This window comes from Notolepis coatsorum (assembly GCF_963971535.1).
Source record: "Notolepis coatsorum genome assembly, chromosome: 14".
Lineage (NCBI taxonomy): Eukaryota > Metazoa > Chordata > Actinopteri > Aulopiformes > Paralepididae > Notolepis > Notolepis coatsorum.
Genome location: NC_140178.1, coordinates 112,874,553 through 113,018,731, shown reverse-complemented (window position 1 = coordinate 113,018,731; position 144,179 = coordinate 112,874,553). Strand labels below are relative to the sequence as shown.

At 44.2% G+C, this 144,179-nt stretch overlaps 1 protein-coding gene across 1 annotated transcript; it reads right to left on the bottom strand.

Annotated features, from left to right (window-relative positions):
* Nucleotides 1–67,165: 67,165 nt before the first annotated feature.
* LOC311240720 (uncharacterized protein) lies at nt 67,166–124,940 on the bottom strand. Its single transcript, XM_084329294.1, has 17 exons — nt 124,819–124,940; nt 119,643–120,359; nt 95,737–95,926; nt 93,846–93,969; nt 84,991–85,095; nt 77,984–78,070; nt 75,060–75,135; nt 74,758–74,973; nt 74,504–74,637; nt 74,136–74,402; nt 73,828–74,017; nt 73,207–73,682; nt 72,674–73,001; nt 72,355–72,574; nt 72,193–72,246; nt 67,656–67,721; nt 67,166–67,570 (listed from the first exon to the last, which is right to left on the bottom strand). Exons 2-17 carry the CDS (start codon nt 120,318–120,320, stop codon nt 67,371–67,373), a joined length of 3,411 nt encoding a protein of 1,136 aa, XP_084185420.1. The 5' UTR covers nt 120,321–120,359; nt 124,819–124,940; the 3' UTR covers nt 67,166–67,370.
* Between the last annotated feature and the right edge of the window lie 19,239 nt (nt 124,941–144,179).

The window sequence follows — 144,179 nt, the reverse complement described above, 5'->3', positions numbered from 1 at the left end:
CTCTGTGCGAACCCCTCGTGCAACTGTGAGCACCTTTGTAATGTCTCTGTGATACTTGTATAACGAACGGTTCGGCCAGAACCAGTCCTTCATGGTAAATCTAGGTTGGTTTCCCATTGAGGAGCAAGTGACTGTGGATTCACTCGGTGCAGCACAGTCACGAAAGGGGACCCTGATGTAAACAAGACAAACGTCTTTCTCTGGTCTGCATCCCCTTAACAATTGTGTGTATTGAGCCGTACTGTATTGTACCCATTCTGCAATCTGTTAAATAAAGTTTTCATTCATTCAGCCGCCGCGCTCACTGGGGCTATTGATAGCGTCAATTAGTTGTTGTTGTTGGTGCTGCGGATGTGAACGGGGCTGGAGGGGCTTTGGGAGGATGGGAAAGTTATTATTATTATTATTATAATAGTAATTGGCTATCATACGTGCCTAGCTAGCGTTAGCTAAAAGAGCCCTCGCAGTGAAGTTATTATTATTATAGCTATCATACTGCAATATAAACTGAGTTTTATAGTGAAAAGAGCAGCTTTATTTTGGTCAAGATTGAAGGCTCTATATTGCAGGAAATTGCACATACAGGTGTTCATTAAATGTAAAAAAATCTGCCGTGGAGGGGGTCGTGCCGGACCCCCTCCAAACCACCCCTTGCAAAAAAAAAAAAAAAAAGAAAAAAAAATTTAAATAAAAAAATTTAAAAAAAAAACTTGCACCCCCACTTTCAACTATAACTAGGCGGCCATGTGTATAGTGCCCAGCTCCAGTATACTTCTGGAGGAAGCTCATACAATAGTTTCCTGTCAAATACTATTGGATGACGTGATTAATCACGACAGGAAACCAAAGTGTGAGCTTCTGCCAGGAAGTATACTGGAGCTAGACTACAAAAATGCACGTAGGCTATTGTACATACACAGTAAATTGTTGGCAATTATTTTGCATTACTTTTCACAGTACATATTGTAATGTATATGCATTACAACAATTTACTGTGAATTTACATAATTTTACAACTTCAAATTGTAAGAAATTACTGTGATATTACATCATTTTGTTGTATATATATATTACAACTATTTACTGTGAATTTACATAATTTTACAACTTCAAATTGTAAGAAATGACTGTGATATTACATCATTTTGTTGTATATATATTACAACAATTTACTGTGAATTTACAACAAAATGATGTAATATCGCAGTAATTTCTTACAATTTGAAGTTGTGAAATTACAACAATTACAATACATTGCTGTGAAGCCATTCACAGTAAATTGTTTTGAACCTTATTGTAAAAGTCATGCAAAATATTGCCAGTAATTTATTGTGACTTTACGGTGAAACTGTTTACAGTGATATTGTTAGGGATGTGTTGGCAGAGGGCCCAAGCGCAAACAGATACGAGGGAGAGGTAGATATGAATTGTCAAAAGTGAGCACTGCTCCTTTAATCTTGAACACTTCGAGCCAGGGGTGAAGTGTAACCAAAAATAATCCAACTTCAAAAGAGGGCAGCAACAAAGATATTTACAAAAATACGTCCAAAGGCAGCAGCAAAATACAAAAACAAAGAATAGCACCGCTGAAGACTGGCAGAGGGCTAAATACAAAAACAAATAATCTCATAAAGAGAGCAAGTCCCAAAGGTACAAACAAAACACTGCAAGGTTGGCTAGGAAAAACATGAACAACTGACTACAAATAAAAACCCTAACAAACAAAATTAACTTTACACGAAAAACAAAGAAGGGAGGAACAAACAAATGAACACTTACTACAAAAATACTGGAAGGAGTAACAGGATCACAGGAACAGAGGAACTTAACCAGGTGAAATTAATTGATATATTATCAACCACCATGGGGCCTGGCGCTAACGAACAAGTAAGTTATAACACAATCACTGGTGTAGGTCCATACAGAAAACATTATAATAAAATACAGAATACTTTATAATGCAGAAAACTTGAAACTTGAAACTTTGATGAAGTGAAAAAAATATTTTTACTTCAGAAGATGCACAATAAACTGGGTGACTGTCATCAGAACCAACCATTGTTTCTGTGCATTAGAAAAGTATGATGGTAACATTCACAGTACAGTATACACTGATACTTTATAAAAGTACCAACAGTATACACATAAGACTTTATAAAAGTATAAACTGGGTGACTGCCATCAACCATTGTTTCTGTGCATTAGAAAAGTATGATGGTAACATTCACAGTACAGGATACACTGATGGTACTTACCAACAGTATACACATAAGACTTTATAAAAGTATAAACTGGGTGACTGCCATCAACCATTGTTTCTGTGCATTAGAAAAGTATGATGGTAACATTCACAGTACAGTATACACTGAGAACACTTTATAAAAGTGCCATTCAGTAGCGGCCAGATGATTTCAAACCGGTTCCTTGCCATTGTGGTGGAGAAAAACGGTGTGTAAACCATTTCGTCCATGGACCAAAACATAATTATGCAAAGCTGGCTTCTTTAGTACGCCGGTTAGAAAGAAGAGGCCAAATAACTGCAATAAACTATATACACAAAATGATCACCACAGGACAAATGATGAATGGCGTTGACAATCCAACACAAGCTAGATCACTAATATCACATCTCATCTGAAAGTGGTCCAAAAATGCCTATGCAATATTTACAACAGTGGTCCAAATATATCTGTGCAACGCATTTGTCTGGTACAGAAAACAGTACAACTACCCACTATGCTATACTATACTATACTATACTCAGCTAGCATAACTGTGCATTATAACCTTGATGGTAAGATATTTACTACACAATACTACTAATACTATCTACTATCTATTGGAGTGGTACACATGGTACCGCATGTTTCTCTCTATATCACACAATGATGGATTATTTAGAATAATTCTTCTTTGTGTGGTACAGAGTGAAGCATTCCCCACGATGCAGGGGGACATTGCATGATGTGCAATAATATCTTGTCTCACTCCTGTGGCCACGCCTAGTGCATACCCGACATACCCGCAAAGGTAGCTTTTTCTTCGGGGTGGCTGCGTACACCACCATACCATGTGCCCCAATGCCGCCATCTAATCTGCTCTGCGGGTCCCCATTTGGGGCCCTAGGGTCGTGCTGCCTACCACGCCCCACCTCCTCAGCCCCTGCCTCCTCACCCCCACCTGCCACCTTGCATGTACACGGATAGTATGAAATATTTTGATCTAGCTTATCAACACCATTCATGCACTGATTGTACTCGATCACAGATGATGGTTTCAGCAACTCCGTCCTCACTGCCTGACCTTTCTGCCACACCTGTGCCACTTCCAATGTGTCCTCATAGAAGCTGGTGATCATTTTCACAATCCTCTTGTCCCGCCACGCCACGATCATGACCCTCTGGTTGTTCACGGCAATGGTCTGACCCATCTCCATGTCAGCAATGGTCAGGCTTTTGATGAGATCTGGCTCCCCCCGGTTCTGCCTGAGGGTACCACAGACGTGAGTCCTCAACTGTAGGAGCCTGTTGGACAGGGCCACAGAGTTATAAAGATTATCCATAAAAAGTCTGTAATCCTGCCCGGACAGCCGTCCAAGCAGACCCACGACTGTGTCCCCCAGTGCCCCCTCCCCACAATACGGCTGCATCGAGAAGCAATATCCTGTGCGTGATTCACACAGGAAGTATGACTTGATGCCATATCTGGTTGGCTTGTTTGGGTTGTAGACCCTGAATGCCAGGCGTCCTCGCCATGCCAGCATCCCCTCATCGATGGAGATGTCGCGGCTGGGCTGGTAAAGATCTCTACACCGCGGCATCACATGATCCACTACAGGGCGTACCTTATACAGTTTGTCTCTCGCATCGATGTCTGCATTGTATGAGAAGTGGAGGAAGCGCCGGATGATTTCAAACCGGTTCCTTGGCATGGTGGCGGAGAAAAACGGTGTTGAAACCATTTCGTCCGTGGACCAAAACATATGTAAAGCAGGCTTCCAAAGTACACCGGTTATAAAGAAGAGGCCAAAGAACTGCCTGAGCTCCTTCAGACAGATGGGCTTCCAAGCCAGTTCCCTGCTGCTAGTTAGGTTAGGATCCAGCAGGGCACTGGACTGCTCAGCATAGAGGTTAGTTTGAGCAACGATCATCGAGAGGAACTCATCTGTGAGGAACAGACCTAGAAAGTCTGCAGGCCGGTCAGACACCAGTGCTGCAGCATCCTGGAGCGGTCCTGGTTGCGTGAATATTAAAGGCAACCTACTTATGTTCAGCTTTTCTCTGATTGGCCACGACTCCCCGCCCCCTTTTGCCGCGAACGCGGCAGCAGAAGTCCCTGCAAGGTCCCAAATTAAATGAATGAAGCGCGCAGCGAACGCGGCAGCAGAGTGTATAATGTTATTTCGCGGAGCATAATGTATAATGTTATTTCGCCCGTTTGTAACGTTATAACATCAGTGGAGGCTGCTGACTGATTAACTCGAAACTGTACAATTGTAACGTTATATGTTATTCGCCCGTTGGAGGCTGCTGACTGATTAATAATAAGCTCTCTTTATTTCGCTTCCATTCATTTTGGGGACGCTGTTCAAATATCATACTTCTGAAGTATAAACAAACTATACTGCTGTGACGTTATTTCGCCCGTTGGAGGCTGCTGACTGATTAATAATAAGCTCTCTTTATTTCGCTTCCATTCATTTTGGGGACGATGTTCAAATATCATACTTCATACTCTGCCGCGTCTCTCTGCCGCGTCCTCTCTGCCGCGTAAGGGCGTGTGCTAGGGCGGTCACGTGGCCGTGTGGCCAATCAGGGAAACGCTGAACGAAAAGCTGAACACAAGTAGGTTGCCTTTAATATTCACACGTCCTGGTTGGGTTGTGAAGGCTATCTTCTGTGGCACCCAGCCCTTCCGAGACCAGTTATCCTGGCTCTTACCATGCGCTGCCAACCTGCTCCTCGTCCCTGTTGCACCCCTCGACCTGTCAATTATACAAATAAAGGTAAAATAATACAATTATCATAACACGTACACCCTACTGTAGACAAACATTCATATAACACGTAATTATAAACTGTGTGTGAGTGAATGAGTGAGTGTGTGTGGGGTTCAAAGGTCAGAGCTGGATGTGGTGTGGGGGTCAGAGGTCAGAGCTAAACGTGGTGTGGGGGTCAGAGGTCACATCTGGACGTGGTGTGGGGGTCAGAGGTCAGAGCTGGACGTGGTGTGGGGGTCAGATGTCACATCTGGATGTGGTGTGGGGGTCAGAGGTCAGAGCTGGATGTGGGGTTCAGAGGTCAGAGCTGGACGCGGGGTGCAGAGTGAGGCCAACTTACCCCTCTGGCTCGGGTGTGTCGTCCCCCCCTCTGGTTTTGGAACATCTGTCCCCTCTGGTTCTGGAATCACAGGAAGGTAACAAATATATACATTATATTAGATGTATTGTCCTTTTATTTACATGATATTGTCGTGGAATATATTATCATACCATTGTGGATCTGTATTGAGAGGGCGCTCTATCATGTATCAGCGTAATGTGTGTGTCTCTCTTTAAGAGATGCACACAATAGCCAGTCAAAACAATATTGTTATGAACCATGGTTGCCTTCTCAGTATCCTTGTAAAATGTATTAATCCTAATGCTATAAGGCCATAAGTCACACTGTTATGGGAACCGCTTCGTTTCCTTGTAAGGCAGCCATAATAGTCATTTTAACCAGCCCTCCTGGTAATTTTCCAGCCTCTCCTACGTCATATGTTTATATCAATTGTGTATCAAATGTGGTTTCAACCGGGACGTCTGTCTCACTTTGTGGTCAGCCATTGTTTACACTGGTCTGATTTCTAACTGAGCATTCCTTATCAAGATCAAGTAAGGAATAAAATCTATCTTCTATTTCTTATTCAACTTTGGACTCAGAAGTTATTTGCTCATATTATATTATAAATCTCCCATTACAGATGGCGACGAGGTGTTACAGAGTAGGGTGTCTAGATTGACCAGACAGCAGGTGAGCCAGAGTGGTGCATTGCCGACGAGCAATCCGGGGGAGTACTATTATCCCTCACCTCAATCCTCCGGGAAAAAGTCAAGGAGAAGGGGGACGCCTGGTGTTGTGAAGGATCAGATTAAACCGAATATATATATTTATTTATGGATATATATTGAATAGTATTTGTATATCGTTTGATATCCCCTGTATATTCCTTGTACATATACACAGAATATTCCTTTATTCTACTACAGCCCATAATAGTTCATTCTCTTATTGGACAAAAGGACCAGGCGCCAGGGACCAGCCCCTGGCGTTCAAGTTCAAAGGTACCGACGAGACATGCCCTTACTAGCCCCGGCTCCGCGCAGGAATACGGCTACCGAAAGCAGAGTGGCACTATTTGTCCACCGTGCATATAAATATGGCGCAAGAAATGTAGAATTCCTCTTAGTCCTTTACCCTCCAACCTAGTAACAAGACGTTAAGCCTCACCCCACGATACCGCGTGCGGTGTAGTATGGCCTGTTTGGCCTTAGAATAGCAGTGAGACCTCGTGCGAATTAATAGCTGAATTGCCAGAGTTTGGCACCGTATTTCTATTAAGTAATAATAGTCTATTATGTATGGTGCATCGTGCGGTTAGAGTTCTAAAGTGAGCAGCACCCCCATCGCTTCCTCGTGTTATCTAGAGTCTTAACCAGGTTGGGCAGACCACACGTGGTGCTTTCATCCGAGGAGTTCTAGGCGAGGACCGAGTGGACCTGTACATTGGATTACCTACCCGACGACTGCTGAGCCCTATGCGGCATGGAATATATATTTGCTTTGGTACTTTGATTTGTGGAGCGGATAATCGCCAACACCGGTGAGTGTTGGATCTACCCCGAAAGGAGTCAAGGTGAGACGGCGCTCAGACCAGACTGAGGTCGCCTCGCTTCTTCTTCACTGTGGAGCTACAGCTACAGCTACAGCCTACAAGAGAGCCAAGGTGTATTCATCTGTGGATCAAGATTCTACTGCACTGTCTTCTGTACGTGAAGTCTCCCTAGAAATCGTTGACCAGACGGGATACAGCCGACGGCTCTCCTACCCCCCCTACTGGCTTACAACCGGCAGGACCCCTACAGTATATCCAGCTATAATCATTAAGTGACCATAGATATAATTCCCTAAGAGCCAGGTTGTATACTTGCTTCCTGCGTAACCAGAGATTGGACATTCAGCGTTGATTTGCCTACGAGTACTCATTTGCCTTACAAGAGCATTCAAATCATAAATGTAATGGTGAATATTATATGTACCTTTTGCTATATATTAAATATTGGATTATTACCTTTGTGTGGACCTGGTTTCATGGTGGGAAAGTGTTCATCATATTTAGATATTGTGTACTGTATGGCCAGTAGTTAAAGTACATAAAGCGGTAGTGGTTTAATGATACCATACTTATCAATACAGTCAGGGAATTGTACCCCTCAGTTACAATTGGTCCTTCGAGCCGGAGGGTAATCAGTGTAATATTAATATAGTGGTATTAATATTGAAATGGCCTATGATGAACACTCCACGAAACGGTCCTCCTAAAGTAGAACGCCCGCAGCGTAGAAGACAGCCACCTCAGTACTTAGAGGATTACGCTGCCAGTATACTACCTAGCCTTCTACAAGCGGTAAACGCGGTAAAAGTAGAAAGTAAAATTATGTCCGACCCTATCAACCAGGATACCCCGACCACAAAGGCCCTAGTGGGTTCTAATGTAACTGACCAAGCTCACGGTGGGGACCAGGAGGGAACTGACACGACTTTACCCCCCGCCAAGACCGAAGAAGTAGTCCCCCCAGAGCTCCGGGAGGGAGACAACCCTCCAGAGATGGAACTCTGCACGGAACAAGATGAGGAGAGCGCCGAGGAGATAGAGCTCCAGGACTCCCTGCAGGGGAACGCATCCCCAACGGGTACAGCCAGGAGCGGCTCACCTCTACAAGCGTCTTCCCCCAGCGAGGCGGAGAGGATGCTGTCACAGGCGTTCTTCGCAAGCCTGACAGCCTCTACCGAACGCGATCGACTTCAGGGTGAACGCGATCGACTTCAGGGTGAACGCGATCGACTCCAAGCACAGACGCTTAGCGAGCGCGAACAACTCCAAGCGCAGCAACGGAGCGAAGAAGAGCACATACGTCTGGAGCTGAGACGCCTTCAGACGGAAGAGAATATGGCAAGAGACTGGGCCGACACCCAGCGTGCCGCTGCCGGTGCCCAAAGAGAAGCAGATCTCACCAAGCGCGACGCCGAGCGCGACAGACTACAAGCCGAGCGTGACAGACTACAAGCGCAGCTAATGGAGCAGCTGATCACCAGGGCAACACCCCCTCCCTCCACAAGGGGTTCCAGGGCCTCGTCGAGACACACGTCAAGGGCACCCTCCCCTAACCGATTAAGCGACCCTGAGCCCGACCGCCAGAGAGAGTCTACACCCCCCTCCGAACTCTTTCCCCGACCGGTCCAAGTGAGACCCAGCTACAAGGAAGGAACAGCGGACACCGCGGAGAGGCTAAATAGACGACTACAGGATCTAGGAGACCTGGCAGAAGAAGAAGAGGGAGAAGAGGAGAGTCAAGCCCGACAACAGCACATTACTCCCCAGGACCAGGAGGTCCAGTACAGCCCAGGCTATACCCCCGCGGCTCTGCGCTACAGACCCCCGACTCGATTCACGGGTGAGCATGACGCACGACCAGTCCCGAGGAATAGCACCTGGACCAGCGGGCCATGGTACCCTGCCAGTACCAGCCCACCGAGAGGCGTAAGAAGAGACTCGCCCAGGAGGCCTCTCTTCCAACGCTCACCGATGTGCCAGCCATCCACGGCGTCATACATCGGCACACCGACGTTTCCAGACTTCACCCATGAGAACCGAGCACAGTACACGGAGCTACGGATGTGCTTAGAGACAATGATGGTGGATGTAGCTGATGAACGCCACAAGTATGCGATCCTATTGAAGCACCTGAAAGTACCCAGAGCGCACAACATAGCGCTGGCCTATGCCACCTCTACTACCCCATACACCGCGGCTCTAGCAGCACTAGACCAAAGATATGGACGTATATGGGATTACGTAATACAAGAGATAAGGCATATTGACCGCCTACCCCCAGCAACAGACAATCGCTCACTAGACGACCTGTCTATCAAAGTACAATCCCTGGTAGGGATGCTGGGGGCGCAACGAGAAAAGGGTATGCACGAACTATACGCAAACTCGAACGTCGAGAGGATTTTAGAGAAGCTGCCGCCCGCCCGACAGGAGCGCTTCAGGCGGCAAAGAGACCACCGTGATCCTAACGGTCCCGAGCCATCCCTCCTAGACCTAGCCGACTTCCTGGCAAGAGAAGTCAGCAGCCTACGGCTGGATACGTTCGTGCGGAGCACACCAAGCTCCAGAGAGGGACCTAGGAGAGTAAACGATGGCCGAAGATCGGTGACTGTCATGCACCAATCAGAATCAGTACCGAGCAGCAAGAACCACAGTACCCCCTCGATGAAAGAGAAGTGGAAGATGGTGTGCCCGTACTGCGAGAAGGAACACTGGTTGCCACAATGTGACCAGTTCAAGAAAATGACCGCTGAAGAAGTGAGTCACTGGATAAAGTCCAACAGGCGCTGTTACCGATGTGCGCGCAGTCACATGGCAGCCGAGTGCCGCCTAAAGAAGAGGTGTAGTCGGTGTGACGGAGCCCATCTAGATGTCCTACACGACAGTAACAAAAGAAAGCCTGCACCATCCAGCAGCACAAAGGCAAGTGTTATGTACATTGACCCCGCTAGCAGCAGCGGCGCCCAGGTGCTCTTAAAGGTGGTCCGTGTAACACTGAGTTACCAAGATAAGGTCATGGACACTTACGCCGTCCTTGATGACGGGTCAGAGAAGACCCTTCTCCTCGCGTCCGCTGCGGCCCAGCTGGGGCTGCGGGGGAGCGAGAACCACATGACGATTCGGACAATAAGAAGAGATCTAAAGACGATAAAGGGCGAGAATGTCTCCTTCACTATCGCAGCAAGCGGGCAGCCAGAGAGACGGTACAGGATTACTAATGCTTTCACCAGCCAAGAAATAGGACTATTGCAGTACACCTACCCCATCGCCAAGCTGATGGATAAATATGTGCACCTGCGTCAACTCCCTATCCCGCTCATAGACGGTGCCACCCCGACCCTGCTGATAGGCTCCGACCATGCAGACCTCATAGTCCCGATAGACCGGGTCCATACAGGACCCAGAGGTTGTCCTGCAGCAGTCGAGACCCGCCTAGGATGGACATTACAAGGCCCCCTCGCCAAGTCTCTTAACCGAACAGCAGCCACTAGCTGTCTCCACTCCAGAGCGACAGACGGAGACACCACACTCCTGCAGCATGTCGAGAGGCTATGGACACTAGAGACAATGCCCTTTAAGAACGAAAAGAAAGACATTCGTTCTAAGGAAGATATCTACGCTATAGCCCTCCTCGAGCACGGGACAAAGAGAGTCAACGTCAACGGAGTGATGAGATACGCAACTCCACTCCTGAGGCGAGAGGGAATGCCCACCTTTCACGCCACAAAAGAGGCGACGGAGCGGTATCTATTGAACACAGAGCGGCGCCTAGCCAAAGACCCCGCTCAAGAAGCTGTGTACCGCGCTGAGATTAACAAATTAATCACAGCGGGACACATAAAGAAAATTGACATTAAAGAGGCCGATCAGACGACCGAATCATGGTACGTGCCGCACCACAAGGTCCACCACAACGGCAAGGATCGCATTGTGTTTAACTGCAGCTACCAGATCGGATCACAAAATCTGAATAAAGAACTCTTGGCCGGCCCAACACTCGGCCCCTCCCTACTAGGCGTGCTACTACGCTTCCGCCAGGACAAGGTGGCTATCAGCTGCGACATCAAAGGGATGTTCCTGCAGGTGAGACTAGTGGAGGAGGACAAGCCCCTGCTGCTGTTCCTATGGAGAGAGAGGATCGGAGATGAGCACCCAGCCATCTATCAATGGGAAGTCCTCCCTTTCGGAACCACATGCAGCCCATGCTGTGCTACGTTTGCACTGCAAAAGCACGTCGCAGAGGACCCAGCAGCAGATGAAGAGGTCCAACAAAGTGTGACAAATAGTTTCTACGTGGACAACTGTTTACAAAGCGTCTCGACGCCAGAAGAAGCCGAGGCTCTCCTACTCCAGCTCCGCACCTCCCTGATCAAAGGCGGCTTTGATCTCAGGCAGTGGGCCAGCAGCGACCCGCAAGTACTGCGCAGCCTCTCCCCCGATGATAAGGCAGCGAGCATCGACACCTGGATGGCGACCATCCCAGGAGAAGCCGAAGAAATGACACTAGGACTAGTCTGGCGCTTCAAAACAGACTCGCTCCATTATAGACACAAACCCCTGACCAAGGAGCAGGGAAGGTCGACGGCAATACCGACCACCAGACGGAGTGTATACAGAACACTCGCCAGACAATATGACCCGTTGGGATGTATTCTACCTTACACCACCAGGGCAAAGATGATTGTAAGAGCGCTATGGGACAAAGACCAGGGCTGGGACGATCCCATACCCGAACACCTTGCATCCACATGGAGAGAGTGGGAGATGGAACTCCGCTCACTCCCAGGTGTTAATATACGCCGCAGCTACTTCCCACCCACAGTGAGGCCAGAGACATGCAAGATCGACCTGCACGTATTCAGCGACGCCTCCGAAGTAGCCTACGGTTCGGTGGCTTACTTGCGTGCCCGAGAGGAGGGAGGAGAAATACATACTGCTTTCATCCTGGCTCGCTCAAGAATAGCCCCACGCAAGCAACAATCTATCCCGCGTCTAGAGCTCTGCGCAGCCCTAGCAGGAGCGCAGCTCGCCACGTTAATCCAACGTGAACTCACCATCCCGGTGCAAAGAACAATCTTGTGGTCAGACTCCACGACCGTACTCACATGGATCCGGTCTGATTCGTGCAGATACAAGGTCTTCGTGGGAGTCAGAGTCACCGAGATTCAAGAGTTAACAGAAGTAACCAGCTGGAGGTATGTGGACACCAAACACAACCCAGCTGACGTCATCACCCGGGGAATGTCCCTGGATGACCTCACCCGTCACAACCTCTACAGTGACGGGCCAGAGTTCCTCAAGCTCCCCGAAGAAGAGTGGCCTACACCCACCCCACGGGAGGCGAGTAAAGAGGAGGCAGAGAACAAGAAACCTATGTTCTGTGGGTTGACACACACACTCGTCCCCACAGACCCGGTTCTAGACGATTGCCTCACCCTAGAGAGTGCGCAGCTAAAGACATTTCTGTGGCACCACCCAGAGGTTCAGCCCACAACTGACATTTCAGCAGCTGACTACGAAGAAGCAGAACTCCTTCTACTACAACGAGCCCAGAGAGACTCGTTCCCCGATGAGCTAGCCTGTCTACAGGGAGCAAAGCCCGTCCCATCAGACAGCAGACTGCTCCACCTAGCCCCCGAGAGCGACGCCCATAATCTCATCAGAGTGGGTGGTCGTCTGCGGAGAGCCCCAGACCTACCGGATGACGTTAAGTACCCGATAGTCTTGAACAGCCGACATAAGGTCACAGAGCTGATCATAAAGAAATACGACGAGGATGTGCACCACGCAGGGGCAGAGAGAGTCTTCGCGGAGATCAGACGTCGTTATTGGATACTGCAAGGGAGAGAAGCAGTGCGGCGCTTCCAGCGAACCTGTCTAGACTGCCGTAAGTGGCGCGCGCAGCCCAGTATACCCCGGATGGCTGACCTACCTCCCTGTCGCCTCCGACTCGGCGACAAGCCTTTTCACTCCACCGGTATGGACTGTTTTGGCCCGCTGTATGTAAAGAGAGGAAGAGGAACCGAGAAGCGGTGGGGTATTGTATTCAAATGCATGACCACCAGAGCATATCGAACTCCTCCCAACCATGAGCACAGACTCATTCCTTATGGCCTTCCGAAGATTCACATCACGGAAAGGAAAACCGTCTACATTGTTGTCTGATCACGGGACAAACTTCAAAGGCGGAGAAAGAGAGCTGAGAGAGAGCTTCCAAGCTATGGGCCCAGAACTTAAGACCCACCTCGCTCCATCCCAGATTGACTTCCAGTTTAATCCCCCGAACGCACCTCACTTCGGTGGAACCTGGGAACGAGAAGTTCGTTCCATAAAGACAGCCCTGTACGCCGTGCTTGGGGCCCAGACCGTGGCGGAAGAAGTCCTAATGACAGTCCTCACGGAGATCGAGGGAGTATTGAACTCAAAGCCCCTCGGTTACGTCTCAAGTGATGTAGCAGATGTCGACCCAGTCACCCCCAACACCCTCTTGATGGGGCGGCTGGACCCCGCGCTACCACAGACAATGTACAGGCCTGAAGAAGCGAACGGCCGAAGAATGTGGAGGTACAGTCAAGTACTGGCTGACAAGTTTTGGAACAGCTTCCTACTCCACTACCTACCGTCTCTACAGACCCGCCAGAAGTGGGTAAAAGAGAGAGACAATTTGACAGAAGGAACAGTCGTCATGATTATCGACCAGTCACTACCCCGAGCTATGTGGCCGGCTGGCCGCGTAAGCAAAGTGATCACCGGTGCCGATGGAAAGGTCCGAGCAGCTGAAGTGCTCATCCAAGGACGGACTTACACCCGACCCGTGGCGAGGCTAATAGAACTGCCAAGGCTCCCCGATACTATCGATGACGACCATGACCCTATGACTTTGTGAGTTGACTGACCCTTACAGCGGACATTGAGTAGTGGACAGTGCGGTTAATCTGTCTCTGCTTAGCTAATTAGGTGGGACTAATTAGGGGGCGGCTGTTGTGAAGGATCAGATTAAACCGAATATATATATTTATTTATGGATATATATTGAATAGTATTTGTATATCGTTTGATATCCCCTGTATATTCCTTGTACATATACACGGAATATTCCTTTATTCTACTACAGCCCATAATAGTTCATTCTCTTATTGGACAAAAGGACCAGGCGCCAGGGACCAGCCCCTGGCGTTCAAGTTCAAAGGTACCGACGAGACATGCCCTTACTAGCCCCGGCTCCGCGCAGGAATACGGCTACCGAAAGCAGAGTGGCACTATTTGTCCACCGTGCATATAAATATGGCGCAAGAAATGTAGAATTCCTCTTAGTCCTTTACCCTCCAACCTAGTAACAAGACGTTAAGCCTCACCCCACGATACCGCGTGCGGTGTAGTATGGCCTGTTTGGCCTTAGAATAGCAGTGAGACCTCGTGCGAATTAATAGCTGAATTGCCAGAGTTTGGCACCGTATTTCTATTAAGTAATAATAGTCTATTATGTATGGTGCATCGTGCGGTTAGAGTTCTAAAGTGAGCAGCACCCCCATCGCTTCCTCGTGTTATCTAGAGTCTTAACCAGGTTGGGCAGACCACACGTGGTGCTTTCATCCGAGGAGTTCTAGGCGAGGACCGAGTGGACCTGTACATTGGATTACCTACCCGACGACTGCTGAGCCCTATGCGGCATGGAATATATATTTGCTTTGGTACTTTGATTTGTGGAGCGGATAATCGCCAACACCGGTGAGTGTTGGATCTACCCCGAAAGGAGTCAAGGTGAGACGGCGCTCAGACCAGACTGAGGTCGCCTCGCTTCTTCTTCACTGTGGAGCTACAGCTACAGCTACAGCCTACAAGAGAGCCAAGGTGTATTCATCTGTGGATCAAGATTCTACTGCACTGTCTTCTGTACGCGAAGTCTCCCTAGAAATCGTTGACCAGACGGGATACAGCCGACGGCTCTCCTACCCCCCCTACTGGCTTACAACCGGCAGGACCCCTACAGTATATCCAGCTATAATCATTAAGTGACCATAGATATAATTCCCTAAGAGCCAGGTTGTATACTTGCTTCCTGCGTAACCAGAGATTGGACATTCAGCGTTGATTTGCCTACGAGTACTCATTTGCCTTACAAGAGCATTCAAATCATAAATGTAATGGTGAATATTATATGTACCTTTTGCTATATATTAAATATTGGATTATTACCTTTGTGTGGACCTGGTTTCATGGTGGGAAAGTGTTCATCATATTTAGATATTGTGTACTGTATGGCCAGTAGTTAAAGTACATAAAGCGGTAGTGGTTTAATGATACCATACTTATCAATACAGTCAGGGAATTGTACCCCTCAGTTACACCTGGGAACCGACTGTTTTGTCATCTCTGGCAGGTAAACCCATGTGGATGCGTGCGGGAGCTTGAAGTTATTTTGAGTCTCTGAGTCCAGATGTTGTCTAGGACTGGAACATAGTATTGTTTTTTGTGGGTACCCTCTTGTTTCCCTCTGAACACTTGGAATTAAAGGTACGTTCCGATATTAGGTGAGAATTACATTTGTATCCGAAATTAAGGTGGGGTTGCAAAGGGTACTGTGGGTATGGTGGAAATTACTTAAGTCATGCAATAGTCCCGAAATTATGGCGTGGGCTAGGGTTTAATATCGTTTAGGCACTGATTCTGTTTTTATTGATTTTTTTTCACAAAGAGGCGGGAAGTTGACCGTGCGTGAGGAATACCAAGAGAGAGGAGACAGTTGCTTTCTTGTATGATTCGTTTCTACCACCTTATCTGGTCAAACTGCAGTTTTTCTGAATAGAAATAAGATAAGGGCGTTGTCAGTATGCTGTTCATAGAGCTTTTTTTCTCCAAAGTGTTTAGAGGAAACTATTTGTCTGCCACATATTTTATTGTGGTTTTTATTTTTATTTTGTTTTATTTTGGGTTTGTTTATTTGGTTTGTTTTGTTATATTTTTATTTTATTTTATTTGCGCTATGGGTAGAGGCAGGAGCAGGTTGGCGGGCCACAGGAGGAGGAGAGTGGAAAAGTGAAGTATATGAGAAACACTTATGGCTCAGATTCTGTGGCCTACGTAGACTTGTGGGTAAAGGAGAACAATTTTCCGATGGGGGGTTCTTTCTCGTTGGGAAAATTGAAAGAGCTAGATGAAGCGTTGAAGGAAGCGAGAAGTCGGTTGAGGAAAAAGAAGCGTGTTAAGATAGAAGTTATAGAGGATTTAGAGAAGCAGGAAGCTTGTTTAGTGCTATGGAAGAGAAAGGCAGAGAGGAGAGAGGGAAAGAGGGCGATGCCTGCAGACGATGCAGAGGATAACATTTTGCTTTCTGTCTCTCCCCCCACGGCGGTGGTGTCGCTGCTGTGTTTGGACCCTGACCTCGATGCCGTGTGTGGCGCCTACCCTACGTCAACCACCTGGACCACCGGCAACTGGGCTGAGGCCTCCCCTGCGTCAACCACCTGGACCACCGGCGACTGAGCTGGGGACTCCCCTGCGGCGACCACCTGGACCACCGGCGGCTAAGCTGAGACCTCCCCTGCTGCGGGTTGCTCCGCCACACCTTGATCCCTCCTGCCCTGGAAATCCCTCAGGGGCTAGGGATTGGCTACCTCCCCCTCCACCCACGCCGTTCACACCAAAGGCTGGATTGACAACAACGGATGACATTTCCAAGCAGCTAAGAGAGCTCCAGCTGAGCGTGGAACGACATACACAGGCTACGTCAAGAGTCATAATGGGGGCGAGGTCCACTTCAGAGGACCCCTCCTTCATGGAATTGTCTCCGGAGGAATATCCACAAAAGAGGAGGAGGGGGGAGGATATGAGGGGACAGGAGAGAATTGACTATTCGTTATACCTTTATTTTACCAGGTAGTCACTTGAGATCAAAGATCTCTTTTTCGAGCAAGACCTGGCCAAAATGGCAGCAAAAACAAAAAACAAACATACAAAAATACACAAAACACAGACAAAGACATAAAAGGCAAAGTGGGGCAAGGGGATACATTTGAGCTGCAGCAAATCAGATTGAATGGGATTGGGGGAGATTGGAGGGTAGGGTAAAAAGGTAGAAAGAGGATGGAAGGTGAGGCCCTGCAGGAGGTTATATAGTAGCCAGTTGATGAAACATGCCATTGACCCGCTGATGGATCCGCTGCCTGTCAGTATCCAATTTCCTATGGTTCAGGTAGCGGGCCCTGAAGGGGTGATTCTCGTTCACCGCCCATGGAATTATGAGGACGGAGAAAAAGCTATGGGTCATCTGCCGGACATAACGGCATCAGGCCAACGGTTTGCGGACCAACTGTTGATTTTCTGCCAAGAATCCATGCCCACTAACACAGAACTACGACGGCTGCTAATGAGGAGGCTGGGACCAACTCATTACGCAAAGATTAAGACAGCTTTGGGTGACGGGGATTTGAGAATGGGCCACAGAGATTGGACGAATGCGATCAATACACCTTATATTGCTAACATAGCGGCAGTAAGGGAAAGAATCATTGAGGCTTTCCCACTCAAAGTGGACATGAAAAAAATCACGGCTTGCAAACAGATTGTGACTGAAAGCACAGAGGATTATTACACTAGATTGTATGGTGTTTTCACTGTCAACAGCGGATTACAGGAAGCGCGTGACCTGCCAGATGAGCCAGATGTGTGGGAGAGCCACATGAGCAGAACATTTTTGGATGGACTGCTTCCGCCTATCGCAGAAAAAGTAAAGAACTCTTGTGTTTGTGTCGCGGATGCCAGGCTGGCAGATGTGAGAAAACATGCAAAACACGCTGAGCAAAGATTCAGAGAGGAGATTGAGGAAAAAGGGAAGAAAGCCAGCAAGTTATGTGAGCAATCGCAGTTGACTTTGGTGAGAGCTGTCACGCAGCTTGCGAAGGATGAAACAGCTGGCCAGAGCATTCCGAGAGGATATCAAAGGGGAAACGCCTATAAAAAACACGGCCAGTGTCAAAGCCCTGGTGCTTGCTTTATCTGCGGAGATGATCACTGGTTCAAAGATTGCGACCAGAGGGACCAGTTTGAGCGGAAGAAAGAGCAATGGAGAGCAGAAGTTCAGCAGCGCCGCAGAGGTGGGGGAGGAGGAGGAACGGACAGAGAGAGAGGGGGACCTGGAGGAGAGCCGTCGCATTGACTAGGCGGGGTGTCGCAGCGGATGGGTGTCGAGGAGAGGAGGGCCACGCAGAGCGACAAACGCAGGCAGAGTATAAACACAACACAAACACACACTCTCAACCGACTTCGCACACATGCAATGTGCAATGAAAAACAAAGTGAAGGGAAAAAAAACACACAGATGCACACACTGATAACGGAAGCCATTTTGGATATTGAAAGTCGAATTCCTAACTTAGCTGTAGAAACATATTTAAAGTTTGAGAATACAGCTTACTTAAAGATGCCAGTTATGACTTTGTACATTTCAAGTGAACCGGTGACATTCATTGTTGACTCAGGGGCAACACATAGCGTGCTTACTGAAAAAAGTTGTCCGGGGGCAAGGATAAGTGGGCGCTATGCTTTTTCCAGGGGGGCGTCTGGGACTGTTATCAGAGAAAACTATACGCTGCCGATATCTTGCGTGATACAGGATAGAGAGGGAAAGGCAGACGTGAGTTTTAAACATGCATTCTTGTATTCATCTGCCTGCCCGTTTAATCTCTTGGGGAGAGATTTAATGATTATGTTGGGAATTCAATTAATATCAACGCCAGAGGGAGTGGAAGTGACAAAACCAGAACACACACTTTTGAAATCGTATTTCCCTTTTACATTTTTGTATCAGTGGTGGGCAGATGGCGTCTCATTTAATTGAGATGGCTCGCTCAGTTGTTCCGCCAGACGCGGATTTTATGGGGGCACACCAGGTACACATGACTGGGCATATGTCACAAGACCCTGACCCTGGTTTTAGTGATCGTTTCTTTTCCAAGATAAATGATGAAATCCTTTGTTCTGCTCTGTATTGGGATAATCAGAGGTGCATAATAGAGGTGGAGCTTACTCCGGAGCAGAGGGAGATTTACAGCATGTCAGACTCCTGCCCTCACATATGCCTGTCAAAACATGTGACAGACAGATGGGAGGACTTGAGCTCTTTTGCCGCAAGGTGTAACAACGTGTCTGATTGGGGGGCGACTCAGCAACCCGGGGTGATGTATTCTGCTTTTTTGGGCATTTACAAAATGCAGATTGCACCGCTTATTTGCAAAACGATAAGAAGTGTGTACATTCTCCCTGACTCAGAGGACACTCAATACAGGCAACAGCACACTGATGCGTTCTTGGTAGAAACAGGGGTGCCTAATGAGCTTGTGGGAGTGAACCCTGCTCTATGGGCATGGGGCAAGTATGACGTGGGTCTCATTAGGAATGCACAGCCTGTTGTCATAGTGCCTAAAAGCGACTATAGGCCTGTAAGAAATCAGTATGCGCTGAGGAAGGAGGCTGTGGATGGAGTCCGGCCTGTTTTTGAGTCTTTACTTGAAAAAGGAATAATAGTACCGTGCTCAGATTCCTCTGTTAGAACGCCTATATTTCCAGTTAAGAAAGTGAGAGGAGAAGGCCAACCTACAGAATGGAGATTTGTTCAGGATCTTCAGGCCGTCAATCAGGCTGTCCACAGTCGAGCACCGAATGTACCAAATCCTCATACTATTCTGAGTCAGATTCCAGCCAATGCTAATTGGTTTTCGGTGGTGGATTTATCAAATGCATTTTTTAGTATTCCTGTGCATAAAGACAGTCAGTTTTGGTTTGCTTTCCTGTTCAACGGTAAATCATATACATTTACCAGGTTATGTCAGGGGTACTGTGAAAGTCCTACAATTTATCACCAGGCCCTGAAGCTGAGTTTAGACCCTTTGATTCTTACGGAGGGTACTGCTCTTTTGCAATATTGTGATGATTTATTGATAGCATCTCCTACTAGCAATCAGTGTAGGGAGGACACTATTGCTCTATTGAATCACTTGGCAGAGGAGGGCCACAAAGCTAGTCTATCAAAGCTACAGTTTGTCAAACAGCGTGTCACTTTTCTGGGTCATATTCTCACTCCAGAGGGAAAAGAGCTATCACCTAACAGGATAGAGGCCATTGTCAAGCTCCCTAAACCCAATACAAAAAAACAAGTCATGTCTTTTCTAGGGATGTGTGGGTTTTGCCGAATGTTCATTCCTAATTATTCAGAGCTGGAAAGCCCTCTAAACAGTATGATCCATGGAAAGGGTCTTGTGTCGACAGGCAAGGTCACATGGACATCAGAGGCGGAGGCAGCGTTTGTAACATTAAAACAAGCATTACAGACCACTCCTTCTCTGGGAATTCCAGATCCCACACAACCCTTCACGCAGACAGTGGATGAAAAAAACTGTCATATGACGTCTGTTCTCTTGCAGGCACATGGAGACAGGCTCCGCCCTGTAGCATATTACTCAGCCAAGCCGTGGCAGCAGCTGAGAAGGCTGTCACAGCCTCACGTGACATAGTGGGCTACACTGACCTCACACTTTTAGTACCTCATTCTGTCGCTCACATCTTGTTAGGGTATAAAACTACTCACTTGTCGGCGGCTCGGTATCTCAGATATCATACGACGTTGCTTGATTTGCCCAATATTACTGTGAAACGATGCACAGTACTTAATCCAGCAACTTTAAATGAGATTTGCACACCCAGGCCTGACCTGTCGTCCGTCCCTCAAATTAACCCTGATTTTGTTTTCTATACAGATGGTTCGGCCTCTAGGGATCCGGAGACAGGCAGGACCAGGGCGGGCTATGCTGTAGTATCTGACTATGAAACGGTGATATCTGGTCCTCTCCCCTCACACTACTCTGTGCAGGCTGCTGAACTTGTCGCATTGACTCAGGCTTGCATAATGGGGAAGGATAAGGTGATAACGATCTTCACAGACTCAAGGTACGGTTTCGGCGTAATTCACGACTACGGGGCATTGTGGAAGCACAGGAAGTTTCTCACATCCTCTGGAAAGTTGATTATGCAGCATGAAAAAATTCTGGCTCTCTTAGACAGCATTTTGTTACCCACATCAGTTTCAGTGTGCAAATGTACGGCGCATAGGAACATACGGGACACTGTGGCGTTAGGAAATAGCAGAGCAGACGCTGCAGCAAAACTAGCAGCAACTCTACCTTTTTTATCTGAGGGGGACCCCCATATTCTAGTATCAGTTCCATCTCCCTCCCCATTGGTTGAGGTACAGGACATCTCCAATTCAGAGGAGAGAGCGGCGTGGCATAAAGCGGGGGCAGTATTTGAGGGCGGATTTGGGTGGGGCCAAATGGTAATCCATGTCTTCCGTCTGCACTGTTTCCAGCGTATGCAAAACTGATGCACGGCCTAGACCATGTGTCAAAGGGTGGTATGCAAGCATTGATTGACACAGAGTGGTACACGAGGGGTTTCTCAGCGTATGCCCAGAAATATTGTCAGGCATGTGTTATTTGTGTCACCCACAATGTAGGGAGGGGCACAAACGTTCCACCCCCACTAGAGCATTTGAACATGTGATGATGGATTTCATTGAATTGACTCCATCAGAGGGGAAGAAATGTTGTTTGATGATGGTAGACATGTGGTCGAAGTGGATTGAGGTTTTCCCCGCTTCTAAAGCAACAGCGGCGACGTTAGCAAAGGCACTGCTCACAGAAATCGTACCTCGTTGGGGGCTTCCCAGGATCCTAAGTGCAGATAACGGCAGACATTTTGTGAATCAGGCTATACGACAGGTTAGCGTGTTTCTTTGGATTGATTTACGGTTTCACTGTAGTTATCACCCGCACAGTGGCGGTGCGATAGAGAGGGAGAACGGCACCCTCAAGAACAAATTAGCTAAAATATGTGCACAAACAAAATTGCCATGGACGAAAGCATTGCCTATCGCGCTGATGTACATGAGGATGCGACAGAGATCAAGAACTGGGCTTTCTCTTTATGAGATACTGTTTGCCACACAGGCTCATGTATTAACCTAGCTATAACAGTAAGGTCTGTTGAGAAAATAGATGAGGGTTATTGGGAGTTAGGCATAGAGCAAGCTGGTAAGGATATCATGGTTGCTTTCAGAGTCCTGGTGGCAGTGGGCTCAAACACCCTAGACCAACATCCACAGACCACCCCCCCCCCCTCAACCAGGCCACCCCCCCACCCCCCATGTTAGTGATATGCAGGGACCGGAGTTCCACGCGAACGACAATTATTGGCTCAGTTGGGCAAGGTATACGGCTCAATATCACTTACAGGATGACTGTTTTGTTTGTGCGGCAGCCAGACCAGCTCTGGCTACGGCTCCCTTTCCCCTAAATGGGACCAACTCCTGTGATGCATCTGAGTGCATGTTAATGTCCGCCGCTGTCACTGTAACAAATAGGTTCTGTCCCGAGCTCAACCTTCTTTTTCCCATCCCAAAGGCCATTTCATCACCACTACCCTCTACATTTGCACAGGGGGATTATGAGTGTTTCACAGCAATAAGGTCTGGGAAAAGTAGCCCTAGAGGTAGATTCCCTTATTGCACTTCCACTTGGGTGATGGAGGAGAATGACATTTCCTCATATTTCACTGCGGAGGGGGCTCCCTCTCGTTTGTCACAGCATGTTCCTACACTGTCTAACTTTGCGCCCGTGCTAGGTCTGATGTATGGTGGGCTTGTGGCGCGAGGAAGGGTTTGGTACAGACCCTCCCCGCTGATTGGTCAGACACGTGTAGTCCAGTGATGTTAACGATGCCCGTGTTCATAGGTAAACTTGCTTCCATCGAACCCCTCACAGCTAATCATGTGAAGAGGCGTGGCCTCTCACCGCCAGGGCCCCCTGTTTCTCCCATTTGGTTTGATTCCATTATGGTACCTAGAGGGGTCCCTGATGAGTTTAAAGCCAGGAATGAGGTAGCAGCGGGATTTGAATCCATTTTTATTTGGCCTACTATTAATAAGAACGTAGCCTGGATTCATCTAATATTTTTCAATCAACAGCGGTACTTAAATTTGACTCACTCTGCAATTGAGGGGGTGGCCGAGCAACTCGGTGCGGTTTCTCTTATGACATGGCAAAAAAAAGTATGGCGTTGGACATGCTGCTGGCTGAAAGGGGCGGGGTCTGCGTAATGATAGGGGTCACCTGCTGTACTTTCATCCCGGCCAACACGTCTCCTAATGGTTCTGTGCACAGGGCTTTGGAGGGGCTTCGCTCACTCAAACAGGAACTGGCTGAGAGTTCTGGTGTTAATGATCCTTTTTCAGGATGGTTGGAGAATCTATTCGGTAAATGGAAGACGCTGGCTGCCACAATAATCACTGCGCTTTTGCTCGTTATGATTTTGTTTGTGTTTGTTGGCTGTTGTCTGGTACCTTGTGTCAGAGGCCTTATCAAGAGAGTGATAGACAGGTCATTGGCAGATACCATGGTTAGAGCTCAAATTTCTCCTTCTTCCACTCGTTATGACACAGGGGAGGGGGAGGTTTCGGATTCGTCTGATGATGTAGATAGTGTGTGATGTGTATTTTCAGCAGGAGAAGCACTCTGCAAAATTTGAAATAGAGTCTCACACATAGACCGACACAAAGCAGAAACATTCTGGTACATTATTACTTAACATTTAGCATGATGGATTGTTTGATGCTGAAGATAGTGTGTGATGTATTTTCTCTTTTGTTTTCCGAGGGAGAGATGGGGCGTGTCCGGCTGTTCCATACCCACCGAAGGTTGGCTTACACCGGGAGCAGACCAGGCCGGCTGTGGACAGCTTTCCCAGCCCATGACTGCCAGGCCACGAACAATAGGATGGTGGGTGGGGGGTTGATTAAATCTTTTTTACAAACCGTGGGTAGAGACAGACGTTAGGTCCTCTCGGGAGCACGATTTTTTGGCTCGGCGGGACACCTGTATAACAGGGATCTTTTGCTGCCCATTGAAGTTACAGTGCATCATTACCCCCCACAGTAGCAAGAAGATGAGGGGTAGCTAGTTTAGTGTTGTTCGTGGTTGTCAAGCTTTGGTTTGTTTGCCTGTGAGGTATCGCCATCGGTCAGGGTTTTTTTTTTGGAATGGCGTGGACGGTGCCCTGTTTTGCCTCGGGATTCTACGGATGTCAAAAGGCAAGTTGTGGTTAATACTACACACATTAGAGATTGTACTGTGTCATCTTTAGGGTTCCAGAATGTTTTTGTCTCTGTCTGTTTTTGTTTAAAATTAATTTTTTCTCTTATTCTCTTTTTTGTCTCTATATTATCTGTTCTTCGCTATTGTAGGAGTTTTCTTTTTTTGTAGGATGGTTGTTTGATAAAGCTTGTGGGAGATTATTTTTCTGCAAAATACTCTTTTGGGTTATTGTGATTCTTTTCAGCCTGGTGGTTGGGGAGATGTGGTTTCCGTCTGGATGCTATGTTATGACCGGCGGACCTGTGTCAAGCACCGGGATGCTGTGTTAACCACTTGGACATTCTATTCTGGCCTGATGGAGACCACTGCAGTCTGTTGCTCAGCCTGGCCACTCAGCCTGGCCACCATTATATGTGGGCTACTGTCTCCCTCCAGGGGTTGGTTGTTGTAGTTTTGTTTAGCGTTAGTAGTATGGTGTGGAATGATAATATTTTTAGTTGTCTTTATATGGTGATAATGATTGATAAAATTATCAGAGGAGGGTGTTGTTGTGGAATATATTATCATACCATTGTGGATCTGTATTGAGAGGGCGCTCTATCATGTATCAGCGTAATGTGTGTGTCTCTCTTTAAGAGACGCACACAATAGCCAGTCAAAACAATATTGTTATGAACCATGGTTGCCTTCTCAGTATCCTTGTAAAGTGTATTAAACCTAATGCTATAAGGCCATAAGTCACACTGTTATGGGAACCGCTTCATTTCCTTGTAAGGCAGCCATAATAGTCATTTTAACCAGCCCTCCTGGTAATTGTACAGCCTCTCCTATGTCATATGTTTATATCAATTGTGTATCAAATGTGGTTTCAACCGGGACGTCTGTCTCACTTTGTGGTCAGCCATTGTTTACAGTAGTCTGATTTCTAACTGAGCATTCCTTATCATGATCAAGTAAGGAATAAAATCTATCTTCTATTTCTTATTCAACTTTGGACTCAGAAGTTATTTGCTCATATTATATTATAAATCTCCCATTACAATATATATAGCATTATGTATTATCATGTAGAAAGTGTCCTCACCTGTAGGAGTAGCTTACAAGCTCCTGCTGCCCGGTTGCGTGGCACCAGTGTCAGACTCTGCTCCGGAGTCTGGGATCCAATTCAGTCAGTTTTATTGTCACATCCGCACAATTTACACAAATATCTACACATACAGTAAACACACACATGAATGCAGTATGGTTATATATTATTAGTCCTCACCTGAAAAGGTAGGAGTACCTCCCTCTCCGCCAGACAATGAATCAGTATCTGAACCTAGAATCCAAAAATCATGGTCAGCTGTATTTCTTCTAAATACACAGATAATTGCATTTCACACTTCCCACGGTGTATATAAAAAAAAAATATATATACAGAGAAACAGAGAGAGACAGAGAGGGAGAGAGAGAGGGAGATAGAGACACAGACAGAGAGGGAGAGAGACACACAGATAGAGACAGACAGACAGAGAGGGAGAGAGAGACAGAGAGGGAGAGAGAGTGTCTGGTCAGATAAAAACATATTTAAATTAACTCATGCAATCCAATCCAATACATTAGAATGTTTAGCTGTATTGATGAAGTACTTTGTGCAAAATGAACCACAGCAGGCCTCAAATAAGAAAGAATAACCACTAGGCCCCTGAGCCTAGTAATGTAATGTAAATGAGCCACTCAGCCATCATGTAATCATGAAACAGGTGTGTGGCAGAGGGGGGAGGGTATTTTAGCCCGTTAGTAACCCACCAACATCAAGGTGATGGGGGGAGGGTATTTTAGCCCTGGCTTACATCAAGGTGATGTTATCACTTTGATGTTACCCCCCCCCCCCCCCCCCCTCCCCCCTCTGCCACACACCTGGTTCATGCTTACACATGGCAATGGTTACACTGGGCCTACACTGGCCTAGCACACCATAGCAATGATACAAGAGTGGATCAGAGGCCTAGTGGTTATTTTTTCTTATGAGGCCTAACAGTATAGTGAATTGCACGTACAGGTGCAGCTCAATAAATTAGAACATCATGGAAAAGTATATATATTTAGCTGTATTGATGCAGTAATTTGTGCAAAATGAGCCCAAACAAAGTACTACTGAGTGAAGATACTTTTCAGAAGGCCGACATTTCTATATACAAAAGGAAAATACACAGTGGTACAGAAGTTTGGGCTTTTAATGAGCTGTAAGACAATCATCAAAGTGGCTTCAACCTGATAAAAGACAAGACACAAATAAAGGCTTGAAATATTTCACTTTGTGTGTAATGAATCTATAATCTACAAGAGTTTCGCTTTTTGAATTGAATTACTGAAATAAAAAAACTTTTCCACAATATTCTAATTAACGAGCTGCACCTGTACATACACACAATATGGAAATAAATATGAAGACAGTTCAAGAGATAAATGCGTCAAAATGAGACAGCTGAAACGCACCGTGGCGATAGCGTCTGCCCAGCCCCAAGTCATCATCCGATGAAGAAGAATCTAATAGATGAATAATATCGTTAGTTGCAGTGTTAATTTTGGCAGCTATTTTCATTTTAGTTTTAGTCTTAGTCATGTGTCAAGTGCTCCTTTTTTGTTTTCATCATATTTAGTCAACTTCATTTATTTTTCGTTTAGTCAGTTTTAGTCAACTAAATGTCTGAGCATTTTAGTCTTAGTCAGTGTTTGTCTCAATTTTGTCTTTTTTGTTTTAGTCTAGATTTAGTCGACGAAAACGGATGACATTTTTGTCTATTTTTAGTTAACACATCCACCGCCGTCCACGTTGTACAGTGTTATTGCCCGCCATGCGTTGTCTGCCAAACCACGCTGTACAGCGATATTGAGATCATATTTCATTTTCTCGCCATGGCATTCATAATTCAGCCACCCAGCCTCTGGTGATACAGTGGGACCCTGCACAATAGTGCAACGCCTCAATACCGCCGCCTGGTGGATGATCGGGCGAGTTACAACCGGAAGTGGCAATCGGTGCACCTGGGAAATCCGTTCGGCAGTCACATATCATTGCGGGACTCCAGACATACACTGGCATGCATATGGATCGCTGCCATAACTCAATAATCTATATGATTTGGGCGTTTATTGCGCCATACAAACCGGAAATGGATCTAGGAGATCGACGTCAAATAAGTGGGATCTTTTTCCTCCAGTCTCGTCGGCGAACGGTAAGAGGCAACTAACGTTATTTTCAAGCCGATTGTACATTTCTTTATTTACAAACCATCTGATCAATAAATCAACCCATACTACATAAAGCAGTTAGTGACGATCAAGGAATTATAAGCGACCCCCCCCCCCTTTCCTTTGCGCATGATGAAGCATAACTAGACCGATCATATACATTTGAATTTCTTAATATAGCGTGTATAGGGAAGACACGCCAATCGATAATCTATATATGCGTTTAGCCAGGCCTATAACTCACGTTCTAGGAATTACTGCAGAAAACGATAAAAACATACTTATATTCTAGACGGTATTTTTGTATCAATATATGAATGAAAAAGTATAACGTTCCTACATCCTGAACGATAGATAATCGATGTTGAATGGGCCATAGTAATGTCAATTTAGCAATACAATTTAAAAAGTTATAGCCCTGCAAAGAAGGTGAACATCTCCATAGGCTTACAGTGGTGGCAGACTGGCTATATTGATGGATATAACCAATGGCAGGGAATGTGTTAATGGAAAAACTTGTCAGAAGTCAGTAATAGTCAACATGGAACATTTTCTGATTTAAATTGCGTATTTATTTTTTAACCTAGTAAGGGGAATCTGAGTCGGCGGCACAAGTGATACACAGGAAGTATATATGTTGGTGTAGACATGGTCCAATGTATTGTTGCTCACTACAGTATATGTTGGTGTAGACATGGTCCAATGTATTGTTGCTCCTACAGTATATGTTGGTGTAGACATGGTCCAATGTATTGTTGCTCCTACAGTATATGTTGGTGTAGACATGGTCCAATGTATTGTTGCTCCTACAGTATATGTTGGTGTAGACATGGTCCAATGTATGCATCAAAGAGAGCATTACGGATGTGGTGACGTTGTTTCTGACCAGAGAGACGACGCTGAACTCTGTCTGTCTTCTGTTTGCTGTGTCTTTCCTTTCTCTCTGCCATGTCTGTCCTCTCTCTGCTGTGTCTGTCCTCTCTGTCATGTCTGTCCTCTCTCTCTCTGCTGTGTCTGGCAGCGGTTTATTCTATAACAGGATACTGTAAACTAAGTAAACAGAACACACAGCAGTACTAGTAGTAGTACACACTGATTGCAATCTGCTTGCATAAAAACATTATATAAAATCACATTCTGAGGTCAGTGTTAAAGTGCCACATGGAAGAGGTCTGGTTAGTGTAACTTAGGGGTAGTTAAGCATTCATTATAATTTATTATTATTATTTAGATAGATGGATGTAAAGGGCTAGACCAACTCTTAACCCCTATCCGGATCTAGACCACCTCTAAGTCACAACCCTAACTTAGGGGTTAAAGTTAGAGGTGGTCTAGGTCTGGTTAGGGCCGGGGTTAGAGTTAGAGGTGGTCTAAGTCTGGTTATACTGATCCGATACCAGTGCATACATAAAAAAAAATTATATTATATGAATTATAAAACCTTTTTTTCTTTTCTTTTTTACAGCTACTGTTTTATATATACTGTTTTTTAGTAATAACTAGAAAGTAATGGTATTTATTCAACAACAGGTGATTGTATAGATTAGTATTAGTATCATTAATTGACAACTAAGCTCAATGAGTTCACCCACGGAATGGTTGTTGGTACATTGGTTCCGCACGGACGTTACACGTTGTTGCGCACTTCCTATCCAGGCTGCTCCGTTTAGGTTAGCTACTGTAGTAGCAGAGGCTCTGTTGTGATTTTTAATGCAAAATAAATATTCAACATTCTCTTTTGAGACTCCGCCTCAGACTCTTATCATTTGGCATTAAAAGCTAAACATTTGTCACCGGTATGGCTGTCTGCATTATGTCATTAATTGTGTGGGAGAGGTCGATCAGTTAGCCACATTAGCGTGAGCTAGCTTAGCCACTAGTTAACGCGAGCTAGATGGAAATACAAACAATGTAACGTTACTGGTGAATTTTAAAAAAATTTTATAACTCTTTATTTTGGTTCATTTTTCACAAGTCACCTTTTTTTCTTACATTTTTGCATGGACATTTTCCTTTTCTTTTCCAAAGTAACTTTTTCACATATACAATTTTTCTTTACAGTATGAATTCCACTTTTTCATAGACAATTTACTATTTTGTTTCAGTGGTTAAAAAAATTTGCATAAACATTTTCCTTTTCTTTTCCAAAATCACCTCTTCACATTTTACAACAACCTTTTCTTTTCTTTACAGTATGATGTTCCGTTTTTGCATAGCCAATCTACAATTTTTTCTAGAATAAGACAACCACCACCACAAGACAAACAAGACTCACAGGACAGGGCATTGGTATATGAGGGATAGCCGTTTTTGTTCTTGCTTGGTCTGGTCCGTTTATGGTCCTGACATTCATTTCCCAGTTATTGCATGCTAGCTGCCTCCCATACCCTACATTCTTCCCAACATTTAACATATTACATTTAACACGTTATTGAATTCGACCTCCAAGCGAGGGGGGAAACACCCGCTCCTCTTGGCATAAACCCCGTTGGTGTGCGAGGGAGAGCCCCTCGTTAGGGGGGGGCCCTGCGCTAAGGGTGTGTGACGAGGCGTCTATCCGAAACCCCTCCATCCCTTGGTCCAACGTTGGCTGCTGAAGAAAACCTACCCTAATAAAATGACCTTACCCCTCCCGGGCACTTAGTAAACATTGCCATGACCACAGAAATAAGAGGAGTCCTATGGCTTCTTTCTCATTCTTGAAGGATGTGTGTACACGCTGAGCCTCTCTCTCGCTCTCAGTGCAGCGGCCCCTCTGTCTGCCTTGTGCTGGTGCCGTCGGCTCGCCCCGTCTCTCGCGTTCTGAGGCGCCTGAGCCCCCGATTCCCTCCTCGCCTTCTTCCAGTACTTCTTTGAATCTTCATGTTGGAGTGTGGAGTCTGGAAGGGGGTTCATTTTATCTTCAGTGCTTTTTTAATGCATGCTTCTCTCTGCACCAGCTCCTTGGTTGTATATTTGTGTTCCGTGCTCTTCTCGTGACTTGTCGGCACGTTGTCATCTTGCCACATTTTATTTAAGCTAGCGACCACGTTAGCTTCGATGCCGAACTCCTCTGTGGTCTCGTTTTCGATTTTTTTAAAGTTTTTTCCCTTCTTTTTCGGTCCTTCCCTTTCCTTCTTCCACTCATCTACCTTTTGATTTAGATATTTTTGTTCATTGAATTCTTGAAGTGGAAGAATTACACTTTGCCCGGGAGAGCGGTCTTCTATGCGTCTGTGCCCTCTAACGTCACACCGGAAGTCGGTGAAAAATGTATTTACCTTGGAATACTCCTTTGCCAACTTGCTGTATTTTGCTTGCAGGTCTGCAGCTGGATTATGAATAGTCCCAATTTTAGCCAAGGTAACGTTAAGGTAAAACTAGTTTTTCAAATAGCTCTTCAGCTAATGCTAATAACGGAGCTCCCGTCACACTGCTCTACTCGGGACGATGGCATTAAGAAAAGTTATAATAATTTTGTCTCGTCTTGTTTTAGTCAACAATATCAACATACATGAAGAGAAATTTCGTCCTGGTTTTTGTAAATTACATTTTTGTGTCCTCAGTTGTGGTCAACGATATTTGATAAACTATTTAGTCTCGTTAGCGTGACATGATCTTCAATAACGTGACGTCACGTCTCGCTGTCGTCATAAAAAAAATCTTTGTTGACGAACATCTTTCATCATCAATTTAGTCAACAAAATTAACACTGGTTAGTTGGCGAACGAATGTATACATAGTCACATGGACAGTATACAAGAAATACATTAGCGTTAGGTAAAGAATGATCTCAATACACAGATGTTCCGCGCACACATGATAGCTGCATAGGGGACACACGCTAATTTATGATAGCCAAAATCTCTTACCTGGTGGCTTCCAGTCAGTTCCACTGGCGTCTTTGTCACTGGAATCCATGTCGCTACTATCCGAGGAAACACGTGACGTATCTATCATGACGTATAACGTATCTCTGATCATATAGTGGAATTTCCCTTCTCTCTGTGTTGTTGCATTTCAATTGGTTTTGTTTGAAATAAGTCTGAGACGAGACGGGCGCTTCTTCAAGTTTAAACAGAACTCACTCTGTGTTTTAATGGTAAACACAGCTTAATCATCAAGTTTTTAACAGCAGGAATTACTTCTATATCTAAGTCATCGTCTTCAGGTGGGCTGTTGGTTTGCGTCTCGTTTTCTATAGTCTCTATAGTCAGCGTTTCTCCGGTTTGTTGTTTCAGGTCGCCCCGGCAACACGAGGCTGGTCCTTTGTTGTGCTGGTTGCCCCGGCAACTCTGGTCTTCAGCGATTATAGTAAAAGGGGTGGATGGTTCTACCTCTAAAAACCAGATCTATAATAATTCCCCTGCGTTGTGTCTTGTCCGTCTGTTAAACCCCTTTTACTTATCAGACCACCACGGTCTTGTTATAACGGCGGCGAGAGTAGGAAGCATCAATGAGGAGGCAGAGAATTAAGCTACTGTAAAAATCCGCTTTTATTGGCAGAGTCAAGAAGTGAAATAACAAGGATTTTGTTCAATGGAAAAATGGATTGTGCAATGATTTTCAATGGTCGCAAACCCTATGCCGTTTGTCATTGAAAATCAGGCCCTGTCCACACGAGAGTTTGGATTTAATATGACCGAAGTTTGAAAAAATAAAACTCCGTCCACACGGTGAACACAGGTGGACAACCGTGTATAACTGCGTACTCACGGCAGAGCTGGAACCCAGCAACCGATACATTTAGTACAATGTAATACAATGCCAAAGCAGTAGGCGGCGATGTTGTTCAGACATGAAGGCCATTTCAACCAATCAGAAAAGACTGAACGCTCACTAAACTTCCTGTTGGGTCGCGATCTGCCATTAATTTACTGAAGAAGAAGAAGTAAACTTCCTGTTTAGAAGCACAGCGGGACCCTATTGATCATTTTGCCAACGGAACATATATTTTCAGCAAAGAAAGAAACTGCAATAAACAAACGGATACATTCACTGTGTTCTGCCTCTCATTTTGTTGATGAAACAAAACCATCAGCAACACAATTTACCACCAAGAGCGGATAGTTTAGTCTCACAAAAAAGATCTCCGGTGTTGTTAGCTAAATGCTAACGTAATAATGTAACGTTAACGCTAGTATAATGAATGGATGCAAACGTTATTTAACACATTGCAGAATGGGTACAATACAATACGGCTCAATACAAACAATTGTTAAGGGGATGCAGTCTGGACTGGGTTCCTTATATTAACAATAACTTGACAACACATGAGTTTAGTTTAGCTGCAGCTACATGTTTACTCTGAGCGTCAACAGACATCAGTCGATCACAACACTCTTCAACACAGACGATACGTTTTGAACAAAAGTTTGTTACAATCATTTTCATATAACGCTACTTGGGACAGCTCTGTTGTAAACACTGGTGTAGTTGGCTCTGCTCTAATCTCTCTACCCCGCGGTCTGCCGTGAACATGGGGAATAATTGCGACAGCTCTGCTGTAAACACTGGGAATAACCTCGGTTGCTATGCCCACACGCAACTGCAAAACCGCACAACTCCACCCTGGCCACCGGTTTCAAAAGACCGCGGTTGCAGTGTAGCAAATCCCCGGTTGTGTGTGGCCGAACAGTGCAACTGCGCACATACAATCACGGTTACATTAAACCCAGCGTTCGTGTGGACGGGGCCTCAGACTAATCAAAGGTAATTAAAGAATGGTCTTCTGGTGCTGAGTTGTTGATTCCCTTTGTTCTCGTTCACTGCTTCCAACGGTCTCCTCTGGCCGTCTCTCCTGTGGGGGTGGTCAAAAAACGTGTGTTCCTCTCTCTACCTAACATGCTAGTTTTAAAGCCTTTTACTCCTCCCCTTTGGGATGTGCTAAAGTATTACGTTAGAGGGGAATACCTCTTCATTCTGATTCGCTAAGGCGCATAGCGGCCGTCTTGAGTGGTCATACAGCACCAAATAAGGAGTTTTCATTTGAATCTAGAGGTAGACCTATCTATTTTAAGCACAAACGTACTGTTCTGTTTTATCGTGTTTTAAAGTATACAATATTTCATTTTACTGACTAAAATCCAAGGATTACTCTTAACTTTAATTACTTAAACAGTTTAGTTCTTTTGCCGTATTTCAATACCTATGTTAACCTATTATTTGAGTATAAGATCTTCTCTTTGGTTTTAAGACACTCCTATTGCATTTTAATCATTATCCCTTATAGGCAGCTAGTTTTCAGTATTATGGGTATTTCTCCAAATTGGTTCAGAAAGAGTTTTATGGCAACTTTGGTGCTTTCTTTGGTCATAAACAATGCATGTTTCATATCATTACGTCCAACATCATTAGCACAACATAACAGTAATATTTGCAGTTTAATTTGGAGCTTCTTTAACGATATAAACATACGTTAATTACTGGAGTAGTGAACCTTAACGCCTCCTGAGACCTTTGGTCTCCACAGCGTGTCCACAGGATGTCTGCAGCCTAAGGCGCTTTGTTCCAGCTGCTTGTGACACTTTGTATGTAAAGTCGCTCAGGAAGATAAGCACTAGGCACTGTTTGTGGAACCAAATGTCTTCAGTTGTTACTCTATTTTATTGTGCTTCCATCGGCTGTGTCAATAGCACCGGCCTTTGAACTGGTAAGTTGGCACTCCCAACCTATTGTTTGCACCTGCTTCCCCCAGGGGGAACAGAGGCTTATCTAAAACAGGGAATGCTACCAGGGCCTCACTTTTAACAGACAGACCTCTCCTAGTATTTGAATGTTGTGACTAAATCCAGTGTGATGTACCAATCATACCCATTTCAATCTCCCAGTAGCTTGTTGACCTGTCTTGGGAAATGCAGACTTCAATCATATTTTCCCACCCTTATTTTATAACAAGTTTGAGCAGAGAATTCTACCACACGATCCTCTGGCGCTGCGCGGATGGGCTCGTTTTCTTCTCTGCTTCCTTCTCCGTCAGCCCTGTAGTTAAAGACAACTCTCCGCCCCCTTTTTCGCGTCGTCTTAGTGACGATAGCTAGGGGCGTCACTTCTTTCTATTGGCTTAACTTGATATCGGCCATTTTGGATCTTAAAGGGACATGGTACTATTTACATCTAGGGACTTTTTACCCTCTTCTTCTCCTTATATGGGAAGCTTCCAGTTTTAGCGGGCCTCTCTTCTTGAACAGAAATAGAGCATACGTTGCTTCCTGATTTAACAGATAAAAGTACTTTATCATGCTTTTCTTATCCTTATCATTAAGAGGTTATTCTTTATTTTGACTAGACAGTTCCTAACAGTCTTTTCTTTAGTTTCTTCCCCATTTGACTATCTAATTAACCTATTTTTGCTCTTTAATCATACTGGTTGTATTTCTATATTCTAAAGTCATCTTTAACTTTGTTTTAGCTTTATAGAACACTAAGCAGCTTGATCTGACTTCTAATCTTTGGTTCATACTGTTTTTATAGTATAACTAAACTTTTAAAGGATCAATCTGTATCTTTATAGTTTGAAACTTACTTGTACCATCTTATTTATCTATTTACTATATTTGCCTGTATTTCATTTATAACTATTAGATTGGATTTAACCCAGTTCTCACTTCCTTACACAGCTCTGTCTCTCCCAAGTATTTTGTCCCCATATAAGTAACCTGACACTTGAAGCTTGCTCTGCCAAACGGTGTCCTCTTCAGGGCTAACTCCCCAACTTTATCTTTATGGCATGCAGCTGGCTTTATTACTCCTAGTAGGCTTCCTGTGATAACACAGCCTAGGGGGGTTTCTGCTAACACAGACCTCAAAACCCCCGGTCTCTTCTGTTTTAAAGATAATAAGTGACTCTTGTGACCTTCTCCTTTAGAATGTGTGCTTGGCGGGGGGAAGGGTTTTACAACGCTGCCAGAGTTACAGATAAATTCCCTACTACCACTTACCACTTACAACAGCATGGTCCCCTGTAGAATTGTACATTCCTTGGGAGAAGACATTTCATATGCAGAAATATACCACACACAGTCATCCGTAACTCGGAACTTCCTATTCCTCGTGCCGCGGCAGGGGGATACGCTCCGGCGAGACGGGCGAGAGACGCCGCTGGGCCCAGCGACGGCCTCATCATGGCCCGGCCCGGCGGTCGGAGCTGCCACAGGTTCGAACGGCAACGTGGTCTGAGTGAATCGGACATCCTTCCTCACCACCTTCTTCCCTACACTACGCTTCCTCATCATAGGTAACTAATATAACTAATTACTAATACAACTACTCTACCACACTACTACTACTAGACAACCTACTGCTACCACTACTACAGACAAAGTACTACTAACTAGCATGACTATGTACTTTCTAAAGCACAGGATATATAACTTACAATTACTACTAATACTACTACTAATACTAACTGATCTACGACTACTACTACAAATACTAGGAATGATATACTCTGCTCTCATGAATCTCAATATAAATCTCAATGTAAATCTCTCTCTCTATCTCTCTCTCAAACAACACTCTCATCGATTATGTGATGGGCGTGGGTTTATGTATACCTGCACGCAGGTGCACTGACCAATCATAGCTGAGATCTATTCTGGTTGTCCAAGGTCTGAAATAAGCCTTGTGCTTGTGGTACAGTGTTACAATATAGGGGGATACTGCCACCTAGTGAAATTTGATAGGAAATGCAGTCTGAGGTCCAAAGGTATTACAGACAGGTCGGCGCGCCTGTTTAGGCGGGGAAAATCAGGAAAAAAAGGTAAACAGACTCAAACACGTGTTCGCCGTTGTTGGCGTTCAGCGCATGGCGGGCAATAACGATTAACACCAATGTGTTAATGGCATTAGGAGTTTTAAAAAAAAAATCGGTTTGCCCTAGGTAGTCTGTGACGACTACCAGAGGGCAACAGCTCGAACTCCCCATACAGTGGATGAGAGGGGTCACCCACTATCTTCCTAGCTTTCTTCCTAAGCACTTCGTTGTACATGTAGCTTAGCTGTTTTGTGGTGTTAGAGGCCAAATTGACTATCCTCTGCAACTTATTCCTTCCTTTTATGTTGAGATCTCCGTCCCCCAGTGAAACTCCTCGCTGTCAGGTGAAAGTAAGTGGCTGGCGACAGAGGAGGCATGTGGTAGTTCTACACCCTCCCCAGGCCGACAGTGGGGCAATGCGCGCAACGACCAGGAAGGGAATTGGCATAACGACTAAATTAGGATGGGTAATAAAAAAAAATAATTAAAAAATTAAATACAGAAAGCCCAAAAATAAATTGAATAAATAAGAAAAATAGATTCCATCCACTAGGTTCTTATAAACAGTTTCCATAATTGGCTCATTCACACAAAAGTTGTTGAGCTTACGTAAAAGGTGGAGGCGTTGATTGCATGATTTAATTGATGAGTAAATAGGGGTGGGATTAAATAAGTGTATGCTTCTTCGCACTCCTTTTCAAATATGTAAATGACAAAAAAGAATTTTTTATTTTTTTGTTTGTTCTTTGTTCTTTAAATTATTTATTTTTTATATACATTTATTATTTGAACTGCTTAAGGCTATATATATACTTGATGTTTGTTTGTTATGTTGCATATTTGAAATAAACTTCAATCAAATCAAATCAAAATTTAAATATGTGGCTGGTATCGGTATAAAAGTCAACATTTTGGTATCGTGACAACACTTTAACCCTTTCACTGCCACACAACAGAAGGTTAGCCCTTTACTATCACATAACCGACGGCGATGCTGCAAACCATTAACTAACAGGGGTGGAAAAAGTACCCAGAAATTATACTTAAGTGAAAGTACGGGTACTGTGAAATGTACTTAAAAGTAGTAAAAAGTAAAAGTAAAAACCTTTTTTTATTCCGGGCCAATGAAGTGTTCCGTTTCGTCCTCTTCATCACTCGTACCATCGTTTGTGGCCATCTTCTGTAGCTTGTCACCCTGACTGTCTATTCTTCTGATAGCAGGTGTTTAACCAAAGATCCCCTCTTTCTAGTGTTGCACAAGGACCAATCAGCATGGGTATGGGCGGGTTCATTTTCCATTGATGGGGATTTGATTGGCTGTTTTTAAATAAAGCGCGGCCGCAGGATTAATAACGTTAACGTTAGTTCGGCCAGAGAAACAAATATACTAATTAAAATGGTTGGACCTGTGAGATTTGTACTTTGTAGGTCTGCATTTTAAATCTAAGGAGTAAAAAGTATGGTTTTCTTCTCTGAAATGTAATTGAGTAAAAGTACAAGTATACAAACCTAATAATACTAGAGTAAAGTACTTACTTACTTACGCCGTTTTACCCCGTTTGGGGCATAGGCCGTCAACAAGGGTTCTCCAAGCATCCTGATCCTGAGCCAACCTCTCCAACCTCCTGAGCCAAAAGATAGAGTAAAGTACAAATCCCCAAAAACATTAAGTATTGTAACGAAGTACAATTACTCAAGTACTTTACACCCCTGCTAACTAACCACCGCGACAAGCGACGTGCCAGTGGTGGTTTTGCACGGAAACGCTGCTGCTGCAGAGATGCTTCCGATACAAGCCCCCTGCATCCACAGTACGGTGACCGTGTAAAAACCACAGGCTCACTAGTGGTCATCGCTGCTATAGTTCTGCTAAATGACAATGATGTGAAACCTCCCGGCGCCCTGTGCCACTTCTACCCACGTTGGTTAACCACGCGGTCGTGACCACGCGGCACACTGAGTCTGCCAGGTGGTAGACACCACGGTCCAGCGAGGCCAATCAACAGTGACTTTACCGTTCAGAAAGATGGGGGTTAAGTTTCCGTTCTCATCACATGAAAGGTCACGTGAGGCCTGCGTGTGGAGAGAAGTAATGACATACTGAACTAAATCAACAGTTAAGTCACGTCAAGCAGAGATACCTGGATCCTACTAGGCCTGTCCCCGACTAAGGATTTGTAGAGTCGACTTTGATTGGCCAAAATTTGCCGATTGTCGACTGGTAGTCGACTACCAACGAATGCAATTTTCTTAATTTTTTTTTATCATTCCATTCTGGCGGGCTGTGGGCGGTGCTTAATGTCTGAAGGAGTCGACTGATGGCTTCTTGTCCTCTGCGAAAGCATGCAATTGGTCCACTGATGGATACATCTTGATATTTGTCTAGTCTAGTGTGTTCATTAGAGGAGTGAAATCCTCTTTCAGTGCCTCTGTGCCCATTTTCTTAGGCAGTTAGCCTCGCTGGTATGTGCACCATTAGCGTTAGCCACGCTTCTAGGGCACTTTGCTTTTGGAAAGAATGATACAAAAGAAAAAAGAAAAATATATATATATATATTTTTTTTGCATTCGACTAAGAGGTTGGCAGTCGACTACTAGTCGAGGTCAGCCCTAGATCCTACTCATATTTTTATATTGTCCTGTAGGCTGCAACGGATATGTTTTATTACCAACAGGAGACCCCTATTTGGGCTCCTGGGAGGGGGGGGGGGATCATTTACTAAAAACAATATCAACAATTATAATAACCTTAGTAGTCTTTTACTATTATATACTTTACCACGATGTACTGTTACTTTATACTACTACCTATCATGTTAATATGTCTATACTACTATCCTTATACTAATACCTATCTTGCTAATACTACTATCCTTATACTGCTACCTATCTTGCTAATATGTCTATACTACTATCCTTATACTACTACCTATCTTGCTAATATGTCTATACTACTATCCTTATACTACTACCTATCTTGCTAATATGTCTATACTACTATCCTTATACTGCTACCTATCTTGCTAATATGTCTATACAACTATCCTTATACTACTACCTATCTTGCTAATATGTCTATACTACTATCCTTATACTACTACCTATCTTGCTAATATGTCTATACTACTATCCTTATACTACTACCTATCTTGCTAATATGTCTATACTACTATCCTTATACTACTACCTATCTTGCTAATATGTCTATACTACTATCCCCTCAGAGTGTAGCACTCAAGTTCAACACTTGGAATGTAAACGTAAATGACTATATTTATATTCTTCCTATTCCTGCCTATACCTGTACGCCTGTGCAGCAGACACCCGGGCTTCCCCAAGGGCAACAATAAAGGAATATATGATCTTATCTTATGTATTTGGATATGCATGTATGCTCAACGTCATAAAGAAACAAAGGCTTGCCCTCAATTAACTCATGTATTTATGACCTTGGTACATGGTACGGGTTGGTAGGTGTCGCAGTCATTTGGTATCTTTTGAAAACCATTACGAAAGCTTGGCTGCAATTCTTTGCTTATTTTAATTAACTTCTGGCGTCTAATTCCCGCCTATCCAGAAAAGTGAGGGGAGGAGATGTTCCAGGGTTCATCATTCTGCTCTGAGATGTTACTGCTGGTGATGATAATACGCTGCTCACCACACCACAGCATCCTGGATGATGAAGTGGGTTGGTCTTCTCTGGCAGAGAGGAAACATCCATTTACCTTTAAGGACATTGCGTGGAAAAGACCACCTTATATCACAATGGGTCTCATTCTCGAACGAATTTACGACAAAAAATTTCGTCTTAGCCAGATTTCGGCCCATTTAAGACATATTAGGGCTGGGAGCGGGAGTCCCCAAATTTTCCTGAGATCAGATTAGATCGTGGCTGAGAGCAGATTTAAGAGTGCTGAGGAGCAGTCTTATGATTGATTGACTAATTTAAAATTGTATTAACTTGACAGACTGTGTTCTCATAGTGATTCCTTCATGTCAACGCTACAGGCCTCCTTGGAATTAATTACTTAATCATAATTAAAATAAATATGACAATATTTGTACGATAAGAAATTACGCATTTGATGTCGGAAAAATAAATAATATGGATTCATCTGATCACAGGGCAGCTGTGATCTGAACCAGCTATTTTGGACAAATGTATAATTACTTTAATTACTCAGATATTCAAACACAATTATTGTGAAATGATTGAAAATAATAATTATTTAATGCCTTCTGTGGAATTTGTATTATTTATTTGTTACACATCTGTTTTAATGATTAATTATATACATTTGAAAGAATGCAGGTCAACATGCAATGTATCCCATTGATTGGTATACAATGGGACAGACCTTTGTTTGATTGATTGAAAACTTTATTAACAGATTGCAGAATGGGTACAGTACAGTACAATTACATACAATTGTTAAGGGGATGCAGACCAGAGAAAGACTTTCGTCTTGTTTACATCAGGGTCCCCCATTTTCAATTCATCATAACATATATGACACACACGACACAGATACAGTACTGCTACATCTATACATTTATGACATACCAGATTTGCAAATACAGTACTGTTTGTGATACAAAAAGAGTCCAGAAAAGAGTATACATTTGATGTAGAAACTGTTGGAGGAGGTTGGGTAGGGGATAGACTTACACTGTACAAGCAAAACTGTACATTGGAATATTGACAACCATACTTGGTCATTTACTGTACATTGGAGGGGGTTGATATAGCTATAAACCTGCATTCCTTTGAATATATCATTACGCTGCTGTCGGGACAAAACCTCATAACTCCATTTTTTGAATTTTTTTTTATTATATAAATCAACTCCGTAGATCATCCTCCATATGTGTGTGGGTTTTACAAAGTTTAAACAATGGGAAAGCATTAAACCGATCATCTGTCTAAACCTCCTAACTCTATTCACCCTCAAATCTGTTAGTTTTTTTCATCTGCTGAAAAGTTGGGTTTTTGGAGTTATGAGGTTTTGTCCCGACAGCAGCGATTAATCAATTAAACGTATATTGAAATACACTATATAGCCTATACACCAACACTGAAATGACAGTGGATAAATAAATAAGAACTAAAGCTGATCGCATGGAAATAGCAAGTCTTGTGTGCGCCAGTATGGCCTACGTGTCTAATGAACAGTATAGGCTATTCTAGTTACTCGTTTCATTAGGATTTAGTAGATACTATATGCTCTGCCTCTGCTCTACGTACAGACTGTACTGTACCTATACTGTACATAGCGCAGAGCATAATAGTATCTACTAAATCCTAATGCAACAAGTCATTAATGGAATAATAAGCCTATACTGCGTTCATTCATACACCGTAGGCATTAATGGAATAATAAGCCTATACTGCGTTCATTCATTACACCGTGGGCATTAATGGAATAATAAGCCTATACTGCGTTCATTCATTACGCCATACAGTATACTGCGCGTGTGTGTGCGCGCTGCGGCAGGTGTACCACGAGCTGTATTATGATGACAATACATTAATCTAATCTCATTTCGATGGGTCGCAATTTAGACTCGCAAAGCGCTTCCGCATCCATTTCCACACAGCGTCATTACTTTGCCTTATAAGGAGCTCTGGAGGCGTTGTTTTGTATGCAAATGACCTGAACGGGAACGCGCTTTTGAGTTTACGACAGAATCACATTCGCCAAACAGATATCAGATAATATCATTTGTGCGACCGTTTCAGCCACTTAAGACATATTACCAGCACGTTCAGGACTCAAGAGTGAACTTGTCATTGATTCTGTCTCAGTGGTTCCAAGATAAGTCTTCCAGAATAACTCTTTGAAACATTTTCGGGAATGAGACCCAGTGTTGCTAAGATTGTAACTATCAGACCGGCTCAAAGGTCTGGCTTCTGCTTCAGGTTCCAGAGTACAGACTGAACTTGGAAAGTCAGCACTTTGTTTTTAACAAACCTGTATCTCTCTCTGGCTGCATTCACACTGCAAGCATTTGGGCTCAATTCAGATTTATGGCTTAGATCAGATTTCTTTTGTTTAACCATTCTTAATTCTTATAATACTTTTTTTTTGTATTATAAATGTGGCCAAGAGATGAGATTCCAGTGTGAACTGGTCACTACTCCTGAACTGACCCGCATGGGATATATAGTGTCTATATAAATATATATAGTGTCTTTCAGGGTTCCCACAGACATTGCAAAATGAAATTCAAGGACTTTCAAGTACTTTTCCAAGCACCTTTTCATTTTAAAAAGGGCATTTAAAAGGATACAATTAACTTTTAAATTAGTGTTTTTTTCTTTTTCTGATGCAATATTTATGGCTTAAAACCAATTAGTTACACTAAATAAAATGTATTTCTTGATTCAGAATTTTTCATCATGGATGAACAACACTTTCAATGCAAATGGTTGATTTGAATTTCAAAACAATGGCTAACGTTGTATCTAGGGTTGGGTGCCGTTCACATTTGAACTGGTACCAGTTCCTGGAATTCGGGATCAGTACCCAACAGTACCTTTTTTCTGTACTTAACTCTCTAATACAATTCTTTTTATTTCAGTTGTAGAAAATAAGTCCAAACTTCTCAATTTCAACATATTTATTTACAACAGTTTTGTTATAACACACCACACAAAATAAATCGATCATATATTGCGTTTTCTTTTTGCCCTACAGCTACCACTCAGTGCTGACAAGGGCCCACAGTTGGTCACTGATGTGACAGCGTGATGTCACGGTGGTGTCGATGTTGATGGGCGTGGCCAGGTCTGGTCCGTAGTGAACTGCAAGAGGAAACACAAGGTCAAAACAAACAAACATCAAATAACAAGTCTAGTTTCAAAACAATAGAAAACCTGCAGGCTGGTGTGTGTGGTTTAGATTAGATTACATTCTATTCAAATGTGTATAAAGTATGAGCCCACAAAGTCTCTAATTCTTTTATCAACTAACAAGCTCCAAAAAGAGTCTTGTGTGGATCATCACAATTCAGAATCAAATGTATCGTCATCATGCAGCACAAGTACAGTACAACGGAAATACGTTTGGTATCCAACCAGAGTGCAAATGTAGCAGTAAAGTGCAACAGTAATATACAATGTACAGGTGATTAAACTGGGTATAAAATATATAAATGAGTACTACAGAGTAATAGTGCTAATCAGATGTATGTATATTATGTACAGTGATGGTCACAATGGCCAGCAGCATAACTAGTAAGAGTAGGTAAGGGACATTGACACAATTTTGTCTCTGTACACCACCACAATGGACTTGAAATGAAACAAGATGTGCTTTAAGGCTAAGAGAATAACCAAAGACTCATGGCCAGTACAGAGACTCAGAAGGAGCTTCTATCCTAGACGCTGGGTTTGGTCCCTGGTGATGCTCTGCCAGGCCTCTACTGCAACAGGCTTCAGTTCCTGCTGGTTCTTGGGGGCATGTTCCCTTCAGTTTTGTCTTCAGCAAGTGAAACGCTGCTCAATTGGATTCAGGTCAGGAGGATCATGAGCAGTTCCTTTCCTTCTCCATACCCTTCTCTTCCCATCATTCTGGTACAAGTTCATCGGTCTCATCTGTCCATGGGCTGTTGTTCCAGAACTGTACAGGCTTTGTAAATGTGTTTTTGAGTAACTAATCTGCTCTTCCTGTTTTTGAGGCTCACCAATGGTTTACATCTTGTGGTGAACCCTCTGTATTCACCGTGGTGAAGTCTTCTCTGGATTGTTGACACAGATACGCCTACCTCCTGTACTGGAGTGTTCTTGATCTGGCCAACTGGTGTGAAGGGGTTTTTCTTCACCAGGGAAAGTATTCTTCTGTCATCCACCACAGTTGTTTTACGTGGTCTTTTCCGTAAAGTTGATTTGGCACGGGGGCCAGTTTCGAATTGCAGTCTCCCGTAGGTGCTCTTTGAGAGCGGTTTTGAAGGTGGGTAGGGATTCACATTTTTTTTACAGCTGTGGGTAGGGCGTTCCACATTGATGTGGCATAATTGCTAAACGTGTTTAGACCCTTGTTTGTGCCGAATCTGGGTTGAACATGATTTGTGGAGCTCCCTCTGGTGTTGTGGTCATGGTATTCACTGACCTTTGGGAAGTATTTTGACATGTACATGGGTACCTTCGTGGTGTAGTGTATCTTGTAGACCAGGCCCATTGCAAGTTGCTGTACTCTGTCGTCTACTCTAAGCCATCCTAGGACGTCAAAGTGGGCAGGGGTGAGGTGGGTTCTAGGAGTAAGGTCAAGCAGTAGTCTGACTAGTTTGTTTTGTGATGTTTGTAATCTTGTTTTTAGTGCCTTTGAGGTGCTTTGGTACCTCACAGTTTGTATATATTGTTTTCTATGCAAAATCCTTTGCTTCAAATTAACCAGTAACTGATGGGTTCAGATAAATGTAGTGGAGTAAAAAAGTACAACATTTCTCTTGAAATGTAGTAGAGTGTAAGTATAAAGTTCCCTAAAGTTTAAATACTCACATAAAGTACAAGTGAATTGTACTTAAGTACAGCACTTGAGTAAAAAAAGAATACTTAGTTACTTTCCACCACTGTGTATTGGGCATCGCAGCAGGGCCAGAGGAAGCGACTGTGACTGTAGAGGGGCTCTCCATCCAAGCACCTGGTGACATGTGGGACGACTGACAGTTACCTGCGTCATAGGCGGAGTTTGAACTTGACGCCAGGGGGTGCGACTGCTTGGCGAACTATACCCGCGCGCTCGCGCAGCAGGCGCGCGCGATTTTTTTTGACCTTTATTTTATTATTTTAGCGTTTTTACAATGCCCTAACCCCTAATTTTTTATTTTATTTAGGTAGTACAGCAGCACACACACACACTCACACACACAGCACTACGGGGGATCATTTTTAACTGACTTAGGCTCTAATTATTATTATTCATAGAGACTCTCGAGCAATAATAATTATTACAGCCTCCATTTTTCGTGGACGAAAAATATACCAGGCTATAGATATCAATTTTCCCGAAATAACGCTACCTGCCTCGACAAAATTCATGCATTGGTTATCCAGATACATTAATTATCATCTCAGAATAAGTGGCTTTGTATCGCGCTGCTGCTGCTGCTGGCCGCGCGTTGCCGTTAACCCTTTCACTGCCACACTACAGAAGGTTCGCCTTATAATGTGACATGATTACTACTATAAAATGAATGTATTGTAAAACAAAACATAATAGAATTCAGATTTGTTTCTCACAATTATTATAATTTTATTAAAATAAAAATAATCTCGATAAAAAAAAAAAAAAAAAAAAAAAAAGGCAATTTCACCCCCGGCCACCAGGGGGTGCAATGCACCCCCTGCACCCCCATAAACTCCGCCCATGACCTGCGTTGCCGACATCTTTAGTGTTACAGCCCCTCACACTCCAGTTCTCAGGCTGCCATCTTTAGTGTTACAGCCCCTCACACTCGTTGTCAGGCTGCCATCTTTAGTGTTACAGCCCCTCACACTCCAGTTCTCAGGCTGCCATCTTTAGTGTTACAGCCCCTCACACTCCAGTTCTCAGGCTGCCATCTTTAGTGTTACATCCCTTCACACTCCAGTTCTCAGGCTGCCATCTTTAGTGTTACAGCCCCTCACACTCCAGTTCTCAGGCTGCCATCTTTAGTGTTACAGCCCCTCACACTCCAGTTCTCAGGCTGCCATCTTTAGTGTTACAGCCCCTCACACTCCAGTTCTCAGGCTGCCATCTTTAGTGTTACAGCCCCTCACACTCCAGTTCTCAGGCTGCCATCTTTAGTGTTACAACCCCTCACACTCCAGTTCTCAGGCTGCATCTTTAGTGTTACAGCCCCTCACACTCCAGTTCTCAGGCTGCCATCTTTAGTGTTACAGCCCCTCACACTCCAGTTCTCAGGCTGCCATCTTTAGTGTTACAGCCCCTCACACTCCAGTTCTCAGGCTGCCATCTTTAGTGTTACAGCCCCTCACACTCCAGTTCTCAGGCTGCCATCTTTAGTGTTACAGCCCCTCACACTCCAGTTCTCAGGCTGCCATCTTTAGTGTTACAGCCCCTCACACTCCAGTTCTCAGGCTGCCATCTTTAGTGTTACAGCCCCTCACACTCCAGTTCTCAGGCTGCATCTTTAGTGTTACAGCCCCTCACTCCAGTTCTCAGGCTGCATCTTTAGTGTTACAGCCCACTCCAGTTCTCAGGCTGCCATCTTTAGTGTTACAGCCCCTCACACTCCAGTTCTCAGGCTGCAGCTGGTTTGAAAGCGAAAGTAAACCGGCTTCTCTGCTGGCTGTGGCTCCAGGGGAGTTGAACAGTTCTGGCTCTGCTAGTTTCTTTTCTATCTTTTGGCGCTTTTTTGGTGGACAAACCTCCGCACACGTGCACCGTGACTCGCGCCTGGAGACTAGCTCTGCTAGCGCACATAGCCTACTGCGTACAGACGGTTTCAAACTGTATTTTAAATTAGAACGCAAACTAAATAAATGGACGAGAGAAAAATAAATCTCAATTTGGTCAGTATTGTCATTTGGACAAGCAAAGCCATTACTTTAAGTTGCAGCAAGAAAGACAAGACTGTCCACAGTCTCTGGTTTTAAAACTGCCCTGTTTTAAGACGGATATTAAAATATATCGCGATAATCATCGTTATCGTTTTACCGCCCAGCCCTATCTGACGACTGTGACAGTTACCCCCTTTCAGGATGTGAGGCTCCGTGTTGTACTCCCACTTGACCTGGGTGGCTTTGTGGTACAGCTGAGCCAGGTATCTGTGGACGACAACACACCGGGTCAACAGAGTGAGAGCATCCCCCCCCCCCCCGACCGGGTAAAAAGAGTGAGAGCAGCCCCCCCCCCCCCCGACCGGGTAAACAGAGTGAGAGCAGCCCCCCCCCCCCCGACCGGGTCAACAGAGTGCAAGCAGCCCCCCCCCCCCCCCCCCGACCGGGTCAACAGAGTGAGAGCACTCCCCCCCCCCCCCGACCGGGTCAACAGAGTGCAAGCAGCCCCCCCCCCCCCGACCGGGTCAACAGAGTGCAAGCAGCCCCCCCCCCCCCCCAACAGCAGCCATTTGAATCCTGGTAGTTAAAAGATGCTGTAAGGACTTCCGGTTTGCGACGTTCTGGTGAACAGCCACATGAAAGAGCTCCCGGTCGGTGAATATCAAGAAAAGGAAGTAAAATAATTCAAAGCGAAATAAGAAGTGACAATTCAAGGATATAAGAGAGGAGGAGGGATGAACACGAGAAAAGGCGAGAGAAAAGCGACCCCAGAAGGAGTACAAATGGTGGCGCTGGAGATGATTCAGACTAGCATGCCGCAGTGGGCAGCTAGCATACAGGCCAACATCCTGCAGATCACCCAGGGCATGCGGGCTAGCACACGGGCTAACGAGCTAGCTAACCAAGCTTTCCAAGCTAACATACGGGCCTGGCTGGAGAAGGAGCTGCAAGCTAACATGGAATGGCGCTTTTCCACTGCATAGTACCTACTCGACTCTACTCTACTCTACTCGCTTTAGGTACCTGGTACCATGTTGCTTTTCCACTGCAGGTACTAAAATAAAGTACTCAGTTTGTCTCCGTGTGGGGAGGCGGGGCTGCTGGTGATCAGCATGAGAGCTCACCGAGTGAATCCACAGTCACTTGATCCTCAATAGGAAACCAACCTAGATTTACCCTGAAGGACTGGTTCTGGCCGAACTGTTCGTTATACAAGTATCACAGAGACATTTCAAATGTACTCACAGTTGCACGAGGGTTTCGGACAGAGATACGGGATGGTTTGAAAGCTCGGCGTTGCTAATAAACATTTTAAATATTTTTTATAAACTGCTCAAAACGGCATTATTTCCGGCGTTGGGTGCATGATGCGCATGCGCTGTGATCACACCAGGCAGCCAACGCCGGAAATAATGCAGTGTTGAGCAGTTTATAAAAAATATTTAAAATGTTTATTAGCAACGCCGAGCTTTCAAACCATCCCGTATCTCTGTCCGAAACCCTCGTGCAACTGTGAGTACCTTTGAAATGTCTCTGTGATACTTGTATAACGAACGGTTCGGCCAGAACCAGTCCTTCATGGTAAATCTAGGTTGGTTTCCTATTAAGGAGCAAGTGACTGTGGATTCACTCGGTGCATCACAGTCACGAAAGGGGCTATGAGCTTGGCAAGCCAGAGTAAAACACAGTTTTCAATCAATCAATAACAACATTAACGAGACTCTCGTTGTGTCTATTCTGCTAACGCTAACGTTACCCCTCATTGTGTCTATTCTACAAGCGTTAACGTCAGCTAGGCTGTCTATATATGCTAACGTTAACGTTAGCATTAGGCTAACAACAACGCTGTAACGTTACCAGTCGCGTCTATTTGCTAACGTTAGCATTAGGTAATAACCGGTTTAAAATGGATGGTGATTACCTCACGTTGTGTCTATTCTACTAGCATTAACGTTACTCATACAAACAATCAATAGCGAGTTATATTGAACCCGCTATGTACGATAGCCATGCTAAAACGCTAGCACAACATTAGCACATTAGAACATTCCTTCCACCGTTGTGGAGCTTAAGCCTTAACAAGTCAGCGATCTTTTTGCGAGACTAAACTCTCCGCTCGGTGGCAAATTGTGTTGATGTCGGTTTTGTTTAATCAATAAATGAGGCAGAATACACAGTGACTGTATCGTTTGTTTATTGAACTTGTGCCTGCTGCAACCATAATGAAATCCTATGCGAGACATTAAAGATGGCGGCTTTCTGTTTTCGTTCAGACCAGTTCAGACTCTCCAACTAGTGATGCGTCTCTCTTCTGACCAATCAGTGGTCTGCAGTGTTTCACGTGACTTTTATAGTACCAGTTCTACCCGCTTGGCTCGCGCTTGGAACCAGACTCGAGCAGGGACTAAAAAAGTACAGAAAAAGTACCTGGTACCAGCCTGGTACCAGGTACTTTGGTAATGGAAAACCGAAAATACCGAGTAGAGTAGAGTAGAGTAGAGTAGGTACCATGCAGTGGAAAAGCGCCATAAGTCAACACGAGGAATACGATGCAGCAGGGATACAAGCTAACGTGGTGTTGGACCGCAGCGGGGCCTGGCTGGAGAAGGAGCTGCAGGCTAACATGGAAGTCAACACGGGGAATATGACGCAGCGGGGGATACAAGCTAACGTGGTGTTGGACCGCAGCAGGGCCTGGCTGGAGAAGGAGCTGCAAGCTAACATGGAAGTCAACACAAGGAATACGACGCAGAGGGGGATACAAGCTAACGTGGTGTTGGACCGCAGCGGGGCCTGGCTGGAGGGAGCTGCAAGCTAACACAAGGAATATGACGCAGCAAGTGATACAAGCTGGTTCGGGAGGCGTAAACACACTTCCGGTTCCGCGTTTGGGATCCGCGATCCGATTGGCCACGGACGTTTCTCTCAGCGCCAATCGCGTTACGCCTAGTTCTGCCTCTAACAGCCTGCTAGCTAGCTAACGTTTGCTAGCATTATCCAAGTCCGACATCACATCAATATACTAACTAGCTATTCATATCAATCGAAATAACGTATTGTTTTCATCTCTCTATATTAACGTGATTCCATCAACACAACATAAATGTTCAAAACACGACTTCATTATTGCGCGATCTTGCAGTGATTTGAAGCTTATCTCTGCTCTGTTTACGTTGGGTGGACGAGCAGTTAGTTTATACAGAGTGTAGCCATGTGTGCTTTCGAGCTGTTTCTACTGTATCTAGGTTTGAGCAGCTGACAGGTAGCCATTCAATATCGAGCTCTTGTGGAGTAGAGTTCCATAAGAACGGCAGCCACATCAGACGACAGGTGTTGAAACATGCCAGCAGTTATTAGGCTACCTTCTAACGCCAGGAGTGAGCACGGCATAAGAATAGCCTACCAGTAGCCTAAAAACAGCATGAGCATTCTATTTGTAGGTAATATGCTCTTGCATGTGACGCGACTTTGGGCTTCATTATTCAGCCACAGGCAGGAGCAGGGGCGTATCTAGACCCAGCACTCTACTGGGGCACAGGGGGGCACAGAAGTATTTTTGCCGGTTTTGGCCGGTTTTTGGGCGAAAATGGGTGGATTTTGTAATTTTTTATTTTTACTTTATTTCGGTTTTAGGGTTAGGTTAGGGTTATGTTATTTAATTATTTTGGGGAGCCAGCCCCCCAAACTCCTGAAATGCATAGAAATCTATGAAATAAATAAAACAATCAGACATTTATATTAAAAAGAGCTAGCCCCCCCAAACCCCTAAAATACATAGAAATCTATACATTTTGGAACAGTTACTATATATATAGTCAAGAAAGCATTTAGTCATACTTAGTTTAAAGTGCTTTACTTGCATTGAACATTGCATTGAACATTGAGGAGACATCATTAGAAAACACAATGTATGTTTCTATAGTTACGCAGATGACACACAATTGTACATCTCTGCTGAACCAAATGATCACACAGCTATAAACTCCATTTGCGCCTGTCTCTTAGCAATAAACAAATGGATGACGAACAACTTCCTAAAATTAAATGAGGGCAAAACTGAAATCCTACTAGTTGGTCCTATAACAAAAAGAGAAATGTTACAGAGCAATATGGGGCAACTTACTCCTTGGATCAAACCCGAAGTTACAAGTAAGTAACCTACACTGGCTTCCGGTAACATTAAAGAATTGATTTCAAGGTCCTCCTCCTTATATACAAAGTATAAACATTGCGATCATCTACTACTGGTCTATTGAAGGTTCCAAGCCACAGTCTAAAGAAAATCGGGGATGCAGCCTTTGCTAACTATGCACCAAAGTAGGGCTGGGCGATATGGCATAAATATGATATCACGATATTTTCTGACCTTTCGGCGATACACGATACACATCTGTGACGTACGTGGGTTGGTCATTATCATTATTACTGTATTTGGAAGACCATGTGAACATCAGATTAGTATCGTTTGTATGTGTGCGTGTGTGTGAACATGAGAGCTAATGATATCTCTTTTCTCTCCCTGTCAGGTGCTGCCCATTCCTACTGAAGAGTGCTGATTGCCTAATGAATGACAGCTGATGGCAATCACATAAGGAGGGATGGGTAGCCAAATACCTGACAGCACACACACGTCGGGGCGCGTCATGGTGTCATTTTTGCAGTAGTCTCATTGCTGGAAGTCACTTGCCTTATGGTGGAGTGAGGAGGCTGCTGTCTCGCCTGTCTAGGGCCTAAAGCAACACTGTGTGGCACGGTGCCATTTTATCACATGGAGTGTGGGTTAGACTCCACAGCTGTGGTGGCCTAGGATGGGCCCAAGGTTGTATCGTAACTACTAAGTGTTTGTTTGTGTACCTGTATGTATTGTTTGTCCTCCCTTACCTTTTCCCCTTCTTGCCTTATGGTGGAGGTTTGAAATCCTACCACCATAAATATATACTTTACTAATTGGAAAACGTCTTGTGTTGTGTCTTCTTTCACCTACACCTGGGACCTTGATTTTGAACATATGTACTGAGAGGGGCTGCTTTTGCTCATGTGCCGCCCTCCAGTTGTTAGTATCAGACCTGCGTACATGACAACATCACAATGTTTTTCTTTTTTCCCCCAAACAATTCATTATGAGGCTTACCAAGACAGTATTTGAGTTTGCAAGCTAACATTAAAGACAAAATAAAATACCCATGCATTTAGCATTTTTATATTATATATTAGATTTAGATTATTAGATTATATATTGCATATATTTAGCAATGAGATATTATATGATTTAGATATGAAATATGATGAATTGAAAATGGGGGACCCTGATTAAAGTCTTTCTCTGGTCTGCATCCCCTTAACAATTGTATGTATTGAGCTGTACTGTACCCATTCTGCAATATGTTAATACAGTTTTAAATCAATCAATAAATAAATAGCATTTTAGCATTTTTATGAAACTACTGTATATTTGTATGTCTCTAAATGTTTTGATGAATTGAAAAAGGAGGACCCTTATGTAAAAAAGCCAAAAGTCTTTGTCTGGTCTTCATCCTCCAGTCCACTGTACTGTATTGTACCCATTCTGCAATCCGTTAATAAAGTTCTCATTCATTCATTCAGACGGCAAACAGAATAATTTTGATTGACAGTCGAGTCTGCCAATTACGTCACACAGCTTGCACCCGCCCTGCTGTTCTTAGCACCAAATCGGCAAGCGTGTTGTGAAGTTGTTTACTTCCAGGGTCCTCCATTGATTTTGAAGAGTGCTCACAACATAGCTACTAACGTTAGCTCCCCGCGGCCGACGACTAGATTACCAGCGCTCCGCAGGATGACTAAAACGAGGCATGATTTTACTGCAACGAATGTTATAATAAAAGCCTTGCCATACATCTGTCTGATTGAAAACTTTATTAACAGACCGCAGAATGGGCACAACTCAGTCAGCACGGGCTGAGATATGTAGGTCGTCCGCGGATGTTGCTATGTTCGGGTAAATACGCTGATGTTATTGAACGTGTAACTATATAACGTTAATGCCACAAAACGAATGCCTTTGGTAATCATAAGTAGTAACTTTGATGCAGTAGTGTGTGTGTGGGGGCGGCGTTTGTGGTGTTAGGTTAATGTGTGTGCGCTATTGAGAGTGTACAGGCCACCGTACTGGGGGTCAGGTAGAGTTCGAGATGAACCTAGAATGGACACCCATGTAATGTAGCGACGCATAAGCTAATAAAGATACTAACAACCAAAGCAGAGGACTCACGTATTTGTTACCGTGTGAAGTAACACGACATGGTGTCAGAAGTCCTGCAAGAGTTGTGTATGAGTTCGGTCGGACGTTAAAGTGCCATTTGAGACTCGTTGATGACGAAGAAAAGCAGAAGGAAGAAGAAAAAGATGGACATGGCTAACGCTGTAGCCCCGGTAGCGGCAGCGGTTTCAAGTCCTACATTTAACATCCAGCCTCCCGAGTCCTTCGACTTCTCAAAGCCGCAAGAGTGGGCCAAGTGGATACGCAGGTTCGAAAGATTTCGTCTGGCAAGTAACCTAAATGCTAGCTCTGAAGACAATCAAGTCAACACGCTAATATATTGTATGGGCGATGAGGCGGACGATATTTTGCGTGGATTAAATCTGACTGTGGATCTACGACGTACGTACCAAGGGGTGCGGGATGGATTACAGGGTTTCTTAGTGGTCAAGAAGAACGTGATCTACGAACGTGCCAAGTTTAATATGCGCAATCAGGGAGAATGTGAAACAGTCGACTCCTTTGTGACGGCATTGTATGCGCTGGCGGAGTATTGTACATACGGAGCGTTACATGATGAACTTATACGTGACAGGCTTGTCGTCGGTCTGATGGATAAGCGGCCGTCAGAACGCATGCAGCTGGACCCGGACTTGACCCTAGAGAGGGCAATGAACATGGCGAGGCAGAGTGAAGAGGTGAAACGACAGCAAACCTCTCTGCGAGGGGACGCCAGGACAGAGGCAAGTGACATTAAATCGGTCGACAGGGTGTTTAAGAGCAGTAGCAAGAATTATGCTAAGAACAGCCCCCAACAGGCTAACAGCTACCCAGCCAAATCACACAGTGCCCAGTACTCAAGGGGGAGAAGTGTCCAGTGTCATAAATGCGGCAGTTCAGTCCCACCCACAGCGCGATTGCCCTGCTAATGAGGTGGGAAGATGGGGCATTATAAGCGTGTGTGTAAATCTGCCAAAAATTTACATGAGGTTGAAGAAGACTATTCCTGCTCCTGTGATGGGGAGGAGGAGCACATGTTCTTGGGCAGCATCACAACTGATGGTGAGCCATGGATGGTCGACATAGACATCAATGGCAGACGTGTGCCGTTCAAAATAGACACTGGCGCTGATGTTACTGTGATGCCTCACACTGTATTCAGAGAGATCTACGGACACAAGGATCCACCTACCCTACAGAAGGCAACAAAACCACTGATGGGACCTGGGAGGAGTCCACTAGATGTTGTGGGCGTCGCCAAGCTGTTGCTGAGGAGAGGAGAGAGAGACGCCCAGAAGGATTCCATTGCCACTGATGGACAAAGTCAAGCAAGAACTGTCCCGCATGGAAAGCCTCGGAGTGATCAGCCGGATCGAGGAGCCAACCGACTGGTGCGCCGGCATGGTAGTAGTCCCTAAGAAGAAGACAGGTGACGTACGCATATGTGTCGATCTCACAAACCTCAATGAGTCAGTGTGCCGGGAGAAATACACCCTGCCAACAGTCGAGGAAACACTGGGAATGCTGGCCGGAGCCAGGATATTCAGCAAGTTAGACGCAAATATGGGATTTTGGCAAATACCCCTGACTGAGGATTCGTCAAAATACACAACCTTCATCACGCCGTTTGGTCGTTATCACTTTAATCGCCTACCTTTCGGCATCGCCTCCGCCCCAGAACACTTCCAAAACAGAATGGTGACTGAGGTCACAGAGGGGCTGGAGGGTGTCGTCTGCCACATGGATGATGTGCTGGTGTGGGGCCGATCACAAGAGGAGCATGACGCTCATCTGCATGTCGTGCTGGAGAGGATCGAGAAAGCAGGAATCACCCTGAACACCGATAAGTGCGACCTGTCAAAAGAAGAGGTGACCTTTCTAGGCCATGTGATCTCCAGCAGTGGCATTAACCCCGACCCGAGTAAGACGGATGCCGTGAGGAGGATGGAGGAGCCGACAAATGTCAGTGAGCTGAGAAGCTTTCTCGGCATGGTAAACCAGCTGGGGAAGTTTCTCGCAGCTGGCGGAGAGAGACAAGCCCCTGCGAGACCTTCTGTCAAAGAAGAACTGCTGGCTGTGGGGCATCGAGCAGGCCAGAGCCTTTCAAGATTTAAAAGATGCACTAATATCCCCACCAGTGTTGGCCATGTACGATAACCACAGGGAGTGCAAGGTCTCAGCGGATGCGTCGTCGTACGGCTTGGGGAGTGTGCTTCTCCAAGAATGGGATGGAGTGTGGAGACCAGTAGCCTATGTGTCGCGGTCTCTCACACAGACTGAGCAGAGATACGCACAGGTTGAGAAGGAGGCCCTGGGCTTGACCTGGGCTTGCGAGAGGTTTAGAAATGTTCTCATCGGCAGACACTTCCAGCTGGAGACGGACCACAAGCCTCTCCTGAGTCTCCTGGGGTCTCAGGCGTTGGATGATCTCCCTCCACGAATTCTGCGCTTCCGGATGCGCCTGATGCGCTATTCCTATTCCATTGCACATGTGCCAGGGAAGAGCCTGTGGACTGCTGATACGCTCTCACGTGCACCTGTGAAGAGGAGAGAGACATGAGGAGAAGGAGTTATTTGAGAATACAAATATTTATGTGGACATGGTAATGGAGAACCTGCCAGCGAGCACTGCCTACCTGGACGAGCTGAGAGAGCAGTTGGAGGGGGACAGTGTGTGCGCACAGGTGAAGCAGTGGTGTGCAGAGGGATGGCCAGCACACAACAATGAACCGGCTCTCAGGCTGTACTGGGCAGAACAGGCGTCACTCACAGTAGAGGATGGACTGTTGCTGAGGGGAAGCAGGCTTGTAATCCCTTCAACAATGAGAAACAATGTGCTTGCCAGGCTGCATGAAGGCCACCAGGGGGTGGTAAAGTGCAGGGAGTGCGCACGGCAGTCTGTATGGTGGCCCGGGCTCAGCCAGCAGCTGAATGAGCTGGTCCTCAACTGCCGAACATGCAGCAAAGAGAGAGAGAACCAAAGGGAGCCCCTGATGCCATCTCAATACCCGGGGCGACCGTGGCAGAAGTTGGGAGCAGACCTGTTCATGCTGGAGAGCAAGACTTACCCGCTGGTCGTGGATTATGCATCAAGGTACGTGGAGATCGCTCTGCTGACTCCCACAAAATCAACAGACGTCATCCACCACCTGAAGTCAATTTTCACACGACACTGGGTGGAAGGAGGAACTGGTGACGGATAATGCGCCGCAATTCTCCGGAATGGCCTTTGCAGCGTTTGCAACATCATATGGGTTTCGCCATGTCACAAGCAGCCCGAGATATCCCCAGAGTAATGGGGAGGCAGAACGTGCTGTCAAGACGGTAAAAGGCCTCCTGAAAAAGGCAGCCGACCCATACCGTGCTCTGCTGGCATACAGAGCCACCCTGTTGCATAACGGATACAGTCCAGCCCAGCTTCCAGCGGTGCCAACGCTTCCTGCTCTACTGGTCCCTACTCTTCCCGACAGTAAGGCGGTTGTTCTGAAAGAAGAGGAGAAGAGAATGAGAGATGCACAAAGCTACAACCGGCGTCATCGTACACAAAGTCTCGACAGGCTCCCTCCAGGAAAGGAAGTGTGGGTCACAGATCAAAGTGCAACTGGAGTTGTGGTCAGCAGTCACCCCACTCCACGTTCGTACATCATAGATGGACCCCATGGAACATTAAGGCGAAACCGTCGCCATCTCGTCCCCATGGAGCCCTCACCGGAGCAGAGTGCAGCAGAACCTACGGAGCAGGAGGTCCTGGAACCACCAGCTACTCCCAGAACCAGGTCTGGGAGATGTGTGGTGAAACCAACTAGGTTGGACTTGTAAGAGACAGTAGAGAGAGAGAAAGAAAAGTGACATTCCTGCAATAGAATGAAAGAGGTTTATGGTTAAGCTAAGACTGATTGATTGAAAAGTTTATTAACAGATTGCAGAATGGGTACAGTACAGTACAGCTCAATACATACAATTGTTAAGGGGATGCAGACCAGAGAAAGACTTTAGTCTTGTTTACATCAGGGTCCCCCATTTTCAATTCATCATAACATATATGACATACATGACATACAGATAGACAGTACTGCTACATCTATACATTTATGACATATCAGATTTGCAAATACAGTACTGTTTGTGATACAAAGTGTCCAGAAAAAGTGTATATACATTTGACGTAGAAACTGTACGTTGGAGGAGGTTGGGTGGGTGGGGTGGGGTTGGGTGGGTGGGGGCTGTACATTGGAGGGGGGACACTGTACACTGTACATTGGAATACTGACAAAGCCATACTTGGTAATTTACTGTACAACTGGGTTAAGACATTTGTAGGGGCCAGTTTCGAATTGCAGTCTCCCGTAGGTGTTCTTTGAGAGTGTTTTTGAAAGTGGGTAGTGATTCACATTCCTTTACAGCTTTGGGTAGGGCGTTCCACATTGATGTGGCATAATTGCGAAACGTGTTTAGTCCCTTGTTTGAGCCGAATCTGGGTTTAACATGATTTGTGGCGCTCCCTCTGGTGTTGTGATCGTGGTATTCACTGACCTTTGGTAAGTATTTTGACATGTACATGGGTACCTTGGTCGCATAGTGTATCTTGTAGACCAGGCCCATTGCAAGTTGCTGTACTCTGTCGTCTACTCTAAGCCATCCTAGGTTGTCAAAGTGGGCCGGGGTGAGGTGGGTTCTAGGAGTCAGGTTAAAGGATAACTCCACTATTTTGGGAAATTAGCTTATTTAACATCTTCCCTGGAGTTAGACAAGAAGATGCATACCTTTTTTGTCTCTGTGCGTGCATTTTAGCTTTGGGAATAGATGCTCCGTTAGCATAGCTTAGCTTCATCACTGGAAGTGGGGGAGGACAGTAGCCTTACAGTGCCTTACAGTGTATTGCAAGGTCTGACATTGACCAAACTTGATATGCATGACCTTGGTGGGCTCTAGGTCAACTCCTGAAAAGGGGGTCAATGTCAGACCTTGCAATCAAAAGTTAGGGGCGCACTGAAATTATGGCAAGGGTTATTAGCCCCCTAACTTTTGATTGCAAAGTCTGACATTGACCCCCTTTTCAGGAGTTGACCTAGAGCCCACCAAGGTCATGCATATCAAGTTTGGTCAATGTCAGACCTTGCAATACACTGTAAGGCACTGTAAGGCTACTGTCCTCCCCCACTTCCAGTGATGAAGCTAAGCTATGCTAACGGAGCATCTATTCCCAAAGCTAAAATGCATGCACAGAGACAAAAAAGGTATGCATCTTCTTGTCTAACTCCAGGGAAGATGTTAAATAAGCTAATTTCCCAAAATAGTGGAGTTATCCTTTAAGCAGTAGTCTGACTAGCTTGTTTTGAGATGTTTGTAATTTGTTTTTTAGTGCCTTTGAGGTGCTTTGGTACCATGAGGTGCACGCATAGTCGTAGTACCCTTGAATGAGTGCTCCTGCCAGAGTCTTCAGGGTATTCTTGTTTACCAGAGAGGAGATCCGGTACAAGAATAGTTTGTTGGTTGACTTTTTTTATTACATTGGATGCCATTTTGTCACAGGAAAGATTAGCCTCTAGGATGGAACCTAGGTAGGTAATTTCATCTTTCCTTGTGACAATATTGTCACCCACTGTAACCGAGAAGCCGTCGGTCTTGCTGAGTTTGTTATTTAAACCGAAGAGTATGGACTCTGTTTTGCCCATGTGTAATGATAGTTTGTTGTCGGCGAGCCATATGCAGATTTTGCCTAGTTCCGAGCTGAGGGCTTTTTCAACCTGTAACTTGTTCTTGTCAGAGACCAGCAGGGCTGAGTCGTCCGCAAACAGGAACAAGTTGCAGTCACAAGCTGACGACATGTCATTTGCATAAATTAGGAATAGTAGCGGTCCTAGTATGCTTCCTTGTGGAACACCACAGACATGTGTTTCATGTTTATATATATATATTCGTTTAGATATAATGTTCGAAAGAAAACAATTGCTATGTTTAATATAGCCTATGGTTTATATGGCGTTAAAGAAATTGTTTAGATCAGTTCAGATCGGAACAGACCTTTTAGATATAGAGGCAGAATAATCCTCTAAGGTCTGGGGAATCAATGGCAGTCTACCCATTGATTCTAGAAAGGGAGATGTGGTATTAGGTTAATGTGTGTGCGCTATTGAGAGTGTACAGGCCACCGTACTGGGGGTCAGGTAGAGTTCGAGAGGAACCTAGAATGGACACCCGTGTAATGTAGCGACGCATAAGCTAATAAAGATACTAACAACCAAATCAGAGGACTCACGCATTTGTTACCGTGTGAAGTAACACGACAGCGTTGTTCAAAAGTTTGAACGTGTGGACCAGATTGACGCGACACAATCCTCTTGGGCAAAACATCACGATATCCACGATAAGTTTAAAAAGTGTATCGTTAATGAACTGTACCCGATATTTATATAATATCGTCATATCGCCCAGCCCTACACCAAAGTTATGGAACACACTACCTATGGACATTAGGGAAGCTAGATCTCTTAATATTTTCAGAAATAAGCTAAAAACGTACCTCTTCACCATAGCCTTCTAATACACCCCGCTGTTGATTGTACTGTAGCACTATTTTACTCTGGCCATTCTATTGCATAATTTTACTATCTATTCTACTATTCTATTATTGCACTGTATTATTGGTGTGCAAACTAGTCAACTTACAAAAAAGAGCCTGTTGGAGGATTTCAACAAGATAAATTCGACAACAGTGCAAAATATTTCACTATAATATTTCAAAGTGAAGTAAAAAATATTATAATTATTTGATCATGTTAAAAAAGGGAAAATTAAAAAAAAATTATCAGTGGGGCACAGATGATCATCAGTAGGGCACGTGCCCTACTGATAGGGGTCTAAATACGCCGATGGGCAGGAGTCTTTAGATAACAGGCTGGTCATGCATAATCTCGCCCACCAGACTCTACCGAATTGACTAGGTCATGCAAGTCAATCAATAGATTACACTTTCTGTAGGCCTAACACTCACCTACTCATTCTGTTGTGACAACTCCAAACTCATAGCCAAGCTCAGGGACCTGGGCTTGAACTATGACCTCTGCCAGTGGGTCTTGGACTTCCTGATGGGCAGACCCCAGGTGGTAAGAGCAGACAACTGCACCTCCTCAAGTTCAAGTTCTTTAATAGTTGTCATACAGAAGTACAGAATACTTTCATACAAAATGCTTCTTACTGTTACGCTCCAGAGACTGTGCTAGACAAGATAGTATCAAATAACATAATAACATAATATAGCATGAATTTAGAAGAAGAATGAGGTCACAGTTGTTCGGTATAGACATATGTACAATGTTCTGAGTTACCATATAATATACAATACACAATACTATGCAGTGTACTAATGTACAGTACTATCTAGTGCAAAGCAGAAATGGGATGAGGTACAATTTTAGGTACAATTTACAGTAAGGTGTACGAGTTGTAGTGCAATCCTTCATCCATAAATATAAAGTGTGGGGAGTGGGTGCTACAGTGTGTTTGTTTAAAGTGGGTGTGTGCTATAAAGTGTGTGTAGTGGGTGCTACAGTGTGTTTGTTTAAAGTGAGTGTGTGCGTGTGGATGTGTGTGCTATGTGTGTTTGGTGGTTGTTGTTGTGTAGTGTTCATTCATTGTTCGTTTAGCAGCCTGATGGCCTGGGGATAGAAGCTACTTCTGAGTCTTTCTGTGCTCGCCTTGAGACTCCTGTGTCGCTTGCCTGACGGCAGCAGTTCAAAGAGGCAGTTGTTCGGGTGGCTCGAGTCCTTAATAATTCTCTTAGCCTTCCCCTTGCAACGCTTGTTGTAAATGTTCTGGAGGGTGGGGAGCCCCCCTCCAATTGTGCGTTCGGCTGAACGTGTCACTCTTTGTAGTCTGCTTTGGTCTTTTGCAGTGCTATTCCCAAACCAGGAGGTGATGTTGCCGGTCAAGATGCTCTCTATTGTACATGAGTAGAAGTTCTTAAGGATCTTCTGGCTGACTTGGAACTTCCTTAGGCGCCTGAGGAAGTAGAGGCGTTGTCGTGCCTTCTTCACCACACTGTTAATGTGTATGGTCCATTTCAAGTCCTCGGATATGTGGGCTCCGAGGTACTTGAAGCTGTTGACTCTCTCAACCGGTGCCCCGTCGATGCTGAGGGGGCTGTAGTCCTTGACCCCCGACCTCCTGAAGTCCACAATCATCTCCTTTGTTTTGCTGACGTTCAGGGAGAGGCTGTTTTCCTGGCACCATCCCGCCAGGACCTTGACCTCTTCCAGGTAGGCCCTCTCGTCGTTGGCAGAGATCAGGCCCACCACCACTGTGTCGTCAGCAAATTTGACGATTGTATTGCTACTCCGCTGAGCCACACAGTCGTGTGTGTACAGGGAGTAGAGGAGGGGACTCAGAACACAGCCCTGGGGGGCCCCTATGTTGAGGGTGATGGATGAGGAGGTGCAGTTGCCTGCTCTCACCACCTGGGGTCTGCCAGTCAGGAAGTCCAAGACCCACTGGCAGAGGTCATAGCCCAAGCCCAGGTCCCTGAGCTTGGCTATGAGTATGGAGGGGACTATGGTATTGAATGCCGAGCTGTAGTCGATGAATAGCATTCTCACATAGTTCCCCTGCCTCTTGTCCAGGTGTGATGCTGCTGTGTGCAGCACATGGGATATGGCGTCCTCCGTGGACCTGTTGGGGCGGTATGCAAATTGCAGGGGGTCCATGTTGATGGGGAGGGAGGAGCAGATGTAGCCCTTTACTAGCTTCTCAAAGCACTTCATGGCTATGGAGGTGAGAGCTACAGGGCGGTAGTCGTTGAGGCAAGCAGGCTTGGATTTTTTGGGTACAGGGATAATAGTGGACTTCTTCAGGCAGGTGGGGATGACAGCCTGTTCTAACATCCATCACGCTCAACATAGGGGCCCCCCAGGGCTGTGTTCTGAGCCCCCTCCTCTACTCCCTGTACACACGACTGCGTGGCACAGCGGAACAACAACACAATCATCAAATTTGCTGATGACACAGTAGTGGTGGGCCTGATCTCTGCCAACGACGAGAGGGCCTACCTGGAAGAGGTAGAGAATCTGTCACAGTGGTGTCAGGAGAACTGCCTCTCCCTGAACGTCAGCAAAACAAGAGATGATTGTGGACTTCAGGAGGTCGGGGGTCAAGGACTACAGCCCCCTCAGCATCGACGGGGCACCGGTTGAGAGAGTGAACAGTTTCAAGTACATCGGAGACCACATATCCAAGGACTTGACATGGACCACACACATTGACAGTGTTGTGAAGAAGGCACGACAACGCCTCTACTTCCTCAGGCGCCTAAGGAAGTTCCAAGTCAGTCAGAAGATCCTTAAGAACTTCTATTCATGTACAATAGAGAGCATCCTGACTGGCAACATCACCTCCTGGTTTGGGAATAGCACTGCACAAGACCGTAGCAGACTACAAAGAGTGACACGTTCAGCCGAACGCACAATTGGAGGGGGGCTTCCCACCCTCCAGAACATTTACAACAAGCGGTGCAGGGGTAAGGCTAAGAGAATCATCAAGGACTCCAGCCACCCGAACAACTGCCTCTTTGAACTGCTGCGGTCAGGCAAGCGATACCTGTACAGCTTTACTCCCGCTGCTGGGGTGAAGGGATGGACAGGATGCCACTCAGTTGTAAAAAGGTTTTAATTCTCTCTCCAACAGCTTACAAACCTTGAAACAAAACACACATTAAATCAATAACTACCACAATACTACTATCATTCTTAAAACAAATCGCTTACACACATCCACTCACCAGTTCTCACTCGTCTCCCTTCGCTGCTGTCAAATTCCCCGCAACTTCCTGTTTACTAGTTTCACTGACACCACGTGACGTATCTCGACCAATTACAGCCCACTCCTCGCTACGTCCCTGGATCACATGTGAAATGAATACACCTCCATTCACAACTTTAACCAAGCATACAGTGCCTCCATACATCCGAAATGACAACATAATTATAATCATAGCTCAACTACCACTAATCAACATTCACATAAACGCACAGCATAAAAAACAACACAAGAAAAACATTACTTATTTACAAACGCAGACTAAAGTGCACCTAAACTCCACCACCACAATAGAAAGCTGCACAATACCGGAGTCTTAAGGCGAGCACAGAAAGACTCAGAAGAAGCTTCTATCCCCAGGCCATCAGGCTGCTCAACGAACAATAAACACTATGCAACAACCATCAAATGCACACAGCACACACACCCACACACTCACTTTAAACAAACACACTGCAGCACCCACTCTCCACACTTTAGATCACCTAAACACACTTTATATTTATTGGTAAAGGATTTGCACTACAACTCGTACACCTTACTGTAAATTGTACCTAAATTGTACCTCATCCCATTTCTGCTTTGCACTATATAGTATTGTATATTAGTACATTGCATAGTATATTGTATATTGTATGGTAACTCAGTTACTTGTATTCTGCATCGAACATTGTACATATGTCTATACTGAACACGGTGACCTCTATTTTTACTTCCATTTTACATGCTATACTATTTTATTTCATACTTATCTTGTCTAGCACAGTCTCTGGAGCGTAACAGTAAGAAGCATTTTGTATAAAAGTATTCTGTACTTCTGTATGACAACTATTAAAGAAACTTGAACTTGAATGTTAGGGTTGTCACCTTCCGTGATCATGTTTGAACCAATGTGTAAAAAATCTGTTTTAGATTAGGCTGTAAAAATCTGTTCTATAGGCTATATTTAGTCTAGTTTATTAGACAAAGCATTTAAAAATACTTTGATGAGTCTACATCAATAGCATTAACCATACATCATCAAGGTTGACCGAATAAAGTCTATATCAACTTATTTCCATCATGGACCTTGGTGTAGGCTAATAACAGAACAGATTGACAGGTGGCGACAAAGCACAAGACTGGGCATTTATTTAAAAAACATACATGCAGAACATGAAAGAACAGACAATCATCAACAAACACAAAAACCGCATTGGCCATGGGAGTCTTATGCATGGCTATACTCTTATGTCATTCTTTAACTGTATGTGAAATGCCACATACCTGTTCTGTATGTGCATACATTGAATAACTAATAGCATAGGGCTGGGCGATATAACGATAAATATCGCGATATATTTTAATAATCGATATCGAATATCGAAATTTAAAAGAAAATCGAAAAATCGTTTTTTTGTGTGACCTGCAACAGGGCAGTTTTTTTTTAATCCACTTTTTCTCCCATTTTTCTATATTTTCTCCCATCCCAATTTCGTATCATCCAATTCAACCCTCCCCTGTCACGAACGCTGTTTCTTGCCTCCCACAAGCCGGCTGCAATGTGGACTAAGTCATACATAGCACAAGTCCCCTCCGGTACTTGAGGTAACAGCAGTCGCATCTTTTCACCTGCGCAGCTCGATCTCTCAGTGGCGAGGAGTGACGCGTGGGAGGCTCACGCTGCCCCCGACACTTCCTGATTCTACTGCGCAGGCGCACCAACCGACCTGTAGGAGTCGCTGTCCACAACGCCCGATCCCCACCCATCAGTTTCCCACCCCCTAATACGGCCAATGTGTATTAGTATGAACGACCAGCTAAACTGAAAGCAATGTGGAGCGCTGGGCTCGAACAGGCGAGCCCAGCGTCTCCGCATTCGTGGCGAGCGCCTTGCCCACTACGCCACCCCAACAGGGCAGTTTTAAAAACAGACAGTGGACAGACTTGTCTTTCTTGCCTGCAACTTAAAGTAATGGCTTTGCTTGTCCAAATGACAATACTGACCAAATTGAGATTTATTTTTCTCTTGTCCATTTATTTTGTTTGCTTTCTAATTTAAAATACAGTTTGAAACAGTCTGTACACAGTAGGCTATGTGTGCTAGCAGAGCTAGACTCGTCACGAGTCACGGTCCACCAAAAAGCCACAGCCAGCAGAGAAGCCGGTTTACTTTAGCTTTTAAACCAGCTGCAGCCTGAGAACTGGAGTGTGAGGGGATGTAACACTAAAGATGGCGGCAACGACAAAGAATTGCTGCAAAATAAACATACATCTGTTGTTTTAACATTTTTTTTTTTTTTTTTTTAACTTATAACAATTTTGATAATTATCGATATTGAGAAATATGATAACATTATCATATCGTTATCGCGATATGATTTTTTGCCATATCGCCCAGCCCTATAATAGCATATGTAGCCTATAGGTCTACACACATAAATCAACAGATCTGACTTCAGAACAGAGAGTTGAAGGTAAGTAGGCCTATTGGGTACGTTCAGCAACATATCATTCAATCCAGAACCAGTACCAAGCAGTGGCATCGTGTGGGTAAAATAACAGAAGATGCCAAAAAAGATAATTATAATTTTTTTTTTTATTAATAATCTTTTTTTAATAAATTGTTTTCATATTTAAGCCAAATAATATATATAATATATTTCTCCCTCCCTCGCTCTCTCTCCCTCTCTTTCTGAATATTACAGACACACAACACAAATATACACACACACAGTGGTTGCCTGCAGGAGGTCTGGTTTGATTATGAATCAGAGAGAGAGCGAGAGAGAGAGAGAGATCATTTAGGTTCTAGGTTGAAATGAATGAATGGCCTGATGTCGCCATAGGAAGCGGTTCTCAGCGTCTTGCAAGATATTGCTGACATGGCAGAACATACATGTATACAGTAGCATGTGGCTCGGCCCATCAAACACAAGCAGACCAGTACAGTATGACTCTGCGAGTCGGCGCCGCCCCATCAACACAGTATGATATGACACGGCAGAATATACAGTATGGCTCCCCACACACACCGGCATCACTTATGAAAAGTTATCAGATTAGGTACTCACCATTGTAGCAACTGACGCGCCTTGGCCCAAATTAAGTAAAGTAAAGCAACGTCCACAAAGTTCTCCAAGTCCTGTGGGTATTCAGGTATTCTCCTAAACTTTTCTGCAGCCGAGCGAATTTCAGGTCTCCTCAATGAATTAATCAGAGAGGAATCCGAATTTCAATCAAACAATGCTGTTTGTTTAGACATTAAGACTCACATAACGTTAGCTAGCTATCTCCGGGGTTCCCTCGTATTGTTGTTTTGATTCAAACGTGGCCGCGAGGCGTGTATATTTTCCCCAACGCAGTTTCACTGAGGCGATGACGTCGTCACGTTTAGCTTTGATTGGTCAATCGGTGAAAACATTCTGGACTGGCCCGCCTCCAGAGCGGCACATTTTTTTTTATCCGCTTTTTCTCCCATCCCAATTTCGTATCGTCCAATTCAACCCTCCCCTGTCTCGAATGCTGTTTCTTGCCTCCAACAAACCGGCTGCAATGTGGACGAAGCCATACATAGCACGAGTCCCCTCCGATACCCGAGGTAGCAGCCGTCGCATCTTTTCACCTGCGCGCCGCGATCTTTCAGCGTCAGGGGTCTGCGCTTTGGAGGGGCGCCGCCCCCATCGCTTCCTGATTCTACTGCGCAGGCGCACCAACCGACCTGTAGGAGTCGCTGTCCACAACGCCCGATCCCCACCCATCAGTTTCCCACCCCCTAATACTACCCCTAATAATGTGTATTAGTACGGACGACCAGCTAAACTGAAAGCAATGTGGAGCGCTGGGATCGAACCCAGCGTCTCCAGCATTCGAGGTGAGCGCCTTGCCCACTGCACCACGTAGCCGCCCGCCCAGAGCGGCAAATTTGAAGATGCTAGACTACTTCGCTGTCAAACGGCCCCGTGTTAAGGTGTGGGAACCCCTTTATTAAGCTCGAATCTTATTGGCTAATAATTGGTTCTGGAGTCCATAACCATGAATCACATGGTGGACGCTTGAAAAAGACACCTCCCCCCTCCCCATTCTGCCTGAGCTGCAGTGACTGAAGCTGCAGTGAGCAGAGTGACTACCAGCCTGCCTCAGTGAGTCTGACAGTGTTAGAGAGAGTGAGAAGAGGGAGAAAATTCAAAAAAATATATATATATAACAGAGATGAAAAATAATGATTTTGTATTATTATTGTAAACTATATATAAAAAAAAATATTATTTTAATTTTTTACTGTTCATATTTTTCTGGGGAAGCATGGCTTCCCTTGGCTTCCAGGAAGATTCACCACTGGTACCAAGAGGTAATTAACATGTCATTTTAGCAACAGGTAACTTCATATAGGCCTAGGCCTAGAGATTTCTACAATGGCATGCAAATGTATTGATTCTAAACAGTCCACCCTTGAGTCTAACCCTCCCACAACCGCATTTCTTTAATTACCCTGTTTATTTTATAGCAATAGGACTGGGTGGCTTGGGCCATTGTAGAAAAGCATTAGACCACTTAAAGTCGTGGGTTAGACTGTTTAGATCACGCCTAGGGGGGTCTCTAACAACCACCCCTAGGCGTGATCTAAAGAGTCTAACCCACTCCTCCTCGTGATCTAATGCTTAAGCAGCCTACGTAGGTAGGTTTAGCAATATGTAACCACATAACAGATATTTAAAAGGTAATTAACAGGCATGTTCTGCAACATATATCCACTCTTGAACAATGAAAAACTATGAGCTTCAATGTTTTTTTGCCCCACTAGTGTTCAAAGCCACCGACAAGCTCAGGTTGTGTTGCTTCCCAGGTCGCTCAGCTGGAACTCGCCTCCTTGAGCCGGCTGGCAACTTCGGACTTGCCGTATGTGTGGAGGGCTGACAACATTGCGGAAGGGTTTCTCTTCAGCAGCAGATACTGTTTTGACATGGCCTTGAGTCCAGCAGTGAAGAGGGGGTCCCGGCTGCGTCGCCTCATGTCTGAGATCACCTCTGCGAGATCGGAGTCGGCATCATCTGAATGTGTGACAATAAGGGAATAGGTTTATTTTGAATGTGTATGCTGGTATTGTACATGCAGTATAGTATAGGTAATAATTACCATTATGCACATTGCTCTCTGCTGAACCAAGGAGACTCTGATCCGCCAGATCAGAGTCGTCATCATCTGAATGTGTGACAATAAGAAGGGAATAGGTTTATTTTGAATGTGTATGCTGGTATTGTACATGCAGTATAGTATAGGTAATAATTACCATTATGCACATTTCTCTCTGCTGAACCAAGGAGAACTAGAATGGTCTGTCTGTATTGTAGTCATAGGGTTTGAACAACTTCAAGGATGTACATACTTCATATTATTATATCCTATTTAACACTTGTGGCTGGAGTAGGGAATCCTACATAGTTAAACTAGTGTGTGCGTGTGTGACTGTGTGTGTGTGTGCAGTGGCGTTGCACAATATTTCGGGGCTCCCCCGCAGGTCGGACCATGGGGCCCCGCCCACTCCCCTAAATCAATAATAAAGTGACATGGGATAGACACTTAAAGCTTTTAAGCTTTTTTTTTTTTAAATGTTTATTTTTTCAGGCATCATTCGTTGACAAATACAAGTGGCTTTGTATTTTTTGTAACATGAAGGTATTGTAGAACGTTATAGCCATATCATAATTTGAGTTCACACAATGGAACGGTTCGCATAACATAATCCTGTATAAAAGAAAAGTAGTCTACAAAAAAAAAAAAAAACACATGCTATAGGCTAGGTGTCAAACTCATGGCCCACGGGCCAAATGTGGCCCGCCACGTCATTTGATGTGGCCCCCAAGAGCTCTGGTATTTTTTTTAAACATTAATCTTGGGTTAAAAAATAGCAGCGTTAAAAGAATTGTGGGTTAATGCGTTAATAAAGCTTTAACTTTGACAGCCTTAGTTATTACACATTCTTACACACATGTATGTTGAACATCTGAGGTATTGATGAAGTAACAAAGGAAAAAAGCCAAAAGCACTTACTCCTCAGACATTCTTTGACAATTTTACAGCCCAAAATACAAAAAAGATCCAGGCGGAATAGGTAACAAAGGGTTGAAGAAATATTGTCTGAACTGTCAGATGCAAACTGGCTGTGTGACATAACCGAGCATCTCGCTCAATTGAATAAGAAGCTGTAGGGACGCAAACAAGTCCCACCCAAAACTTGACAAATATAGTTGTGAACTGAGACAACCCTTATTTTGTTATTTTTGAGTACAGTTACAGTTGTGTGTTCATGCAGACACATAATAGCAATTTCATTACGAATTGAAAATGGGGGACCCTGATGTAAACAAGTCTAAAGTCTTTCTCTGGTCTGCATCCCCTTAACAATTGTGTGTACTGAGCTGTACTGTACCCATTCTGCAATCTGTTAATTAAAGTTAATTAAACTATCTTCCATTAGTTCAGTGCTTCTCAAACTTTTTCTGTCAGGCCCCCCTTTGGCGGACCAACATATTTTGCCCCCCCCCCCCCCCCCCCCCCCCCCCCAACAAAATAGTCATGAAATGGGCCATGTTTAAATTTATTGAAATAACACCAATATCGTGACCTTTCAAATTGGCCCTATATTTTGTTTTCAGAGCTGTCATGGATGAAAAGCCAGCTTCACACAGATACTGTATGTGGTGCTGAATGGTATCAACACCTTAACTGCTGCATCATGAGATACTTGGTGGGCCATGAGATGAGATACTTGGTACTCGGCACCACACTCTGAAACTAGCTCTCTAGGTGGTATCAGATGAGATTTCAAAGAGTTCTTCCAAGAGTTTGGATGGAGATGTGTCAGGAAACTTTGTCTCAATGTAGTCTGTAAAAGTTTTTTTTATCCAGAGTAACTTGGTGATCCTTTTCTGTGTTTTATTAAATAATGATTTTCAGATTTTGAGAAATGGTATTTTCATGGAGAACAGTGCAGCTGCAACAGATAGCACTTTAGTGATAATTTTCTGTAATCCCAATTTTTTTTTAAATAAATTTCAAGGCCCCCCCTGTCATGCATCTGCGCCCCCCCTGGGGGGCGCGCCCCCCACTTTGAGAAACACTGCATTAGTTGGATGTATGGCCTCTGCAAGGTTGTGTGGAGCCATTTGTTTTTGTAACATCTGCTACATCTGTCCCACGTGTTCTTTGCAGCTCACAGTTGTTAGTTCTGCCCCTCTTGACTGTGACAAAAAGGTTTTGAACAAACTTAATGTCATAGCTTGTATTTGATGATATTCTTCTTTGTTATTTACTTGAATGGTTTAATCATTGATTGATGGAGTAATATGGGGTTCTGATAAACTAAAATTATTTGTTAAAATAACATGAGCTAACATATATTTTTACATCTATGCAAATGCATATGCAATGTATAACTTGAATAAGTAATAAATACAGAAACATGTTTAACAATATGTAAATGAGTAGCTACATTTATTTTACATTACATTAACATAAATTTTTTTGATCCACTTTTTCTCCCATTTTTCTATATTTTTCTCCCATCCCAATTTCGTATCATCCAATTCAACCCTCCCCTGTCACGGACGCTGTTTCTTGCCTCCCACAAGCCGGCTGCAATGTGGACTAAGTCATACATAGCACAAGTCCCCTCCGGTACTTGAGGTAACAGCAGTCGCATCTTTTCACCTGCGCAGCTCGATCTCTCAGTGGCGAGGAGTAACGCGTGGGAGGCTCACGCTGCCCCTGACACTTCCTGATTCTACTGCGCAGGCGCACCAACCGACCTGTAGGAGTCGCTGTCCACAACGCCCGATAACATTTATAAGGTCTTTGGCCCTTTGAGGGCAACCATAATGCTGATGTGGCCCTCTGTGAAAATGAGTTTGACACCCATAGTAGAGGATGCAGTCAGGAGCTGCTTTTTTTATTTATTTTTTATTATCTTTCTTGCCCTCCTTTTTCCCGATTTTTTCTCCCATCCCACCCTTCCTGGTTGTTGCGTACTTTCCCCTACTGTTGGTCCGGGAGACCGGAGACTGTCACATGCTTTCCTCCGACGCATGTGCAGCCTGGGACACTATCTCTCCTCAGATCCAACCCTCGCTGAGCAGGCGCCCCGACCGAACTGTAGGGGTCGCTGTCCACAACGCCCAGGACCCACCCTTCAGCTTCCCACCCCCTGATACAGCCAATTGTATCAGCGTGAGAGGACAGCCAAGCTGATAGCAACGCCGGGAGCTGGATTCGAACAGGCGAATCCTAGTGTCTCCCGGTGTTGGTGACGAACGTAATCTCCGTGCGCCACCTGCCCCCCCAGGAGCTGCTTTCTATTGTAGTAGGCCTATTATTTTATACAAGCACGTCTCCTGGCATTCTTCTGCGCAAAGTCCAACACTCTTTAAATCTAGTGTCGGCTCTCAATACTAGAAACGTTAATAATAATAATAATAATAATAATAATAATAATAGCTTCATTTTATATAGCGCCTTTCAAAAGAACCAAGGTCGCTTTACATAGGGGGGAAAATAACTAAAGTAACAAACAGTGGTCAGACACAACATAATTTTGTGCTGGCTGTTCGGTGTCTGCCCATCACCTCCACCAAGCGTGGAGAATAGGAATAAATTATTGGCAGGGTCTCTCTAAAGAACAAGAATTATCTCGCTCTCATTTGGCAGCATGTATCGTTTATGATACGCGGCGGTGGAAACATAATCTGACCATTGCGGCGCAAATATCATCCGATAGTTTTACGAGAGAGTTGGGGTTTTGGACCGAGGTCCTAACCAGAATAACTGATGTTAGTACACTAACACTGGCCTCTCGCAACTCTGCTTTCCGGAGTCAGTGAGAGAAAATAGGTGATATAGATAATGGTAATTTCTTATCTATAGAACTTATGGCGCGTTATGCGCATAATTTAAACCATGTACTAAAAAATTTACGGATTAGATTCCAATTCCAATGTAACCTGTAGCCTACTCGTACTGGTTATGGCGAATAAAACGTTCTATTATTCTAACCTGTCTCGGCGGCTGCAGCGACAGCGTGGTGGGGGCCTGGCTGGGCTGTGTGTCTGCTGTCTGCCTGGACTCGGAGCTGACCGGGGGGTTGCTAGTGGTGGCCGGGCTGGGTGAAGAGCTTACTGCCGAGTGCCGATGCATCTTCAGTAACGTTAGAGTCAGTCTACCTTTGCTGCCTGCTGGACCAATGATGTTCTTTTTGGTAGCTTTGCCGTCTCCTGTTCGGCTTTCGCTCTCATCTTGTTTTTCTGAGCACTGCTTGGGTATTTGCGCTTCATTTTTACCAGCGCGTCCCGCTTTGTTTTGAACGCTGCCCAGCCTGCCAATGAACATTAGTTATCAGCCGGCTAGCCCTATCGCAGTTGAGCAAATCATTATAATGATACACTGTTGTACTACAGCGTACACATGACGGGGACGGAGTGCCTAGCAACATAGCAGGGAGGGAGGAGGGGGCCCCGCCCTCTGCGTCCTGTTCCCGCGTTACGAAATCTAAGAGGATAGCCTACAGTCGGGGCGGGGCCCCCTAAGCTCCGGGGCTCCCCCGCATCGCGTGCGGGGGCCTCCCCTACGCCACTGTGTGTGTGTGTGAGAAAGTGACACAAACAGACAGTTCATAACTAACCGGTTTCTTGCAGCTGTTCCATGGGCGTACTGCTTGGTCCAGGGGGGGTGGCTTCTGTTGACACAAAAGACATCCACATATCAACAACTACAGTATTTCACATCTTATGGTGTGTGTGTGTTTGTGTACGGTTTATTGTGAAAAGGAAGGCATTAGCTTTACCTCCTGATGTTAATTTGAGCATTTCTGCTCTCATCTCCGGACTTGTGGGGAGGAAAGTGCTGGACATATCCACACTGTAAAACTTGACCACTGCTGCCAGGTGTTTACATGGGGCCCCAGTTTGTCCTACCGGGCATGAGCACAGCTCCATCTCCATGTCCACGATGTATGTCCCCTGGGCCTTCACCGACCCCTTCACCTCATACGTGTTGTCCTCAAGCTATACAAATCATAAGTCATACAAGGGACATTATACAATGGCTAAATCTGCACTGCTTACTGCAGTAATCTCTAAAAGTATGCATTTGAGATATAGTACCTGCTGAATCTGAGATGCAGTGTGGTTGCAATCCTGGGGAAGGAATCTCCTCTTCTGGTACGCCTCCCAGCGTCCGAGGGCAACATCCACAATGCGGGCCTCATAGTAGACATCCAGCCTCGAGGTCAGGAGGTCAAACACTTGGCCTGGATTGAAGGCTTTCGTCTTCTGGAGGATTTTGTCCTTGAGGACCACCCGCATCGCTGCTTCAGCAAAATTGTTGGTGTTAATTCCCCGGGTGAGGAGACCGCAGCTGTCCCGGTAACAGAGTGCCCAACACTCCCTGCGACTGTACAGGCGCTCAATGTACCGCAGGTACTTTTCATACCTGCAATTGATCAAATAAGGAAACAAACAGAGAAAATGCACTTACATGGATGTAATGACAGCAGGCTCATGAAGAGGTAGACACACATATGAAGTATGCAAACACAAGCCTCCTGACTTTCTTGCACCGAATTTGCAAGACTGCTGTGTGATTGTGGGAATGTCTGTGTAAAGCTAAACATAAGCAAACTTGTCTAAGCACTAACCTGACTGCAACAGGGTGCTCTCTCGCCTCCAAGTACAGCCTGTCCACCTCTGCTATCTCCTTGGAGTAGAGCATCTCTTTAACCAGAGTGAACAGAGTTGGTCTGTCTCTGCACACCACCAGACTCTCCTTGCTCCACAGCCATCTCCATACTGCTTGTAGCAGATGGAAGGAGCACAGGAGAGGAGTGGCTAGTGGGAATGCCCTCCCTAAGGCTCCCCTCTCTGCCGTGCAGTCATCCGTGATAAATACCTGTGGCCCTGCTGCTCCCCTGCCAGCAAAGGCCCTCTCTCCAATCAAATTCTTCAGCAGCTGTAACCCTTCAAAAATAGTCTCCTCATCCTCAGACTGGCAGAAGAAGATCCCCAACGGTAGACCTCCGGCAGGGCTGTGTGTCAGCAACAAAAAAACGTGCATGTTCTTCCTATCCATGTTTCCTGAAGAGTCTATGAAGCAGAGTTCGCCACTGTGCTTCAGCTGACAGACCGACAAACACAGACGGACAGACAGAGGCAGGCATAGTTAGTGTTAGTTAGTGTGTTACTTAGTTGCCACCTCAGCACCACTGTGAATGGAACACCATGACAAAATCACAGTATACAGATACAAATAGCCAAAATACCTGGTGGTGCACTTTTTTCATCAGGGGAGAGCACACCGCAATTAATGGGGCTCCCTGAGAAGAGGTTCCCATTACGGCACAGCTGTCCTGGCACTTCTCGTTGTAGGTTTCCACCTGTTGACCGAGGGCTTCCACCATACTTGGGCCACTCTGGGTGCCAAGTTGGTCCTTGGACACCTTTTGGAATAATCTGGCATAGAACACTAATTTAGTTGGTGGAATTGTAACTGCATACAATTCCAATTCAATGAACATCTACATGGTTATGAATATTTTGGCAGTACTGGAGTTTATAATTGAACGTTTACCTTTGCACATAGGACTTCTCTGGGCAGATCTCTCTGTTGCCTGCAGCATAGACGTAGTTGTCTCCTTGTTCGATTTTGATATCGTGCTTTAGCACAGCAAAAGCAGAAGGAGGGGTGTGGCCAATCGCAAATAACCCCGTCAATGTGTCTATGGCCTTTTGTCCAACATCTCTATAGCGGATGGCATCTCCAACATGGAGATCATGATTGTGCCTATTCACAATGCGAACGCGCAATGGGAAATGAGGGATGTGTGGGTCTTTGCTCCTGTAAAACAAATCAAAATCAACTTAACAATAAAAACTAGGCCCCAACTGTTATGTCCATAAAAACAATTGAATTATAAGTATTGTATAGTGCAAACTCACCGGTACATTCCTCTATTTTTTAGTGTAACAGCCATGGTAGCTTGGCAGCCGGTGTTTTTGGATGCCATGGTAGCTTGGCAGCCGGTGTTTTTGGATGACATGCTGCGCACCTTATGCTGGCACCGGTAACATTTCTGCGCAACATTTTGATTGAATGCAGTATGGGTTAGCAGTATGGGCTAGCAGTATGGGTGAAAGACAGAAATGGTAATCTAACAAATGACAGTAAGACGTTTTGACAACACAATTCTTACCTTGAATAGGACAGAGCGCCCCATCCCTGGTCGGGTACACTCCACTCTCCATGTCACCCCAGATGACTCGTTCACCAACCTCACCCACTCCTTGGCCTGTTCCACAGTGCGGACATCCACGCATACTGTAGACACGAAACCAGTGTGGTCTCCTAATGGGGCCACCTCTTCTTCATACCCGCACACATGAAGCGGAAACTTGTCAGGCAGCCAACCCTACAGGATACATGCAATTAGCCTACTGGTAATTTAAGACCCCCACATAAAGATCAGGAATGATCATATTCCACGACAGGGATTACCTTTAACTGTGGGTAGTCCTCTATATTCTTGTCTTGTGCTCTCGCTGGGTAGTCATCACAACCCCCACCACCAAGTCTAAAGTCCAAATGAACACAAAAACAGCAGGCTAGCTATTTAGGTATACAAATACTGTATATCTTATGATCAGGGGTGAAAATTTACTTTTGGCTCACCCGCCAGGGGGACTGGTAGATGAAAAAAATCCACCGGCCAAGTATATTTTTTACCGGCCAAATATTGTATTTGTCACAAATATATGTTTTAGTAGGCTAAATTTTTTTGAGAATTATATGGGTTCAATTACATAGCCTACTGAAAGCTTTGCTCCACTAGTCTGTCAAACAATTAGTTTCCGTGTGACTACTAGTCTGTGTGACTAGTAGTATAAGCCCTGCTTATGATGTAGCCTACAGCAGGGGTTCCCAAACTTTTCAGGCCGCGACCCAAAAATAACGGGGTCAGAGAACCGCGACCACCACTATTATAGTAGGGAAAAAAAATATATATATAAATGGAAATGTATGGTTGAAACATGCACACTGTTGTGAAGGGCCAGATTAAACCGAATATATATATTTATTTATATATATATATTTAATTGTATTTGTATATTCTCTAATATTCCCTGATATCCCTTGTATATTCCTTGTACAATATGCATTAAATATCCATTCTAGCCTACTGAACATCCCATAATAGTCTCCATTCGACTATTGGTCGAGACCTTGGTGCCAGGCTGCCATACCCCCCAGACCCAGTTCAAACGTACCGCTCAACATGTACGAACAAGTCCTAGTTCCGCGTAGGAATCTGGCTACCGCACCACTAACGGTACTATTTGTTCATAGTGCGTATATATACTGCGCTACTAAAGTAGGACTTCCTTTTTAGTCCAGTTTCTTACCCTCCAATAGAGTGACAGACGTAAAGCCTCCCCGCGACGCCACGTGTGGGAGTAAGGCCAAGTTCGGCCTACCATCGGTATTGAGACATCGTGTATATTAATATTTGAATAGTCATATTTGGCACTATATCGTCGAGTTGGACGTAGTCTATTAAGCTAATAATAGTCTATTCATATGTAGTGCTTCGTGCGGTGAGAATACTATCGTAGTCAGTACCCCATCGTTTCGGGCAGAGAACTGGCTGCTTATCCAGGGTGGCCGACCCCATGTGAGGCTGCACCCGAGGAGCCCCAGAGCCGACGAGCGAGTGGACCTGCATACCGGATTATTCTACCGACGACAGCCCGCCTTCCCAGGCACGGATTATGCTTTGTATACAGTGATTATTCTATGGATAAAGACCAACACTGCCGTGTGTTGGAAAACCCCCCCCCGGAGAGGACGACAGGTGAGGAGACGCTCTACACGACGAGGTCGCTTCACGTCTCTCCATCGTGGACCGAAGGAAGCCGGCCCACAGAGAGTCCAACTGCTTTCATCTGTGGATCGAGGATCGCTGAGGCACCGAGCCGCACAACCGTGGGTTCTCCCAGGATACCCTCGGCCAGACGGATACAGCCAGACTCTACCCCCCCCCCCCCCTTCTCCAGTTGTCTTACAAGCGACCGGAATTCCCCCCTAGTGTATCCAGTTCTATAATCATTGAAGTATCATTGCTATTATTCCTTAAATATTCCAGGTTGTATATTTACCGCCTGCGCCACCAGAGATTGGACGTTCTCTATTGATATGCCAACGAATACTCATTTGCCATAAAAGTGCATCCTATTTCAAATCATAAATGTAATTAAGTGATTGCTCTACATACCTTTTGCTATGTATTAATTATTATTAAACGCAGACTTTCGACTTGGTACATTTGTGTTGGATCGTTTCATCTACGTGGGAGTGTTTACCATAATTATTTATGCCTAGTACTGGGTGGCCAGAGTCTAAAGTACAAGAGGTAGTGGTAGTAAGTATCATATCTAACAATACAGTCAGGGAATTGTACCCCTCAGTTACACACACGTTCAAACGCACACACACTAATAAGCATTGGAGGCTTTTAACCAGGGCCGGACTGGGGAAATCATTCAGGCCAGGAAATAGTGCAAAATATAGCCCCAGTCAAGCCACTTTTTAAGCAGGGGGTCTGGGGACATTTCTTGTTACAAAGACTTAATTTCCTGCATTCTGGTGCAGGCATTTTTTTATTTGTACCCTTTAAATGCCAGTGTTTGTGATGGCATCACAAATTATTGTTAAAAAACAGGCTAGCATGTATGATTAGCAACAACACTGATTTTGATGGATTTTCAGTTTTTTTTGTAATGTCAGATTGAAAATAATACAATCTTTTATTCAACTTCAGCCCTGATCATACCACATATTAATTTTATAATTCTAACCATTTAAATGCCAGTGTGTGTGATGGCATATATTTGCAATATATCAAATGCAAAGTAGATTTTTCTGGGGGGGATTATTACAGGCTAGCATGTGTCAATGATTAGCAACAACAGTTTTTTGTAAGGGTCCCGCCTCCACCAATCACATGCAGCTCCTTTTGTGTGTGTGTGTGTGAGAGCAAGAGAGAGAGAGAGAGAGAGAGAGAGAGAGAGAGAGAGAGAGAGAGAGAGATAGTTCTCCAACTTGTGTGAGTTGCAGTGATCTCCTGGTTGTTCCCCACCTAGGTTATCCAACTATTGCGCTGCTGCAACTAGAAACACTGTCCTGGCCTGCTTCTAAGGTCAGTGGCCTGACTGCAAAAAAAATTAAAATTAAATCATATGGCGACCCCCCCGCGGCGGCTCGCGACCGACCCCGACTTTGGGAACCCCTGGCCTACAGCACACCAGGTTTTAGAAATGTGCCTCATGAATGAAATGCATTACTCTGATTGCTAGGGTAACAACACCCCTTAGCTGTTATAAAAACCACCATAAACCACAGAATAACTATGTACTAAAATTTACCTCTGCTTGGCTGAATAGCAGTGATCCTCCATATTCCAGCACGAGGGTTTGTGGACGACGTAGGACGTGTAAAAGCGTGTGTCCTTCCTTGAAACGAAGGAAGGAAGGATTCAAGGATGAGTATTCGGACAGGCCCCAGGTGTTGTCAATTAGCAGGGCCCAACTTCCATGGAGTGGAGTATAGGACTATAAACCTCTCTTGGAAAGCGTCATGTGACCCTTTCTAGCCAATCACACTGCCGTATTCAGACCCCGTCTATTTTGCCATTGTTGATCTATCTATAGGGGGGCCTATAGCCTATTCGACCAGATGAAACGTCAATCAGCTGTTCTATCTACAAACTATTCATAGGTTTCATCTGTAGTCCTCTACCTGCCATGTTGAGGACCAACACAGGTGATTCAAATGAATTCATTAATTGTACTGCCCATGATTCAATTCAGTAGAGCGAATCAGACAAATTGGATCACCTGTGTTGGTCCTCAACATGGCATTCATAGTCCTCTAGACTCTACTACAGATGAAACCCATGAATACAGAGGTGCTTCACCTTATCACTCGCTCTCTACCAGCTAGCTACTACTGACCGACTCAGCTGAGAGCGTCGTTTCTTGTTGTGATCGTGTCATCATATAAAAAATTGTCAAGCTACAATATTATTAAAGTTAACATTCTAGTTACATTTCACCAGATGAATCTGATACAATCGGCATCGAATGACATTTCCATCCCTCTGAAATCCTGTCAGGAATTGTGCCTCAAAGCATGAATGAACCGGCATTTCTAAACGTAGCGTAGCTAGCACATAAAGTCATTGGCGGAGTTGGGGTTCGCTCGAGAGCAGAGACGCGTAGAGAGCTGCCTGCCGCATCTTGTTTACATTGGGCGCTGAGAGAAACGTCAGTGGCCAATCAGATTGCAGATCCCGAACGCGGAACTGAAAGTGGGTTGGGCAAAATCTTTACGCGTTGGGGAGAGGTGAAACGGACGGCCCCCAGGGGAGGGACGGGGAGGCGCTGGATACTAGGGCTGCACAATTTTGGGAAGTGAACAGATATTGCGATTACATTTGCGATATATATATATATATATATATATATATATATATATATATATATATATATATAAAAAGGCAGCCCCACAGAGGTTTATTGTAAAATGCGGCTTGCATCTGACCTACGCGATGGGTCTTTTCGGGACACCGAGCCTGAAAATGTTTATTTTTACCTGGGAATCGATACCGGTACCCAACGGTACCTTTTTTTCTGTACTTTACTCTCCCTCTCTGAAGTCTAAACTTCAGAACACACAATCTAAAACCCCTTACCTCCCTCTCCCAAACGGATCTTGTATCTCACTTCCTGGTTAATTTTTTTTTATTAAGTATTAAAAAAAAATGTGATTTTATTTTTTTTGCGATTTGATAATTGCATCATTCCAAATCGCGATTTCGATTAAAAATCGATTAATCGTGCAGCCCTACTGGATACAACCGGATCAACCAGGACTCGGGCACCCAGGTCGGCCGGACCATCCGCACACGAGATGCAGGCGCGGAGGTCGCCCGGGCCGGCCAAGATACGAACACGGAGGCTACACACACCAACCGAGATCAGAGGACCGAGACCAACCGGACCAGCCAGAACTTGAATAACGAGGTTTCACACACCAAGCAGGACTCGAGCACTGAAGTCATACACACCGACCAAGATTCAATACCATATGCATATAATGTGATAGTGAATGGATTCGAGACACACTGCAGACAACACAAAGACCACTGGGGGACATATAATACAAATAACACATACTAGACTAAACTGTAGAAACTAACACACATGACGCACAACTAAGCATATTATTTGATAGTGAATGGAGGTTATGGCTCGAGACACAATGCAGATAACACACAGACCGCTGGGAATACAGACAAGGTAAACGCATTAGTTGGGGAGATTGGGACTTGATTCGGGGCATATAGTACAAATAACACGCACTAGACTAAACTGTAGACACTAGCACACAGGACACACAAATGGGATGACAGGGAACATGGGGAATCACATTCGGAGACCGGACTGAGAGCTCTGGAAATGTACTAACATATGAAAGATAAAAATTCAAATAAAATGTTGGACAATAATAGGGACATTGGAGAATCCCCATTGGGGATATCTACGTCGTTATAGGAGGGGCCCTCTCCAGGAGAGCCTTACCCCTCCAACCCGCCAACGGGGGTTAAACTGGGTTAAAAGAATTACCTGGGAAGTGCCAATTGTCATTAGTATTATTTTCTTCTGAGTTATGTTAGAATAGCAGTTGCTTTAAATGTGCACATGGACAAATATGAAGGACAAGAATTCAAAACGTTGGACATGAAGAGAGGCTTGGAGAATCTCCTTTGGGGGATATCTCCGTCTCTGGGGGGGGGGGGCTTCTCCAGTGGGAGGGCTGATCCCCCCCTCAAACCGCCAATCGGGGTAAGAGTGCTAACCATATAACTATTTCTGTTCACTTCATTTTTCTTATTGTGTTGTTAGTTTAGTTTTTCATAAATATATGCGGTGATGTCGGCGACATGGGAGGTACAGAGGTGGGCAGGCTGGGTTCAGTGGGGGGGGGGGGGGGGGCATTGTTCCGGCGGTTCGACCCGGGGGAGGGGGGGCCTTGCGTGTTGTGGGATTGGTGTGGGGGGGGTGGGGTTTCCTGGGGCCCTCGGACGCCGTGGCGGTCTGGTCACCGGGCTTGGGGTCGCGGGGGGGGTCGGGGGATCATTGAGGCGTGGTACTTTGGCCTTCTGCGGGTCTGGGCTTGGGGTCCTCGTGGGCCGGGGCCTGGTGGGGGCGGGTGGGAGCTCATGGTGCTCGGCTCCGCGCATGGTGGACCAGGATATGGGGGTGTTCTGTTTCTCGGGGAGGAGGGTGGGAGGGAGGGGTTTCTCTCAGGAGGATCAGAGCGGCTGGGCTCTGCCCGGCGGGGTCCTGTGTTTTGGGGGGGTCGGGGCTCTCGGTGACATGGGAAATAGCGGGATTGGCTCGGTGGGGGGGGGGTCCCCTATCCTTTCCTCTACTGGGCTGGCCCAATTGATTCAAGGGACCCGTGTTGCCGGGGGCCCGGCGGCACGCGCATCGGCCTGGGATATGGGGGGCTCCTATGGGCTTAGCTCAGGGGGGGGGGGGGGGGGCGTAGGGGGAGGGGGACCATCGTTTCCGCGGTTTGCCCCGGGAGAGTAGGGTCTTGGATGTTGTGGGGTCGTCGGCCGTGGGGTGGGGTGCTGGGTGGCATGGGAGGTAGCGGGCAAAAAATATATATATTAGTGCTGTCAGGATTTGTAATTAATTAATCGAATTAATCGCATTTTAATCGCATAACCATTTTATGCCTGATATTCTATATTCTATAATCATATTTCAAATTGCATGTGTCCGGATGGCAGAATTCAGTACTGTATCTACAAAACCTTCCGTTTAATCATCTTCCATCTATTAATTTGCTTAGATTTTTCAGGTCTGGTCAATTTGAGCATGGTGTTATTCACAGTCAAAGATAATAAAACATTTTTTTATTGATATTCTCATTTGGTTCATTACAATTTACTCAAAATAAAATGTTCATTCAATCAATCAATCAATCAATTGATTGATTGAATGAAAATGTTATTAACACATTGCAGAATGGGTACAATACAGTACGGCTCAATACACACAATTGTTAAGGGGATGCAGACCAGAGAAAGACTTTCGTCTTGTTTACATCAGGGTCCCCCATTTTCAATTCATAATGAATTGTAAGTAAGGGTGCAACTTGCACCGTGCAATCCATTCTTTGTGGATCTAACCCACAGTATTTCTGACACTGGGAATACATTCCCTGAGATTCATAGATGTCCCTAGAATCAGATACCAAGAACATGCAAATGGACCATATTAAAAAAAAGTCTGTAAATGTGTATTCTACATTTTTATTTTTTTTGTAATTAATTTTGAGTTCATTTTCATAACGCGATAATTTGCTGTGTAATTAATTAATCTAATTAACGCAATATATATATATAAAAGAAACATCACAGAAGAATGAAAAGGAAACAAGAAAAGAAATTTAATGTAAATAAACTATGTAAAAATAGAATGGACCGAAGAACCCATGTCACCCTTTTTTATTTTCTCATTTGTGTCACTTTTATTTATTTATTTTTTGATATTATGTCTTTATAATTTTGTATGTCGAAATTTACTGTTTGTTGTTTATCGAAAAACTGCAAATAAAAATTTAAGTAAAAAAAATATATATATGCTGTAAGTGGTTTTTCTTTTGTTAAAATAAGTGTTAAAGGAACACGCCAACTTTTTGGAAAATTTGCTTATTTGCCATCTACTCTGGAGTTCATTCACTGGAAGTAGGTGTGCCAGTGTAGCCTAGTTCCCAACAGTCACGAAATACACTCCAAATACAACTCAAGTGATTTCATCACCTCAAAAGCCCTGTTAAAAAAACAACAACAACAGGCAGCAGTGGTGCAGCAAAAAAAAATTCCAAGTATATATCTGCTTAGAAAACGAAAATGTGGAATTTTTTATTTATTTTTTCTCCACGTGGTAAATACACAGGTCACAACATGTTTACAGGAACGTTTTGGAGTAGTATTTGGAGTGTATGTCGTGACTGTTGGGAACTAGGCTACACTGGCACACCTACTTCCAGTGAATGACGCTAAGCTAGGCTAAAGGTGTGGCTGTTCCCTAAACCTAATGCATGCACAGAGAAGAAAAGGGTATCTTATCTGCTGACCCTTTCACTACCACAATACAGAAGGTTAACCCTTTCACTACAACACTACAAAAGGATAACCCTTTCACTACCACACTACAGAAGGTTAACCCTTTCACTACCACACTACAGAAGGTTAACCCTTTCACTACAACACTGCAGAAGGTTAACCCTTTCACTACCACACTACAGAAGGTTAACCTTTCACTACCACACTACAGAAGGTTAACCTTTCACTACCACACTGCAGAAGGTTAACCCTTTCACTACCACACTACAGAAAGTTAACCTTTCACTACAGAAGGTTAACCGTTCACCTCCACACTACAGAAGGTTAACCTTTCACTACTACACTACAGAAGGTTAACCCTTTCACTACCACACTACAAAAGGATAACCTTTCACTACCACACTCCAGAAGGTTAACCTTTCACTACCACACTACAGAAGGTTAACCTTTCACTACCACTCCAGAATGTTAACCCTTTCATTACCACACTCCAGAATGTTAACCCTTTCACTACCACTCCAGAAGGTTAACCTTTCACTACCACACCCCAGAAGGTTAACCCGTTCACTACCACACCCCAGAAGGTTAACCCTTTCACTACCACAATCCAGAAGGTTAACCTTTCACTACCACACTCCAGAAGGTTTACCCTTTCACTACCACACCCCATAAGGTTAACCCTTTCACTACCACACCCCATAAGGTTAACCCTTTCACTACCACACTCCAGAAGGTTAATCCTTTCACTACTAGACTCCATAAGGTTAACTCTTTCACTACCACTCCAGAAGGTTAACCTTTCACTACCACACTCCAGAAGGTTAACCTTTCACTACCACACTCCAGAAGGTTAACCTTTCACTACCACACTCCAGAAGGTTAACCTTTCACTACCACACTACAGAAGGTTAACCTTTCACTACCACACTACAGAAGGTTAACCTTTCACTACCACACTACAGAAGGTTAACCTTTCACTACCACACCCCAGAAGGTTAACCTTTCCCTACCACACTACAGAAGGTTAACCTTTCACTACCACACTACAGAAGGTTAACCCTTTCACTACCACACTACAGAAGGTTAACCTTTCACTACCACACTACAGAAGGTTAACCTTTCACTACCACACTACAGAAGGTTAACCTTTCACTACCACACTACAGAAGGTTAACCTTTCACTACCACACCCCAGAAGGTTAACCTTTCACTACCACACTACAGAATGTTAACCTTTCACTACCACACTACAGAAGGTTAACCCTTTCACTACCACACCCCAGAAGGTTAACCTTTCACTACCACACTCCAGAAGGTTAACCCTTTCACTACCACACTTCCACCACTTAACCGTCTGTAGTAAACACTACACCGTAAACAGGGGTGCAGTCGTAATATCAGAACTGCCTGGATGCCGCGCGCACAGAACAGATGATTATTATGCATAAATAGTAGGAAACATGTTTGTATAGGAAATTACTAGTTTTAGTTTAGTTTTTGTAAATATTGCCTTAAAATAGAGAAGCTGAAAAAGGTAGCAGGATGTAGCCTTCAATATATAAAGAAATTATATTGTCAACAGATATGGTTGAACATTATATTGTCAACAGATATGGTTGAAAAACAAACAATGTTTTAAATGTAATTGTAGTTACAATTTCTTTAATTGAATTAACTTAAACTAGAAAAGTAAATACAAACTAAATTAACAATGTAACTTAGTTTACAGAAGGACAGTTTCCTTCTGAAGCACAACTTAATGCCTCATCCTTCCAGTCGGGACCATTTGTCACATAGTGAGAGGTTCCACAGCTCAAGCAAACCCCCACAGGGCTTGTATTATGGTTTTGCACGTCTCGTTCTTTGTTATGTTATTGGTATCCTATAATTATGCAAAGTCTAGGTGATAGATAAGTGCCGGTACTTGGCGCACGGCGCGACGAGTCAAGTGAAAGTTGTGAACGCATTTTTGTGTGCGCGCGTGCACATCCGTGCGCATACTTCTGCTCAGAAAACTGCTGGGACGGCGTGGTACCGCGTGGGACCACCACTGCACCCCTGACCGTAAACACTAGACTAAAACAGACACATATTCTGATGTTCCAAAACGCTTACTTTCCCTAACAAGAATAAATAATTAAATAATACAAAAAAGTATAAGAACATACATATTTATATAGTAAAATACCAGATTGGGGCTTTAAGTCCAAATGCGTGTGTGTGACTCACATGGCTGAAGGGATGATTTCTGTGGTGTCCTCATCCACCTCCTGCTGCAGAGACACAAGCTCCTGCTTGGAGTTCCTCAGGCTCTCTAGCTCCCCCTTCAGGAACCTGGGGGTACAGTTAAGGACCCAAACGCTCTTCCTACTCAGAACCCTTGCACCCTCTGTAGTCTGGAGAGATGTGGATTTCAGCCAGACGTCCACACAAACTAAAAATGTTCTCTCCCTCTCTCACATGCATCCCTTTCTCAAATTCTCTCTGCAGTTACCCAAAACTAAATCTATAATTATTAAACAAAAAAAGATGTATGCAAAAACTAAACTCAGCCATACTAAACTCAGCCATCCACCTACATCAACTATCAACATGAATACATACCAGGCTCATCCACTGACATCAACTATCAACATGAATACATACCAGGCTCATCCACTGACATGTCTCCGACAGTAAACAAAGACAGGGCTCGACAGTGCGAGCTAAAAAAATAGATATGTGCGAACCTGGACATTTATTTTACGAGCACAGTGTGAATTTATTAGAATCAGGACAGAGATTTGTAAAAGAAATATATGTGTAAATAAAATTTTAACCATACCCAACCCTGGTGAAAAACACCATCAACCCTGGTGAAAATACACGTGTACGCCTGGTTTCCAACTGGTTAAGTTTAGGCCCTCTAAAGTAGGTTTAAAAAAATAAATAAAAAAATAGGGCGAAGAAAACTTTTTTTTCCCTATAGGGCAAAGAAAACTTTAATTTGTTTTACCTACTTTCTATAGAAGCATCTAAGAATGAAGTTCTATAGAAAGTAGGTCTGCATCCCCTTAACAATTGTGTGTATTGAGCCGTACTGTATTGTACCCATTCTGCATCTGGTAATAACATTTTCAATCAATCATTCCAATAACAACCGCTAACTTCATAATTAAAAACTAAAGAAAAGTTGGATGTGTTAGTTGGTTGGATGTCTTAGTTGCAAGACAGTTGGATGTGTTAGTTGGTTGGATGTCTTAGTTGAAAGACAGTTGGATGTGTTAGTTGGTTGGATGTCTTAGTTGAAAGACAGTTGGATGTGTTAGTTGGTTGGATGTCTTAGTTGAAAGACAGTTGGATGTGTTAGTTGGTTGGATGCACTTCCGAGCTGCTTCCACATGGAGGCAACTTCTCTTTTTTGTGTTGTGGGAACTACTTTTTGTGGCGGATGTTTTTTTCAATAAATCTTCTATTAATGTGTGTTTATTGTATAGCAATAAGGTTGGATGAATGTGGCAGTTGTATAAAAGCATTACACCACTTGCAGTCGTGATTTGTGAAAAATAAACCATGCCTAGGGGGGTCTAACGACCACATCCTGCGCGTGATGTAATGCTTAATTATACAACGGCATGCAAATTTCTCGATTCTGATTGGCTGAAAGTCAACTTACACATGGGTATTTTTTTCTTTTTTTGGATCTTTTTCCCCCTCCATTTTCCTCAGATTTTCTCCCATCCCAATGTTAGTCGTATGCCAATTCCCAATCCCCTTCCTGGTCGCTGCGCACTTACCCCCCACAGTCAGATAATCTGGGAGAGTGGAGGCTATCACGTGCATCCTCCGACACACGTCCAGCCAATCAACCGCTTCTTTTCAGCTGGCAGCGCGGATCCTCCCTGAGACGGCGTAGTGTGTGGAAGGATCACACTATCCCACTCAGGTCCTATCCGCGCTTAGCAGGCGCCCCGACCGAACTGTAGGAGTCGCTGTTTACAACGACCCGGACCCACCCCGCCAGCTTCTCCCACCCTCTAATACAGCCAATTGTATTAGTGTGAACGGCCAGCCAAGCTGGTGACAACCCCGGAGCTGTGAGCTGGATTCGAACAGGCGAATCCAGCTCACAGCTCCAGGGTTGGTGACGAACGCAATCTCCGCTACGCCACCTAACCGCCTCACACGTGGGTATTTGTAATAACCCCACGCGCTTGGTCCCAGGACCCGCTCACAACCGCATTACTATCAATGCGCCGTGCACATTTTTAGAAGTGAAAGCAAGATGGCGGACACACCGGACAGTAAACGTTACAAAAGGATATGGTGATAGGGTCATAAAGACTAAATGAAAAACGATTCTGTCACAGCGAATGTGTTAGTTTCTTAAACAATGTTGGATGATGTAATTGATGGGTCATGAGTCATTGTGGAACAAAATAAAAATCGCGCAAATTGATTGATTGCTAATTTTATTACTGTCCGCCTTGTTTCCAACTGGTTAAGTTTAGGCACTCTTTCGAAGTCACTCTCTTTCGAAGTTGGTTAAGGTTAGAGTTTGTCTTTAGAGCAGGGCGATAGACCACCAGCCCTGATTCCAAACGCTAACCTTAACCAACTTCGAAAGAGAGCGACTTCGAAAGAGTGCCTAAACTTAACCAGTTGGAAACAAGGCAGACAGTAATAAAATTAGCAATCAATCAATTCAATAATCCACGCTCACTTAAAACAGCGCACCTCCCAGCTGCTTCTATAGAAAGTAGGTTTAAAAAATTATAATAAAAAATCCCCCCTATATAGGGCAAAGAAAACTTTTTTTATTTGTTTTACCTACTTTCTATAGAAGCATCTAAGAATGAAGTTCTATAGAAAGTAGGTTCAAAACAAAAGAAAAGTTGTATGTCTAGTTGAAAGACAGTTGGATGTAGAGCTGCCGCGGTTACTAGGGGTGGGAATCACCAGTTTCATCATGATACGATACGATATCGATTCTTTGGACAACGATACGATATTTGCCGATATCACAAAGTCTCTCACGATACGATACGATTAGATTCAGGTGCCTGCGATCGATATGAGATGATATCATATGCCCATTTAACACAATCAGTAACATTTAGATCAACAAAAAAAAGGTAATGAAAATATCATTTGACATTTGTATTTTTGAGCTCTTCCAGACATTTAAAGGAAAATCAATCTATTGTTTTTAATACAAATATACCTCCTGTTCACTGTAAAGTGCCACGTTTTTATATATTGAGCTTTAAACTTTAAGCTACATTTTTTGGAACTCAAAACTCACAACCTCCCTCTCCCAAACCGTTCCTACAACAATTTGTTGATGTTGCATGATCATGTATAGGCCTACATTTATTATGTATTACCGTAATTCCTCTAATAGTAACCCCGGCTTGTATTTGTTTCAACTGTAGCGGGTACCAGGCTTGTATTAGGAGGAGGCCTGTATAAGAGGGAGGCCTATATTTCAAATTTTCAAACGGATCATAATGAATAAATCAACATTTTGTGTCAGTTTTAACCCAGTAAAATGTACTGGGTTCATTTATTGAAACCAAGTACTGTATGAAATAGTAAACAGTGCAATTACAGGTGGTCACTGGTCATTTCAACGTTTTCAAAGTGAAATCAAGTAACTAGCTCAGTACGCAGCTCAGTATATTAGTAACCCGGCTTGTATTAGGAGGCCGGCTTATAATTGCTTAGCTCAAGAGCGCACCCGGCCATTAATAGAGACCCGGCTTGTATTTGAGACCCGGTTACTATTAGAGGAATTACGGTATATTGTTTATGTTTAAATAACATTTAAACATCAAACTCCTCTGACCTCATCTGGTCTTTCCAAAGACGCGCGCACACACACACACACAGAAAGGGTGAATGCTATGCTGTAACATCTACACACACGGAGCTACTGCTGTTGTTCTTGGGCGGATATGAGACTCGCCACAGGATTTTCAAAATAAGAGTATCGATATGAATCGATCTTATTACATCGCATCGATCCGATTCGATTGTTGATAATTACATCGATGTATCGATCTGGATCGATGTATCGTCCCACCCCTAGCGGTTACCGCGGTATCGCTGTTACATCACGCCCACCGCAGTGTTAAGCTGAATACCGCATCACTGCTGTTTTTTTATAATAATAATAATAAAGTACCCTGCTCTGTCGAGTTTCCAAGCGGGTAGAAGCATATCTATGGGTAGAAGTGGTACCAGAAAAGTCACGTGAAACACTGCAGACCACTGATTGGTCAGAAGAGAGACGCTTCACATGCTATAAAGAGTAGACTACAAAAAAAATGCATTCAAACTCTTTTTTTTGTGGTTACCGCGGCGGTAGGAAATATTTCGCAAATTTGTGCGGTAAGGAAAATATCAATACCGCGGCAGCCCTAGTTGGATGTGTTAGTTTGTTGGATGTCTTAGTTGAGAGACAGTGAGAACAGTTGGATGCACTTCCGAGCTGCTTCCACATGGAGGCAACTTCTCTTTTTGGGAACTACTTTTCTGCGGATGGTTCTCAATAAATCTTCAATTAATGTGTGTTTATTGTATAGCAATAAGGTTGGATGAATGCGCCAGTTGTATAAAAGCCATTACACCACGTGCAGTCGTGGGTTGTGAGAATTAGACCATGCCTAGGCATGGTCTAATTCTCACAACCCACTCCAGCGCGTGATGTAAGGCTTTATTACACTTTACAGCACTGACAAAGTTGAACAAAGTGCTGTACAAGTCCCACAACTTAAAAAAAAGTTTTTATTTACATTTTTTTTTATTTATTTTTTTTAAATCGAATCTCGGCCCTGAAGCTTCGAATTCCAAAAAAAACGAAGGTCAGCCCTAGTGGATTGTTGAATTGCATCACTGTCACTCACACGTTATTGTGATATTGTAACTGGGTTTAAAATGTCTGATGAGATGCGCTGTTTTACGGATTTGATGACGTGACGTGACTTGATCAAATGAATGAGCAATTGCAAGCCTTTGACGTTTTGTAGAATGAATTTGAGAAAATGCATTTATCTGTTCAAGCACTGTTAGTGTTATCTGATGATGAACAAGAGGGTGATGAACATGACTGGTATAAACCAAAGGTTAATCAATTCAATGCATGTATGGATGATGTCCGAAACAGATTAAAACCTGATTAATAGTGAAACTGTATATAGCCTCCAACTCCCTCTCTGACACGTTATTTCGGGAGTCGCGCCTTGAAAACTTTGGGAACCATGTATTTATATAGTAGGCTACATGATACCTAAGCACATTATACTTACTTATACTACTTATTCTGAAAGAGTTTAACTAATTATTTTCACTAGCAAGATCTCATTCGATTATTCATTCCATTAAGCCTACTGCCAGCAGGCACATTTAAAGAAATATAATCTGATTGATTGGGGTAATAAGGGACTTAAAATTAGCATATAGATTATGCATTTAACTTGTCAGCGAGGCTATTGAGCCGTACTGTATTGTACCCATTCTGCAATCTGTTAATAAAGTTTTAAATCAATCAATCAATGCCGTTAGAAAATCAGGATTTCTGCGATCGATACTTGCTGTCTTTTCAGGTGAGGCGGCCGCGCGCACTTATCCTGAGTATCAAGTCTGGTTCGAATTAACGAGAGTGAATCAGCGTTCAAGGAACAGGGAAAGCCTGGATTCAAACATCGGGTTAATTGAATCTGGATAATGGGACTTTTGATCGACTTAGTTGAACCAGGTACGGGGAACAGGGCTCTGGCTCATCAACATGAATACATACCAGGCTCATCCACCGACATCAACTATCAACATGAATACATACCAGGCTCATCCACTGACATCCACTATCAACATGAATACATACCAGGCTCATCCACTGACATCAACTATCAACATGAATACATACCAGGCTCATCCACTGACATCAACTATCAACATGAATACATACCAGGCTCATCCACTGACATCAACTATCAACATGAATACATACCAGGCTCATCCACTGACATGTCTCCGACAGTAAACAAAGACAGGGCTCGACAGTGCGAGCTAAAAAATAGATGTGTGCGAACCTGGACATTTATTTTACGAGCACAGTGTGAATTTATTAGAATCGGGACAGAGATTTGTAAAAGAAATATATATGAATAAATACAATTTTAACCATACCCAACCCTGGTGAAAAACACCATCAACCCTGGTCAATAACACCAAACAACATGCGTTGTTATGGTTACGCCATTCACAAAGGGGTCACGTGGTGTAGTAGTAGTAAAAGCCAGCGGGTTTCAGGTATGGAACGGTGAAGGGGGGGGAACGGGGAAGTCATATTTTGCTGACTGCACGCTACACAAGGTAAATCAACCCGTGATTCACTTTATTATGATACTACTATATCAGGGGTCTCAAACTCGCGGCCCGCAGGCCAATTGCGGCCCGAGGGATGATATTTTGCGGCCCCCTACTTGACATCAAAGTTTAGTGTTAATGCGGCCCGCGCGCAACTGTTTGCCGAGTCGTTGCGCGAGAGTTGGACGTTTTATTTATTTTATCACTTGTAGGCTACCATAGCGCAGGCTCATGCCAGCAACGTTACGTTAGTGACTTGGTTGAAACGTGATTCCGGAGTGATATCAAGTAAAGTGGAAGGCAAATTCATCCTCGCTATCTCCTCTGACTGCGAGCAGTGCTCTGCATGTCCGGCTGCACTGCCACTGTCTGTCTGTGTCTGTGTCTGGTCCAATCACATTCAGCGTCCCGTCAGTGTTTTTCCCCCCTCACCCACATTCTGCGAATCAGAGGCAGAGTAGGGCGGGTCTTAAACAGTCTGAGTCAGAGCAGAGTTGACAGCGCATCTACAGTAAACTCGCTCCCAGTTTTATCTCCGTGAGATAAATGTAGCTACTAGCCTAGCTTCGCCAGCAGAAAAATATGGCATTTTCAAAGATGGTCAGTAAAAGAAAAGTCGACTGCAATTCAAAGGTGAATGGACTGAAAAATATGCGTTCATCCTGAGTCCCAGCACCAAACCAATGTGACTATATGCCAAGAAACGGTAGCTCTTGTGAAGGGTGGCAATTTGAAAATAATGTATGACTGAAGGGATGGAGACCATGTTTGAAGGCAAACAAAAGCAAATCCCCCTCAGATAGCACAGCAAACAGAATAACTGAAATACTGGCTGGTGATTTGATTAAACAGCTTTGTGATAGAATAAAAAAAAATGCACAGTGCATTTCGATAGCTGTGGATGAGTCCACTGACACCACTGAGAAGCCTATGTTCTGAAGAACCATTCATGTTCTGAAGAACTGTTCATGTTCTGAGATGTTATTGCTAAAGATTGAGAAGATTGGATCAGTTGTACTTTTTTTTTGAATACTTGAAACCCTTTTTTTGTGGAATTTTTTATGCGGCCCAGCCTCACCCAGACTCTACCTCCAGCGGCCCCCAGGTAAATTGAGTTTGAGACCCCTGTACTATATGAACTGTTTTAACATCAATAAAATAACCAAACGCGGTATCCTTGTGATTTCACTGGCAGCCGTAGAGCTGCCGCGGTATTGATGTTTTCCTTACCGCACGGATTTGCAAAATATTTCCTACCGCGCGGTTATTACCGCACGCACACAAAAAAAAGTTTGAATGCATTTTTTTTTTTTAGTAGTAGTCTACTTTTTATAGCATATAGCCTGCCTCTAGTCTAAATGTCGATCTTTAGAGGATGACTTTGCAGCATGAATATTGTTTGGGATTCGGCAAGCACGCATTAGTTATTGAAAGTGAAACACGGATTCCAAGTTTCCCCTCTGGTCGTGCGCCGTTCACTCGGTGTCGCGGGCAGGGGTGGTTACCCCCCCGACCCTTCCTTATTATTATTACTATAAAGTTACTACTTTATAATAAAGGCATTCGTTTTGTGGCATTACCATTATATAGTTATACGTTCAATAACATCAGCGTATTTACCGGACCATCTCAGTTCCTTTCTTTGCTCAGAGCGTGCTGAGTTGTCCCATTCTGCGGTCTGTTAATAAAGTTTTCAATCAGACAAGTGTATAGAACGAAGGGCTTTTATTATAACATTCGTTGCAGACAGTAAAATCATTATGTCTCGTTTAGTACTCCTGAGGAGCGATGGTAGTCCACTCCGGCGGGGAGTTAAAGCTAACGTTATTAGCCGTATTGTGATGAGCTCTGATCAATGGCTGACATTCAGGATGTAAAAAACTGCAGGGCGCTCCCAACGTGTGACGCGTCTCTCTTCTGACCAATCAGTGGTCTGCAATGTTTCACGTGACTTTTCTGGTACCCAATAGGGTCGCTTGGAACCTCGATAGAGAAGTAGGGTATATCTGCAGAGCCGCAAGCCCAACGAGAGGACTCAGAGGAGGGTACTTCATTATTATTATTATAAAAAACAGCGGTGATGCGGTATTCAGCCTACTCTGCGGTGGCCGTGATGTAACAGCGATACCGCGGTAATGCGGTAATCGCGGCAGCTCTACTGGCAGGTATAATTATTTCCCCGATTTAGTCTCTCGGTGACTACATAAATGTTTGGACAGTCGCCATACACCTGGTGAAAAACACCCATCACCCCTGGTGAAAATACACGTGGCACAAGCTAGTGCCGTCTTAAATACTTCGTTCGATGGGCATGGGATTCGAATATGAAAATAAAATTCAAATAAAAACTCTGCCTCTCTTTGTTAACTACAACAAGCAATGCTGTTTGTTATTTAAGATGAGGTCGGACTCGGCACTGACAGATTTGTGTTCATTGCGCTGCTTTTATAAAGCCTCAAATGACGGCTTACAATATTTCATGAAAGCAAAGTGTTTCATTTGTCTAAGATTTAAAAAGGTTTCAACTTTACAGCACTGACAAAGTGCTGTACAAGTCGCACAACATAAACAAATATATTATAATAATAATTAAAAAGTTTTATTTATAATTTATTTATTTTTTATCTCGAAGCTTCGAATTAAAATCGAATCTCGGCCCCGAAGCTTCGAATTCCCCCGAAGCGAAATAATTCAAAGGTCAGCCCTAGCACAAGCGCATCATGCACACAGGATACTGGTGTTCTGCATCCAGGGTGTGGTTACTGGCGGTGTCCTTCTGGATCTGCTCCTCCAGCCTCCCCACCTCCTCCTGGAGGTCCAGCAGGCCCTGGCTCACCTTCTCCTCGTTCTGGGCAAAACCTGAGAGAGGAGGAGAGAGCACAAGGACCGGTGTTAAACCCTTTCACTGTGACAATACAGAAGGTTAGCCCTTTACTATCACACAACCGACGGCGATGCAATAGTAAAGGGTTAACCTTCTGTCGTGTGGCAGTGAAAGGGTTAAAAAAGGGCATACCTCAGCAGCTGCACCTTTGTTTACATCATTAATTTGCGTCATATTTTTGTTGTATTTAGATTTAATTTGATTGATTACACCCCGTTTATTTTCCCGCACATTTTTATATTCAGATCGAGTTTTATATTTGCCTATATTTATCTCTTTCTTCTATTACCCTGCCCATACCTGTACCTCCCCTCCCCCGTTATGATGCCCAACAAGGGGATCAACAAAATAATATCTTATCCTAGAGAAAGACAAGACAGTGTCTGCATTGTGATTTAAAAAATAAATAATAATAATAATAATAATAATCTAAAATGGAAGAACACGTTAAAAAAAATCAATTGAATACAGTACTGTATTCAGGGTTCCCACACATTGAAAAATGGAATTCAAGGACTTTCAAGTAATTTTCCAAGCATTATTTTTCATTTAAAAAAAGGATACAATTCACTTTTAAATGCAGTTTTTTTTTTATAAAAAAATTAATAAAATCGGATCTAATATGTACATTTCCGACAATTAGTTACACTTTAGATCAGGGGTCAGCAACCTTTTTGACATGGAGTGCCTGTTTGAAATATAGTTGTAACTAGTGTGCCTCAACAATATTCCATGCATCGTAATTTTTTTCCCCTCATAATCAGGTCTTTTTAATGATAATTTTTACATTATTACATCATTATTATTATTGTTATTATTAACAATATTATTATGATGGTTGTATCAACCCTAAATCTGAGTCGGGGGGGAGGGGAATGCAATGCAGACAAACAGCTGCATACAGTGCAACCATTTCACTCACATTTGCCCATTAATTTTTGGACACATCACCCACCATTGGTGTGTGTACTGTACGTGTGCCGTCATAGCTCCACCTACAGGCCTAATGGAGAACACCAGGATGTGAATGGAGGGTGAATGTGAGGTATATCGTGTAAATAAGTTTTGATTGATCGCAAGACTACACTGTAAAAAAATATATAATAATAAGTTACCAGAACTTAAAAATATTGAGTTCAGTTACTGTGCATTAAGGTTTTCAGTTTTCAATCCATAATAAGTTAACAGAAAAATAAGTACACAACCACATTATTTCAACCTAATAAAACTATGTTTATTGTCATTGTTTTAAGAACACAAGTTGACTTGGTAATACTCACATTTTGAGTAAAAAAAATGGCTTTTAACATGTGCAATGTTCAATGAAATAGAAAAATAAATAATACAATTTGTTGATTAATCCCACTGGTCACAATGGTGACCGTAATAATGTTTTTGTTATAAGGCTCTGCAAATGTTACTGAATGATGTAGCAATGTATTTCCAGCTAAATTGAAATAATAAACAAATAAAGGGTCTCAATTAAATATGTGGTAGTAAAAAGAACCTGTGGGAGGATTTCAACAAGATAAATGCGACAACAGTGCATAATATTTCACTATAATATTTTTTTTGCCTAGGGTTGCCTAGGGTTGCCTACCCCTGCTTTAGATTAAAACAATTATATTTCTTGATTCAGATAAATGTTATCATGGAATGGATGAACAAAACGTTCAATGCGAATGGTTGATTTGAATTTCAAGCACTTCAAGGACCTTGTGTGAACCCTGTGCATTACTTGCCTGTTACTTGCTCGTTGGCAGCCATCTTTGTTTCCACGGGTCGCTCAATGTAGGCCTGCGTGTCGTCTCTCATTTGGCTGATTGTATGGTCAGCCTTGCTGCCCAGGATGAAGTCGTTGAGCGCCTTTGACGACTCCTCCAACTCCTGGAAGTTGTGTTGAGGTTGAGCCATGGTGGACGAAGAGGACCGCTACACGGACAACAAGACGCAGGGTTCCCACAGTCAGAGACATTGCAAAATGAAATTCAAGGACTTTCAAGTACTTTTCCAAGCATTATTTTTCATTTGAACCCTTTCACTGCCACACCATAGAAGGTTAACCATTTACCATCACACTACAGACTGTTTTAACCTGCTGTCGTGTGGCAGTGAACGGGTTAACCTTCTGTGTATTGTCGCAGTGAAAGGGTTAAAAGCACTTTTAAATGGATTTTTTTTATATAGAATTTGGATCCAATATTTATGGCTTAAAAACAATTTCCGACAATTAGTTATAACCTTAGATTAAAAAATTATATTTCTTGATTCAGAACAATTTTATCATGGATGAACAAACAAACTTTCAATGCGAATGGTTGATTTGAATTTCATTTTTCAATTACTTTAAGCACCTTGTTAAAAAAAATGGGCCGTTTAAGGAATTACATGCCTCGACTTTTTTTGGTAAAAGAAATCAAGCACTTTAAGCACTTCAAGGACCTTGTGCAAACCCTGAAGACGCTACACACGTCAAAACTAACGTTGCGAGTGGGAATCGAACGGGGAACCATCCGACTGCTCTACGTCCTGAGCCACTTTCACAATACGTGAACGTATTTAGAAACATTACTGTAACTGAGGGTTTACAAATCCCTGACTGTATTAAAGATTGTGATAGATTAAACCACTGCTAGTTATGTACTTTAATTACTGGCCAGACAGTACATCAAATATAGATGGTGAACACCCACAAGAACACGGCATTGACAAAGAAATAGTATTTGAGGGTAATTTATTATTATTAGGCAACGTTAGGTTACAGAATGAGAATTAGGGTTGCGCTTGTATGGCGAAGAATATACGTAAAGTCAGTCAATAGCATGAGTCACTAAGAATAGCAGGAATCCTACGATGGGTCTAAGTTGACACCACCTGTCGTATAGTAGCAACTAGATAGGGCAACACTGGTACCGACTGGAGACAATGGGTTCCCTCCGGGGGTGTAAGGCCTGGAGGGTAGAGGAATGTTCGGGTACTCTGTCTGATTCAATGAGGAATAAAGAGACTCCAGGTACAGGAGTCGGTCCTTGTAAATCCCTTGATCAGCAGCAAAGTAATAATTGTAATCCAAATGCTCGACAGCATTGATAACAGCTAGCCAGCCTCCGTCCACGAGGCTGGCCCGAGTTGTAATCCTCACGAGGTTGAATCCCAAACGATAGTGGAAATCAACGATGCTCTTCTCCGGGTACCACGTTCCAAATCAATATAATCCAACCAGTAATGGTTCTGCAATCGCCGACGCCGATTCTCCTGTGTACATGTCCAACGGTTCTCCGCCTAGGACTCCTCGGGTGTGGGCGACGTATTTAGGCCACACACCCTGGTTAGGTACACTAGCTAAAGACACGACGAACCGCTGGGTAATGCTACACACGAACGAACTGTGGCCGCACGATATACAATAAATGAACGACTATTCACTTCACATTAGATTAAGTCGAACTCAACGTTACTTCATTAAACTCTGACACTTTTACCATTCTATTCGCACGCGGTTCTCAATGCTCTGTTAGACGCAAGGTTGCTCACTTCACTGCACGTTGACTCGTGGTGAAGGTGGGTAAGGTACTGAACGAAGACACAAAGCTAAACACGGTGTGCGCACCTTGCGCTGTATTTATACTTAAGTGAATATCTAGTCCCAACCTCAGTCCTTGTCTGGTATCACTACGCTGACTCCGGGCCTTCAAATCTGAGCTACAGAGAAAAGCCTCCTTGATATACTCGACTTACAAAAAAGAACCTGTGGGAGGATTTCAACAAGATAAATGCGACAACAGTGCAAAATATTTCAAAGCAAACAAATAAAAAAAAGTATAATTTATTTTTAATGCTGCCCCCTGTGCCAATGAAAATGCCCCCGCATGCCTATGCAGGCACGCGTGCCTAGGGTTGCCTACCCCTACCTTATATTATAGGGGCTGCTACCTTATCATTTCAATGAGCTGTAGTTCAAGTTTTGCTTTGTCACATATAAGGTACATGTACATTACATTGGTTCTGTATGAGCCCCCTGAGATTGTGCTTCATACAGTAAAAAAAAAGTTATTAATACATAGGCCTGTTGCAATAAGCAATAAATCAATTTATCGCGCAATAATGAAAATGAATGCAATGATTTTGATGGGCGCAATTAATTGTTATTTGCGTGTTTGTTTTAATGAGGCGGGAACCAGTACCTCTTCGTGTGGGGAGGCGGGCCGCTGCCGTTACTACAGAGTACAGCACGGGAGCTCCTGTGAGCACCATGCGTATGTTGGGCAGTAGCAACGCTACATAGCTTAACTACATTTCTCAGTAGCGTGATGGTAGCGTCGCTCCTTTTGAACCAAGTAGCGTTCTTTGTAGTGTAGCTATTTTTAGACCCAAGTAGTGATGTAGCGTGAACAAACGCTATACGCTACTGCCCGGAGAAACTGGACTGCTAAATAAAGATTAAAGATCTAGTGTTGATGCTATGACGCTTCCTCCTCATCGTTGATTGCCTGTAGTAGCTGCATCTAACGTTAGTAGCTAACGTTAAAACTAACCTAAAGTTAGTTGTTCACCAACAATCTCAACATTTGTTTTATCAGTAGCTCAAAAACACAGAACCGGACGACACAAGTTGTCCGCTCATAGGTTCTGCTAGGATAATAACAACAATACTTCCGGTCGGTGGGTTTCAAAATAAAAGAGCAAAGTCTAAAACACCGGAAAAGACGTTTATTTTGTACAGCGTTTTCCTCCACGAGTACTCAAGTACATCATGTGATCAATCGATCTGTTTTTTTTTGCCCATCCCTAGTTTATCCTGTGCTGAAAAGTCTCCATTCCAATAGAGATAGTATATATTTGTGTTTATTTGATTATTGTTGAGCTATATTTTAATCGAGAGTAACTGGTAGTGTAGCTTACTACATTTTCCAAGTAGCTTGCCCATCACATAATCCGCGAGCCACAGTAAACAAACGCGAGCCACAGTTAGGGTGACCAGGTGTCCCGCTTTTGGTTGTATACTGCACAGCCATTTTACCTAATGTCCCACGTCCCGCATATTGAGAGGATGTCCCTCTTTTCGAAGCAAAAAATAAAAACATGGGTCTAAAAGCCCCTTCCTACAGTAAACGTAGCAACCCGCCTCTTGTCCACACACATTGCTCTGCTCGTTTTATCATTGCTCTCACGGAGATAAAACTGGGAACGAGGTTACTCTGCTTCTGACGCTACCTCATATCTGATTGGTTAGGTAGTAATTTAGGATATTTAAAATGTCTTCCAATGTTAAATAAAGGTTTATTGCACTTTGAAACGGTTTCCTTGCATTATTATGCTATTATCATTATATTAGTAAAAAAAAAAGTTGATTGAAAACTTTTGGGAAATACATTTCTCAAAAAAATTATTTCTCTCAAAACCGCAATAATATCACTTATCGCAATAATTTCTGGGACAATTAATCGCCCAGCAAAATGTGTTATCGTGACAGGCCTATTAATACAACACAAGGATTCAATGTCCCTGATGAGAGTAAACAAAAAAGGGAGTAGGGACCGCACTCGAGGAAAGTCGTTATTATTTTAATATGCACAATTTGTGCATATTAACCTGTAGGAGTCGCTGTTTACAACGACCAGATTACCACCCATCGACTCCCCTCCCGCTGACTGTCAATTGAGTCAGTATGACGGCCGGCCCAAGCCGGAGGCAACGCTGACAGCCGGATTCGATACCGGTGTCTCACGCGTTGGTGACGAGCGCTTAGACCGGTGCGCCGCCCCAAGAGATGCTATTCCTTAACACATTGAGTGCCAGCAGGGGGCGCCAGATTTAGCGCTTGAATGCCAGCCTTTTTGGACAGATTTTCCGATATTTCATGATTTTCACAGAGTTATTTCTATATTCCATATTATGGCTATGTGTCTAATACGCCTGTCGCTTATCAATGACTTGCTTGCAGTCAACATGTACAAAACGGATTGTTTTTTTCATCGGTACATTTCCGTTTTATACCGCTTTGAAAAACTGACGTTTTTGAAAATGTTCAAGGGGAAAAAATGATTCTGTGATAATAGCTCTTTAGTGGAATACACAAAACACGTTGTCATTATTCGGCCTATTCATGAATCGTTTTCAAATAAACGCTAGATTATCGATAGTATATGCACGCTAGAGAAGCGGGCTGAAAAATCGATTATTTCCTGGTCATCGCTAACGTCATACACAGACTGTCACGTACGTGGGTTGTTCATTATCATATAATGAAGCCATATATATATATAATAGCCATATATTTTAACACCATGTAACATCAGGGTAATATATTATTTGTGTTGTTTGCTATGTGTGGTGTTGTGTCATCTCCTAATCGCCTGTTTCTGTTCACAGATGCCACTCATCTCCCTGATTGGATTGGTTGCATCTGATTGGTGCACCTTCGAACAGGCAGTGGAGATGGGTGGTTAATAGAGTGGGAGATGACACACATCGGGGCACCTCATTCTCTGTCAGTTGCCAGTGATCAGAGGATTGGGAGGTTGCCATTGATTTGACCACTGTGTGTGGATACTCTGTGCTTTGTTTGCCACTGTGTGTGGACTTACCAGTAGCAGGATATATATATATATATATATTGTTGTTGTTGTGGGCCTTAGAGCCATATTCCTTCCTGCTTGGAAGTAAGCATCTATATATATATATATATATATCTGTTTGTATTGCTCTGGTGCTAAGTAATATACTATATATTATATCATATCCTATTATATTATATTAGCTCATATTGTATTATATATACATTATTAGTATTCTCCTTTACCTTACCTTGTCTGTTCTCCAATTACCTTTTTCCCTATTTGTTTATATGTTTGTGGGATTACTTCCCCATCTTAGCATAATAAATCAGTGGAGGTTTAAATCCCTACCCGGTACAATAAATATAATTTACTATTTTGGAACAACGCCTTGTGTTTATTTTCTTACCTGCCCGGGACTGCTTAACACTTTGGGTGCCGGGAAACGTCTTTTCACGTCTTTCCCGGCCATGCTCAAGGTGCCGAAGACGCTTTACAGCGTCTTTGATCTGTTTACATCTTTTTTCGATTTTCCCCGTCTGAACTTCACCGCCGAGCTTTTGGCAGAAAATTTGAACCGGAAACTGCATTTCCGCTCAAATTTCACTAGGTGGCAGTGTCCCCCTATTTTCTAACACTATCACAAGAGGGTGAATATTGTACCCCACAATGAATCTGGCATTTGATTGGCCAGCATACCTGGCCAATGTGACCACAGGTATAAAACGTTTGCGCGATCCCAGAATCGACGAGGTTTTGGAGGAGAGAGAGAGAGAGAGATAGATAGAGCGATAGAGAGAGAGAGATTGAGAGAGATATTTGAATTGAGATCAGCCTATAGTCTATATTTATAGTGTTATACAGTATAGTGGTAGTATCAGACTAATTGTAAGGTTTCAGCTGTGCTTTAGAAAGTACTTAGTCGTGCTAAGTAGTAGTACTATTGTGAGGGATTAGTGTGTAGTCTAGGTAGTCTATTTCAGTAGTAGTAATAGTAGTTTGATCAGTTAGTAGTTTCATTTAGATTATTAGATCAGTATGAAGAGACGTAGTGTAGGTAAGCGAGGGGACAATCCGGCGGCGGGTCGCTTTGTTCAGACGAAGCTGGCGTTTGGACCCGCGGTTGCTCAAGCAGCAGCAGCACCAACGTCTTTGGTAGCTCCAGCAGCAGCAGCACCAACATCTTTGGTAGCTTCGATCGGAGAGAGCCGTGAGACCGTTGCTGGGCCCAGCAACGCGTCTCGCCCCGGGACCGGCTCACCCCGACGCAGTTCGAGGAAGAGGAAGGCTGCGGTGGTCATATCTTCTTCATCCGAGTCAGGGGACAGCGATTCGACCGCCCACGAATCTGATGGGAGCGCCGATTGGGAACCACCAGGTAATTACACGGTCTTATATATATGTGTGTGTGTGTGAAACGTGTATTTGATGATTTACCTAACGCTTATTTGAATCATTGTATACTGTGACTATGTAACGTTAGTTCGCCAAACCAACGCCGATATGCATGTGTGTGTTTGTATGTGTGTGTGTGCTGTAATCAATGCTATCACGACTCTGCTATGTACACACATGCATGTTCAAATCGATATAGTTGATGACCATGTGCTGCTACACGTTAGCTTTAGGTTGCATGGCTTTAGGTTGCACGAATCTCGCACAGGATATTGCTTTTCATTTAAGCCATATTGTCGGGAAGGCTCGCTCCTGGGGGACACGGTCGTCGGTCTGCTTGGACGTCTGTCTGGGGCCGGCTATACGCTCTTTATGGACAACTTCTACAACTCGGTACGTATGTCCGCCAGGCTCCGACAGTTGAGGTCCGACGTCTGTGGTACCCTCAGGAAGCACCGGGGCGAGCCAGCCATCATCAAGAACGTGACCAAACGTGACATCGGTGTGGGGGAGCGCATTGCGGTCAACAACAAGGAGGTCCTGATCGTGGCATGGCGCGATAAGAGAATCGTGAAGACCATCAGCAGCTTCCACGAGGACACCATGGAAACAGCGATGGTGTGGAAGAAGCAGAAGAAGGGCAAAGCGCTGAGGGTGGAGATGCTCAAGCCATCATCAATCATGGAGTACAATAAATTCATGAACGGCGTCGATCAGCTGGATCAAAATATATCGTACTATCCGGTTACACGTAAGACTGGAAAGTGGACCAAAAAGTTTGTGATGTATCTGATCCAAATATGTATGTTCAACGCTTTTGTCTTGTAAAAAAAAAGCACCCACAAGGGCATTACTACAACCTCTTCCGGTTCACCAGGGCTGTGGCGCGGACCTACAGACGGTAAGGAGAAGAAGATTCCTGGGGTGACAGCGGAGATGGAGGCGGAGGCAGGGGAGGAGGCAGGGGGTGGGAATGAGGAGGAGGCAGGGGCTGAGCAGGTGGGGCGTGTCGACCCTAGGGCCCCACTGGGGGACCCGCAGAGCAGATTAGTGGGTGGCTTTGTGAAGCATGTAATGGTTGCATACAAAGCCACCCCCAAGAAAAAGCTACCGTGTAGGAAATGTCGTGTCTGCAGTAGGCGTGGCATCAGGAGTGAGACCAGATATTTTTGCACATCGTGCAAAGTCCCCCTGCATCGTGACAAATGCTTCACTCTGTACCACACAGAGGGATTTCTCTAAATAGTTTCTTTATTAGTTGTCATACAGAAGTACAGACTACTTCTAAATAATCCGGCACACAGAAGTACAGATTACTTCTAAATAATCCATCATTGTGTGATACAGACAGAACCATGTGTACCGGTACATAGTATAGCTAGCTGAGTGTAGTATAGTATAGTATAGTATATTGTAGTATAGTATAGTGTATGGGTAGTTGCACTGTTTTCTGTACAAGACAAATGCGTTGAACACATGTATTTGGGCCACGGTTGTCGATATTGCATAGGCATGTTTGGACCACTTGCAGATGAGACGTTATGTTAGCGATCTAGCTGTATCGACTCCATTCATAATTTGCATTGTGTGTGTATATCGTTTTTTTTTTAATCTTTTTCCCCCCTCATTTTTACCGTTTGCACAGAACCAATGGTTGCTGACAGTCACCCAGTTTATAAAAGTATATACTGTAGGTAACATACCACACTTTTCTAATGCAGTCCATTGGCCTATTATTTATATACTTTGGAAGCATGTATTGGATATTTTTTGGTCCACAGATCTGGCGCTTCATCCATTTATCAATGGACAATGCAGTCATCGATGCGAGAGACCAAGTAAGATATGCCCTGTAGTTCATGTGACGTGAATGTTACCAGCAAACTTCTAAATGCACTGAAACAATGGTTGGTTATCCTCCAGTGTTCACTTTTTATAAGGTATTGTCTTGGTAAATTACCATAATCATATACTGTGAATGTTACCAGCAAACTTCTAAATGCACTGAAACAATGGTTGGTTATTAGGGATGCCCCGATCGATCGGCCACCGATCGTTATCGGCCGATAATCAGTATAAATATGCGATCGGGGAATTCCGATAATGAGTCATATTCGCCGATCGCGGAAACTGATCAAGTGGATATCTCACTCGCTTGTCTCAGACGCACAGGACCTGCAAACTGCTCCTCCTCCCTAGCCCCGCCCGTACCCGTGTAGAGTTTGTAAACAAAGAGGTGCGGCTCCTCTGCTCGAGTCTGTAGTGCATTCGACCTGCGCTAACGTTAGCTACCTAGCTATCGTTACTGTTTAAACAAAATTACCCAGTCAACTATTCACGTTTAGTAGGCATTGTCTAACGGTATTTAGCCGGCTAGCTACCGATAGCTCCTGATATCAACAAATGATCCAGAAAATCTAGTAGTCCATGTTCATACCTCCGGTAGCTTGTGTTAGCTTGCATTAGCTGACGTTAGTTTACTGTTCAAAACGAAATGTCCCATTGAACTAAAGTTCTGTCTTAACGTCATCTAGCCGGCTAGCAGTAGCTACAGATAGCTCTTGATATCAATGTCTTATAACATTGATTTAATGCGTATTCGAGCTGAGGGCTTGCTGAATGTGAAATGACCAAAGCATAACGTTACCAATAGGGTCCCGCTGCAGCGCCGGAGAATCCTTTTTGGAGCTGGGCTACTAGAGTACACACAGACAGTGGAGCTGTTTGCAGATAGCGAGCATTTTGACTTGTTGCGTGGTGGCGATGTCTCGCAGATAATACAAGTACAAGTCTAATTATATAATATATATATTTTATATAAAAAAAAAAAAAACGTTTTATATAAAATAATTTTTAATTTCTTTTTAATCAAAAACGATCGGTATCGGATCGGTATCGGCCGATATGGCTCACGACGATCGGTGATCGGTATCGGTGGCAAAAAATGTGATCGGGGCATCCCTATTGGTTATCCTCCAGTGTTCACTTTTTATAAGGTATTGTCTTGGTAAATTACCATAATCCTATACTGTGAATGTTACCAACAAACTCCTAAATGCACTGACACAATGGTTGGTTATCATCAGCCAGTGTTCACTTTTTATAAGGTATTGTCTTGGTAAATTACCATAATCCTATACTGTGAATGTTACCAGCAAACTTCTAAATGCACTGAAACAATGGTTGGTTATCCTCCAGTGTTCACTTTTTATAAGGTATTGTCTTGGTAAATTACCATAATCATATACTGTGAATGTTACCAACAAACTCCTAAATGCACTGAAACAATGGTTGATTATCCTCCAGTGTTCACTTTTTATAAGGTATTGTCTTGGTAAATTACCATAATCCTATACTGTGAATGTTACCAACAAACTCCTAAATGCACTGAAACAATGGTTGGTTATCATCAGCCAGTGTTCACTTGCTGGACGGAAAGGATTGACAGATTGATTGCTCTTTCTCGATTCTGTGGGTGGTGGTGCATGGCCGTTCTTATATTGAGCTTTAAGTTCCCACCTCTACAGAGAATGACTCCCACCTCTACAGAGAATGACTCCCATTGGGACACAATACTGTCGGACAAATAACAAGAATTAACTCATTTGTATTAAGTTTAGCAAATAAGGGAACAGATAAATAACATTTCACTGCAGTAAAAAAAGCAATATTTCGATTTTCGGGTTTCGTCCACATATAAGCCGCACCGTTATATAAGCCGCAGGGTAGAAAAATGGGGGAAATTCGGGCGCTCCGTTAATAAGCAAATACATCCACAGCGAAGAATATGAAACTAATCAGAGCCAAACGCCAGATAGGTTTCATTCATTAAAAATATCCCAGCAGGATTCACATTTGCAATGATCCGCGTTATTAACACTTTGACTGCCTAAAAACGCTTTACAGCGTCATTGCTGGCGATGCTAAAGTTGCCGGGGGACGCTGTACAGCGTCCTTATATCAATATTTCAAAAATCTGCGATCTGATCCATAATGTCCCTCCGCTGGTCTGAGAACCACCAGCAGGACCCACTGAGCTCTCTGGCGGTTCAGGAGCGCCATCTGGTGGCCGATCGCGCAACCGCTTAACAGGAAGCACAGTGGAGGTTGTGCTACATGTCCGTATTGCTTCCGGCCACTCGGGATAGGTTCCGGCATTCTAGCTCGTCACTCTACATAGCGATCGATTGCCAATAACTCGATAAACAACATGATTTGGACGTATATACCATTATACAAGCTGGAGATGGACCGGGTAATAATATATCCCATAATGATAAAATTTCTACTCGACGATGATCGCCCAACGGCGCGCGGAGACTGGGGTGAGTTTCAGCGTGTAACGTTACCATCTTCGATACTAACTGCTTTTATCAACATTTGACCCACATTAGATGATTGGTATAACGCTGCCCACGGAATTATAAACGCCCCCTCGCCCATCCGGTCAACATCAGATGACGTGTAGTAACTTCTAGAAGTACGTCTAGTTGGAATTTTTTATATCGCGCTGATTGCCATCAAACTGTATTTCATCATCAATATAATGCATTTGGGGCTATATATCACGTTCTGGAGAAAGTTGCAGAAAGAGATGAAAACATACTTATACATTAGACCATACTTTACTATGAATATGTGAATGAAAAAGTTTAACGTTGCTACACAATGAACAATACATATAGGACTTTGAATGGGCCCTAATAATGGCAATGTAGCAATAGAATTTAAAAAGTTATAGCCCTGCAAAGAAGGGGACTTTCTCCATAGACAAATAGCGCTGGCAATCTATGGTATATCATTAATTTAACCCATGGCAGCCAAAGTGTTAAAATAACCAGTGTATCGCGATCGCCGTATCCGTGTATAACTATGACGTGCATTATTTAGTAAATCCATAGGCTGAATATGATTTATTGTCAGAATTTTAGGTATATTATTTTACATTTCAAAAGCCCCCTCTAGAAAAACGAAGCACAAAAACATAATTCAGAATGGTATAATGGGATCTAGACTGAGAATTATTTCAGGAAGCGAGCTGCATTTCTTTGCGAGGGCGTGGCCATGCAGGTTATCAAGCTAACTGAACTAAACCCTGCCCTCGACCAGGTTCAAACTTTCTGATATGTTGCCATAGGGATTTAGAAAATCGCGCATCGGGGAACGGAAAGGTCTGGCTTAAGTCAAGTTATCCTGAAAATGATCCGGCTAACTCAGTTAGCCAGGTACGAGGAACAGGGCCCAGAGAAAGACGTTTGTCTTGTTTACATCAGGGTCCCCCATCCCCCACAAGAATATAATCAGCCCGGAAAATACCATCAACAGTGTATCCCATTTTTCTGGGGATAGCTATTGTTGTAGTTGAGCTATATTTAAATCGAGAGTAACTGGTAGTGTAGCTTACTACATTTTCCAAGTAGCTTGCCCATCACATAATCTGCAAGCCACAGTAAACAAACACGAGCCACAGTTAGGATGAACAGGTGTCCCGCTTTTGGTTGTACTGCACAGCCATTTGACCTAATGTCCCGCGTCCTGCATATTGAGAGGATGTCCCTCTTTTCGAAGCAAAAAAAATAAAACATGGGTCTAAAAGCCCCTTCCTACAGTAAACCTAGCAACCCGCCTCTTGTCCACACACATTGGGTCTCATTCTCCAACGGACTTATGACAAAAAGGGCTTTCTCTTAGGGCCATTTGAGACCTTTTCGGGCAAAACATGAATATAGACAATATATTATAATATAATATTAATTACATATGTTTTATTGGGACGGTTGGTGAATCCCAAAATCGGCCCGAAAGGGTCTCAAATGGCCCTAAGAGAAAGCCCTTTTTGTCGTAAGTGCTTGGTGAATGAGACCCAATGTTTGCTCTGCTTGTTTTATCATTGCTCTCAGAGATAAAACTGGGAACGAGGTTACTCTGCTTGTGACAGCTGACAGCGGATAGTACAGGTACAAATACAATAAAACAGCAGGTGGGGGCTGTTGTGTAAACCTTGTACTCTTTAGTTCACATATAATAAGAGACGGAGTGTTTGTTTACTAGTCTCTGTAAGCCAGGAAGTACTGTGGTGCAACATACAAATGTGTCCGTGTAGCAACACAAGCCAATACCTTATAGGACAGGGGCCCGGGGAGGGAGCTGTGTGTGTGTGTTGTGTGTGTGTGTGTGTGTGTGTGTGTGTGAGAGAGCGAGACAGAAGTCAGAGGAATAACGACCTGTTATTCAATAGATTAAATTAGTTTAAGAATAAAAAAATAAATACATTTTAAGAGAATCTCAAATACATTATTTTATTTAAGTGTAGGCTATAGTTAATGTTTTATTTTTTACAGTTTTTGTATTTTTCTGACAAAATTGCAAGAGTGACCCCTCTGCACAAAAAGGGCAGCAAATTAGACCCAGGCAACTACCGCCCTGTTTCTATTCTTACCTCCATCTCGAAAGTCATGGAGAATTGTCTACGAACAGGTCGAAAAGTACCTGGCGGAAAAAAATCTAATCTACGAATTCCAATCTGGCTTCAGAACATCCCACTCCACTGACACATGTAGGGATGGGAATCGAAAACCGGTTCCAGTTGGGAGCCGGTTCCTAATTGTCCGATTCTTGGAATCGCATGCCTCCGTGACTATCGATTCCTCCATCGATGCCATGTTTTTCTGACTGTTGCGCATTTCAAAACAATAACGTTAGAGTCAGCATGTAGCCATGGCAGACTATTTGATTCCTTACGCTCGAAATTGCCTGGGTTTTGGTCATATGCTCCCGAAATGCTCCCGCTGTTTGACTGTTTCTAAGTGCAGTGATTGAAAACTACTCGAATGCTTTAGAACCGAGTCATTCATTTAACCTAACAGCCACAGAGCTGGCGCTGGCTAACGCTAGCTGGCGCTGGCTAATCAGGCTCATACAGACACACAGAGAGAGATAACAGCCGAGAGCAGGTAGTACAGGTACAAATACAAAAAAAAGGGGTGGGGGCTGTTGTGTAAACCTTGTACTCTTTAGTTCACATATAATAAGAGACGGAGGGTTGACTGTTTACTAGTAGGTACCGTGCAATAGGGGTGGACGGTATAAACGGTATACGGTATAAACGGTATTAATTTGCTCTACGGTATGGATTTTGACTATACCGTGTAACCGGTAGAGCAGCTCTAAAATAGCAATGACGTCATGTAACCACAGCGCGACTATTTCAATCGCATTTGCCCCTAAAAATAGATAGAATTCATAGATAATAGATATGTGCAAACTGGAAAAAGTTATTTAGGAGGCTTCGCGCAGTGGGCGTGTCAACACGCAATTGTCATTTCATAATAAACACATATCACCGCAGCGCACAGCAAGTTTCAATTTCAGTTCCTGGCATTTTTAACCAGTGGAGAAAGGTAAGATATTTCCCTATCGTTTTTCTTATATGAATTATTCTACGTTAATAAAACATACCTGGTGATCAACTACAGTTTGCTGTAAACATTACGATATGTGTGTAGTGTTATGATAACGACGGCAGCAGCGGGAGCCGGGAGGACGGCTGCAGCAGTGGATTTGCGAATAGCATGCAGCTGCAGAGCCGCAGAGCCAGGGGCTCTTTCAGGTCTGGTCACAGGCCCGTCAAACAGCGCCCCCCCACCCAACGGCTGAATTGCCAATGGCTGAAATGAATGACCTGAAAGAGCCCCTGGCTCTGCGGCTCTGCAGCTACCTATGCTTCTAGCAAAATCCAGCCCCGCTGTTTGCAATGGGAGCAGGAGTCTCGACTTTATACGCACAAGTAGCCTAGTTTTAAGTTAAAATATTATAAATCTACATGCCTTGAGGATGTCATTCTTTATATAGCCTGCCTATCAGGCAAAAAAAATTATTCTAACAGAAACACTGATACCGTGATATATACCGTTACCGTCTATGCTTCAAATTATACCGTGATATAAATTTTAGACCACACAGTCCACCCCTACCGTGCAACATACAAACATGTCCGTGTAGCAACGCGAGCCCATAGCTTACAGGACAGGGGCCCTGTGGAGTCTATATTTATCACAGCCGAAGAGTGCGTCGCGTTTCTCTGATTGGCCATGACGCCCATGTGACCGCGGCAGCGCGAGAGAGCGGCAGTGCGGAAATAGGCTGCATCCTCCACGTCAAGAAAGACACAGGCATTCTCTGTGACAAACCCTAACCTTAACCAACTCCGAAATAATGCCTAACCTTAACTTAACCCTAACCAACTCCGAAAGAATGCCTAACCTTAACCCTCCCTAACCTTAACTTAACCCTAACCTTAACCAACTCCGAAATAATGCCTAACCTTAACCCTAACCTTAACCAACAACCAGCGGAAGAATGCATGTTTATAGCGAGAGATGATAAACGTAAAAAAAAAAAAAAAAAAAATGAAGTGACCAACCACACCGCAGGCTCCACAGCACGGCGGCGTACCAGTTGAGCTAAGAGTCGATGGAAAAACATCGGGGATTACGGCTACATAATGCCGCAAGCTCTGCCGCTCCGCTCTGCGGCTGCCGCGGGGCGTGTCGCAGCCAATCGCGGAAAACGCGGAAGCACTCGGCAGCACTCTTCGGCTCCAATTAAAGAATAGGCGGCCCTGTGTGTGTGTGTGTGTGTGTGTGTGCTGGTCTTCTGAAAGACCAGAGACAGAGAAGTCAGAGGAATAACGACCTGTTGAATGCAACTACGGTTCAATAGATTCAATTAGTTTAAGATATTGAACTGTAGTTACATTCAACAGGTCGTTATTCAATAGATTAAATTAGTTTAAGAATAAAAATATTCAAAAAATAATTTTTTTAAGAGAATCTCAAATACACTATTTTATTTAAGTGTAGGCTATATTTAAATGTTTTTGTTTACAGTTTTTGTATTTTTCTGACATGGGGGCTCAACAATAAATGACAATCAGAAATGTCAAGTTGCATGTTGTTATTCTAACCAGCTTAGTTCTGTTGCATTTCCAATTTATTTATTTAAATTATAAAGCAGGAAGCGATAAGGGAATCGATAAGGGAATCGTATCGATAAAATCTTATCAATTCCCATCCCTATTTATTACATTTTTAATTGCATGAAACATTATGAAGTATTCTCTTATGCTGCTTTTCCACTGCAAGTCTGCATGGTACCACTACCTACTCGACTCGAATCTTTTGCTTTTTGAGCGTCTTTGTAGCCGTATTTGAAGTGACGTCACACGAGGAAGTACATTTTTCAAATCAATCAAGTCTAGCCAACGACCTGAATGAGTTCTACTGCCGCTTTGAACGATAATGGAGCGGTCCTGACAAGAGTATTCCACCTCTTTATTTTACAGTTGAACAGCCCTGGCCTATTTTTTTTTTCAGAATGATATTATATTGTGCTTCTATCATAATTATCTTAGTTCATATTTCATTTTACTCCACCTTTTTATTTTATTATCTAATGTGGCACCAAAAATGACCAAAGCAAATTCCTTGTATGTGAAAACTACTTGGCTCCAGCAGCCTCAGCTACCAGTCCAGGCCCAGGCTTCACCTGCTCAGCTACCACCATCAGGCCAGGCCCAGGCTTCACCTGCTCAGCTACCACCATCAGGCCAGGCCCAGGCTTCACCTGCTCAGCTACCACCATCAGGCTACCAGCTACCACTTCCCTTACTGAATGTTTACAAGAAATAGATTTATGGTTCACAGTCAACTACCTAAAACTAAACAGTGATAAACTCATTGGTTCAAAATCTACCATAGCCAAATCCCACAGTTTTCCCCTCACCATTGACAACTCTACAGTCTTCCCTTCCCCTCAGGTTAAGAGTCTGGGTGTCATCCTTGATAGCACACAGTCATTCAAATCTCACATAAATAACATCACAGTCTGCTTACTTCCACCTATGCAACATCAATCGTCTCCGCCCCTCACTTACACCTACCAGCACCGCTACTCTTGTTCACGCCTTGGTCACATCCCGCCTGGATTACTGTAACTCCTCCTTATTGGTCTCCCACACAAGTACCTCTATAAACTCCAACTAGTCCAAAACTGCATCATCACTAGAACTCCCTCCACCAACCACATCACTCCTGTTCTCCACCAACTCCACTGGCTGCCTGTTAAGTCACGCACTGACTACAAAGGATTACTACTCACCTTCAAGGCCCTCCATAACCTAGTCCCTCCTTATCTCACAGAACTTCTCCAGTCCTACACTCCCTCTCGGTCACTCAGATCCTCCTCTTCCTTCCAACTTATCACTCCCCCTTCCCGTCTGACTACCATGGGATCCAGAGTAGGCTTGGGCGGTATGATGGTATTACGGTATACCAGGGTATTTAGAAATCCCGACAGTATTGAAAATCAATACCGTCAAAATCACAGATGCGCTTCAGTTTCTATTACAGTGAAACAGAGTTTTGAGTGTAGTGCACACACGCGCCAGCAGAGGGCGAGACCAGTCCTCACTAGTGGAGCGAGTGGATCACAACAGTGTTCACGTTTTACGGTAATGTTGCGACAGTGCTGTGAAAATACCGTAAAGCCAGGGCTGTACGCTAAGCTTTTTCACTAGGGGCACACTTGCCCCTAAATGATAAATTTAGGGGCAAAGAAAAAATTTTAGGGGCACATTTTTAAATAACTATTTTACCATTATAGTAGGGCTGGGCGATATGGCCTCTAAATGATATCGTGATATTTAGAGATTTCCTCTAAAGCACTTAATTTAACCCTTTGATGCATAGTCACGCCAATATGATGATTATAATAAGTCCCTGCAACATATGTTTGCATTATTAAACCATGAAGATGCTTTAAAAAATAATTTAATGAAAATGTACTAAGAGTAGTCTACTGACACACTAAAGACAATTTATATAAAAACTCTTGGGTGCCTTTTACACAGTACTGTGTTTTCTATCCACTTTAGCCAAACACACACACACACACATATATATATATATACACACACTACTGTGAGAAAATAATAATCACACAGACTTAATGATTTTAGAATATTTCAGATAATGAAATTAAATGTTTATGTCATCAACTATCCAGTTAGTATTTATACTGTGTGTAACATTTGGCTACTTTAAATCATTGAATGTAGAGAGAGAGCGAGAGAGAGAGAGAGAGAGGGGGCGAGAACGAACAAGAGAGCCAGCCCCCCCCTTCGGGTTTTGTTCTAGGTTCGCGTTTTGATCGTCTAAGCTGCCGTAGGTGATGACGTCACACTCGAATGTAAACAGGAAGAGATGGAGATGGAGACACACGGAGATGGAAATTCAATGATATACAGAAATGAATAACCAATAAATATGAAGTTATGTTTAAACTTCTGTTGTCAAGCGTTGTCAATATAACCCACCCCCTTTCCTCACGAATGGAACTAGTCTTGTGGAGTCCGCTTTGACCGTTTTCCAGGGTTAGCAGAGATCGCTAGTTAGCTTAGCATAATCCTAATGGATACCTTGGTTAGCAGCTACCGTTAGCTCATTGCTCGTGTCAATTAAATTGCATGTTATTAAAGGTCCGCGCTGGTCTGTCTAATGAAATTACAACCGCAACATTATATTGCACTGTACAGCCCTGGTTGTAGGCTAATGTTTTACTACAATTTGTATGGATTAATTTAGGAGTGAAATGCGAATGAAGGGTTGAAATCACCACTCGCAAGCTTGCCCCCAGATATTATTTTAAACTCGCACGGACCAAATTAGGGGGCAATTTGCGATCATATCATCGCAGTGTACAGGCCTGAAAGCGTTGTGGTAACGAGAGTTGGTGTGTGTTGTTGTGCACTGGTGGAGCAAGCAAATAATCCGTCTCTTATTATATGTGAACTAAAGAGTACAAGGTTTACACAACAGCCCCCACCCGCTTTTTTATTGTATTTGTACCTGTACTATCCGCTGTCAGCTGTTTATCTATCTCTGTGAGCTTGATTAACTAGCGTTAGCTCACGTTAGCTCCGCGGCTAATCTTAGATTACCCTGAACTAAATCAATGACTGGGTTATAAAGCATTCGAGTAGTTTTCACTGCACATAGAAGTAGCCAAACAGCGGGAGCATTTCGGGAGCATATGACCAAAACCCAGGCAATTTCGAGCCCTTAAGGAATCAAATAGTCTGCCATGGCTAGGCTACATGCTAACGCTAACGTTATTGTTTTGAAATGCGCAACGGTCGGTAAAACCTGGCAGCGATAAGGGAATCGAAAGTCACGGGAGGCACGCGATTCCAGGCATCGGACAATTAGGATGGTTTTCGATTCCCATCCCTAACTACGGTGCTGCAGGCTAACTGACTAGCATTCTGAGAGCTAACGATAGTAGCACTAGATGCTGCGGGCTTCTGGCTACCATTCTGAGAGCTAACGATAGTAGCACCGTGATTTGTTTACTTGGTAACACGGGTTGCCCCCCCCCCCCCTGATGAAAAAGAAAGTCATACCGTCATATACCGTATACCGGGGTATTATGTCAGCAAGGTATGACGGTATGAAAAATATTATACCGCCCAAGCCGGGTGAGGTTTCCCGTGTTGAGTCAAATGAAGCCGCAGGCTCCACTCCTTACATATGGTAATTAAGCATTAAAAACACATGCGGCTTATAGTCCAGTGCGGCTTATATATGTACACATCATTCAATTTAGCTGCTGCGGCTTATAGTCAGGTGCGGCTTATAGTGCGAAAAGTACGGTATCTCAAACCCTGCCCCTTTTCTTGATCCTCCAATCACAGCTGTCGCTTACCTCGGACAAACTTTGTTTGTACGAGGAAGTCCGAGGTAAGCGACAGCTGTGATTGGAGGATCAAGAAAAGAGGGCAGGGTTTGAGATAGGTCCATTCCCTACCACAAGACATCCGTGCAATAGACAACCTCCCCACCTTTTTTTCCCCACCTCAAAACGGGAATCATCTGTTCATTCTGGCATATTCACTTTCATTTTAAGTTTATTATAACTGCTCCCCTATGTGTAACTCTGTAATATTGTGTTTTTACTGGTGTGTAATTGTATGTTTGTTTTTAACCCTGTACGGCGACCTTGGGTGCTTTGAAAGTAATAAAATGCATAATTATTATTATTACCACCACCAGGCCACCACCAAAATCAGGCCAGCCCCAGGCTACCAGCTTCAATGAGGCATTGAGATTGAGCGAGCTCACTGGGCAGCCAGCCGCTCACAACACCAGACCCAGACCCATAGTGGTGAAGTTCTTGAGGTTCAAGGACAGATCAGCGGTTTTGGAGAGAGCCAAAAATCTAAGAGGGACGAACATCTACATGAAGATTACACTGACGCAGTCAGAATGAAAAGGAAAGAGCTACTCCCTAAATTGAGGGAAGCCCGGGAGAGGGGTGAGATTGCCTTTCTGAGGCATGACAAGCTCAGTAAACTGCAATGTATAGAGCCATAAAATATTGAAAATTTGAAATAGGATCCTGTTACATATCATACGGACGGAAAACAAGGACAGTTTCCAAAATAAACTTAAAGGAGCCATAATCCAGAAGGAAATCAATATATGTCATGCATGAGTGTAGCTGCAGCCATGTTATCCAAACTTCTTCTGTATACTTTGTTTTTGTTTTAAAGGTATGGTGAAATGGATTCACCTATGACCTTCTTTTGTTTTATTTTTTTTATTGATTATGTATGTGATATATGACTGATTTATACTGAATGTTTCATATTTGTATGTGTATTAGGGCTGCAACGATTAGTCGACAACGTCGATCATAAAAACTCGTCGACGCAGAATGTTTGCGTCTATTAGTCATTAAAAAAGAAATATATATATATATATATTTTTTTTTTGCACTATCCATCTTTGTGAAAGTGGCTTCTCAGCTCTGGTCCAGCTGAAGACAAAGCAGAGGAACAGATTGGACATTAGGCCTGTCACGATAACACATTTTGCTGGGCGATTAATTGTCCCAGAAAATATTGCGATAAGCGATATTATTGCGGTTTTGAGAGATTTTTTTTTTGAGAAATGTATTTCCCAAAAGTTTTCAATTAACCGTTTTATTTTTTTTACTAATATAATAATAGCATAATAATGCAAGGAAACCGTTTCAAAGTGCAATAAACCTTTATTTAACATTGGAAGATATTTTAAATATCCTAAATAAAAAAATGCTCAGTTTGATTGTTTATTATAAAACAAACTGAAACTGGAAACAAGCCCTCTGTCTGGCTTTTTGTATCATCCTTTTAACATGTACATTTATTATTAATGTACCTTGCGGTACCATGTACAAAATGTTAATAAAGTATGAGGACAAAACTGTGGAAATGTAATAAATAAAAAGGCAGTGAAACAATAATCAAATAAACACCAAAATATATACTATCTCTATTGGAATGGAGACTTCAGCACAGGATAAACTAGGGATGGGCAAAAATAATCCAGATCGATTGATCACATGATGTACTCGAGTACTCGTGGAGGAAAACGCTGTACAAAATAAACATCTTTTCCGGTGTTTTAGACTTTTATTTTGAAACCCACCCACCTGTCCGGAGCGGAAGTATTGTTGTTATTATCCTAGCAGAACGTATTGAGCGGACAACTTGTCTCGTCCGGTTCTGTGTTTTTGAGCTAATGATAAAACAAATGTTGAGATTGTTGGTGAACAACTAACTTTAGGTTAGTTTTAACGTTAGCTACTAACGTTAGATGCAGCTACTACAGGCAATCAACGATGAGGATGAAGCGCCAAAGCCGTATATAATAGAATAGTAGCCCTGTGGTGCGTAGGCACGACTCGAAACTACCTGTTATAATAAATTAATTCATGTTTAACTTGTCCCCGTGTCCAGTCCTTTGACTAGCCCCACCCGTTCATTGTAAACAATGATGCATGTAATTGTATTAACGTTATTCTGTGTTGTAGCTAGCTATGCTATACGTTGTATTTCGTTTGTTAGCTATTTAGCTAATGTTGATAGCATCAACGCTAGATCTTTAATCTTTATTTAGCAGTCCAGTTTCTCCGGGCAGTAGCGAGTAACTACTTGGGTCTAAAAATAGCTACACTACAAAGAACACTACTTGGTTAAAAGGAGCAACACTATTGAGAAATGTAGTTAAGCTATGTGGCATTGCTAGTGCCCCACGGAGCTCCCGTGCTGTACTCTGTAGTAAGGCCAGCGGCCCCCCACACGGAGAGTGACTGACAAGGGGTACTGGTTCCGCCTCATTAAAACAAACGCGCAAATAGCAATTAATCGCGCCCGTCAAAATCATTGCATTCATTTTAATTATTGCGCCGATTAATCGATTTATTGCGGCAGGCCTATTGGACATTTATCATGCCCTCAGAGTTGCTTTGTCTACCATCACCCCAGACTTTGAGACTCCTGTCAGGAGCAAACAACATCCCAGTTATCCCATTAGTTCCCTGGGATGTTAAGCTAAGAAGTCTGCTATATATATTTTTTTTAGTTATTTAAACACTTCCACTTTAATTTGTATTATTTAATTTATTTATCTTGTTATGAGTGATTGTTGTATTGTTCAAATACTTTTTGATTGAAAGTTGCTTAAGATCCAAATTCAAATGTTTCATGAGTCATTGTTTTAATTTGCTATGGGATCATCATGTTATGTTAAGTTAAGTTAACTGTTAAGGCAGAGGGACTGGACAACAGGGTGACATTCACAGGTGTGCAGACTTGAGCATGTGAGGTAAAACATGCATTGGAGAAGGAGCCATGCCCACAGGAAGCAGAGATTGAGGGTGTGACAAAAATAAGTTAGATTAGTCGACTAATCGAATGACAAAAATAATCGTTAGATTAGTCGATTACCAAAATAATCGTTAGTTGCAGCGCTAATGTGTATATCTGTGCGGACCCCAGGAAGAATAGTCAACACATTGGTGATGACTAATGAGGATCCTAATAAACATAAACTTGGCAATAAACACCTTTCTGATTCTGATGGTTGCTGGCTTGGTAGAGGTGGCTTGTTGCTTGTGGCACAGCAACTAACTGAGAGACTGGTGCTGGAGGGGCCTCAGTCTGTAACTAACTGAGAGACTGGTGCCGGAGGGGCCTCAGTCTGTAACTAACTGAGAGACTGGTGCTGGAGGGGCCTCAGTCTGTACCAACTAACTGAGAGACTGGTGCTGGAGGGGCCTCAGTCTGTAACTAACTGAGAGACTGGTGCTGGAGGGGCCTCAGTCTGTAACTAACAGAGAGACTGGTGCTGGAGGGGCCTCAGTCTGTAACTAACAGAGAGACTGGTGCTGGAGGGGCCTCAGTCTGTACCAACTAACTGAGAGATTGGTGCTGGAGGGGCCTCGGTCTGTAACTAACTGAGAGACTGGTGCTGGAGGGGCCTCAGTCTGTAACTAACTGAGAGACTGGTGCTGGAGGGGCCTCAGTCTGTAACTAACTGAGAGACTGGTGCTGGAGGGGCCTCAGTCTGTAACTAACTGAGAGACTGGTGCTGGAGGGGCCTCAGTCTGTAACTAACTGAGAGACTGGTGCTGGAGGGGCCTCAGTCAGTACTGTTTCCTTCTTTTTTTTTAACCCAGTAGCTGCTGCTAGCTGGAGTCTTGTGAGCCTGGTCTGTAGGTGAAGGTCGTAAGTCCTGCCTGACTTGTGATCCCGTTACCTCCTCCCTCTTCATCTCTTTCTATCTCTCTGGACACTTTGTAGTAATCTATGTGTACTTTGCATCACTTCATAACGGGTGTCTGTGTAGACAGAGAGAGAGAGAAATATGTTATTGTGAAAGAATTTATTTGAAATGTTTGAATAAATACACTGTTGCACCAAATAAAATAGAAGTTATATTATACAAGGATCTAGTACTAACAGGAGCTGAGATATGACACTTGTGGCCTGGTGTCAGGTAGGGCTGCAACGATTAGTCGACATAATCGACGATGTCGATCATAAAAATTCGTCTGTGCGGAATTTTAGTGTTGATGCGTTGTATAAAAAAAACAGAGAGCCGGTAACATTCATTCAAAAATGTGCAAATGCACTACAGGAAGTGCTGGGGCAGTATCATTTCCCTTGTCTGCCATGTCTGCATTCTGTGTACTAATGACAAAGAAGAAGAAAGCAGTGATGCACGAGCAAGCACCCTGGAAGAACCGTGATGACAGCTACTCGGATCATGGGTACGTTTTAGCTTACATGTTGGAAAACTCATGGATAATGCTTGCTAAGCGAACGCTATTTCAGTTAATATGTTGTTGAGGCTGCGTGTCCTCCAACAAGCTGTATGTAACGTTAGCTAACGTTAAACAGCGGCAAGCTTACAGGCTACTAGAGCACACTAGAGCTTGGCTAGGCTACCCGTGTTTACACAGCTCTGTGAATTAGCACCAAGTGTCGTATTTTTGCAGACTGGAGTATTAATTAGGTAAGTTAAGACAGCTAGTGCCAACGTCCACCGTCTACAGGTGCAGCTCGATAAATTAAAATATCGTGGAAAAGTTATTTTATTTCAGTAATTCAATCCATGCCCTGGAGCTGGTCCTAGACCAGTCCCAGTCCCCTGTACCTGTGTCTCCATGTCCTGGAGCTGGTCCTAGACCAGTCCCAGTCCCCTGTACCTGTGTCTCCATGCCCTGGAGCTGGTCCTAGAACAGTCCCAGTCCCCTGTACCTGTGTCTCCATGCCCTGGAGCTGGTCCTAGACCAGTCCCAGTCCCCTGTACCTGTGTCTCCATGCCCTGGAGCTGGTCCTGGACGGCGGGTCGAATGGGCCTCCAGTTGTTTGAGGCTCTCCTCTGGGTCAGCTCCATGTCCTTCATAGTCTTCTTCACCCTCCGCAGGAAGTCCTCCTGAGACTCGCCCGTGGTGCTGATGAGGACCAGATGTGAGGGCACCAGCTTGATGGGCAGCGGGTTGGCCGGAGGGGTGAGAGTCGGGAGCGATGGCGACGACGCGTCCAAGTCCAGGCTCTCCTGCATCCTGCTCTCCTGCATCCTGCTCTCCTGCATCCTGCTCTCCTGCATCCTGCTCTCCTGCATCATGCTCTCCTGCATCCTGCTCTCCTGCATCCGCACAGTCCACTTTCGAACCCTGGGCGTCGCCAAGCTGGAGCCGGGCGCCTGTTCGTTCTCCACCAGGAGCAGTCGACAGTCGGTCCCGTTCTTACCCGGCGAGGCCGCGGCGCCCTTCCCTCCGGCGAGGCTGTGAGACGCCGGCCGGTGCATCTTCCTCCGCTGAGGGGTCGTGTGGGGAGGACCGCGGACGGGCGGTTTCACCAGGAGCGTGTTGAGCGGGTGTCCGACGTTAGACGTGGTGGGGCTGACTACGAGCGCAGGGATGGCGCTGGCCGCGGCGAGGGTGGGAGGCTTGGGGTGCAGGACGGGTCTTCGCTGGGAGCTCATCGTGACCTGAGGTGGCCTTGCGACGAGCAGATGTGGGGCCTGGAAGATGACAATGCAGAGATATAAAAGGAATCACACACTGAGGTTTCTTCAAGATCTTACTTCAACGCAAGACACAGAAAAAGATAACTAAGTGATACTTATTGGGGAACATTTAAAGATCTCAAAGATCAGGAATAAAATAAACAAAAAAACAATGGCTGGATTTCTTATCAAAAAAGAAAAGGGTCACTGTTATTTAAAATAAATAAATCATGTGTACTAAATATATATATATATATTATATTACATTTTTAATTGCATGAAACATTATGAAGTATTCTCTTATGCTGCTTTTCCACTGCAAGTCTGCATGGTACCACTACCTACTCGACTCGACTCTTTTGCTTTTTGAGCGTCTTGGTAGCTGTAACTGAGGGGTACAATTCCCTGACTGTATTGAGAGTATGGTATCATTAAACCACTACTTAGTTATGTACTTTAATTACTGGCCATACAGTACACGGTATATATGGTGAACACCCACACAATAACACAGCTTAAAAAAGAAAGTCCTGTTTAGAATATTTATTAGAAGAGCAGCAATAGTAGATTACAGTATTGAGAATTAGGGTCGCGCTTGTATGGCGAAGAATATGCATAAATAGGTCAAGAGCGTAAGTCCATGAGCATATTACGATGGGGATAATTAATACCACCTGTAGCATAAGAATTATATAAGGCACACTCGTAGGTCAGCTGGAGATACTAAGGGGGTTCCCTCCGGTTGTAAGCCAGCAGGGGAGAGGAATTGTCGGGAGCAAAAGTCTGGATCAACGAGGAATAAAGAGACTCCAGGTACAGGAGACGGTGCAATAATCCCTTGGTCCTTAGACAAAGCAACAGCTATACTCCGGTATGCATTGCAGCATGGATGAAAGCTAGCCAGCCTCTGGGTCCTAGAGGCGGGCTCGACGGTGCTCCTCACAGGGTAGATCCCACACAGCAGTGGGGTAGACGGTTCTCTGCTCCAGCAGCCACAGTACCAAAGCAATATAATCCAGCCGGAAAAGGCTCTGCATTCGTCGGTGTAGGTTATCCAGTGTACATATCCACACGGTTCTCGTCTAGGACTCCTCGGATGGCGGCACAAGGTTAGGCCGCCCAGCCTGGATAAGCACACTAGTAGCTCGGTACGACGAACCGGTGGTAATGCTGGTCACTGTAGAACGGTAGCCGCACGATACACTATACATAATAGACTATTACTTTATAATAGAATAAGTCGAACTCGACGATACAGCGTTAAACTCTGACACTTTAGCTATCAATTCGCACACGGACTCAAGGCTCTATTAGAGCCATATGAAATCCGTGTTCACGGAATCGCGGACGGAATCGCGGAATTGACCAATAAAAATGGAATCAACTGCAAAACGTGGAATATTGCAGAATTTGGCCTAATCTGGACTGAAATTCCGTTTTTGGGTGGAACGCTTGGTGCACACGCGACCGGGGAGGCGGACGCTAGAGCGGGTTACACACAACACAGGCAGTCTCCCAAGCGTCTCGCTGCTTCGGTGTTTACATCGTCAAGAAGCTAATAAATTCCCCAATAAGCCCTCAATTCAGAGCAGAGCAGTATCCTAATGACTTTTATGCCTCCGGCGATAAGGTGTTTTGCTAATTCTGTCAACGTTCCGTGGACTGGAGCCACAAAAACACTTGCGACACTATTGTGATTAAATAGCTATAACGTTAGGACATGATCGCTTCTTGCTAAATCTAGTGCACCCATCCATTTGTTTAATGCAAACGAGTCATTATACACTGCCCTTTATAATCGAAATAAACTTAAATAGCTATGAAACGTTTTACAGTACATAGGACTATAGATGGAAATGATAGCTTCTTGCTAAATCTGGTGCAATCCATTTGTTTAATGCAAACGATTGTCATTATACACTGTCCTTTATAAACGAAATAAACTAAACTAAAGGTGCCTAAATTATGCATTACTATATTTCATCACAATAAAATAGATATAGCTAGGCTACTGACATTGTGATAATGTCAGTAGTAGCTAGCTGTATCTATTGTTTACACTTGAAATGTGTATTTTTATTTTGTCACAATATTATTTGAAAAGTATTGTGTAAAATGTAACTGTATTTCTGAGTTGCAGCACTTAAAAACATTAAATGGACTGTTATGTCATATTCAATTGTAGACATTTATTCATTCCCACTTATTAGACACTATTTCTGATGGTAAAATGAGCATAAAAAGCAAAATACAGAATTCTGAAATATTAAAACGGAAAAAACTGAATTTGGGAAAAAATAAAATGGAATTTGGAAAATAATAAAACGGATTTCATATGGCTCTAGGCTCTATTTAGGGGCAAAAAGGGCCCACTTCACAGCACGCTGTATCGTGGTGAAGGCTTCAACTCGTTTTAGGTTAAGTCACTTTTAGGCTAAGTGCCTCTGTATCCACCTGCGACGTATTTATACGTAAGGTGAATAATCTAGTGCCAACCTTATTTCTGTCTCGTATTACTGCGCAAACCTGGGCATGTTGAGACATGTCTTAGCGGTGGCTTTGAACTAGACATTGGGGGTATGGCCGTTGGCGCCTAGGGGGTCGCTGTCAAATAGGAGAACGAATATTATGGTCTGGCCTGTACCTAGGTAAAGGGATATTCCGTGTATATGTACAAAGAATATACAAGGGATATCAGACGATATACAAATATTATACAATATATCTCAAGTAATAAATATATATATTCGGTTTAATCTGACCCTTTGTAACAGTAGCCGTATTTGAAGTGACATCACACGAGGAAGTACATTTTTCAAATCAATCAATCAAGTCTAGCCAACGACCTGAATGAGTTCTACTGCCGCTTTGAATGATAATGGAGCGGTCCTGGCAAGAGTATTCCACCTCTTTATTTTACAGTTGAACAGCCCTGGCCTATTTTTTTTTTCAGAATGATATTATATTGTGCTTCTATCATAATTATATTAGTTCATATTTCATTTTATTTTACTCCACCTTTTTATTTTATTATCTAATGTGGCACCAAAAATGACCAAAGCAAATTCCTTGTATGTGAAAACTACTTGGCTCCAGCAGCCTCAGCTACCAGTCCAGGCCCAGGCTTCACCTGCTCAGCTACCACCATCAGGCCAGGCCCAGGCTTCACCTGCTCAGCTACCACCATCAGGCCAGGCCCAGGCTTCACCTGCTCAGCTACCACCATCAGGCCAGGCCCAGGCTTCACCTGCTCAGCTACCACCATCAGGCCAGGCCCAGGCTTCACCTGCTCAGCTACCACCATCAGGCCAGGCCCAGGCTTCACCTGCTCAGCTACTAGGGGTGGGACAGTTCACAAAACCCACGGTTCGGTACGTACCTCGGTTTTGTGGTCAGGGTTTTCGGTTCGATATTGTTTTTTATATATAAAAAATAAAGAAATGTAACTCCAAAAATACCAGATTCAGCATAAAATATATATAGCCTAAAAATAATCCAACTTTTCAGTTATTCTCAAGGACGTAGTCATGCAAAAACTGAAATAATTAGGCAGTTTGACAACAGGCACATCATTTTACCATGAGGAGGAAGTGTTTACAGCCTTAAATAATGTTTGGCACACAAAGACCGAACTGACATACATCAAACTAACACACACACTGTACTGTTTAAAAACAACACTGCTCTGTTCATTCTATTTTTAAAATACGTACATTATCTGTCTACATTTATTTAGACTAACATTATTTAAATATTGAGTGCAACTGTCTGTGGTGGATTACGTAATTCGGTGAGTTGGAACTATCTATGGGTTGGCGCGGGTCCCCACGGACATTTTAGCGTGTGGGACCATCAGTTTAGGAGGAGTTCATAACATCAACAAGCAGCACGAAAGCAGCAATAGTCCCGGTTGGAGTTAGTAAAACAGTTGTATGTTAGCCTTCTTGGATGTTGAATAAACGCCTATCATTGTCTTTAAACACCCCGCCTCTCAGACTCTCATTTCCTCCTCTGCTAGCTAGTAGCTACGGTAACATTTCGTTGACTATTAGCTGGGGCTAGTGCTACCATAGTTAAAACGTGCGTCGTGTTGTACAAACTGCTAACGCTATGGCAAGATGTGTGTAGGCCTATGTAATGTAATGTTAATGGCTATGTTTTTAACCAACTTCGAAGAGTGCCTAAGCTTAACCAGTGTAGAAACAGGCGTCGGCCAATCAGAGAGCGTCTCCGAGAAATGCGGCTAGGTTTGGTAATCACGCAGCTGGGCAAGCTACACTACAAGTTACTGCCCAGCTTAACCAAAACAAGTTGAACCAAAACCACTGCTTGACGTCGCAGCAACGTGACACTAATTGTTCGATTATACACGGTGGCTACTACGACATCTACGCAAAGAAGAACCATTTGGATATAATATAAAAGACATGTTACCAGGAGAATACCGTATATATAATATAAAAGACATAGTTACCAAGAGAAAACCGCAGCGTTGTCGACAGAATCTCTTCGGAACTGACGTTCTTTCAAAAGCGGACCTTCAGCGCGCTGCGGGGGCCTCTATTCATCTAACGCATGTTTGCTTCAATGCTTCCGCGTTCGCGTTCTGGGATAAGAATAGACGCCTCTCGCGGCTAAAGGCTACGTCACGTCCGGTATTCTTCTTTGTTTAATTATCCGGCAGACCAGCACGGCTGAGTGCTCATTGCTGCCACCCACCGGTTGATAAACACCCTTGTAACGCTCAATGAAAGGATTGATTGATTGAATTCAATTAATCATAACATATATGACATACAGATACACATAACATAGAAGTCTCCGTTGCCTTAATTCGCAAAATACTCCCCAATTACAAAACAAAACAACAACAAACGCCCTGCAAGTTTAAATTCCACGATTAAGTTCAAAGCATAATATGTCTGCATTAATTAAAGGGACACATGACTGAAAAACAACCCGATTTATTTAGCACATAATCTCACAAGGATCTAAACTGTTTTGTTGCACATATTCATTTGGTTAGACAGTTATTGAGAGTTAATGAGTTTGAATATGGCTTCCAGTGATGTCATCAGAGGACAATGAGTCCTTGTGTTGTGGTAAATACAGCTCAATGAAATGATGTAGATGAATAAAATAGAGATATGGATCGCAATACGATAGCATTTTATTTTTTAATCGACATGATTTCTGTCTGTCTGCCTAACTGTCTGTCTGTCTCCACTCCCTCTCCATCACTTTTGTCCACCTGTCTCTGGTGAGTAGCATATACTGGAGCTATGTGCATGTCTGTCTGTCTGTCAAGTCAAGTCAAGTCAAGAGTTTTAATTGTCACGGCATACAGGTATACAATGAAATGCGGGTGGTCTTGCCCGCAACGATGTGCAATACAGTGGTACATATAATAGAATCAAAATGAAAAAACAACATTGTGCAGTAAACAGGTAACAGGTAACATGGAGTGACATCTCGGTATCTGTACATAGTTATTTACAGAGCATATGGGACATGCTAGTTAGCTTTGGTAGTGCAATACACTGTTCCTGTTATTCTAATTTAAAGTGTCCTTTCCTTTGGCCATAAGTGTGCGTGTGTGCGACATGAGTGTGTGCCCGCTCATGTTAAAGTGTTAAGTGGCTGCTCGTGTGTGAGCATGCACAGTGTGCGTGTCGTGTGTGTGTTCATGTGTGCTTGTGTGTGGATAGTTCAATGTTCTGAGCACTCAATGTTCATTGTTCATGGCTCTGATGGCCTGGGGGAAGAAGCTGAGCCTAAGCCGCTCTGTCCTAGTAGCTGGGGTTCGCAGGCGTCTGCCTGACCTCAGCAGCTGAAACAGGCTGTTATTGGGGTGGTGAGGGTCTTTCATTATCCTGCAGGCTCTGGATTTGCACCTCTTGTTGTATAGAACCTGCAGGGGGGGTAGTGCAATACCCGTGGTACGCTCGGCTGAGCGCACCACTCTCTGTAGGGCCTTCTTGTCCTGTGCCGTGCTGTTTCCATACCAGGCAGTGATGTTTCCGGTCAGGATGCTCTCTACAGCTCCTGAGTAGAAGGACTGGAGTATCTTCCCCGATACTCTGAACTTCCTTAACTGTCTCAGGTGGTAGAGGCGCTGTTTCGCCTTCTTTACTACTGTTTATACAACGGCATGCAAATTTCTCGATTCTGATTGGCCATTTACACGTCTTTATTGGCAACAATCCACGGTCCTGGGCTCAGGACCCGCCCACAACCGAATCACATAATCACTCCGCCGGCTCACTCCGGGAGAATGTTGATAGCGCCAGAATGTTGATAGCGCCATAAGCCCATAACGACTAAATATGAAGCGATTCTGTCAAGGGGAATGTGTTAGTCCTTTAAACATTGATGGGTCTTGAGTCAATCTAGAACAAAAGAAAAATCGCGGATTGATTGATAGATTAATTGATTGATTTAAATTTCTACTTCCTTCCCACTGACTGCAGCGTTCACTCTCACACTGTCCGACGCTGGCGTACCCACAAACACACACACACACACACACACGCACACACACGCACACACACACACACACTCCTGTCTGCAACAGCGGGGGAGTCAGAGAGAGAAGCAGCGCTGTTTTAAGTGAGCATGGTCTATTGAATTGATTGATTGGTTGATTGCTAATTTTATTACTGTACCCCTGGTTTCCAACTGGTTAAGTTTAGGCTAAAAGAAATAAATAAAAAAATAGGGCGAAGAAAACGTTTTTTTCCCTATATAGGGCAAAGAAAACCTTTTAATTTGTTTTACCTACTTTATATAGAAGCATCTAAGAATGAAGTTCTATGGAAAGTAGGTCTGCATTCCCTTAACAATTGTGTGTATTGAGCCGTACTGTATTGTACCCATTCTGCATCTGGTAATAAAATTTTCAATCAATCATTCCAATAATACACAGTTGGATGTGTTAGTTGGTTGGATGCACTTCAAGCTGCTTCCACATGAGGCAACTTCTCTCAATCATTCCAATAATACACAGTTGGATGTGTTAGTTTGGTTGGATGCACTTCAAGCTGCTTCCACATGGAGGCAACTTGTCTTTTTTGTAGTTGTGGGAACTACTTTTTCTGGCGGATGGTTTTTTCAATAAATCTTCGATTAATGTGTGTTTATTGTATAGAAATAAGGTTGGATGAATCTGGCAGTTGTATAAAAGCTTTACACCACGTGCAGTCGTGATTTGTGACCAATAAACCATGCCTAGGGGGGTCTAACGACCACCCCTAGGCATGGTTTATTGGTCACAAACCACTCCTGGGCGTGATGTAATGCTTAAGTCTATGTGTGTTGACCATGTCAGGTCCTCTGAGATGTGGACCCCCAGGTACTTAAAGCTGCTCACCCTGTCCACGGTAGCCCCGTTAATCATCAGTGGTGTGTGCGTCTCCTGCTGTCCTCTCCTATAATCCACGATCAGCTCCTTGGTTTTACCAATGTTCAGGAGCAGGCTGTTTTCCTGGCACCAGCGTTCCAGTACCTCAACCTCCTCCCGGTAGGCCTTCTCGTCGTTGTCCGAGATCAGCCCCACCACCACCGTGTCGTCTGCGAACTTCACTATGGAGTTGGAGCTTAACTTGGCCACACAGTCGTGTGTGTAGAGTGAGTACAGCAGGGGGCTCAGAACACAGCCCTGGGGGGACCCGATGCTCAGGGTGATGGTGTTGGAGGTCTGACCCCCCACCCTGACTGCCTGGGGTCTTTCGCTCAGAAAGTCCAGTACCCAGGCGCTCAGGGCGGAGCTCAGACCTAGCTCGATCAGCTTGTCCACCAGTCTGGTGGGGACTATGGTGTTGAACGCTGAGCTGTAGTCAATGAACAACAGTCTCACATAGCCCCCCTTCTGACGGTCAAGGTGCGAGAGGGTGCTGTGCAGTACCTGGGAGACCGCGTCGTCGGTGGACCTGTTTGTCCTGTATGCAAATTGCATAGGGTCCATATCACTGGGGAGGGAGGCACAAATGTGGTCCTTGACCAGCCTCTCGAAACATTTCATGACCACAGAGGTGAGTGCCACCGGTCTGTAGTCATTTGGACATGTTGGGGAGGGTTTCTTCGGTACAGGGATGATGGTAGACATCTTGAAGCAGGCAGGGACCACTGACTCCGCCAGGGATTGATTAAATATGGCGGTGAACACTGGGGCCAGCTGGTTGGCACAGGACTTGAGTACTTGTCTGTCTGTCTGCCTGTTTCTCTGTCGGTCTGTCTGTCTGTCTGCCCATCTCTCTCTGTCTGTCTGCCTGCCCATCTCTCTCTGTGTCTGTCTGCCTGCCCATCTCTCTCTCTGTCTGTCTGTCTGCCTGTCTCTGTCTGTCTGTCTGTCTACCTGTCTCTCTCCCTGTCTGTCTGTCTCTCTCTCTCTGCCTGCCTGTCTGTCTTCACATGTCTTTCTCTCTGATGTCGCCAAGTTCCACAAAACATTCAGCTTGTGTCGACTCAATTCTCACACAGAAAGCCAGATACAATCCCTGAGTTGCATCAAACCTCTATACAGTATTTAAACCTGATGGCTGCATTGATTAGAGCTAACTGTCTGTCTGTCTCCACTCCCTCTCCATCGCTTTTGTCCACCTGTCTCTGGTGAGTAGCATATACTGGAGCTATGTGCATGTCGGTCTGTCTGTCTGCCTGTTTCTCTGTCGGTCTGTCTGTCTGTCTGCCCATTGGTGTCTGTCTGTCTGTCTGGTCCAGAGGGGGGGGGGGGGGGGGGGGGTGAGTCTCTACTAGGAGGTGGTCCAGAGGGGGGGGGGGTGAGTCTCTACTAGGAGACTAGTAGTCACACACACACGCACACACACACACAGTGTCTATCTGTCTGTCTCTCTGCTGTCTCTCTCAAAATAGTATAAGTGGCTATCTTGGCCCTGAGAGCGCTGCTCTCTGGTTATGCAGCTGGACCCTTCTCAAATAAGCACGGAAAAGGCTATAAGCTTATAGCTCCAATTTGGGTCCCAAATTGCGGTACAATATATGTATACCTGCACGCAGGTGCACTGACCAATCATAGCTGAGATCTATTCTGGTTGTCCAAGGTCTGAAATAAGCCTTGTGCTTGTGGTACAGTGTTACAATATAGGGGGATACTCCCACCTAGTGAAATTTGATAGGAAATGCAGTCTGAGGTCCAAAGGTATTACAGACAGGTCGGCGCGCCTGTTTAGGCGGGGAAAATCGAGAAAAAAAAAGGTAAACAGACTCAAACACGTGTTTCGCCGTTGTTGATTGTTGGCGTTCAACGCATGGCAGGCAATAACGATTTACGCCGTTGTTGGCGACCAATGTGTTAATGTCATTAGGAATGAAGTAGTTTAAAAAAAAATCGGTTTGCCCTAGGTAGTCTGTGACGACTACCAGAGGGCAACAGCTCGAACTCCTTATAGAGTGGATGAGAGGGGTCACCCACTATCTTCCTAGCTTTCTTCCTAAGCACTTCGTTGTAGATGTAGCTTAGCTGTTTTTGTGGCTTCCCTATGGTGTTAGAGGCCAAATTGACTATCCTCTGCAACTTATTCCTTCCTTTTATGTTGAGATCTCCGTCCCCCAGTGAAAGTCCTCGCTGTCAGGTGAAAGTAAGTGGCTGGCGACAGAGGAGGCATGTGGTAGTTCTACACCCTCCCCAGGCCGACAGTGGGGCAATGCGCGCAACGACCAGGAAGGGAATTGGCATAACGACTAAATTAGGATGGGTAATTAAAAAAAAAAATATTTAAATACAGAAAGCCCAAAAATAAATTGAATAAATAAGAAAAATAGATTCCATCCACTAGGTTCTTATAAACAGTTTCCATAATTGGCTCACTCACACAAAAGTTGTTGAGCTTACGTAAAAGGTGGAGGCGTTGATTGCATGATTTAATTAATGAGTAAATAGGGGTGGGATTAAATAAGTGTATGCTTCTTCCCACTCCTTTTCAAATATGTAAATGAAATGTTCCGTTTCGTCCTCTTCATCACTCGTACCATCGTTTGTGGCCATCTTCTGTAGCTCGTCACTCTGACTGTCTATAGGCGTGTTCGAGATTGATTTTGGCTCGCCTCGAAAATAGACGAGTAGCCGAGTGCAGCTGGGGGAGGAGTCAGAACGTCAGACACTTCAGATTTCACGAGAGCCTCTCGTCTAGTCTCGCATGGCAGATACGCGTCCACGTTCCCATACACACCTGTCCAGCTCATTATAATGCGAGGGCCGCGTGCAAAATTAGATCAGATTCAAATGTACAGCACACCATATACTGCTATAGTGGAATATACTATTCATATACCATAATGTATATACCATCTTGTTGTGCGCTCCTGGCTGCGTCTATATTAATGCCAGCCCAAGAGTGCTTCCGCATTCGCCTGATTGGTAACGCAATCCAATGCGCATTTTCTTTTTTGCCACTCACACGAGGAAATGGAATACATATTACGCCATAACGTTATTTCGCTGTACATTGTAACGTTAACACAACGCAGCTGTCAACTGTACTTTACATATTATCCAAACGAGGACCAGATTCACTCATAACGCCATTACGTTATTATGTTATTTCGAGCAACAGTATACATTGTACAGCGCACCCTAACTGCTTGTGTATTCTAGCAGTGTTTTAGAGGTTATTTTGTACAGTACCTTTATCTGCACTGAAACATACATAGTACATGCAGTTGTTGAGGTAGATAACCGTGATTATGTTTATTTATTTATCTATCTCTCTTGTGTATTCTAGCAGTGTTTGAGGTTATTTTGTACAGTACCTTTATCTGCACTGAAACATACATTTCTACAGTACATGCAGTTGTTGAGGTAGATAACCGTGATTATGTTTATTTATTTATCTATCTCTCTGTGAGCAAAACCTATTAATATTACATATGTGTTGGCGGAATCGCGTCAATGTTTGTTATGAATAAAACGCCCGAAATAACATAGCATTACAAAGTACAGTTGACAGCTGGGCTGTGTTAACGTTACAATGTACAGTCGCGTGAAATAACGTTATGAATGCCCGAAATAACATAACGTTACAAAGTACAGTTGACAGCTGGGCTGTGTTAACGTTACAATGGAAGCATGCGTTTGTGGGGCGTCAAAAAGAAAATGCGCATTGGTTACCGGCGAATGCGGAAGCACTCTTGCACTGGCATTAATATAGACACCTCCTGGCCACCGCAGTGCGCATGCCATGCACACACAACACACTGCTGAATAATAAACGTTATTTGAGGAAGCTCTTGGTACCCAAACTCCTGTATCCAATAATAATAATAATAATACATATATCTGATAGACGGGTAGAAGCAGACGGGACCCGTACTGTAATAAAGTTTTCAATCAATCAATCAATCAATCAATCAATCAAACAAACGTCTCATAACTCCCTGGCTGTCACGTGGCTGGTGACTGACAACTTTTCTGAGCCAATAGGCGCTTTGCGCGACCATAGCAATTCGCACACGAATTTCATGCATGTGTTCCTAGCGGGATCGCGCACCTGGCCAGACACACAGAGTCCGACTTCAGAGGCAGAGCGCGCGCTGCAGCGCGGAGCCCTCCATAGAACCAGCAGCAGCACAAGCTCTCTCTCTCTCCCTCTCTCTCGCTCTCTCTCTCTCTCTCCCTCTCTCTCTCTCTAGAGAGAAAACGAGAAAGAAAGAGAGGGGGAGAAAGAGACTGGAGAGAGAGAAAGAAAGAAAGAAAGAAAGAAAGAATGAAAGAAAGAAAGAAAGAAAGAAAGAAAGAAAGAAAGAAAGAAAGAAAGAAAGAAAGAAAGAAAGAAAGAAAGAAAGAAAGAAAGAAAGAAAGAAAGAAAGAAAGAAAGAAAGAAAGAAAGAAAGAAAGGCAGGGAGAATAAAGAGAGAGCTGTACTGTATTGTACCTGTTACAAAGGGTCAGATTAAACCGAATATATATATCTATTGCTTGATATCCCTTGTATATTATTTGTATATTGTTTGATATCCCTTGTATATTATTTGTATATATACACGGAATATCCCTTTACCTGGGTACAAACCAGAGTAATATTCGCTCTCCTATTGGACAGCGACCCCTAGGCGCCAACGACCAAGCCCCCAACGGCAAGTTCAAAGGCAACTCCGGGCATGTCTCAACATGTCCAGAGTCTGCGCAGTAATACGAGACAGAACTGAGGTTGGCACTAGATAATTCACCTTACGTATAAATACGGCGCTGGTGGAAACAGCAGCACTTAGCACTTGTTCAGTTCAAACCTTGATGCCTTCACCACGAGTCAACGTGCAGTGAAGTTAGCAACCTTGCCTCTAAATAGAGCATTGAGAACCGCGTGCGAATAGATTGCTAAAGTGTCAGAGTTTAACGCAGTAACGTTGAGTTCGACTTATTCTAATGTGAAGTAATAGTCTATCATTTATAGTGTATCGTGCGGCTACCGTTCTTCCGTGACCAGCATTACCACCGGTTCGTCGTGTATATAGCTAGTGCACTTATCCAGGCTGGGCGGCCTAAACTCGTGCCCCCACCCGAGGAGTCCTAGACGAGAACCGTTGGATATGTACACCGGAGAACCTACACCGGCGACTGCAGAACCATTTCTGGTTGGATTATATTGCTTTGGGACCGTGACCGCTGGAGCAGAGAACCGTCGATCCCACTGTCGTTTGGGATCTACCCCCCGTGAGGATCATCACTCGAGCCCGCCTCTAGGAAGAGGCTGGCTAGCTGTCTTCCATGCTGTCGAGCATACTGGATTATAGCTGTTGCTTTGTCTGCTGATCAAGGGAGTACATGCACCGGCTCCTGTATCTGGAGCCTCGTTATTCCTCGTTGACCGAGACTTTGTACCCGAACATTCCTCTACCCCTACCGGCCTTACACCCCGGAGGGAACCCCCCAGTGTCTCCAGCTGGTACCAGTGTGCCCTATGTAATTGCTATACCACAGGTGGCGTCAGCTTAGACCCATCCTAGTATTCATACTATTCTCATTGACTTACGCTCTTGACTGACTTTACGCATGTTCTTCGCCATACAAGCGCGAGCCTAATTCTCAATCTGTAACCTAACGTTGCTTAATAATAATAAATACCCTCCAAATAGAACTTTATGTGTCAATGCCGTATTCTTGTGTGGGTGTTCACCATATATATTCATGTACTGTATGGCCAGTAATTAAAGTACATAACTAGTAGTGGTTTAATATATCATACTCTTTAATACAGTCAGGGAATTGTACCCCTCAGTTACAGTACCCATTCTGCAATCTGTTAATAAAATGTCCAATCAATCAATCAGTCGCGTGGCGCACGCCTCCCGCACCGCCTCGAATCCAACCAACGCGGAAAAGATAGCTTGCCGCCCGGGAGCCGCCCGCGAGGCGCGCTCCCGCTTGCGGCCAGTGTGCACAGTAGCGTCCGTTAACATGGGAGCGGAAGTGAAGCGGCAGCCGCCCGTCTGTCCGTGTTCATTCGTGTGCTGTGTGCCTTGGGCGTGAGAGGTACTGTGGAGCCTCGCTCTGAAGGCTGTGCGTGGCTCGCTCCCGCGAGAGTTCCGCGCCTCGTCTCGGCAGATTTTCAGAGCACGTCGGACAACATTCTGATTGATTGATTGATTGAAAAGTTTATTAACAGATTGCAGAATGGGTACAGTACAGTACAGCTCAATACATACAATTGTTAAGGGGATGCAGACCAGAGAAAGACTTTCGTCTTGTTTACATCAGGGTCCCCCATTTTCAATTCATCATATGACACACACGACATACAGATAGACAGTACTGCTACATGTATACATTTATGACATACCAGATTTGCAAATACAGTACTATTTGTGATACAAAAAGTGTCCAGAAAAAGAGTGTATATACATTTGACATAGAAACTGTACATTGGAGGAGGTTGGGTAGGTGGGGTGGGTGGGGCTGTACATTGGAGGTGGGGGGGGGGGGGGACACCGTACACTGTCAAGTCAAGTCAAGTAATTTATTTATATAGCACGTTTAAAAGCACAAGAGCCAACCAAAGTGCTGTACAATCAAAGCTTAAAATCAATGTCCTAATATAAAATACACAAATACAAAAATACAAAAAGGCACAGCAGGACAAGACAGTACATTCAGAGAATAGGACAGTAGGACAACACACGGATAGGGGAACACAAAGTACAGTAGCACACATGGGGACAGAGGAGCATAAGAAGAGATACAAGAGGGAGGGGGCAGGATAAAATTACATGAGAGTGTGTGAGTTAGGGTGTGGGAGAATCAGGGTTTATTGAAGGCCAGGGAATAGAAGTGGGTTTTTAGACGGGCCTTAAATGTCTCCAGCGAGGGGGCAGATCGGATCTCCAGGGGAAGCTGGTTCCATAGCTTGGGGGCCACGGCCTTGAAGGAGCGATCGCCTCTCTTTTTGAGTCTGGTGCGGGGGGGGACCAGCCGAGCCTGGTTGGAGGATCTTAGTGACCTGGGTGCTGCGTAGGGGGTGATGAGCTCGGTGATGTATAGGGGTGCTGCACCCGATAGTGCCTTAAAGGTGAGGAGGAGGATTTTGAAGTCTATTCTAAGTGGGACTGGGAGCCAGTGTAGGGAGGCTAGGACTGGTGTGATGTGCTCTCTCTTTCTGGTGCCGGTAAGGAACCTAGCTGCAGAGTGCTGGACCATTTTGAGGCGGGACATGGCCTGTACATTGGAATACTGACAAAGCCATACATGGTCTTTACTATACGACTGGGTTAGGACATTTGTAGGGGCCAGTTTCGAATTGCAGTCTCCCGTAGGTGTTCTTTGAGAGTGCTTTTGAAAGTGGGTAGTGATTCACATTCCTTTACAGCTTTGGGTAGGGCGTTCCACATTGATGTGGCATAATTGCAAAACGTGTTTAGTCCCTTGTTTGAGCAGAATCTGGGTTTAACATGATTTGTGGAGCTCCCTCTGGTGTTGTGGTCGTGGTATTCACTGACCTTTGGGAAGTATTTTGACATGTACATGGGTACCTTGGTCGTGTAGTGTATCTTGTAGACCAGGCCCATTGCAAGTTGCTGTACTCTGTCGTCTACTCTAAGCCATCCTAGGTTGGCAAAGTGGGCAGGGGTGAGGTGGGTTCTAGGAGTCAGGTCAAGCAGTAGTCTGACTAGTTTGTTTTGAGATGTTTTTAATTTGGTTTTTAGTGCCTTTGAGGTGCTTTGGTACCATGAGGTGCAAGCATAGTCGTAGTACCCTTGAATGAGTGCTCCTGCCAAAGTCTTCAGGGTATTCTTGTTTACCAGAGAGGAGATCCGGTACAAGAATCGAGTTCGTTGGTTGACTTTTTTTATTACATTGGATGCCATTTTGTCACAGGAAAGATTAGCCTCTAGGATGGAACCCAGGTAGGTAATTTCATCTTTCCTTGTGACAATATTGTCACCCACTGTAACTGAGAAGCCGTCGGTCTTGCTGAGTTTGTTATTTGAACCGAAGAGAATGGACTCTGTTTTGCCCATGTGTAATGATAGTTTGTTGTCTGCGAGCCATATGCAGATTTTGCCTAGTTCCGAGCTGAGGGTTTTTTCAACCTGTAACTTGTTCTTGTCAGAGACCAGCAGGGCTGAGTCGTCCGCAAACAGGAACAAGTTGCAGTCACAAGCTGACGACATATCATTTGCATAAATTAGGAACAGTAGCGGTCCTAGTATGCTTCCTTGTGGAACACCACAGTTCACTGTGAGGGGGGGGATAGGGTACCGTTTACCTCCACCATCTGTTCTCTCCCCTCCAGGTAGGATTGTATCCAGCTCACTGATAGACTATCAAAACCAATTGATTTTAGCTTGTCAATCAGAATGGTGTGATTGACAGGGCGGTTAGGTGGCGTAGCGGAGATTGCGTTCGTCACCAACCCCATCCAGCTCACAGCTCCGGGGTTGTCACCAGCTTGGCTGGCCGTTCACACTAATACAATTGGCTGTATTAGAGGGTGGGAGAAGCTGGCGGGGTGGGTCCGGGTCGTTGTAAACAGCGACTCCTACAGTTCGGTCGGGGCGCCTGCTAAGCGCGGATAGGACCTGAGTGGGATAGTGTGATCCTTCCACACGCTACGCCCTCTCAGGGAGGATCCGCGCTGCCAGGTGAAAAGAAGCGGTTGGGTGCTCCAGTAGCACACCATGTTACCGCGCTGCGTCGCGGGACTCCGTGCTGCGTCACGGATCTGGTTGACTCCGAGTTCGATTCCCGGACTCGCCGTCATTTGCCGAATGTCTCCCCCTGCTCTCTCTCCCGTTTCACCCTGCAACTGTCGGTCGTGCTTGACCGGAAAAGCGATAAACGCTAAAAAATAAAGTTTAAAAAAAAAGAAAAGAAGCGGTTGATTGGCTGGACGTGTGTCGGAGGAAGCACGTGATAGCCTCCACTCTCCCAGATGATCTGACTGTGGGGGGTAAGTGCGCAGCGACCAGGAAGGGGATTGAGAATTGGCATACGACTAACATTGGGATGGGAGAAAATCGGAGGAAAATGGAGGGGGGAAAAGATCAATATAAAAAAAAAAAAAAAAAAAAAATGGTGTGATTGACAGTGTCGAAGGCCTTTTGTAGGTCCAGCCGTCATGCAACGTGCTTGGCGAGGCCGTAGTAAAACCTGCGCAGATCTGCGTCCGCCTAGCCAATCTCGAACACGCCTTATTCTTCTGATAGCAGGTGTTTAACCAAAGATCCCCTCTTTCTAGTGTTGCACAAGGACCAATCAGCATGGGTATGGGCGGGTTCATTTTCCATTGATGGGGATTTGATTGGCTGTTTTTAAATAAAGCGCGGCCGCAGGATTAATAACGTTAACGTTAGTTCGGCCAGAGAAACAAATATACTAATTAAAATGGTTGGACCTGTGAGATTTGTACTTTGTAGGTCTGCATTTTAAAGCTAAGGAGTAAAAAGTATGGTTTTCTTCTCTGAAATGTAATTGAGTAAAAGTACAAGTATACAAACCTAATAATACTAGAGTAAAGTACTTACTTACGCCTTTTTACCCCGTTTGGGGCATAGGCCGTCAACAAGGGTTCTCCAAGCATCCTGATCCTGAGCCAACCTCTCCAACCTCCTGAGCCAAAAGATAGAGTAAAGTACAAATCCCCAAAAACATTAAGTATTGTAACGAAGTACAATTACTCAAGTACTTTACACCCCTGCTACCTAACCACCGCGACAAGCGACGTGCCAGTGGTGGTTTTGCACGGAAACGCTGCTGCTGCAGAGATGCTTCCGATACAAGCCCCCTGCATCCACAGTACGGTGACCGTGTCAAAACCACTGGCTCACTAGTGGTCATCGCTGCTATAGTTCTGCTAAATGACAATGATGTGAAACCTCCCGGCGCCCTGTGCCACTTCTACCCACGTCGTTAACCACACAGTCGTGACCACGCGGCACACTGAGTCTGTCAGGTGGTAGACACCACGGTCCAGCGAGGCCAATCAACAGTGACTTTACCGATCAGAAAGATGGGGGTTAAGTTTCCGTTCTCATCACATGAAAGGTCACGTGAGGCCTGCGTGTGGAGAGAAGTAATGACATACTGAACTAAATCAACAGTTAAGTCACGTCAAGCAGAGATACCTGGATCCTACTAGGCCTGTCCCCGACTAAGGATTTGTAGAGTCGACTTTGATTGGCCAAAATTTGCAGATTGTCGACTGGTAGTCGACTACCAACCGAATGCAATTTTCTTTTCTTTTTTTTATCATTCCATTCGGGCTGGCTGTGGGCGGTGCTTAATGTCTGAAGGAGTCGACTGATGGCTTCTTGTCCTCTGCGAAAGCACTGATGGATACATCTTGATATTTGTCTAGTCTAGTGTATTCATTAGACGGGTGAAATCCTCTTTCAGTGCCTCTGTGCCCGTTTTCTTAGGCAGTTAGCCTCGCTGGTATGCGCACCATTAGTGCTAGCCACGCTTCTAGGGCACTTTGCTTTTGGAAAGAATGATACAAAAGAAAAAATAATAATGCCATCTTTAGTGTTACAGCCCCTCACACTCCAGTTCTCAGGCCAACATCTTTAGTGTTACAGCCCCTCACACTCCAGTTCTCAGGCTGCCATCTTTAGTGTTACAGCCCCTCACACTCCAGTTCTCAGGCCGCCATCTTTAGTGTTACAGCCCCTCACACTCCAGTTCTCAGGCTGCCATCTTTAGTGTTACAGCCCCTCACACTCCAGTTCTCAGGCTGCCATCTTTAGTGTTACAGCCCCTCAAACTCCAGTTCTCAGGCTGCCATCTTTAGTGTTACAGCCCCTCACACTCCAGTTCTCAGGCTGCCATCTTTAGTGTTACAGCCCCTCACACTCCAGTTCTCAGGCTGCATCTTTAGTGTTACAGCCCCTCACACTCCAGTTCTCAGGCTGCCATCTTTAGTGTTACAGCCCCTCACACTCCAGTTCTCAGGCTGCCATCTTTAGTGTTACAGCCCCTCACACTCCAGTTCTCAGGCTGCATCTTTAGTGTTACAGCCCCTCACACTCCAGTTCTCAGGCTGCCATCTTTAGTGTTACAGCCCCTCACACCCCAGTTCTCAGGCTGCCATCTTTAGTGTTACAGCCCCTCACACTCCAGTTCTCAGGCTGCCATCTTTAGTGAGAGCAGCCCCCCCTCCCCGACCGGGTCAACAGAGTGCAAGCAGCCCCCCCCCCCCCCCCTCGACCGGGTCAACAGAGTGCAAGCAGCCCCCCCCCCCCCGACCGGGTCAACAGAGTGCAAGCAGACCCCCCCCCCCCCCGACTGGGTCAACAGAGTGCAAGCTAACATGGAAGTCAACACAGGGAATATGACGCAGCGGGGGATACAAGCTAACGTGGTGTTGGACCGCAGCGAGGCCTGGCTGGAGAAGGAGCTGCAGGCTAACATGGAAGTCAACACAGGGAATATGACGCAGCGGGGGATACAAGCTAACGTGGTGTTGGACCGCAGCAGGGCCTGGCTGGAGAAGGAGCTGCAGGCTAACATGGAAGTCAACACAGGGAATATGACACAGCGGGGGATACAAGCTAACGTGGTGTTGGACCGCAGCAGGGCCTGGCTGGAGAAGGAGCTGCAGGCTAACATGGAAGTCAACACGAGGAATACGACGCAGCGGGGGATACAAGCTAACGTGGTGTTGGACCGCAGCGGGGCCTGGCTGGAGAGGGAGCTGCACGCTAACACGAGGAATATGACGCAGCAAGTGATACAAGCTGGTTCGGGAGGCGTAAAGATTTTGCCCAACCCAGTTCCGCGTTCGGGATCCGCGATCTGATTGGCCACTGACGTTTCTCTCAGCGCCAATCGCGTTACGCCTAGTTCTGCCTCTAACAGCCTGCTAGCTAGCTAACGTTTGCTAGCATTATCCAAGTCCGACATCACATCAATATACTAACTAGCTATTCATATCAATCGAAATAACGTATTGTTTTCATCTCTCTATATTAACGTGATTCCATCAACACAACATAAATGTTCAAAACACAACTTCATTATTGCGCGATCTTGCAGTGATTTGAAGCTTATCTCTGCTCTGTTTACGTTGGGTGGACGAGCAGTGAGTTTATACAGAGTGTAGCCATGTGTGCTTTCGAGCTGTTTCTACTGTATCTAGGTTTGAGCAGCTGACAGGTAGCCATTCAATATCGAGCTCTTGTGGAGTGGAGTTCCATAAGAACGGCAGCCACATCAGACGACAGGTGTTGAAACATGCCAGCAGTTATTAGGCTACCTTCTAATGCCGGAGTGAGCACGGCATAAGAATAGCCTACCAGTAGCCTAAAAACCGCATGAGCATTCTATTTGTAGGTAATATGCTCTTGCATGTGACGCGACTTTGGGCTTCATTATTCAGCCACAGGCAGGAGTCTTTAGATCACAGGCTGGTCATGCATAATCTCGCCCACCAGACTCTTCTACCGAATTGAGTAGGTCATGCAAGTCAATCAATAGATTACACTTTCTGTAGGCCTAACACTCACCTACTCATTCTGTTGTGACACAACATGACATGTTAGGGTTGTCACCTTCCGTGATCATGTTTGAACCAATGTGTAAAAATCTGTTCTGTGAACAAATTTTTATTTATTTATTTTTTTGACAGGACATACAAACATTTACAGTAGAAATCAACTATAAATCACAGGGCTATTACCGACATAATACTAACAATCATGACATCACGGTTTTTAAAATTAAAATAGATGTAGATTAAAGATATACACAGATTAATTACAATACAATACAACACATAAATGCTCTTGCTCGTTCTCCCCCCCCCCCACCGGACCCCCCTTGAATACATCCATTATTCCGCTTGATACCAAGGATTAAAAGTTCATATAATGCTTTATCCTCTTCACCACTTCTAACCAGATTGCTATGGTGGCTTCATTAACACCTAGAATTAGTGCGGTAGATATCTCTAGGTAAATCACATCAAGATAGGTAAGAATCCATACCCTCAGACACATTTTATCAGGTTGAATCCAGCGTGATGCTATTAGCTTTTTGGCAGCCGTAAGACCGGACAAGATTATCCTTTTTATAAGTACAGAGTGTGATAATTGAGAGACATCATTCAGCAACAATACAGAAGGCATTACAGGTATTGTCAAAAACAAAAATCCTGATAATAGTGTGGTTATTTCTTCCCAAAATATCTTAACAGGCGGGCATTCCCAATACATATGCATAAATGTACCACTATCACCGTTTGTACATAAGGAACATCGAGAGTCTTGTTTAAGCCCCATATGGTTCAGTCGAATAGGAGTTAGGTAAGTCCTATGAATAAAATTAAGATTAATCTGTTGATGATCCGGGTTACGTGACGATAGCCGAACGTTTGCCCAGACTTCAGCCCAATCAAAATCTACTTCCAAGTCTGGTATATCCCTCCTCCAAACTGAGTCTAGGGGAAGGACTTCATACGAAGATGTAAGTAAGTGACGGTAAAAGTCCGAGACAAAACCTCTCGATGTCTCCCTTTCATAAAAGAATGTGATATCTGTGGTGCTCCAGTGGTACCTTTAATGGGACTCCATGAGCCTTCAAACATGCTAATAACTGTCTGTAGAAATAGTATGTGGAACTGGTGAGGTTAAATTTGTTATGTACCGGTATATCTTGATAGCTACAGAAACCCTGTTCGTTGAAGATATCTCCCAATGTATGTATGCCATTCTTTTCCCATTTGGGAAATCTGATAGGTTGTTGTGCAATCAGGAGTGTATTGTTATTAAATATGGGAGAGTGTCTATGCCAGGGGTGGGCAACTTTGTATATGGTGAGGGCCACAAAATGTCCACAATCAATCTGGGAGGCCGCATTGTTTATCGGCAGTCCCGCCAGTAGTACCCCATCACTCAAATAGCCCATAATAGTCACAGATGTGATAAATAAGGTATATAAACAATTATAATTTGTTGTAACTTTGTTTGTATTCCATTTCAAATGCAGTTAGTAATGCAATTTCAACTTTATGAATTTATAAACAGCTGAATTTAAAAGTATTGCTGTAACCCCAAATATATACAAAAATGATCAATTATAATTAAGGCTTCTAATAAAATAAATGTATGAACTTAAAGCCCACTGCTCAACAAACACAAAGCAGCATTCCTGCTGCATTTCACTACAACAGTAAATCAAAAGTGCAATAATAAATTATTTTGTTAAATGTATAAACTTTTATCCTGCTACTAAACAAAACATTATAACACTGAAATGCATGTTATGGATATGAAGCACTCAGGAATGTTTTGTTTAGTAGCAGGATACAAGTTTATACATTTAACAAAATCATTTATTATTGCACTTTTGATTTACTGTTGTAGTGAAATGCAGCAGGAATGCTGCTTTGTGTTTGTGTTATTAGTGTTATCTGAACACTACAAAAGTAAACAAGTAAAGTGCAAGTAAAGTAAAGTGCAATACTACATGCCTCCCATTGACCCTTTATCAAACTGGCATGACATTCACCCTCGCCCCACAGTGGGTCAATAATGGTTATAATAATAATAATAATAATGGTCCCCTCTCTACACCTCTCCATCATCTCCCACCCCTCTCTACACCTCTTCATCATCTCTCCCCCCCCCCTCTCTACACCTCTTCATCATCTCCTTCCCCCCCTCTACACCTCTTCATCATCTCCTCCCCCCCCTGTCTTTAATGAGACACTTGTGGTCTCTCCATTTGGCGCACAATAGCAGGAATGTCAACTTCAATGTTTGTGCATGCAATCTGTATCAGATGAAATAATGTTTCATCCGACAGCCTGTTTCTCTCCTTTGACTTGATGTGCTTCATGTTTGAGAAATTGCTCTCACGTATGTATGTGCTCCCAAACATACTGGCCATAGAGAGGGCAAAGTCCCTGAGGAGTGGGAAGCGGTGCTCAGGTAGCAGTTTCCAAAACGAAATTCCCCTCTCATTTCTCTTTGCTTGAAAAAAAGGATCTGACTGTAGCTCGCACAGTTCAAGCTGCAACGGTGGGGGCTGCTCTGACACCGTAGCGGTGAGGGGGCCGGCAAACAGCGCTATCCGTGACTGCATGCCGTTGAAATCTTCAAACCGATCATTGAATTGCATTTGCAGTGTTTCAATGTCGCTCCTGTACTTTCCGACGGCTCAGCCATCGGATTTCTGTGTGTAGCTGCAAGTCGCCATAAGTGTCCATCTCTTCCAAAAAGGAGACAAACTTTCTATGGTTTAGTGACCTGTTGCCTCCACGAATTAGATTGGTAACCTTGGTAACCAAATCCATAACATGGCTGTATTCAAGCTTCTTGGCACAGAGAGCCTCCTATATCAGATAAAAAAAAAAAAAAAACGATTTAACGACTCTCGCATATAATTTGACTACACTCGACTCGCATTGGTCATTATAGTGACGCACAATAGATGGAAATTATGTTAGCGAACGTACCTGATGTATAATGCAGTGCAGCATTGGACACTCAACGCCACTCTGCCTTAGAAGCCCGGCGAATCCATCGGTAACAACAGCCGACAGTTTATCAAAACCCCCATATTGCTGCACGGCACTTTCAACAGCGTTGAATATGTGCACACTAGGGCTGACCCCTATTAGTCAAATAGTCGACTAATCGATCGAAAGGAGCCATAGTTGACTGCCAACTCTTCTTAGTCGAATACAATACAAAAAAATTTAAAAATAAAAAAATAAAAAAATTTTACTTTTTTTTTTTTTTTTTTAATATTGGCCTGGGGCCGCATGGAACGTCGGTGAGGGCCGCATGCCCCTCCGCATGCCCCTCCCTGGTCTATGCCATTTATGTTGGTTAGTAAAAAAAAATTGTGTAGCGTCTTCCTCTGAGAGTTTAGGTAGGTTAATTTGATCAAGAAATGTATCCAATTTTTTTTTATCCACTTTTTCTCCCATTTTCTATATTTTCTCCCATCCCAATTTCGTATCATCCAATTCAACCCTCCCCTGTTACGAACGCTGTTTCTTGCCTCCCACAAGCCGGCTGCAATGTGGACTAAGTCATACATAGCACAAGTCCCCTCCGGTACTTGAGGTAACAGCAGTCGCATCTTTTCACCTGCGCAGCTCGATCTCTCAGTGGCGAGGAGTAACGCGTGGGTGGCTCACGCTGCCTCCGACACTTCCTGATTCTACTGTGCAGGCACACCAACCGACCTCTAGGAGTCGCTGTCCACAACGCCCGATCCCCACCCATCAGTTTCCCACCCCCTAATACGGCCAATGTGTATTAGTATGAACGACCAGCTAAACTGAAAGCAATGTGGAGCGCTGGGCTCGAACAGGCGAGCCCAGCGTCTCCGCATTCGTGGCGAGCGCCTGGCCCACTACGCCATGTAGCCGCCCTATG

Bases quoted from the DNA above. Each gene is read 5' to 3' on its own strand.
- LOC311240720 (XM_084329294.1), bottom strand. From the start codon at position 120,320: ATGAGCTCCCAGCGAAGACCCGTCCTGCACCCCAAGCCTCCCACCCTC. The intron at 75,136-77,983 runs GTAAATTTTAGT...TTTGGACTTTAG, and splicing joins TGCTATTCAGCCAAGCAGAG to ACTTGGTGGTGGGGGTTGTG. The intron at 67,571-67,655 runs GTAATTATTACC...TCACACATTCAG, and splicing joins AGAGAGCAATGTGCATAATG to ATGATGCCGACTCCGATCTC.